At 39.8% G+C, this 130,253-nt stretch overlaps 1 protein-coding gene across 1 annotated transcript; it reads right to left on the reverse strand.

Moving 5' to 3' along the window:
• Positions 1-482: 482 nt before the first annotated feature.
• On the reverse strand, positions 483-120,966 carry LOC128666816 (uncharacterized). The gene is made up of 12 exons (XM_053721611.1): positions 120,775-120,966; positions 35,195-36,404; positions 34,454-34,604; positions 34,076-34,261; positions 33,846-33,983; positions 33,559-33,753; positions 32,126-32,375; positions 31,844-32,028; positions 17,483-17,567; positions 17,209-17,390; positions 12,719-12,777; positions 483-4,003 (listed from the first exon to the last, which is right to left on the reverse strand). The coding sequence occupies exons 2-12, from the start codon at positions 36,385-36,387 to the stop codon at positions 3,790-3,792; spliced, it is 2,838 nt and encodes a 945-aa protein (XP_053577586.1). The 5' UTR covers positions 36,388-36,404; positions 120,775-120,966; the 3' UTR covers positions 483-3,789.
• Positions 120,967-130,253: the final 9,287 nt, after the last annotated feature.

Genomic DNA, 130,253 nt, shown 5'->3' on the forward strand with positions numbered 1-130,253 from the left:
TGCACAAAAAATTGATATCCACCTGGGCTCTGAAGTATGCTTTACTGCTTAAACATAGATCACTTAATGATAATATGTAAAAACAAAAAGTAATTATAGTAACAGTATGTTTAGGTTTATTTAAAGCTGCTGGACCCTATCAAATGGATTAGATAGCCTCTTTCTCTTAAACTGCCCATCCTCATTGGCATGTTGTTTTCAACTTCTGCTTCCTGTTTTCAGACTATAGCCAATACTGCAGACATTGATTTTGTATCTGTTGTGGTTTCAACAGGAAAAACAGCTATTTAAAATGCTAAATTAAAGGTAAAGGGAATATTAGTAAACAATTTAATTCTGCCAAGCAGGTAACATCAATTATTGAACACATTAAAATGGAAACATTTTTATAATACAATGTCCCTTTATCATTAGAAGGAATGCAATGTTCAATGCATATAATCAGCAGAGAGTCTAATAATATACAGTGAAAAATATCCACATAATAAGAAAATGCAATATATTTCATACTGCCAAACAATGTACAAATGGGTGACTAATACATGCTTTTTATTATGCCAAGGTTTAAAATACACATCAGAATAAACCACATCTTGAAAAGAACTAGATAATTATATTTTTTATCTTATAAGTTAAATATTTACATCTTTACAATAAAAAGAAACTCATAAAATGGAATAAATATCACTTCCTCATCTGATATTCACCATGGGAAATTTATAATGTACAGGTAAATAAATACAAATTATAATTAAAAATTCATATAACAAAAAATTTAATAACACACGGAATAGTTAACTATTATTTTAAGGAAAATGTAAAAATAAATGTGTTTTATTTTCACCAAGTGTATTACAGCAAAATAAACCAATAATATATCAAGAAAAGGATTGATAAATATACATTATCATCACAAAAGCTAATACTAGAAACTAAACAGCATTATACATCAGCAATATACAGAATTATTTATAAATTGTATAGCGTACAGTCAGACAACACAAAACATCATCAATATAACGGTTCCACTTGGTAATACTCATAATGTATCACTTTATAATCTGATAATCATAGATAATGATTTCTAAACCATGTTACACATTCTTACTCATAATCCAGAGGTCAAAGTGGTAACTGGTAGCACAAAGGATTCATGTGGTCCTCCACCTATTCTCTAGGGCATGAAAAAATTCACATGTTTTTTTTGTTACTCCCCACAATAACCTCTGTACTGTGTCGTACCACCCCTCCATCCCCTCTCTTCCATACACAGCATACAACCATGTTTGCTAGGGGCCTGGTATTTGCTATATTTAATGTTTCTCAACCGCGGTCCCCAAGTACTCCCAAAAGGTCAGGTGTTTATTATAACTGAACTAGAGCACAGGTGAAATAATCAGCTGATGGGTGAGCGCAGGTTAGTAACCATGGTTACTGATCAGCTGATTATTTCACCTGTGCTCTAGTTCAGCTATAATGAAACTGTGGTTGAGAAACACTGTGCTATAAGGCATCCATCGCTGTGCCCTAGGTCTTGAGTAAGGGTGAGAAATGGTTTTAGCAAAAGTTATAACTGTTTTTCAGCAGCATACACACATATGCTGTGAGACCCTATGCACCAGTATTCAAGCTCATAGAGCTGGTGGTGGTGTGTATTGTGTCTGTGAAGTCTTAATTTGTGTCATGCAAGCCACTACTGACTCTCTGAGAGGGTGCAGTGTTTGAATTCTAGCATATGTGCACATGCCTCTGACAATTAGTAGAAACTTTTAGTAGAAGAATTTTTGCTAATGGAACTATATTGCAAATATGCTTCTATTTAACTCTAAAATATATCCATGCACATTTCAATGTTGACCTTTCCATCGCTTTTATCCGCAAAATTAGTTGTACACTGTTTTGCTGCTGATTATAATGACCACAGGGATTTCAGAACCTCTCTACTAAAAGGAAAATTAATGTCAAATTTAGACTTGGGTGAATATATAGAGCATAACATTTTAAACAATTTTCCAATTTGCTTATTTTATTAATTTTGCCTAGTTCTCTGGGGATCCTTTGTTAATGAGCAATCCTAGTGAGCTCAGGAGCGTACACATGTCTTTACCCATCTGACAGTAGTGTTTGCAATGATGTTTATAGCAATGTTAAACATAGTTGCAAACACTGCTGCTATAGAATGCTAAAGATACATGGACGGTCCTAAGTTCCCACCAGCCTGCCTACCTATAAAGGATAGAAAGAAAACAAAGCTAATTTGATAATGAAACTAAATTGGAAATGTTGTATTTATTTTTTTGTTTTACACGAATCATAAACATTTAATTTTACTTTAATACGCTGTACTAAGCTTGCTCCCCCTCAGTCTATTCCTCCTCTGTTCAGTATATATTTTGTATTGCTACCATGGGTTTTTACCTAAGCCACAATAAAAAATGTTTTAGTCATAAAGGGCCAGATTACAAGTTGAGCAGTATTTAACGATCCCGCTCCATTTTTAACTCCGCTAGAAGCAAGCTTTTTGCGTGCGTCAGATAGCGCTTGAATTACAAATTTAACTCCTAAAACTTTACTGTTGGGGGCACCTTGGCAAGTTTGGAAATAAAATGTTGGTTGAGGTTTGAAAGGAATAACCTTTCCTTTTTTTAAAAAAAACCCATATAATACATCTTGTAGATGGAAATAAAGATCAAAATCCCATTAAAGGGGCACTGAACACCTTTTAATTACAAGGCATTTCTGTTTGTCTTGCTTTAGAATAACAAATCAGCCAAGTCTAAACAGTTTTAAAGCATATAAACATCTCATTGTATTTGAATACTTCTTCCACCATTTGCCTTATTTTTTTATCCGATTACTTCTGCGGAGGCCAGTTAGGTACCAGCGTTCCGTCTAAGGCCACCTTTTGTGTACGGCCCAGCAGTGAAACAGTTAATTAGGGAACCACACCCTGCAGTTAGCAAACACTACACAATGCAGACCGTAAGGTATGGTTCTCTTATTAACATTTTCACTGCTGGGCCGTTCACAAAATGTGGCCTTAGAGGGAACACTGTTAGGTGTAGATATGTAACAGGGTTAGGCTTGTGAAGTCTTCAATCTGCACTTCCAGTTCAGATCATTATAAAAACCCAGAGGTAAATTACATAAAAAGAAAGCAAAATAATGAAAGTTCATTGCAAAATTATTTTACTACACACAACATTTTATATTACAATCTCAAGATTTCCTTTCTCTTTAATAAATATGACATATTGTTGTTTTATGGTCCCTGTTTTAATAGAGAACCAAAACATATGCTTAGGGTGTCTTGCGGTTTATCCATTGCAGGCTGTCTTGTGAGTACCTATAAACTGTACTGCAATTCCACACCCAGCATTTTGTAATTTAATATTTTATAGGTCCCTTTAAAACAATCCAGTGTTAGGTACAGCAACTTCTTCTAAAACTCACAGGGTTAAATTATTGTGGGCCGGACTGGCTTATAAAGTTTATGAGATGATCCGAGTTTGTAGAAGGTCACATGTATTGGTCTGTAAAAGTGTCCCAATATTTTCTTCTTCATATCCATAAGGGAAACCCATACATTGTTTAAACACATAAAGATTAGCACATGGAGAATTGCACTGTGTGACACTCCTATCCTCTTCTGTGCAGTATATGTCTGTAGGATGGTGTAAACCAATTATATACTCTTTATAGCACAAGATGTAAACGAATGCCTGGCACGCTGGCAGTCTTTGGCTAATAACCTGGGCTTGCTGGGTCAATGATTGATGGGCAAAGGGTTTAGGTGGGAGGAGGACCATTTACATAGGTGAGCATCAGCGACCAGGCAAAACGCTGAGAGGTGCAGCTGGGTCGGCTCAGTGGGAATAGGAGGAAAGAACCTCCCAAAAAGAGGACAACAAGGGAGAGAGAGGCAAAGCGCTTGAGCCACACCTTCAGGGAATCCAGACTCCGCCCACAGGTTTCCTCAGTGTTATTATGTGTCGTGTCACTCCTAAAAAGCAAGATATATTTATAATCAACCATGTACAGCAATATACCACAATATGAACACACAGCAATGGATTCATCCTTATACACATTACTACATGACACATGATCACAGGATAGAGAGCAGTACTGCCAGACTCTCCATCAAAAATTCTGCACTATGACATTTACAGTGGGTATTGAAAAGAATCACCCCCCTTGAAAATAATCACATTTTGTTGCTTTGCAGCGTGAAATAAAGACATGTTTTTTGTTTATCCAGTTGTAATTACTCAGTGCAACTTATAACATCCAAGTGAAAGATATAACACAAAAATGTCAGACAAAAATAAAGAGAATTCAAAAACAGAATCACTTAGTTGGAAAAATGATCACTCCCTCCTAAAATTACTTGTCTCAATCAGGTGTAGTTAATAACCTTCTCAACGGCACACACAAAGCTATTTGACCTTCAACTGTGATCAGCTGTGGGCATATTGATTAGCTTAGCATGAAAAGAGCTTTCCTGGAGCATCTCAGTCCATGGTAGTGCAACTGAAGCAAACAATCAACTATGGGTGGCAAGTCACTGTCAAAAGATCAGGCAGGAGATGAATACAAGAAATATCAAAGGCTTTAGCAATGCCTAGAAGCACAGTGAAGTCTATTATTAAGAAGTGGAAGGTATTTGGTACAACACAGACCCTCTCTGGATCAGGACCTCACTACAAACTGGATGGAAGAGCCAAGAGGAAACTGGTCAGAGAGGCCACCAAGAGGCCCACAGCAATTCTGAAGCAGTTGCAGGAATTTATTACAAAGAGTAAACTTGATCTTAGACATACTCACCAGGTGTGCAATTGGAATGGGTAAAAAGGTATTATCTATCTTTTAAAACAATAAAAATTCTGGTGTATACTGTCACTTTAAAGCAAAAGGTGGTTCAACAAAATACTGACACAAGTGGGTGATCCTTTTTCTAACTCAGTGATTCTGTTTTTGAATTTTCTTTATTTTGTCTGACATATTGATGTTATATCTTTCACTTGGATGTTATAAGTTGCACTGAGTAATTACAACTGGATAAACAAAAACTGTCACCTAGATTACGAGTTTTGCGTTAGAAGCTGTGCTGTGCTAACGAGCAGTTTTGTCTCACCGCTCACTTACCTGCAGCGCTGGTATTACAGGTTTTTATAAACCCGGCGTTAAAAGGCAAGAAGTGAGCGTAAAGCAAAATTTTGCTCCTTACCGCACTCCAATACCAGCGCTGCTTAAGTCAGCGATGAGCTGGTCATACGTGCTCGTGCATGATTTCCCCATAGGTATCAATGGGGAGAGCCGGCTGAGAAAAAGTCTAACACCTTCAAAAAAGCAGCGTAAAACTCACTAACGCAGCCCCATTGATTCCTATGGGGAAACACATTTTATGTTTACAGCTAACACCCTAACATGAACCCCGAGTCTAAACACCCCTAATCTTACACTTATTAACTCCTAATCTGCCGCCCCCGACATCGCCGACACCTGCATTATAGTTATTAACCCCTAATCTGCCGCCCCCAATGTCGCCGCAACCTACCTACACTTATTAACCCCTAATCTGCCGCCCCCAACGTCATCACCACTATAATAAACATATTAACCCCTAAACCACCACACTCCCGCCTCGCAAACAGTTAATATTATTAACCCCTAATCTGCCGTCCCTAACATTGCCGCCACTATACTAAATGTATTAACCCCTAAACCTAAGTCTAACCCTAACACCCCCTAACTTAAATATAATTACAATAAATCTAAAGAAAACTTACTTTTTAATAACTAAATAATTCCTATTTAAAACTAAATACCTATAAAATAAACCTTAAGCTAGCTACAATATAACTAATACTTACATTGTAGCTATCTTAGGGTTTATTTTTATTTTACAGGCAAGTTTGTATTTATTTTAACTAGGTAGAATAGTTACTAAATAGTTATTAACTATTTAATAACTACCTAGCTAAAATAAATACAAATTGACCTGTAAAATAAAACCTAACCTAAGTTACACTAACACCTAACGCTACACTATAATTAAATAAATTAACTAAATTAACAACAATTAAATAAATTAAATTAAATTAGCTAAAGTACAAAAAAAAACCACACTAAATTACAGAAAATAATAAACAAATTACAAGATTTTTAAACTAATTACACCTAATCTAATAGCCCTATCAAAATAAAAAAAAAACCTAGCCTAAACTAAACTATCAATAGCCCTTAAAAGGGATCATCTCTTTTACCTGTAAAAAAAAACAAACAAACAACCCCCCAACAGTAAAACCCACACAACCAACCCCCCAAATAAAATACTATCTAAAAAAACCTAAGCTCCCCATTGCCCTGAAAAGGGCATTTGGATGGGCATTGCCCTTAAAAGGGCAGTTAGCTTTTTTGCGGCCCAAAGTCCCTAACCTAAAAATAAAACCCACCCAATACACACTTAAAAAAACCTAACACTAACCCCCTGAAGTTCGACTTACAGTTCTGAAGACCGGACATCCATCCTCAAAGAAGCGGCAGAAGTCTTCATCCAACCGGGCCGAAGTCCTCAAAGAAGTCGGGAGAAGTCTTCATCCAAGCCGGGCGAAGTGGTCCTCCAGACGGGCAGAAGTCTTCATCCAGACGGCATCTTCTATCTTCATCCATCCGACGCGGAGCGGCTCCATCTTCAAGACATCCGATGCGGAGCATCCTCTTCATCCGGAGTCTTCTTACTGAATGAATGTCATCCAAGATGGCGTCCCTTAGATTCCGATTGGCTGATAGAATTCTATCAGCCAATCGGAATTAAGGTAGAAAAAATCCTATTGGCTTGATGTTCAATCCTATTGGCTGATCCAATCAGCCAATAGGATTGAGCTCGCATTCTTTTGATTGGAACAGCCAATAGAATGCAAGCTCAATCCTATTGACTAATTGCATCAGCCAATAGGATTTTTTCTACCTTAATTCCAATTGGCTGATAGAATTCTATCAGCCAATCGGAATCTAAGGGACGCCATCTTATATGACGTCACTTAAAGGAACCTTCATTCGTATTTAGTCGTCGGAAGAAGAGGATGCTCCGCGTCGGATGTCTTGAAGATGGAGCCGCTCCGCGTCGGATGGATGAAGATAGAAGATGCCATCTGGATGAAGACTTCTGCCCGTCTGGAGGACCACTTCGCCCGGCTTGGATGAAGACTTCTCTCAGTTTCGTTGAGGACTTCGGCCCAGTTGGATGAAGACTTCTGCCGCTTCCTTGAGGATGGATATCCGGTCTTCAGAACTGTAAGTCGATCTTCAGGGGGTTAGTGTTAGGTTTTTTTAAGGGTGTATTGGGTGGGTTTTATTTTTAGGTTAGGGACTTTGGGCCGCAAAAGAGCTAACTGCCCTTTTAAGGGCAATGCCCATCCAAATGCCCTTTTCAGGGCAATGGGGAGCTTAGGTTTTTTTAGATAGTATTTTATTTGGGGGGTTGGTTGTGTGGGTGGTGGGTTTTACTGTTGGGGGGGGTGTTTGTATTTTTTTTTTACAGGTAAAAGAGCTAATTTCTTTGGGGCAATGCCCCGCAAAAGGCCCTTTTAAGGGCTATTGATAGTTTAGTTTAGGCTAGGGTTTTTTTTTTATTTTGGGGGGGCTTTTTTATTTTGATAGGGCTATTAGATTAGGTGTAATTAGTTTAAAAATCGTGTAATTTGTTTATTATTTTCTGTAATTTAGTGTTTGTTTTTGTACTTTAGCTAATTTAATTTAATTTATTTAATTGTTGTTAATTTAGTTAATTTATTTAATTATAGTGTAGTGTTAGGTGTTAGTGTAACTTTGGTTAGGTTTTATTTTACAGGTACTTTTGTATTTATTTTAGCTAGGTAGTTATTAAATAGTTAATAACTATTTAGTAACTATTCTTCCTAGTTAAAATAAATACAAACTTGCCTGTAAAATAAAAAATAAACCCTAAGATAGCTACAATGTAACTATTAGTTATATTGTAGCTAGCTTAGGGTTTATTTTATAGGTAAGTATTTAGTTTTAAATAGGAATTATTTAGTTATTAATAGTAAGTTTTCTTTAGATTTATTGTAATTATATTTAAGTTAGGGGGTGTTAGGGTTAGACTTAGGTTTAGGGGTTAATACATTTAGTATAGTGGCGGCGACGTTGGGGCAGCAGATTAGGGGTTAAAAAATGTAGGTAGGTGGCGGTGATGTTAGGGACGGAAGATTAGGGGTTAATAATATTTAACTAATGTTTGCGAGGCGGGAGTGCAGCGGTTAATATGTTTATTATAGTGGCGGCGATGTTGGGGGCGGCAGATTAGGGGTTAATAAGTGTAGGTAGGTTGCGGCGACATTGAGGGCGGCAGATTAGGGGTTAATAAATATAATGTAGGTGTCGGCGATGTTGGGGGCAGCAGATTAGGGGTTTATAAATATAATGTAGGTGGCGGAGGTGTCCGGAGCGGCAGATTAGGGGTTCAAAAATTTATTTTAGTGTTTGCGATGCGGGAGGGCCTCGGTTTAGGGGTTAATAGGCAGTTTATGGGTGTTAGTGTACTTTTTAGCACTTTACTGAGTTTTAAATGCGTTAGGGTAGGGTAGGGTGTACCGCTCACTTTTTGGCCTCCCAGGACACACTCGTAATACCGGCGCTATGGAAGTCCCATAGAAAAAAGACTTTACGAAGTTTACGTAAGTCGTTTTGCGGTAAGGCCAAAGAAGTGTGCGGTACCCCTAAACCTGCAAGACTCGTAATACCAGCGGGCGTAAAAAAGCAGCGTTAGGACCTCTTAACGCTGCTTTTTTTACCCTAACGCACAACTCGTAATCTAGCCGTGTGTCTGTCTTTATTTCAGGCTGCAAAGAAACAAAATGTGATTATTTTCAAAGAGGGTGATTCTTTTCAATACACACTGTATACCCAGGACAGGCACAACACAGACAGCAGCAGTGCCAGTAAAGGTACAGAACAAACAGCAGCGTCGGCCTCCCCCTCTCACACACTACTACACCATGACACATAAACACAGCACAGGTACAGCACAGACAGCAGCAGTGCCGGCCTCCCCCTCACACACTACTACACCATGATACATATACACAGCAGAGACAGCAGCAGTGCCGGCCTCCCCCTCACACACACTACTACACCGTGACACATATACACAGCACAGACAGCAGCAGTGCCGGCCTCCCCCTCACACACTACTACACCATGACACATATACACAGCACAGACAGCATCAGTGCCGGCCTCCCCCTCGCACACTACTACACCATGACACATATACACAGCACAGACAGCAGCAGTGCCAGCCTCTCCCTCACACACACTACTACACCATAACACATATACACAGCACAGGTACAGCACAGACAGCAGCGGTGCCAGCCTCCCCTTCTCACACACTACTACACTTTTATCACATATACACAGCACAGATACAGCACAGACAACAGCAGTGCCAGACTCCCCTTTACACACAAACTACTACACCATGACACTATACACAGCTTGGTACAGAACATACAGCAGTGCCGGCCTCCCCCTCACACACACTACTACACCATGACACATATACACAGCATAGGTACAGCACAGACAGCAGCAGTACCCGGCCTCCCCCTCACACACACACATTACTACACCATGACACATATATACAGCACAGGTACAGCACAAACAGCAGTACCGGCCTCCCCCCTCACACAAACTACTACACCATGACACTATACACAGCTTGGTACAGAACATACAGCAGTGCCGGCCTCCCCCTCACACACACTACTACACCATGACACTATACACAGCATAGGTACAGCACAGACAGCAGTGCCGGCCTCCCCCTCACACACACTACTACACCATAACACATACACACAGCACAGGCACAGCACAGACAGCAGCAGTACCAGCCTCCCCCTCACACACACTTATACACCATGACACATATAAACAGCACAGGTACAGCACAGACAACAGCAATGCCAGCCTCCCCTTTACACACACTACTACACCATGACACATATATACAACATAGGTACAGCACAGACAGCAGCAGTGCCAGCCTCCCCCTCACACACACATTACTACACCATGACACATAGAAACAGCACAGGTACAGCACAAACAGCAGTGCTGGCCTCCCCCCTCACACACACTCTACACCATGACACTATACACAGCATTGGTACAGCACAGACAGCAGTGCCGGCCTCCCCCTCACACACACTACTACACCATGACACTATACACAGCATTGGTACAGCACAGACAGCAGTGCCAGCCTCCCCCTCACACACACTACTACACCATAACACATGCACACAGCACAGGTACAGCACAGACAGCAGCAATACCAGCCTTCCCCTCACACACACTACTACACCATGACACATATACACAGCACAGGTACAGCACTAACAGCAGCAATGCCAGCCTCGCCCTCACACACACTACTACACCATGACATGTATACAAAGCACTAGTACAGCACAGACAGCAGTTCCAGCCTCCCACTCACGTACACACTACTACACCATGACATGTATACACAGCAGAGTTACAGCACAAACAGTGCCGGCCTCCCCCTCACACACACTACTACACCATAACACATGCACACAACACAGGTACAGCACAGACAGCAGAGGACCAGCCTCCCCCTCACACACACTTCTACATCATGACACATAAACACAGCACAGGTACAGCACAGACAGCAGTGCCGGCCTCCCCCTCTCACACACTACTACACCATGACACATATACACTGCACAGGTACAGCACAAACAACAGGAGTGGCAGCCTCCTCCTCACACACACTACTATACTGTGACACATATACACAGCACAGGTACAGCACTGACAGCAGCAGTGCCAGCCTCCTCCTCACACACACTACTATACCGTGACACATATACACAGCACAGGTACAGCACAGACAGCAGCAGTGCCAGCCTCCTCCTCACACACACTACTACACCATGACACATGTACACAGCACTGGTACAGCACAGACAGCAGCAGTGCCAGCCTCCCCCTCACACTACTACACCATGACATGTATACACAGCAGAGTTACAGCACAAACAGTGCCGGCCTCCCCCTCACAAACACTACTACACCATAACACATATACACAGCACAGGTACAGCACAAACAGCAGTGCCGGCCTCCCCCCTCACACACACTACTACACCATGACACTATACACAGCATTGGTACAGCACAGACAGCAGTGCTGGCCTCCCCCTCACACACACTACTACACCATGACACTATACACAGCATAGGTACAGCACAGACAGCAGTGCCGGCCTCCCCCTCACACACACCACTACACCATAACACATGCACACAGCACAGGCACAGCACAGACAGCAGCAGTACCAGCCTCCCCCTCACACACACTTATACACCATGACACATATAAACAGCACAGGTACAGCACAGACAGCAGCAATACCAGCCTCACCCTCACACTACTACACCATGACACATATACACCTCACAGGTACAGCAGAGACAGCAGCAGTGCCAGCCTCCCCCTCACACACACTACTACACCATAACACATATACACTGCACAGGTACAGCACAGACAGCAGCAGTGCAGGCCTCCTCCTCACACACACTACTATACCGTGACACATATACACAGCACAGGTACAGCACAGACCGCAGCAGTGCCAGCCTCCCCCTCACACACACTACTACACCATAACACATATGCACTGCACAGGTGCAGCACAGACAGCAGCAGTGCCAGCCTCCGCCTCACACACACTACTGCACCATGACACATAGAAACAGCACAGGTACAGCACTGACAGCAGCAATGCCAGCCTCCCCCTCTCACACACTACTACACCATAACACATATACACTGCACAGGTACAGCACAGACAGCAGCAGTGCCAGCCTCCCCCTCACACATACAGCAGTGCCGGCCTCCTCCTCACACACACTACTACACCATGACACATATACACAGCATAGGTACAGCACAGACAACAGCAGTGCCAGCCTCCCCCTCACACACACTACTGCACCATGACACATAGAAACAGCACAGGTACAGCACTGACAGCAGCAATGCCAGCCTCCCCCTCTCACACACTACTACACCATAACACATATACACTGCACAGGTACAGCACAGACAGCAGCAGTGCTAGCCTCCGCCTCACACACACTACTACACCATGACACATATACACAGCACATGTACAGCACTAACAGCAGCAGTGCCAGCCTCCCCCTCACACACACTACTACACCATGACACATAAACACAACATAGGTACAGCACAGACACAGCAGTGCCAGCCTAACCCTCACACACTAATACACCATGACACGTATACACAGCAGAGTTACAGCACAAACAGCAGTGCCAGCCTCCTTCTCACACACACTACTACACCATGTCACATATACACAGCACAGGTACAGCACAGACAGCAGCAGTGCCAGCCTCCCCCTCACACACACTACTACACCATGTCACATATACACAGCACAGGTACAGCCCAGACAGCAGTAGTGCCAGCCTCCCCCTTACACACACACACAATACTACACTATGAGATATATATACACAGCACAGGTACAGCACAGACAGCAACAGTGCCAGCCTCCAGCTCATACACACTACTATACCATGACATGCAAACACAGCACAGGTACAACAATGTCAACTCACCCTTTTTCAATAAGTATAGATACTTCTTGGGGATGTCCCTGTTGATTCTTGTTGAAATCCTACAAGAGGTAAATATTGTACACCTAATTTAGTAATAAAAACCCTTAAAGTGAATGTCAACTCAACCATACCCGTTTACACCATATGTTAAATCAAAACAATTTAGGGGGACTTTCATTCATCGTTTTTGCAGGTCTTAAAATTGAAAGTTGAACAATCCCTTATACTATTGTTTTTTCAATCGCGCTTCCTCCACCTGCCATTTAGTTCCTCTTTTTGTGGTTGATTGACATCAAGGATTTCCAATAGTGTTTTCCACCCTGTGGCGTCCAGTCCCTTTTTTCCAACGTCATGCACTTCTTCTGCGCATGCGTTACATGAGAATCTCCTTTTCGGAAGCAATGCGCGTCCACAAGACACGCATGCTCTATCGATACAACATAGACTCCCTGTGTAGAGTATACTGTCAGCTCTGCCTGCCGGGGTAACTGTGCCTGGGAATCTTACACAATAGGCTTCCTGTCATGGGGGATATACAGAAGTGCAGCGTTCACTTGGGTAATATAGCGGTAATGTAGCCCACCAGGTGGCTTTCGCTGATTGGCTGGAAATTGGCAATGGTCTTATTGGCTGAAGCTTTTAACGCATGCGCAGATTGTGTACATAGTAAGGGCGCATAGTAAGAGCTCCACGGGTGCGCGCTTTCAAGAAAGTGCCGGATGGGAGGAGTTCCATCTCAAACCGGAGCTAAGTTATTTTTTAAACTATAATAGAAATGGTTTATTTATTTATTTTAAAAAGTTAGCGGTTTGAATAGCGAAGTGCTAAAGTAGTGTTAGGAGGCTTCAGGGGCGCGATCCGATATCGATCGCAGTTTGCGGCGCAAGCGAGGGAACCGGCGTCGCCCGCAGTTTCAGCTCGCAACTCGAGCCATCCCATATAGGTCGCCGTCAGATGCTAACGTGCCGTAAGTCTCACAAACCAGCGATGTCCAGAAATCTGCGTAAGTACAAATTTCTGGCGTCGCCAGTGACTTGCGCCACGTTAGAATCTGCCGGCGCCTATAAAACCTGACTAAAGTCTAAAACACCCGCACTGTCTAACACGCCTCCCTAACATAGCCCGCACTGTCTAACACGCCTCCCTAACATAGCCCGCACTGTCTAACCCTCTATCCGCTATCCCCCCTCACTAGCCTAACAATAAAAAAGCTATTAACCCCTAAACCGCCGCTCCTTTACCCCGCCGCAACCTAATAAAGTTATTAACCCCTAAACCGCCGCTCCCGTACCCCGCCGCCAGCTATATTATATCTATAACCCCCTAAAGTGAGCCCTTAACACCGCCGCCATCTATATTAAAATTATTAACCCCTAATCTAAGCCCCTTACACTGCCGCCATCTCTATTAAAATGATTAACCCCTAATTTAATCTACCTACCCTGCCGCCAGCTATATTATCTATATTAACCCTAAGTATATTATAGTTAATATAGGTATTACATTATATATATTAACTATATTAACCCTAATTATATTAGGGTTAATATAGTTAATATAGTTACTATAGTATTTATATTAACTATATTAACTCTATCTAACCCTAACTAAATGTATATTAAATTAATCTAATAAATTTATAAACTAAAATATTCCTATTTAAATCTAAATACTTACCTATAAAATAAACCATAAGATAGCTACAATATAATTAATAATTACATTGTAGCTATGTTAGGGTTAATATTTATTTTACAGGTAAATTGTTAATTATTTTAACTAGGTATAATAGATATTAAATAGTTATTAACTATTTAATATCTACCTAGTTAAAATAATTACCCAATTACCTGTAAAATAAATCCTAACCTAAGTTACAAATACACCTACACTATCAATAAATTTAATAAACTACTAACATCTATCTAAAAATACAATTAAATTAACTAAACTAAATTACAAAAAAAAACAAACACTAAATTACAAAAAATAAAAAAAAGATTACAAGATATTTAAGCTAATTACACCTATTCTAAGCCCCCTAATAAAATAATAAACCCCCAAAATAAAAAAAATTCCCTGCCCTATTCTAAATTCAACAAATTTCAAAGCTCTTTACCTTACCAGCCCTTAAAAGGGCCTTTTGTGGGGCATGCCCCAAAGAATTCAGCTCTTTTGCATACAAGAAATACAATACCCCCCCCCCATTACAACCCACCACCCACATACCCCTATTCTAAACCCACCCAAACCCCCCTTAAAAAAGCCTAACACTACCCCCCTGAAGATCTCCCTACCTTGTCTTCACCACACCGGGCCGAACTCCTGATCCGATCCGGGCGATGTCTTCCTCCAAGCGGCAAAGAAGAATTCTTCCTCCGGCGATGTCTTCCTCCAAGCGGCAAAGAAGAATTCTTCCTCCGGCGACGTCTTCCTCCAAGCGGCAGCAAAGTCTTCATTCTTCCGGCGGCATCTTCAATCTTCTTTCTTCGCTCCGCCGCCGCGGAGCATCCATCCCGGCCGACTGCTGAACTTGGAATGATGTACCTTTAAATGACGTCATCCAAGATGGCGTCCGCCGAATTCCGATTGCCTGATAGGATTCTATCAGCCAATCGGATTTTTTTAACTTAATTCCGATTTGCTGATAGAATCCTATCAGCCAATCGGAATTCGGCGGACGCCATCTTGGATGACGTCATTTAAAGGTACATCATTCCAAGTTCAGCAGTCGGCCGGGATGGATGCTCCGCGGCGGCGGAGCGAAGAAAGAAGATTGAAGATGCCGCCGGAAGAATGAAGACTTTGCTGCCGCTTGGAGGAAGACGTCGCCGGAGGAAGAATTCTTCTTTGCCGCTTGGAGGAAGACATCGCCGGAGGAAGAATTCTTTGCCGCTTGGAGGAAGACATCGCCCGGATCGGATCAGGAGTTCGGCCCGGTGTGGTGAAGACAAGGTAGGGAGATCTTCAGGGGGGTAGTGTTAGGCTTTTTTAAGGGGGGTTTGGGTGGGTTTAGAATAGGGGTATGTGGGTGGTGGGTTGTAATGGGGGGGGGGGGGTATTGTATTTCTTGTATGCAAAAGAGCTGAATTCTTTGGGGCATGCCCCACAAAAGGCCCTTTTAAGGGCTGGTAAGGTAAAGAGCTTTGAAATTTGTTGAATTTAGAATAGGGCAGGGAATTTTTTTTATTTTGGGGGTTTATTATTTTATTAGGGGGCTTAGAATAGGTGTAATTAGCTTAAATATCTTGTAATCTTTTTTTTATTTTTTGTAATTTAGTGTTTGTTTTTTTTTGTAATTTAGTTTAGTTAATTTAATTGTATTTTTAGATAGATGTTAGTAGTTTATTAAATTTATTGATAGTGTAGGTGTATTTGTAACTTAGGTTAGGATTTATTTTACAGGTAATTGGGTAATTATTTTAACTAGGTAGATATTAAATAGTTAATAACTATTTAATATCTATTATACCTAGTTAAAATAATTAACAATTTACCTGTAAAATAAATATTAACCCTAACATAGCTACAATGTAATTATTAATTATATTGTAGCTATCTTATGGTTTATTTTATAGGTAAGTATTTAGATTTAAATAGGAATATTTTAGTTTATAAATGAATTAGATTAATTTAATATAAATTTAGTTAGGGTTAGATAGAGTTAATATAAATACTATAGTAACTATATTAACTATATTAACCCTAATATAATTAGGGTTAATATAGTTAATATATATAATGTAATACCTATATTAACTATAATATACTTAGGGTTAATATAGATAATATAGCTGGCGGCGGGGTAGGTAGATTAAATTAGGGGTTAATCATTTTTATATAGGTGGCGGCGGTGTAAGGGGTCAGATTAGGGGATAGATAAGGTAGATGGCGGCGGTTTTAGAGGCTCACAGTAGGGGGTTAGTTTATGTAGATGGCGGCGGGGTCCGGGAGCGGCGGTTTAGGGGGTAATAACTTTATTAGGGATTTCAGGGGGGGATCGCGGTTGACAGGTAGATAGACATTGCGCATGCGTTAGGTGTTAGGTTTATTTTAGCAGATCGCGGTTGACAGGGAGATAGACATTGCGCATGCGTTAGGTGTTAGGTTTATTTTCTAGTTAGTTTAGGGAGTTACGGGGCTCCAATAGTCAGCGTAAGGCTTCTTACGGCTGCTTTTTGTGGCGAGGTGAAAATGGAGTAAGTTTTCTCCATTTTCGCCACGTAAGTCCTTACGCTGCATATTGGATACCAAACTGCGCGGGTTTGGTATACCTGCCTATGGCCCAAAAAACTGCGGGCGACGGCAGAAATATACGCGCGTAACTTCTAGGTTACGCCGTATATGTGATACCAAATCCGCGCAAATATTGGCGTCGCCGGCTTTTGCGGGCGACGCTTTATATCGGATCGACCCCCAGGAGTTGAAAACTTGACATTCACTTTAACATTCCCTTTATTATTTATCTGCCCTTCTTTTTGTTGAGTTACCTGACTTAGCTTCCCCTTATTTGTCCTTCTGGGCCGTCTTCGTTGAGCTGCACGGCTCTGCTTCAACCATCTATCAATGTCCTGGGGAACAGAGGCCATTGGCTGCATCTGATCAGGGATCCCACTGATCACTCTGTGCTCAGGAATTGTGTTATGTGCAGTGTTTTTAGATTCCATTGGGTCTGGGGAAGAAGAGGTAGCATTGGTACAGCTATATGTCTGCCCTCATCCATTTTACTGTATTGTTGGTAAACTTGATCTTAGACGTACTCACCAGGTGTGCAATTGGCTTCCTGTGTCTGCCCTACATGGGTATCTTCTGGACCTGATGTCTCCTCAAGTTCTAAGCTGTCTGGACCCTTTACAGTGGAGAGGGTTTTAGAATAATTAAACAAGTGAATAGAGGTTGTAAATGTAAAATAGATGTGCTGCAGGGTGGGAGATACTTTTAAAGGAAAGAAAATAAGATGTGTTCCAGTGTATTCCAGTGTATATGTATGAGTTGTTCAATTATGTTGGGTTTTCAAATCTGAGGCTATACCAGTCTCCGAGGAACCCTAGTTTTTCTAATGGTTTCACACCATGTCATACCACCACAACATTTGGAGATTATCTGTTAGAGGGAGGCTTCTGGCTTAGACCTTAAGTTCTTGGGGGAGAAATTGTGGAAACTCAGGGGTGGAGTCAAATAAGGAGGGTGAAAGTGGGCTGATCTGGTTTGGGAGTTGGACAAAGCTAGAAGCGGAGAGGGCTGATCAGGTTGTGACTAAGTGTTCTTCCTCAACCTTGGATTTTTATAAGGTCCTGTGGAGGTACAGCTGACAAAGCTCCAAAACTGTGACAATTCCACAAAAATGTGAAACAGTCGGGGGCTCTGCCATGCTAACCAATCAGATTATTTCTCCAAAATTACTTTTCCTTCTTAATATGGGAAGAGTCCACAGCTGCATTCCTTACTTGTGGGAATTCAGAACCTGGCCACCAGGAGAAGGCAAAGTCACCCCAGCCAAAGGCTTAAATACCTATCGAACTTCCTCATAATCCCAGTCATTCTTTGCCTTTTGTCAGAGGAGGTTGGCAGAGAAGTGTCAGAAGATTTCTGATAAGTCTCTTATGGAGGGTAGTACGCTTTGAGATGGGACTGGAGTTTTAAGTAGTCCTGTCAGCCTCTCAGTGAGAGCTTGGGTGAAAGTTAGAGTCCGGAGATGCAGGGAGAGTCTTTCTGCAAAACCATCCCGACTCATATTAGTTTTGCTGCCTGCTTTCTTCGCACATGTCCATGTCAGAAGCAATGCTACTATCTGTCACACTTAAAGGGCCGTGCTACTGTTCCATGGCGTAGATTCTGGTAAGATTGTTTCATTTTTTATACATGTATGATAAATCAAGAAGACAGGGTCACAGTGTGACTCCTTTTATCTGTATAGAATCAAGGGTTAATATCTCCTGAGGGTGATTATTGAACAGTGGGGAATAATCTTATATGTTTATGTGATTTTATGCTGCTTTTATGTGTGAGATGTTATGGACTCATAGGCTGTTATGGAACATACAGGTTTCACTTTCACTTTGAGAGCCATGCAGCTTACAAGCTTGGCGCGCTTTTTCTCATAGCAGGGATGGTCATGCATTGTGCACCATGTGATTCTTTCCCTCTTTCCTGACCGGGTCTTTATCAGAGAGGAGTCCAAAAACCTTGTACTGTCTGGGTCATAGGAGGTGGTGAGTGCCCCAGCCATTGGAATATAAAGGTGCAGTTCTTTTGAATAAAATAAGATGTTTTATACATACCCCCAACTGTCCCGATTTTCGTGGGACAGTCCCGATTTTAGGGGTCTGTCCCCCTGTCCCGGGTTGCTAGCCATCTGTCCCGATTTGCCCCAGGCATTTAAAAAAAAAAAAATGTTTTAAATTCTGTTGGGCCCATACTCAGAAGCATCTGTCTTTGCTCTCACAGGGTTAGATACCTGTTAAATTCCCTGTGGAAAAGGAATGGTGTCTGGGTTAAGCAGGAGTAAGGAGGTTATATACACTCTGAAAGGAAAACAAGAGCTATACGATAGTTAGTGGCGCTTAAAACTGACTGTCAGTATAACAATCAGCTTTAAGCGCCACTAACTATCGTATAGCTCTTGTTTTCCTTTCCACAGTCCGCACTTGTGAGAAGTGCGAACAGTTAGTTGGCCAGCACTGTTTTTTCTCCATAGTTCAGTGTACAACCTTCTTTTCCATTATATACACTCTGACCAAGGGTAATGGTGCCTCTCTAACCTACCTCTGGTAGTGATGACGTCTAACCCCTAGTGATAATACTAGCATGCCTTCAGTTTTATACAATGAGCAGTGCTAATACCAGGGTAACGAACAGTGGCAGCCGCAGACTGCCAGCTAATGTGCTTGCCAATCCCAGGACCCCATACAATGAATTACAGACACCCATATATGATGTAGTGTGTGTCTATCTGTATCCATAACTGTGTGTGTGTATCTTTATGTATAAGTTTATGCTATGTAGTGTGTGTGTGTCTGCATGTATAAGTGTATGCTATGTAGTGTGTGTGTCTGCATGTATAAGTGTATGCTATGTAGTGTGTGTGTGTATCTGCATGCATAAGTGTATGCTATGTAGTGTGTGTGTCTGCATGTATAAGTATAAGTGTATACTATGTAGTGTCTGTGTATCTGCATGTATAAGTGTATGCTGCATGTATAAGTGTATGCTATGTAATGTGTGTGTGTATCTGCCTGTATAAGCGTATGCTATGTAGTGTGTGTGTGTGTACCTTCATGTGTAAGTGTATGCTATGTAGTGTGTGTATCTTCACGTGTAAGTGTATGCTATGTAGTGTGTGTGTATCTGCATGTATAAGTGTATGCTATGTAGTGTGTGTGTATCTGCATGTATAAGTGTATGCTATGTAGTGTGTGTGTATCTGCATGTATAAGTGTATGCTATGTAGTGTGTGTGTGTATCTGCATGTGTAAGTGTATGCTATGTAGTGTGTGTGTGTGTATCTGCATGTATAAGTGTATACTATGTAGTGTGTGTGTATCTGCATGTATAAAGTGTATGTTAAGTAGTGTGTGTGTATCTGCATGTGTAAGTGTATGCTATGTAGTGTGCTACCGTGCATTTTTGCTGACTTTAAAGGCCAGAATTTAAAATATTAATGGGGAATGCAGAGAGTAGTTTTAAAGAATTTATTATTAAATGTCCAATTAAGATAAAAATATTTAGCAATGTCTTAGCAAAGGATAATTAAATACATAGCTCACATAGCCATACCAGTGGTTTGAGCTTGTGTTTGATTTGCTGCCTAAGTGTATTAAAATCTATGAATTTATTTAGAATTTTATTTATATTACTTTGGTCTTATGATTTTTTTTTAAGCCCCGCTCACCTCATTTAAATTTTTTGCCGTGGGGGGGGGGGGGTGTCCCTCTTTTGAATTTTGAAATGTTGGGAGGTATGATTTTATTTTTATAGTTCTCCCGGTTATTGCACTACCGACGTAGGATTCTGTTACTTAGAGGACACTCCCTCTATTCCTATAGAGTAATTCCTGTTTAATTATGTTCCATATGCCTTGATAATGTGATAATATCAAACATGTTTGATACCACTGAGCCGTCCACCTCTGAGGAGTTGTCGTCCAGTGAGGTGAGTACCCTAAATTCATATCTCTCTACACATGCAGTTTCCCGTAGCACTGCTGATCCTCCATTTGGAGGGGGTCAATTTTTCACCAGAAGTTACTGTGCAGTTCAGACGGCGGTGTCTGCGGCCTTTAATGCTTTACCTCACCCTGCTAAGCGCAAGCGAAAGGTTACATATTGCACTCCTTCCCAGAGTACATCAGATTTTTTTTGGATTTAACTGATAGGGTTATCCGAGGATTCTGAGACTTCAGAGTATGAACATTCTGGGTCGGAGTCTTCTGCCTCTAAACCTCCGGCTGCGGAGGAACCAGACCTTAGTTTTAGGAATTTGTGCTTTCTTCTAAAGGAAGTTTTTAGCAAATTCAGAGGTTCCAGAGGCCAAATTGCCTGATGAACCTTTGATTTTTAAATTGGATAGAGTTTGAGGACACGGTGGTACCTTATCCTTCCCTGCTCCTGTTAGATGGCAAACATTATTGAGAATGAATTGGACAGGATTGGATCCTTTTTCCCCCTCTTCTGCCTTTAACAAAATGTTCCCTGTCCTGGACTCTCAATGGAGTTGTGAGGTTCCGTCCCTAAAAGGGATAGCGCTACCTTTACCCTTGCTAAACATACTACTATCCCGCTTGAGGATAGCTCTTCACTTAAAGAGCCCATGGATAAAAGATGGAAACTCTGTTATGAAAGATGTTTCAACATACGGGATATTTGTTTCAACCGGCGGCGGCTGTTGCCGCGGTTGCTGGAGCAACTACCTACGGGTGTAACTCCTTACAGGATTTGATCGAGGTGGAGGGCCCCCTCAACGTTATTCAGGAAATAATTAAGGCCTTGAGGGTTGCTAATTATTTTATCTGTAATGCTAATAAGCAGATTATTCACCTGAATGCTATAGCTTCACCTTTTCAGTTGTTCAGGCCCATCGGGCTATGGATGAAGTCATGGTCTGCAGATATGACGTCTAAGTCTTCCCTCCCCTTTAAGGGAATGATTTTGTTTGGTCCAGGCCTTGACTCAATTATATCCACGGTCTCAGGGGGCAAGGGTGCCCTCCTACCGCAAGAGAATATGAACTAGTCTAAGGGACAATTTTCATTCTTTAGTTCAGATAAAGCCCATATCAGCAGTCCTCCGCTATATTAGAGCAAAACAAGAGCTATTGGAAGCCGGCTCAGTACTGTAATAAATCCAAGCAGAACAAGAAGCCGGCCAATTCTAAGTAGGCATGAATGGGCGGTCCCCGGTCCTCTCTGGATCGTGTAGGGGGCAGTCTGTCACTCTTTTCTGTCACTTTGTTCAGGGATGTGCAGGATCCATGGGTCCTGGAGGTCATAGCTCAGGGTTACAAGATAGGTTTCTAGTCTCAGCCACCCAAGGGCAGATTCCTCCTCTCTCCTGTCTTCCTGACCAGGGAGGAGGGAAGCCTTTCTGGGGTGCATACGGGATTTGTCCTCCTATGAGTTATTGTCCCGGTGCCTATCGCAGTGAGTGGTTTTGGTTACTATTCAAACCTTTTCGTGGTCCCAAAGAAGGAGGGAACTTCCGTCCGATTCTGGAGTGCTTAAACAAGTTTTTATATGTCCCTTCGTTCAAGATGGAGACAATGAGGTCCCTTCTTCCCCTTGTTCGAGAGGGTCAGTTCATGACCACAATAGATCTGAAGGATGCTCCCTTAACATACTAATCCTCAAGGACCACTTCCTAGGGTTCCTAGAGTTTGCGTTCCTGGACCAGCACTTCCAGTTTATTGCACTTCTGTTGGGTCTAGCTACGACTCCAAGAAAATATTTAGAAGAGTGGACCATTCAGAATGTCGCCTCCTCTGTCTTCTTCGATCCCATGGATGGAAGATAAATCTAGAAAGAGTTCTCTTGTATCAAGTACCAGGGTAGAATTCTCCGGTAATATAATAGACTTCATAGACATGAGAATATTTCTATGAGACCAGAGACGTTGCAAGTTAGCTTCAACATGTCTTGCCCTCCAGACCTCCTTAAGGCCATCTGTGGCTCGGTGTATGGAAGTGATTGGTCTCATGGTATCCAGCATGGACATCATTTCCTTTGCCAGGTTTCACCTCAGACTGTTGCAACTGTGCATGCTGAAGCAGTGGAACGGCGATCATTCGGATCTGCCTCAACAGATTTCTCTGGACAACCGATCAAGAGAATCGCTCTTTTGGTGTTTTTGTCCGGATCCCTTGTCCTAAGGGACGTCCGTCTCAAGACCATCCTGGGTGATTGTGACTACGGTTGCTAGTCTGTCAGGATGTGGAGCTGTTTGGGGTGCCAGGAGGGCACAGGGCCTATGGACTCAGGAGGAAAAGCTCCTTCCCGATCGCATTTTGGATCTTCTGGCAATATACAATGCTCTGAAGGCTTGTTCTCTGCTGGGTTTGTCCCAGTTTATCAGATTCCAATCAGACAATATATCTTCGGTGGCTTACATCAACCATCAGAGGGGGGACGGGAAGCTCCCTAGCTATGAGGGAAGTATCTCGGATTCTGGAGTCAGCAGAGACCCATATATGTTTGCTGTCAGCGATCCACATACCAGGTGTGGACAACTGGGGAGCGAATTTCCTCAGCAGACAATCCTTTCATCCGGGGGAATGGTCTTTCCATCTTGAGTGTTTGCGGAGATTTACAAGAGGTGGATCTTATGACGTCTCATTACCAAGTTACCCAAATATGGGTCGAGGTACAGGGATCCAAAGGCAGAGCTAACAGATGCATTAGCGTTGCCTTGGAGGTTTAATCTAATTTATCTTTTTTACCACTACTTCCTAGTGTAGTGGCTCGAATCAAGCAGGCGTCAGTGATACTGATTGCTCCGTCTTGGCCACAAAGGATATGGTTCGCGGACTAGTGGGGATGTCATTGTCTCCTCCAAGGACGTTACCTTGTCGCAGGGATCTGCTGTCCAAGGTCTCTTTGTTCATCTATGTCTAGATTCTCTGAAGTTGACAGTGTGGAGATTGAACGCTTAGTCCTAGCCAAAAGAGGGTTTTCTGAGAGTGTTATTTACTCTCATTCAAGCTCATAGCTGGTTGCTCGTCACATCTATCATTAGGTGTGGAGGACCTACTTATTCTGTTCTCCAGGATGAACTGGAGACAGGCTTTTTCTGAAAGCCCCCTGAGGGGACAGATTTCGGCCCTGTCTGTACTCTGTCTGTCTGTCTTACTGCACAAGAGGTTCGCCGAGCCTTCAGATGTGCAGTCTTTTGTTAAGGTTCTGCTAGGATCAGACCTGTGTTTAGATCTAATGCTCCTCTTTGGAGTTTAAATCTTGTTCTTAAAGTTTTGCAACGGGCTCAGTTAGAGCCTATGCATGAAGTAGACAATAAATTGTTGTCTTGGAAGGTTCCTTTTCTACTGGCTATTGTTTTTGCGTGCAGAGTATCTGTTATCGCTGCCTTGCAATGTGTCCCTCCTTATCTGGCTTTCCATGCCGATAAGGCTGTTCTAGGAACCAAGTTAGGTCTTCTAAGTTTGTGTCAATTCGCAGCATCAATTGAGAGATTGTGGTTCCTTTCTTATGTCCTCATCCTTCTTCTTCGAAGGAATGTTTATAACGTAATTCTGGATGTGGTTTGTGCCCTGAAGTTCTATCTTCAGGCCACAATGGAATTTAGACAAACTTCTTTTGCTGTTTGTTCTCCTTTCCGGGAAGCGTAGGGGTCAGAGGGCCTCTTCGACTTACTTATCTTTTTGCTGAGTAGTGTCATCTGTTTAGCATAGAGTCTCTCAGGATTACAGCTCATTCTACAAGAGCAGTGGTTTCCTCTTGGGCCTTCAAAAATGAGGCCTCTATGGATCAGCTTTGTAAGGTGGCTATCTGGTTCTCCTTACATACTTTTTCCAAATTTTACAAGTTTGATGTTTTTGCTTCTGCTGAAGCAGCCTTCGGGAGAAAGGTTTTGCAGGCTGTAGTGCCCTCAGATTTGGGTCAGCCTCTCTTTTTTCCCTCCCGTTAGAATTCTGGGTACTCTAGAGCTTGGGTATATGTTTCCCACAAGTAAGGAAGGCAGCTGTGGACTCTTTCCATATTAAGAAGGAAAACATACATTTTGATTTACCAGGTAATTTCATTTCCATCTGTATGAAAAGAGTCCACAGCTCCCGCCCGTGTTCTCCAATGGGTGGCCCTACATTTAAATTTTTTCTTCTGGCACCTTTTCCTGATATTTCTCCTACTGTTAGTTGTTCCCTCGGCAGAATGACTGGGGTTATGAGGAAGTGAGGGAGGTATTTAAGCCTTTGGCTGGGGTGTCTTTGCCTCCTCCTGGTGGCCAGGTTCAGTATTTCCCACAAGTAAGGAATGCAGCTGTGGACTCTTCCCATACAGAAGGAAAGGAAATTATCTTGTAAGTCATAATTTATGTTTTTTTCATGGGTATTTATATGATTTTTGGAATTATCTAATTAAGTGACCATGTTGCCCTGTTTCATGCAGAATATTTTAGCTGGCCTTGTTACAATATAGCACAAATCATAGTTTTGAATGTGGAGTATGTTCACAAATAAAATATAATCATCTTAGTGACTCTTCATAATTGCAACAAATATAGCTCCCAATATTTCCCAGAGGCTTTGTGGGACAAGGAGGTGAGGGGAAGTTGTGAGCAGTAACCCACCAGTGTTTGGTGGGCAGAACTGTGAGTGGTGGGGAGGGGCCACAAGTGTGTCATGTATAAGGTTGCCAGGTGCCCAGTATTCTTCCAGACAGTCCAGTATTTTAGCAGGCTGTCCGGTACAATCTATTTAAAAAATTACACTTAAAGGGATATGAAACCCAAACATTTTCTTACAGAGAACACAATTTTAAAAACATTTCCAATTTACTTGTATTATCAAATTTGCTTTGTTCACATAGTATTCTTTGTTGAAGAGATACCTTGGTAGGTGTCTGAAGCACTACATGGCAGAAAATAGTTCTGCCATCTAGTGTTCTTGCAATAGATCATTTTCTTGCAAAACTGCTGCCATATAGTGCTCTAGACACATGCACGCTCATGAGCTCACATCCCTGCTTTTTAACAAAAGATCAACCCTGACAAAGTGCCGTCTGGTATGAAACGCGTAGGATTTCTTCAATAGTGCTGTGTTTGCTGTTGTGCCTCGTAACAACATGTTATCTTTACCTAACTACAATAAAGGCTACGTTTTCAAAGTTACTGGACTTTCCTGTGCTGGAGCCGTATTTTTTTCATAATAACACATAAATATATATGTATATAGACATAGTAACACATAAATATATCTGTATATAGACATAGTAACACATAAATATATCTGTATATACACATAATAACACATAAATATATATGTATATACACATAGTAACACATAAATATATATGTATATAGACATAGTAACACATAAATATATCTGTATATAGACATAGTAACACATAAATATATCTGTATATACACATAATAACACATAAATATATATGTATATACACATATTAACACATAAATATATCTGTATATACACATATTAACACATAAATATATATGTATCTACACATAGTAACACATAAATATAGCTGTATATACACATAATAACACATAAATATATCTGTATATACACATATTAACACATAAATATATCTGTATATACACATATTAACACATAAATATATCTGTATATACACATATTAACACAAATATATCTGTATATACACAAATTAACACATAAATATATCTATATATACACATAGTAACACATAAATATATATGTATATACACATGGGTGCACAATACAGGGCAGCAGCTTCAAAGGCTAATAAGATACTAGCATGTATTAAAAAAGGCATTGATTCAAGGAAGGAAAGCATAATTCTGTAACTATATAAAACCCTGGTAAGACCTCACCTTGAGTATGGAGTGCAGTTCTGGGGACCGATCGCAAAAAAAGATATTGCAGAACTAGAAAAAGTTCAGAGAAGGGCCACAAAGCTAATAAGGGGATTGGAGAAATTAACCTATGAGGAGAGGCTAGCCAAACTGGGTCTGTTTTCTTTAGAAAAAAGGCGCTTGAGAGGTAACATGATTACTTTATATAAATATATTCAAGGCCCATATTCAGAGATGGCAGAAGCTCTGTTTATTCCAAGAAAATTGTTTCTGACAAGAGGTCACAATTTAAGTTTGGAGGAAAGGAGAATTAATCTCCTGCAACAGAAACATTTTTTCATTGTAAGAGCAATAAAATTGTGGAACTCTTTACAAAAGTAGGTAGTGAATGGATGGATATGATTGCTAGTATTAAATGGGTCACCTTTTAGTGGGGTTATTTAAGCTTAACTGGAGCTTTTTGTAAGTATTTTAGATTTGTATAGGTTGAACTCGATGGACTTGTCTTTTTTCAACCGTATCTACTATGTTACTATGTTACATACACATTAATATATACGTATATACACATATTAACACATAAATATATCTGTATATACACATATTAACACATAAATATATCTGTATATACACACATTAACATATAAATATATATGTATATACACATATTAACACATAGATATATCTGTATATACACATAGTAACACATAAATATATATGTATGTACACATATTAACCCATAAATATATATGTATATACACATACTAACACATAAATATATCTGTATATACACATAGTAACACATAAATACATATATATGTATATATACATACTAATACATAAATATTTCTGTATATACACATAGTAACACATAAATATATCTGTATATACACATAGTAACACATAAATATATCTGTATAGACACATATTAACACATAAATATATATGTATATACACATATTAACAAGTAAATATATCTGTATATACACATAGTAACACATAAATATATCTGTATATACACATATTAACACATAACTATATAAGTATATACACATATTAGCACATAAATATATCTGTATATAAGCATATTAACACATAAATATATCTGTATATACACAAATTAACACAAATATATCTGTATATACACATAACACATAACTATATCTGTATATACACATATTAACACATAAATATATCTGTATATACACATAGTAACACATAAATATATCTGTATATACACATAGTAACACATAAATAAATATATCTGTATATACACATATTAACCCATAAATATATATGTATATACACATAATAACGCTTAAATATATCTGTATATACACATATTAACACATAAATATATCTGTATATACACATAGTAACACATAAATATATCTGTAACACATAAATATATCTGTATATACACATATTAACCCATAAATATATATGTATATACACATACTAATACATAAATATTTATGTATATACACATAACACATAAATATATCTGTATATACACATAGTAACACATAAATATATCTGTATATACACATATTAACACATAAATATATCTGTATATACACATAATAACACATAAATATATCTATATACACATAATAACACATAAATATATATGCATATACACATATTAACACATATATTTATGTGTTAATATGTGTATATACATATATATTTATGTGTTAATATGTGTATATACATATATATTTATCTGTATATACACATAGTAACACATAAATATATCTGTATATACACATATTAACACATAAATTTATCTGTATATACACATAGTAACACATAAATATATCTATATACACATAATAACACATAAATATATATGTATATACACATATTAACACATAAATATATCTGTATATACACATAGTAACACATAAATATATCTATATACACATAATAACACATACATATATATGTATATACACATATTAACACATATATTTATGTGTTAATATGTGTATATACATATATATTTATGTGTTAATATGTGTATATACATATATATTTATCTGTATATACACATAGTAACACATAAATATATCTGTATATACACATATTAACACATAAATATATCTGTATATACACATATTAACACATAAATATATCTGTATATACACATATTAACACATAAATATATCTGTATATACACATATTAACACATAAATATATCTGTATATACACATATTAACACATAAATATATCTGTATATACACATAGTAACACATAAATATATCTGTATATACACATATTAACACATACATATATCTGTATATACACATATTAACACATAAATATATCTGTATATACACATAGTAACACATAAATATATCTGTATATACACATAGTAACACATAAATATATCTGTAAATACACATATTAACACATAAATATATCTGTATATACACATATTAACACATAAATATATATGTATATACACATATTAACATATAAATATATCTGTATATACACATAGTAACACATAAATATATCTGTATATACACATATTAACACATAAATATATCTGTATGTACACATATTAACACATAAATATATCTATATATACACATAGTAACACATAAATATATATGTATATACACATAGTAACACATAAATATATCACACATAATAACACATAAATATATATGTATATACACATAGTAACACATAAATATATATGTATATAATCATATTAACACATAAATATATATGTATATACACATAGTAACACATAAATATAGCTGTATATACACATATTAACACATAAATATATATGTATATACACATATTAACACATAAATATATCTGTATATACACATAGTAACACATAAATATATCTGTATATACACATATTAACACATAAATATATCTGTATATACACATATTAACACATAAATATATCTGTATATACACATATTAACACATAAATATATCTGTATATACACATATTAACACATAAATATATATGTATATACACATATTAACACATAAATATATCTGTATATACACATATTAACACATAAATATATCTGTATATATACATATTAACACATACATATATCTGTATATACACATATTAACACATAAATATATCTGTATATACACATAGTAACACATAAATATATCTGTATATACGCATAGTAACACATAAATATATCTGTATATACACATATTAATACATAAATATATCTGTATATACACATATTAACACATAAATATATATGTATATACACATATTAACACATAAATATATCTGTATATACACATAGTAACACATAAATATATCTGTATATACACATAGTAACACATAAATATATCTGTATATACACATAATAACACATAAATATATCTGTATATACACATATTAACACATAAATATATCTATATATACACATATTAACACATAAATATATCTGTATATACACATAGTAACACATAAATATATCTGTATATACACATAGTAACACATAAATATATCTGTATATACACATATTAACACATAAATATATCTTTATATACACATATTAACACATAAATATATCTGTATATACACATATTAACACATAAATATATATGTATATACACATATTAACACATAAATATATCTGTATATACACATAATAACACATAAATATATCTGTATATACACATAGTAACACATAAATATATCTGTATATACACATAATAACACATAAATATATCTGTATATACACATAGTAACACATAAATATATCTGTATATACACATAGTAACACATAAATAGTAACACATAAATATATCTGTATATACACATAGTTACACATAACTATATCTGTATATACACATAGTAACACATAAATATATCTGTATATACACATATTAACACATAAATTTATATGTATATACACATAAATGTATATGTATATACACATATTAACAAATAAATATATCTGTATATACACATAGTAACACATAAATATATCTGTATATACACATAGTAACACATAAATATATATGTATATAAGTATATACATATATATTTACATTTGCTGTCTATTGCTGCGCTAGTTCGAGGCTACCATTGGAGCCTATGGAAGCACTCTCTCGTAAGCACAATGCTTCCGTGAAATGAAAATGCGAGGTCGCATTCGCATTGCACCTCACTTATAATACCAGCGCACATTTGCATGGAGCACAAATATCACGCTAGCTTAAGACGATATTTTGCACTTGTTATCTGGCCCTATATTTTTTTAATGTGTAGCCAATGTGGTAACATCTCAGCTTTGTATTTTTCATAAATAGCATAAATAATTGTTATGCGTGTACTGGAAATCAATGGGAGTGAAATCACTACTGTGTGTTACTGGCCTTTTAGGTATAATCACTGATTTGAGTTTTAGTGGCAGTCAAAAGTGTTAAAATGGTCAGTTGTAAAAATTAAATTTACCAGGGGCCTTAAAAATATAGGTTGAACTTTAGTATATTTGTGGATGACAGCTGGGAACCCTATTTATGGACAGAACAGGACATGAGTGGGGTTTGGCATAGTCGGTTCATTTTGTGGGTGGTATCGGGCACTTCCTGGAGAACAGGAAGTGACTGGTAAGCTTGAGATAGGGACAGCAGGAAGATTTCTTAACACATGACAATCCCGGTATGGTTAGAAGTCACGAACAAGTGTTTGTGAGTTCTTAAAATGTTATTTAATTACAGAAAATTATCCAAAATATTTATTGGCACACGTCATCAATTGATATCATAGGTTAAGTTGAAAATTCAAACACTTTAGACAGTCATGATAAGTTATTGAATTGTTTAGTTTAGTCATGTCTTCCTTTCATGTTGGCTGCTTATATATTTGTTTCTATGTAGTAATATGAAAAAACAGAAAACACCCTGTATCTTATAGCTTTTTACATTTGTAAAAAATACAGAAGTTCTGAATTTATCACATGTGAAGTTTGGAGTGAGTTAAGGAGTGTAAGAATTTATTACAGTGCTATATATATATATGTATGTGTGTGTATATATATATATATATATATATATATATATATATATATATATATATGGGACATTCCACCATCAAATGACTCACCTGAATTTGCTCTAATAGAGCAGGATCTTCTCTCTGTCCATTGTTGGCCATTTTTAAACTAGGGTCCATGGATGGAATCTTCAGGTGTTCCACATCCGCTTGTGTCTCAGCTCTTGATCCTGATGTCCAAGCAGTGGAACTAATACTTGTCCTAGACCCCTCTCTGTGCACAACCTTCCACTGGGCTGCCAGTGACAGACAAGAAGATTGATGTGTATGTTGTAAGGGAGAAAGAAAGACATAGTGGTGCCAGCAGAAGTGAGATATAAGACATTTATTTACCAGAGGTTGCTGTGTAAAATGATTCCTGTCCATCATTAGAACTTGACCCTCCAACATCACCCAGTGGATCCCATTCCAGATCTAGTTTCACTGCTCCTGTGGGAGCCTTGGATACATTGGGAGGTAAACCAGATCCATCAGATGGTGCACAGAGGGCTTCTTCCTCATTGTCCATTTCCAAGAACACATCTGAAGAACCATCAGACATAACTTCTAATTTGTCATCTAACACCAGGTCATCTTCATACACCTAGAGGGAATCAGGCAAGAAGATCTTAAAGGGACATACAACCTAAACATTTTCTTTTGTGATTCGGATAGAGAATGCAACTTTAAACAACTTTCCATTTTACTTCTACTGTATTGTCTAATTTGCTTCGTTCTCTTTGTATCCTTTGTTGAAAAGCATACCTAGGTAAGGCTCCTTCCACAAAGGATTGCAAGAGCTTGAATAAAATATAATAGAAGTAAATTGGAAAGTTGTTTAGAATTGTATGCGCTATTTGAATCATGAAAGAGATATTTGGGGTTTCATATCCCTTTAAGATATGAAAGTACCTGTCAGGCACCAGCAGATGACAGAGAAATATAGATGGGAGAGTGTTAAAATTACTTGAATTTGTACCTCATTTGTTAGGTAACACAATTGCAATGACAGGAGCAAGCTATGTGACATGAAGTCTGTCCCTATCCTGCAGGGTGACACAGAGGGGCCGTTTTACTAAGCAGCGAATGCTGCTCATTTGGAATCAGGAGTTAAGAAGCAGCGGTCGTAAGACCACTGTTCCTTAACTCGTCCACCACCTCTGAGGTGGCGGACAGCAATCATCCCGATCGGATACCATTGAGATGATTGACACCCCCTGCTAGCAGCCGATTGGCCGCGAATGTGCAGGGAGCGGCATTGCACAAGCATTTAAAAGACATGCTTATGCAGTCGCATTTATCGATGTCGGCTGGACATGATTCACTACAGCGAATCATGTCCACCTGCCAGTTAATAAATCTGCCCCAGAGACTCAAACACAAGGAAGATATGGGACATCGGGTCTGTCTCTCCTTCTTTCTGATACAGTGACACAGACATAAGGGAACTATGGATCAGAGTGTTTGTTGCTCCCCCATTCAGGGTGACACACTGAGATAGACAGAAGAGATTTAGAGGCCATGCAGTCTGTCTCTCCCCCTGCAGGGTGACACAGTGACAAAGACAGGAGAGAGTTATTGGGCATGAAGTCTTTCCCTCTCCTGCAGGGTAACACAGTGACAAACATAGGAAGAAGCCATGGGACATGGAGACCTTCCCCCCTTTGATATGGGAAATGTAGTTTACCCCTCTTCTGCAGGGTGACACAGTGACAGACAGAACAGTAAGGATCAATGAAACATGGAATGTGCCCAATACAGTGACACAAACATGAGGGATATCTCACCAGCTTGCTGCTCAGAAGGCGTTTCTGGAAGCGAGAGAGACGGGTAAATATATCTTGGCAGTAACAGCCCAAGTCAGTCATCTCTTCCTCTAACACTTTTGCATCTTCAGGATCACTAATATCCATCAGAAGGTCGCCTTGCTGAAATAGACCTTCTAACCTCTCCATGTTATTTCTCACATGGTCCTGAAAAGCCTGAAAGTGAGCAGACAAATGCGTTGAGTAAACTTACACAACACAGGTTAAGTAGATGAGTACAAAGGATGTAGGAGGTCTCCTGCTCTGACCTGGAGCTGATTAATCTTCTCGGTTGGGTTCCCACTGTATATATACTCTACACTTGATAGTCCCATGTCCATTTCACTTAGCCATAGCCTCATCTCCTCTTTGTCCATTTCAAACTCTTCCCTTTGTTGGACTTTGAACTGCAAAAAGACACCAGTTGTCACAAATTCCAATAAGAATATGGTACTCCATACCCAAAGATCTGTACCAGCAATAGATCAGAGACCGCTACCTTTAAAGCCTGATGTCTGGCTTCTGCTTCTCTCTGGAGAAGGTCCCAGCAGTCATTAACATCCTGCATTCTTCTCCGGAGGACACTTGGAAGCAACATCTGATGAGGCACCTGTGATAGTCGCCAATATTGTCTGTTTAAGGACTCTAAGTCCAGCAGTTTCTCCCTCATGTCTCTCAGCAGGACCTGGTAATGGACAGAGTGTAGAGCAACAGATTTATATAAGATGGTAGCAGAGGTACAAAAAATAGAAAAATACAGAAATGTGAGTGTAAAAAGATGGAAGAATGAAAGGTTGAAATGGAAATATAGGTAAAAGTGAAGACAAATATAGAAATCAAATTAAAAAATAACACAAGAGAAGAAATCAAAATCAACCTCATATCTCTGTAGGGCAAGTTTGGCCTCACTATGTCTGCTATGAGTGAAATTTGGCATGGATGCTGTAATCTGGGCCCCTTGAAGCCAGTCCTCTAAACGAGACAGAGAGTCCAAAAACTCATCAGCGAGTTCTCTGTCTTGTTGCATCCTGGATGGGACACAAAACAGATAGGAGATAAAAATGCAGTTTAAAAATGGGTATGGAGAAGGGAGTGGAGGATAAAGAGAGATGATGACTTAGACAGAGATAGACAAGGATTGATGAAAAAAGGAGTAAGAAACAATAGCCTGGAGAAGAGGGGTGAGGCTAACAGAGAAAAAAAAGAAAAAAAGGGAATAGAGAGAAGGAAAGATGAATGAAGAATTGAAGAGAATTAAAAGATGTGAAGAAGATGAAGGCAGGAGAGAATATGGACAGAGGTGGGAATGAAAAGATGAAAGGATGAACATGAAGGATAGAACATGAGAAGATGAAGCTAAGAGAAGATTATGAGGGGAAAAAGGAGAGTAGGAAGTGGGTAGAATGATGGGAGAAACATGAAATAAAGGAGGAGTAATAAGAAAATTATTAGAGAGGAGAAAAAGTAGAGAACAGTATTAGGAGTAGAGTGCAGAGTAGGAGAAAGATAAAAGTAAAATAAGAAGAAAGAAGGAAGAAACAAAACCAAAGGATGGCATAAAACAAATATGAGTAAATAGTTTCTTCAAGTGTTCCTAAGTACATTCATTTACACTTACTGGAGTTGCTTTTCTACTGACAAGATGTGCACCTTGCAGCCTAAAGCTTCTTCTACAGTTGGTGAGGGCCAAGGAGGGACCCCAGAGGAGTAAGTGGTTGATGGCTCAAGGGTTGGAAGGTCCAGAGAGAAATGGACATGGTGGCCATTAGGAGGAGGAGATGGTGTGGCACGTGAGGTAAGGTAAGAGTTATTGACAGGGGGTAAGGAACAGTTGCTAATGGGGCAGATACAAGGAGAGGAAGAATGAAAAGGGAATGTAGTAGAAGATAAGTTAGAGGAGGAATCTGATGGTGTGCTAATGTGCGAAGCAGAGGGGACAATAGGAGGTGAGGAAAACAGATAATCTTTATAGGGGACAGAAGATAAGCCAGGGGTGGATAGAGGAGGGCAGAACGTTTCTTGTGGTATATTAGAAGGTAAATTAGGAGGAGACTCGTAAAAAAAATTTGACTGGGTAGAGGGAAAATCAGGTTCAGCAAAAAAGTAGTGGTCAGTAGAAGAGAGAGGTGAGCAATTATAAAGAGGGCATGGGAGAGAATCAGGCAGAGAAACAGAGGGGCAGTTAGAAGGGGGGTGTAAGGGGTAATCATGCGGAGGGACAAAGGGGAATCTATGTGATGAGTCTAAGTGGCAATCAGGCAGGGGGAAAGAGGAGCAGCTAGAAGGGGTGCTTGAGAGGCAATCAGCCCGGGCAACAGAGGGGCAGCTAAGAGGAGGGTTTAAAGGGTAGTCAGACAGAGAAACAGAGGGGCAGCTAAGAGGGGGGTTTGAGGGGCAGTCATGCTGGGCAACAGGGGGGCAGCTAAGAGGGGGGTTAGAGGGGCAGTCAGACAGAGGAACAGAGGGGCAGCTAGAAGCAGGATGTGAGGGGTAATCATGCAAGGGGACAAAGGGGCAGCTTTGAGAGGAGTCTAAAGGGCAATCAGGCAGGTGGACAGAGGAACAGCTAGGAGGAGGGCTTGAAATGCAATCAGGCAAGGCAACAGAGGGGCAGCTAAGAGGGAGACTTGAGGTGCAATCAGGCAGGTCAACAGAGGGGCAGCTAAGAGGGGTGTGTGATGGGTCATCATGGAGGGGGACAGAGGGGCAGCTAGGCAGGTGGAATGACGGGCAATCAGAAAGTTGGAGAGATGAGCGGTTATTAGGGGTGTATGGGGGGCACTTCATAGCGATGACATCTTGCTCCCTCATTACTGCCAAGCGCGTTCCTGTGACATAAGAAAGGAGACACTTAGAGCTTCAGGAATAATCCTCCTCTGACACATATAAAACATATAGCATGATAAAAAAAAGTCTTTAACAACAGGAAGTAGTTGGTTACAGGTAAAAGGGCATTATAAATGTCATTTTTCCAATTGTATAGCCTGCAGTCATACATATGTAACAGACAAATTTCAGTCCAGAAGTACACAAAGGGTATTTTTATCGGATTCCTGCACCAATTGCCGAACAAGCTTTGTCATTTACCTTGTGGAGTGTACTCTCTGCAAAATGCAATATGTGGGGTGCTCCTCTCGTGAGGCACGCACACGCATTAGAGAGCACCTAAACAATATTGATAAAGAAAGGGATGTGTCTGATTTGGTGCATCATTTCATATATGAGCATAACAAGTCAGTCAACAGCTTTAAATGGCAAGTGATAGAAAGAATCTTTCCAAATCCAAGAGGGGGTGACAGAATGCAACGACTCTTATACAAAGAAGCATTCTGGATTTTTACCCTCCAGACTAGACGTCCCAAAGGCTTTAATGTAGCTGGGGACATCATTAACTTTTGGAAGTAGTATACATAGATAAAGAGTTTCAGTAAAGGATAATAACTAGCTGATGTATAGATATACACTTATATAGGTAGAATGTAATACTCTCATAAGGGTTCCATTCAATGATGGTGAGTTACAGAATCATTTAGAAAGATATTTATCTTTGTTGTATAGCTTTATTAAGTGAAATGTGAAAGAGATTTTTAAAATAATGTAATATCTTAGTTTACTTATGATTCTGTATCCTCTATCATTGATGTTCTTCTCTCTTCATTGCTTAGATTGAACTTTTTAAGATCCATACTCCTTACTACTAATGTATCAATTGATCAAACTGTAATATATGGGTTGTGCATTCCTCACTACTAATGTTACTCTGAATACTCTATTTTTCAAGATATGATAGAGACAGAATAATAATAAGGGTTGAAATAGATAGATTAAATTTTCTAGTATGCATAATTATTCTCTAACAGGAGAATGCACTCCAATTCTGTTTGTGAATATTGGATTAGATCTCTTTGTTAATAATCCAGTGTGTCTAATTATTCCTTTGTAGAAAAATGCTCTAACATACTGCTCTTTAATATGGAAATAGATATTCTGTTAATTAGCCTGTTAACACTGATTAATTGCACTGTGACTACCAGCTGTTCACCCTTAAGTATCATTAGAATAGTTCTTAAGGCATAACACCGGCTACACTTTGAGGTCTATGATTAAGGCTAAATTTCCCAGCCGAAACGCGTAAGACCGACTGGTAGCCGATGGTCACAGCGCAATTACTAGCTCTTTTTATATTTTTCATTTTACCACCCTCAACTATTGTGTTTTGTTTTTCACTGTGTTGGAATTTATTGAATCTGAGATTTTCAATAAACTCACCCCTTGTTTGAAGCCCGAGTTCGCTGGATTTCTTTTTTTGGACATATAAAACATAGCATCACTGTACTTCCCCAGCAAAAATATTACATTACACAGCATAATAAATAAAAAAAAATCTTATAGAGAATAGAAGAAAGGAGCTAAGACAGAAGAGTTTAAATTACATTTTGACTAAGTCATCAACCCCCTAGGCACAAAAAGTCATTGTCAGACTAAAATACACAGAATGCTAATCTCACACTGATAAACTCAGCTTTCTAACGCGTACAACAGATATTTAAGTGAAAAAACTATGGTGAATTGGAATCTATCGAATTTGAAATAGATCGGGAAAATATTTGGCAGACTTGGCTAAGACTCAAAAATATTGCAATTCTATTGCTGTGGTTAAAGTAAGGGGTAAGAAGATTACCTCGAAAAACAGACAGCTAGATTACGAGTTTTGCGTTAAAAGGACATGAAACCCACAATTTTACTTTCATGATTCAGATAGAGAAAACAATTTTAAACAACTTTCCAATTTACTTTTATTATTTAATTTGCTTCCTTCTCTTGTTATCTTTTGCTGAAAGGTTTATCTTGGCAAGCTCAGGAGCAGCAAAGAACCTAGGTTCTAGCTGCTGATTGGTGGCTGCATATATATATACTGGTTGTAATTGGCTCACTCATGTGTTCAGTTAAAAACCAGTTGTGCAGATCACTTCTGGTGGGCGGCTCATGAAGATGGCAGCAGAGTACTGAAGCTCTGATACACTCTTAAGAAAAATCGCTCTGCAGCCTAATTTAAAGCCATCCACGCCTCTCTTGACATCTTTTTGTGTCCGAGAACTATTGTGGATAGAGAACCAAACACCTTCTCTTCCCCGGAAGGCATATTGAAAGCTAACCAAGGGACACAGTCACAGCGTCTCTGATCTTCCAAGATGGACTCTCTCATTGCTGATCTGAAAGCCACATTCTTACCGCATCTGGAGAATCTTATGAGATCCTGCCAGACACTTCATGAAGAGATCCGTTCCCTTTAGGGAACACACTTACCGCTGACCTCTGACCCTGAATATGGCGATGTGGTCCCCCAACCCTTGAAACCAGCCGGGCACTATCCTTTTGTGGACACAGCATGGCCGAACAGCAAAGAGCCTGAACTAGGGGACGGTCCAGAGCAATTCTTAGCCCTCAATATATCCTCATTATCAGAAAACAGCTGTGGACGTAGACCGAGAATCATGCTGAGGGAGCACTTCAATGAAGCAAATATTAAAATGTATGATAATGGAGCGCTCAAGGAGAGCTAAAGTACAGCCGTACTGGACAGATAATATCAGATTTAAATAGACTATAGCAAGCGCAGAAGATTAACCACAAATGCCTAATCTATAAGTCCTATATTAAATACAAAGTAGTACTGCAAATAAATTACTAAAAATAAGTGCAATCAATAATTGCGGATAAAAATGCGATTAAAAATAGATATATTTATATAGAGCAACTCTTAAGTATGTTTTTATAGAGCAACTCTTAAGTATGTTTATAAAAAATACCTTTCATAAATATACTGAAATTCATAAAAATAATACATTTAATACAATAAGTAAAAGGTCGACCTTAATATCTCAAGAAACATGCATCAATAAATACAAAAAAAAAAATACAATAATCAAAGTTTACAAAAAACAAAATGCAGAATAACTGGTTCTGTGTGTCCAATTGAACAAATGTAAAATAGTCTGTAAGAGAGTCTTTTAGTCCTTTGTGCTTGCAAACTTGAGTATCCGTGTAGACGACAAGCCTCCTAGTGACAAAGGACAGATTCCTTAAGGCAGTGTGTAGAGCCTTATGTGAAATAAATAATCTGTACTCACAGTTAAGAAAGTCGATATCTGCAAAGGTATGATGTCCGCAAAAGTATGCTGTCCAGGTGCATATACTTGTAGGTTCAATAGTCCCAAAGGATCACCACAATAAAACCAGTAGCTTTCAGATGGGGTTTACTTTGGAGCAGATTAATGCTTTCCTTAATGCCGGCATTAAGGAAAGCATTAATCTGCTCCATAGTAAACCCCATCTGAAAGCTACTGGTTTTATTGTGGTGATCCTTTGGGACTATTGAACCTACAAGTATATGCACCTGGACAGCATACTTTTGCGGACATCATACCTTTGCAGATATCGACTTTCTTAACTGTGAGTACAGATTATTTATTTCACATAAGGCTCTACACACTGCCTTAAGGAATCTGTCCTTTGTCACTAGGAGGCTTGTCGTCTACACGGATACTCAAGTTTGCAAGCACAAAGGACTAAAAGACTCTCTTACAGACTATTTTACATTTGTTCGATTGGACACACAGAACCAGTTATTCTGCATTTTGTTTTTTGTAAACTTTGATTATTGTATTTTTTTTTTTTGTATTTATTGATGCATGTTTCTTGAGATATTAAGGTCGACCTTTTACTTATTGTATTAAATGTATTATTTTTATGAATTTCAGTATATTTATGAAAGGTATTTTTTATAAACATACTTAAGAGTTGCTCTATAAAAACATACTTAAGAGTTGCTCTATATAAATATATCTATTTTTAATCGCATTTTTATCCGCAATTATTGATTGCACTTATTTTTAGTAATTTATTTGCAGTACTATTTTGTATTTAATATAGGACTTATAGATTAGGCATTTGTGGTTAATCTTCTGCGCTTGCTATAGTCTATTTAAATCTGATATTATCTGTCCAGTACGGCTGTACTTTAGCTCTCCTTGAGCGCTCCATTATCATACATTTTAATATTTGCTAGTTTCTATAGAATCTGAGAGACTTCTATTTTGTTTTTGGAGTTTGTGTAGTAGTTTTATTTTGGCGCAGTCTCACACCTCTGTGTATACCGTTAGCACTTCAATGAAGCCCATGTAATGCACAGCGGGACAGCGCACATGTGGAGCGCAGGAGATTTGTACCCCGCTAGGCGCCACACGGACATTTGGACACCACAAGACCGTCACAGTTTAGTACTGACCCAGAGTTCCATAGCGCAGATTACCAATACTGGATGTCGGGAGAGAGGAAGCAACCTCATACGAACGTTCAAAGCTCAGCTTCAGCGCGGTCGAATGGGAGTGGGATGAGTCCTGACTACAGCGTTTCTGATCTGCAGCATGGCGCTAAGGAGACTGATCTCACAATCTGCAGCATGGTGCTAAGGAGACTGCTTTAACGTTCTGTAACATGGCGCTAAGAAACTAAGTCCTCACCCCTCCACTCTGCAGCAGTTAAATGTCTGGACTGTAGTTACCCATTTTATTTTATTTATTTATTTCCTTTTGTTCATGACCACCTAGTCTAGTTTGCACTTAACTATATGACAACTGGCAATCTTGATTAACCGCATATGTTTGCTTAATTCTATTCAGTGTATAGCTTATATAGAGACTGTAACTCCTTCTGGAATACAGTGGAAACGCTTTGCAGTTAATGATCAGTTTCAAACCAGCATAACCACTGCTATGTATTGTCATTGTGTAGTATTGGTTCTTAATTTTGGCCCTGTTGGCCATTGGTTTTGTTTTGTTTATTATGTTGTAATATTCTTTGTAAGGGAAAAAAAGAGAAAAACCTTGATTCACACTATAACCCCAAGAAACCCCTGCAAATAATATGAATCTGTATGGTACAGCTAATTCTAGACATCCCCATGGCAGCTTCTGATAGTATAAGCGCACATTATATTTACACTAACTTTCACTCTCTAGGTCTCATTAGGATGGTTGCCATGGGAGAAATATCACACATATGCTGCATGTCTGTCAAATTGGCACATATTTCTACACTACTAGTGTGTTACACCCTCTTTTGAATGGATGCTTTTTGATACAACTCAACCATATGGACCTTTCTAATATTTATTGTGATTCACACCATAACCCCAAGAACCCCTACAAATAATATGAATCTGTATGGTACAGATAACTTTAGACATCCTCATAGCAGCTTCTGACTCTTATAGCATTGTCTATAGCAAAATAGTATTTATTTTCCTTTAGATAGTTGTATCTTATTTATGGAAAATTATTTAGTTTCAGGTACTTTTCTTGGTCCTGTGATTTATTTGGATATTGCAATTGCTTCATTTTTTCTGTTTACTTTAAGATCAAGTATCAGATTATGATTTATTTTAGCATTGTTAAAGGACAACATTTACTAGACTAGGTGCTGTTGCATTTGTCTTGTTGTTTTGCATTTATTGATTATGCAAGTCCACTGTATTGGCTGGTCCTTTAAACTGGACTATCATGCTAATAATTCCATTTGTGTCTTCATTTTATTGAATATTTTCGCAAATGAGGGTTAATCTATGTCTTTAGCTATTTTAGCTAGAAGAATTTTGTTCTAAGATAATCAATTATTTGTTTTTATAATTGGATTCAATTCTTAACTGCTACTCTGGGCTTCAAGATTGAGTTCTAAGACTAAAACTTTAAGCTTATACTAGTTTAATTGTTCTTATTAAGGAACGAATTCCTGAGTTCTTTCCCAAGTAACATGTTTGTAATTGGGGTTCAAAATCAGCTCCCTAATATTGAGATGTACGTGCCGTATTCCAGCTTGGCTGGTAAGGGGCAGGTTAAGACTTCTTTGAAAATTATTTGGTTCTATTTTGTCCAAATTTCTTTGATTTTATTTCAGTAAGGCTAACACTTTCTTTAAGTGTGTTTCTGTCCTATATATTTTGGGTACTGTTGAGCATGGCTGGGCACCCATGGGGTTCAAGCCCTGCTCAGACCTGGAATCTTCTGGGGTATTTCTTCCAGTTCCTTTTTTAGGAACCGGGTTTGGAGTTTTATTCAAACTATTTTGCCTTTTTATGGTCATTGATAGCATTATTTGTTTTCATTAGATACAATAAATGCATATTTTCATTTTTCTGTTTTCATTCAGATTATTTTCTGAGGATGCGGAATCTCATATGATTCACTTGCTCTTCAGGACATAGTTAGAGGATCTTTTTTTAGAAAGCTCTTGATTCCTCACACAAGGGTCACCTTTTTTTAGGTTTCCAGAAAGTTTGTGTCACTGTCTTTGTCTCTATCAGACAAGGGATAATTCTATTGGGTTCCGTCTGTCGGTACCTTTAGTCTCTATTATTTCCTTCAGTTGCTATATATGCATAGAAGTTTTAGGTCTTATGGCCTCGGCATTGGATTCAATTCCCTTTGCTCATTTTCACTAGAAAGAACCTTTCCAATCTTTTATGAGTGTTGTTTCTTCTAGAATATGGTTGGAGGATCAATTTACCAATCAGTTCGTTGATTCCTCAGACAAGGGTAACCTTTTTTAGGTTTCCTGATAGATTCAGTGTCCTTGACTCTGTCTCTGACGGACAAGAGACGTCTGAAATTGGTTTCAGCTTGTCGAAACCTTCAGTCTCAATCTTTCCCTTCGGTAGCCTTATGCATGGAAATTCTAGGTCTTATGACTGCTGCATTGGACGCGGTTCCCTTTGCTCGTTTTCACATGCGACCTCTTCAGCTCTGTATGCTGAAACCAGTGGTGCAGGGATTATACAAAGATATCTCAATTAATATCTTTAAAACCGATTGTTCGACACTTTCTGACGTGGTGGACAGACCACCATCGTTTAATTCAGGGGGCTTCTTTTGTTCTTCCAACCTGGACTGGGTTTTCAACAGATGCAAGTCTGACAGGTTGGGGAGCTGTTTTGGGGTCTCTGACAGCACAAGGGGTTTGGGAATCTCAGGAGGTGAGATTACCAATCAATATTTTGGAACTCCGTGCAATTTTCAGAGCTCTTCAGTCATGGCCTCTTCTAAAGAGAGAGTCGTTAATTTGTTTTCAGACGGATAATGTCACAACTGTGGCATATGTCAATCATCAAGGAGGGACTCAGAGTCCTCTGGCTATGAAGAAGTATCTCGAATTCTGGTTTGGGCGGAATCCAGCTCCTGTCTAATTTCTGCGGTTCATATCCCAGGTATAGACAATTGGGAAGCGGATTATCTCAGTCACCAAACGTTACATCCGGGCGAATGGTCTCTTCACCCAGAGGTATTTCTTCAGATTGTTCAAATGTGGGGACTTCCACAAATAGATCTGATGGCTTCTCATCTAAACAAGAAGCTTCCCAGGTATCTGTCCAGATCCAGGGATCCTCAGGCGAAGGCAGTGGATGCATTGGCACTTCCTTGGAAGTATCATCCTGCCTATATCTTTCCACCTCTAGTTCTTCTTCCAAGAGTAATTTCCAAGATTCTAAGGGGTGCTCGTCTGTTCTGCTGGTGGCTCCAGCATGGCCTCACAGGTTTTGGTATGCGAATCTTGTCCGGATGGCCACTTGCCAACCGTGGACTCTTCCGTTAAGACCAGACCTTCTATCACAAGGTCCTTTTTGTCCATCAGGACCTCAAATCCTTAAATTTGAAGGTATAGAGATTGAACGCTTGATTCTCAGTCATAGAGGTTTCTCTGACTCTCTGATTAATACTATGTTACAGGCTCGTAAATCTGTATCTAGGAAGATATATTATCGAGTCTGGAAGGTTTACATTTCTTGGTGTTTTTTCTCATCATTTTTCTTGGCATTCTTTTAGAATTCCTAGAATTTTACAGTTTCTTCAGGATGGTTTGGATAAAGGTTTGTCTGCAAGTTCCTTGAAAGGACAAATCTCTGCTCTTTCTGTTCTTTTTCACAGAAAGATTGCTAGTCTTCCTGATATTCATTGTTTTGTACAAGCTTTGGTTCGTATAAAACCTGTTAAGTCAATTTCTCCTCCTTGAAGTTTGAATTTGGTTCTGGGGGCTCTTCAAGCTCCTCCGTTTGAACCTATGCATTCGCTGGACATTAAATTACTTTCTTGGAAAGTTTTGTTTCTTTTGGCCATCTCTTCTGCTAGAAGAGTTTCTGAATTATCTGCTCTTTCTTGTGAGTCTCCTTTTCTGATTTTTCATCAGGATAAGGCGGTGTTGCGAACTTTTTTTTTTTTTTAAATTCTTACCTAAGGTTGTGAATTCTAACAACATTAGTAGAGAAATTGTGGTTCCTTCATTATGTCCTAATCCTAAGAATTCTAAGGAGAGATCATTGCATTCTTTGGATGTAGTTAGAGCTTTGAAATATTATGTTGAAGCTACTAAGAATTTCCGAAAGACTTCTAGTCTATTTGTTATCTTTTCCGGTTCTAGGAAAGGTCAGAAGGCCTCTGCCATTTCTTTGGCATCTTGGTTGAAATCTTTAATTCATCATGCTTACGTCAAGTCGGGTCAAACTCCGCCTCTAAGGATTACAGCTCATTCTACTAGGTCAGTTTCTACTTCCTGGGCGTTTAGGAATGAAGCTTCGGTTGATCAGATTTGCAAAGCAGCAACTTGGTCTTCTTTGCATACTTCTACTAAATTCTACCATTTTGATGTGTTTTCTTCTTCTGAAGCAGTTTTTGGTAGAAAAATTCTTCAGGCAGCTGTTTCAGTTTGATTCTTCTGCCTATAATTTCAGTTTTTTTCATTATAAGATTTAAACTTTATTTTGGGTGTGGATTATTTTCAGCGGAATTGGCTGTCATTATTTTATCCCTCCCTCTCTAGTGACTCTTGCGTGGAAGATCCACATCTTGGGTATTCATTATCCCATACGTCACTAGCTCATGGACTCTTGCTAATTACATGAAAGAAAACATAATTTATGTAAGAACTTACCTGATAAATTCATTTCTTTCATATTAGCAAGAGTCCATGAGGCCCACCCTTTTTGTGGTGGTTATGATTTTTTTGTATAAAGCACAATTATTCCAATTCCTTATTTTTTATGCTTTCGCACTTTTTGTCTTATCACCCCACTTCTTGGCTATGCGTTAAACTGATTTGTGGGTGTGGTGAGTGGTGTATTTATAGGCATTTTGAGGTTTTGGGAAACTTTGCCCCTCCTGGTAGGAATGTATATCCCATACGTCACTAGCTCATGGACTCTTGCTAATATGAAAGAAATGAATTTATCAGGTAAGTTCTTACATAAATTATGTTTTTTGTTTAGTTTAATAATAGTTGGTTTAGGTTAGTACATTAAATAATAAAAACCCAACAGTGTGGTACATACAATTGTATCCTGGACTGCTATTCAGTTCAACAAAATTCCTAACGTCTTCATTGCATTGGTGACTATTATATTTGTTATATATCTGACCATGTACATTGCTTCACCCTACTGTCTTATCAATTTCTATTTATTTATTTATCTATTATGTTGTTGATACATTGTATATCTTTGTACCCTCTGTTGGCTATAAATAAAAAAAAAAAAAAAAAACAGTAGTGCATTGCTGCTCCTTCAACAAATGATACCAAGAGAATGAAACAAATTAGGTAATAGAAGTAAATTAGAAAGTTGTTTAAAATTGTATTCTCTATCTGAATCATGAAATAAATATTTTGGGTTTCATGTCCCTTTAAGCTGAATAAGCAGCGTTAACAGGTCCTAACGCTGCTTTTTCACTACCGCTGCTATTACGAGTCCTGCAGGTTTAGGGGCCCCGCACACATTTTTGGCCTTACCACAAACCAACTTTCGTAAACCCTTTTTCTATGGGACTTCCATAGCGCCGTTATTATGAGTCTGTCCTGGGAGGCCAAAAAGTGAGCGGTACACCCTCTACCTCCAAGATCCGTAGAGGGTATAGCTACCTAGCTAAAATAAATACAAATTGACCTTTAAAATAATACCTAACCTATGTTACAATAACACCTAACACTATACTACAATTAAATAAATTACCTACATTAAATACAATTAAATAAATTAAATTAAATTAGCTAAATTACAAAAAAAAAAACACTAAATTACAGAAAATAAAAACAAATTACAGATCTTTAAACTAATTACACCTTATCTAATAGCCCTATCAAAATAAAAAAGCCCCGCCAAAATAAAAAAAAACCCTAGCCTAAACTAAACTACCAATAGCCCTTAAAAGGGCCTTTTGCGGGGCATTGCCCCAAAGAAATCAGCTCTTTTTCCTGTAAAAAAAAAAATACAAACACCCCCCCAACAGTAAAACCCAACACCCACACAACCAACCCCCCAAATAAAATACTAACTAAAAAAAACTAAGCTCCCCATTGCCCTGAAAAGGGCCTTTGAATGGGCATTGCCCTTAAAAGGGCATTTAGCTCTATTGCAGGCCCAAACCTAAAAAATAAACCCACCCAATACACCCTTAAAAAAATCCTAACACTAACTCCCGAAGATTCACTTACCGGGAGAAGTCTTCATCCAAGCGGCAAGATGTCCTCAACGAAGCCGGCAGAAGTGGTCCTCCAGACGGGCAGAAGTGGTCCTCCAGACGGGCAGAAGTCTTCATCCAGACGGCATCTTCTATCTTCATCCTTCCGACGCAGAGCGGGTCCATCTTCAAGACATCAGACGCGGAGCATCCTCTTCAAATGACGGCTTCTTCGTAATGAATATCTCTGGTGTCCCTTAGATGGTGTCCCTTAGATTCCGATTGGCTGATAAAATTCTATCAGCTAATCGGAATTAAGGTAGAAAAATCCTATTGGCTGATGCAATCAGCCAATAGGATTGAGCTGGCATTCTATTGGCTGTTCCAATCAGCCAATAGAATGCAAGCGCAATCCTATTGGCTGATCCAATCAGCCAATAGGATTGAAGTTCAATCCTATTGGCTGATCCAATCAGCCAATAGGATATTTCCTACCTTAATTCCGATTGGCTGTTAGAATTCTATCAGCCAATCGGAATCTAAGGGACGCCATCTTGGATGACATCACTTAAAAAGATATTCATTACGAAGAAGCCGTCGTTTGAAGAGGATGCTCCGCCTCAGATGTCTTGAAGATGGACCCGCTCCGCGCCCCGGAAGGATGAAGATAGAAGATGCCGTCTGGATGAAGACTTCTGCCCGTCTGGAGGACTACTTCTGCCCGTCTGGAGGACAACTTTTGCTGGCTTCGTTGAGGACATCTTGCTGCTTGGATGAAGACTTCTCCCGGTAAGTGAATCTTCGGGGGTTAGTGTTAGGAATTTTTAAAGGGTGTATTGGGTGGGTTTATTTTTTAGGTTAGGGCTTTGGGCCTGCAATAGAGCTAAATGACATTTTAAGGGCAATGCCCATCCAAATGCCCTTTTCAGGGCAATGGGGAGTTTAGTTTTTTTTAGCTAGTATTTTATTTGGGGGGTTGGTTGTGTGGGTGGTGGGTTTTACTGTTGAGAGGGTGTTTGTATTTTTTTTACAGGAAAAAGAGCTGATTTCTTTTGGGTAATGCCCGCAAAAGGCCCTTTTAAGGGCATTGGTAGTTTAGGCTAGGTTTTTTTTTATTTTGGGGTTTTTTTTTTTTATTTTGATAGGGCTATTAGATTAGGTGTAATTAGTTTAAAGATCTGTAATTTGTTGGGTTTTTTTTTAAATATTTTTTATTGAAGTTCAAATCAAGGCATACAAATATAAAAAAAAAACAATAGAGTACAAAAATGGCACAAAATATGCAAGGCATAACAAATTCAAAGGAAATATTGTGCAGCCAGTATGCCAAATAACGCACCACCCCCCTAAATGACACAAGAGGACACTTTTGATCCTCAGAAACATAAAGCAAACTTATAGGGGGACATCTTGATCAAAGGAGACCACTTTTGGATCTCCTATGTCGAACCTCATTTTCTATTTTAAAAAAGAAAAAAATAAGAAACAGAACCTCTGTTGAATTTTCGGAGAATAACATAAAATAACTCACAACTACTGGACCTGCTAGACCGCTAGATCTGCATATTATTATTGACTCTATAACTAAGAAAGTAAAGGAAAGATACGGGCAAATATATATCACATTGGATGTGGATCTAAAGCTAGCCAGCTCTTCAGTGTGAAAGTGAGGATAAGGGGTATTATGGTGATAATCACAGTATTTAAAACTGCTCCATATATTTGCTATTCTGTGAGAATGCCAGTTCCTATATGCGTATGTAGATTTCAACCTTGAACAGGTCATAATCACTTATAATTGTGGTCTGCAAAATATAGTGTGTGGAGACCATATAAAGTTTTAAACTTACATACATAACATATGCAAAAAAGTTTCAAATATTAACATCTTATTTGACAAAAGTTAAATAGGTAGGGAATAAACTTGGAAATAATTATCAAGCTAGAGAGATGTTAGCTTACATGTAACTATCTTTAAAATGCTTTGAGTAGTATAGATTTCGAGAAATGCTATCTTATTTGATCGTTAAACTATACTAAGACAGTAATATTGGAGTTGCTTCTGCATCTATTTAGATATAGTAAGTAAGGAATGCCGTGCAGGTTCCGGGTCATATCGTCTAATCTACCATTTGGTATAGTTCTCTTGTTATATAGAACGTTAGAGGTCCCGCAGTCACTATGTCACCAAGCGGAGTCCAAACTGGTATAATGAGGGGACTAAGCTAATACAAAACTCCTTGTGGAATAAGAAAAAAACAATCATCATATAAGAGTTAACATCATGAAGTGAGTGTCGGGGGATAGCCACTATTAAGTATGCAACTGCAGGTTCTTTATGTGAGATGGATACAGAGGTGCCATTAGACCTTAAACATTTAGCTTGTGGTTTATGGAGAAGTGAGCATATCAATATAGTAGTATATTTTTGAAAGTCCACCACTCACCCACTATAGGCCTCTTATAAATTAACCCTTTTCAGCTTGTCTAAAATGAAATATGAATTTCAGAATACAAGGAACAGATGTAAAAAATACACAGTTGTTAGTAATAGCTTTGTCCGAAATTACACCAACATTAGCAGATCATCAATGGTACTAGACATGTTAACACACAAAATATAAGCACACAGGTTCTCAGCAGAGAAAATGGCTAATAGGCAGCTGGTGAGGAAGGAATATGTTAAATTAATTAAACCCGGGATGTCTACTTGGTATAGTTTGCTGGCTACTTCAATGAGTCTCTGACCTACTATAGGCTTCTTATATTCTAGCCTACTCCTAATCTTCGAATAGAATAAACACATATTTCGGGGTGCTAGGAGTGAAAATGGATAAGGGACACATTTATAACCTTAACTACACCTCAAAAAAAAAAAAGAACTGACATTTAAGCTGGTATGGAAGGACTGCACTATGGGAGCATAATTCTCCACTATAAATCAGAATATACCTCTAAAAACTAATTGTGGTGACTAAAAGAAACATGAAAGTATCATGGCTCCATCTGCTAATTCGTTATGGCCATCTAGTGGTCAAAAAGTGAATTACCCTGAGATGTGATAAACTAAAGTAATATTGCCGTTACGTAAATGGGAAAGAAAAATAGGTATATGAATAAGTTAATATTGAATAGGATAAGCTGCAGAGCACTTAGTCAAACTTATAAACCCTTTGACAGATCTAGTAGTTGCTAATATTATGATCTCCTAAGTATTGTCATATTGTGATACTGTAAGTATATAACACATTTACTCTTGCTACGGTTCCAGAGCTAGCTGCAATGCAAGATCGCACAGGAAAAAAATTCAAATGGAGATTTGGGAACAGAGCAGTGGCATATGAGCAGATCACCTTAAGGAATAAAACATAACGTAGAAAAACAGTGCAAAGATATTCTTAAATGAAACTCTCAATCAGCAACTTAAGTCTAGATCTGCCCTGCCACAAAAGCCTGTAAGATCAAAACTGCTCCTCACACATAGACTCCCAAATGAAACCAGCAAACCCAGTGTTAAAATATGTACTTGTGCATAATAAAGTGTACTCCTATTGCATAGTCAAACATTCTAGGCTAACACTGAGGATAGTGTCTTATCTTTGACACCTCACAAAACTCAGGAACATCATCCGTCATATAGAGGTGGATTTCAAAGAGTCAGTCAATAGGCAGAGTACATACTCACGACTTCGCTAATGCGACAGTCTCAAATTGCTAATGTGAAGCAGTTTGATTTGTGCAGGATCTTCTATCCAGTGCCGGCTCTAACGTGGGTTGCCATTAGATAGAGCAACCTCTCCTTGCAACTCTAACCAATTCCTCTGTAGTTAGGGGAAGCCCACTGTTCATGGCACTTGGGTGTGTTCAATGCTGCTTGTGTGAGCAGTAAATTATTTAGCCCACTCCGGCTCTGCCGAAGGATCTGGCTGACAACTGCAATGTAAGTCTTCGCGATAGGTCTAGAGGCACCCAGCAGCGGCAATCTCCGGTCGCCATCTTGGAACCGTTTTGTGAAGGGGGAATCTGAACCTTCAGGAGCATCCAGTCAACCAACGTGTGAGGCAGACATTTCTCTGCTCCCACCAGCTTGTGTAGCCAAGGCAGTTGTAGGGCTCTTTGTTTGATTGTTGCAGGTGCATTTGCATTCCGCTGTTTCTTTGCACCTGACTCCTGCTCCGGATTCGCCATTGCCGGCGCAGCTCCTGTCAGTGCCGTAGGTGCGCCCGCTGGTTCCAGTATATCGTTCTCAGTAGGTTCCTGAGGGACAGCATTCTCCACACAAGTATTAGCTTTTTCCTGGACCTCCGTACTCAGAGCCTTAAACCGAGCCTCCTTGTAGTTTGCTGCTTCGTTTTCTTTAGCAATAGCATCAGAGCAGCAGACATTGGTATCGTTCCAGGCAGCATCGATACTCCTGATAAGGCGCAAAAAATGTTCATTTATCAAGCGGATTAGGTCCCGCTCGACAATGGCATATTCAGTCTCCATCCTATTTATATTTTTCTCCATAGTTTCCCTCTTATTGATTCATACAGAATGACAGTGGTGTAACACTGCTATACCCCGTTTACCGGGGGGGGGGGGGGGGGGGTTGAGACCTCTCCTAGAAAGGGCCGCTGTAGGCCTTAACCCTCCGGATCGGCAAGATGATGCAGTTTCACAATAAACTTGGTAACACTCAGTTGTGCTCAGTCTCCTGAGGAACAGACTTAAGGTTTTAGGGATAATGGTAAAGAAATACTGCTGATAAATAGCCCCCTGTAATTTGTTTTTTATTTTCTGTAATTTAGTGTTTGTTTGTTTTTTGTAATTTAGCTAATTTAATTTAATTTATTTTTAATGTAGGTAATTTATTTAATTGTAGTGTAGTGTTAGGTATTAGTGTAACTTAGGTTAGGTTTTATTTTACAAGTAAATTTGTATTTATTTTAGCTAGGTAGTTATTAAATACTTAAGAACTATTTAATAACTATTCTACCTAGTTAAAATAAATACAAACTTGCCTGTAAAAATGTGGCTAGCTTAGGGTTTATTTTATAGGTAAGTATTTAGTTTTAAATAGGAATAATATAGTTAATGATATGAATTTTATTTAGATTTATTTAAATTATATTTCAATTAGGGGGTGTTAGGTTTAGGGTTAGACTTAGGTTTAGGGGTTAATAAATTTAATATAGTGGCAGCGACGTTGGGGGCAGCAGATTAGGGGTTAATAAGTGTAGGTAGGTTGCGGCGACATTGGGGGCGGCAGATTAGGGGTTAATAAATATAATGTAGGTGTCTGCGATGTTGGGGGCAGCAGATTAGGGGTTAATAAGTATAATGTAGGTGGTGGCGATGTCCGGAGCGGCAGATTAGGGGTTAATAAAAATAATGTAGGTGTCGGCGATGTTGGGGGCGGCAGATTAGGGGTTAATAAGTGTAAGATTAGGGGTGTTTAGACTCGGGGTTCATGTTAGGGTGTTAGGTGTAAACATAAAATGTGTTTCCCCATAGGAATCAATGGGGCTGCGTTACTGAGTTTTACACTGCTTTTTGGCAAGTGTTAGACTTTTTCTCAGCCGGCTCTCCCCATTGATGTTTATGGGGAAATCATGCACGAGCACGTACGACCAGCTCACTGCTGACTTAAGCAGCGCTGGTATTGAAGTGCGGTATGGAGTTCAATCTTGCTCTACGCTCACTTCTTGCCTTTTAATGCCGGGTTTGTAAAAACCTGTAATACCAGCACTGCAGGTAAGTGAGAGGTGAGAAAAAACTGCGTGTTAGCACCGCACAGCTCCTAATGCAAAACTCGTAATCTAGCCGAGAATTTGTCAAGAATTTACATCATATTATCAGAAAATATATTCTGAACCAAATATTAATAAAATAGAGTTTTGGAATAAGGTAGAAATACCTAACATAGGTTCAGAGAAAATAAAAGAATTAGAAGCACCTATATCAAATGAAGAAATTGATTCTTTTATTACAAAAAAAGCATATAATAAGGCTGCTGGACCTGATGGTTTCCCTAATGAACTATATCAAAATTTAAAAGATCAAATTGTGCCTACTCTGACTAAGTTACATAATTATAATTTACTGGAAAAAAGAGAAACCATCTAAAGTATTTCTGCAATCTTTTACCTCCCTTATATTAAAACCCGACAAGGACCCTGAGGAGTTGTCCTGTTATAGGCCCATAGCTTTGTTGAACTCAGATTATAAAATATTAACATCTACAGTATATTGGCCAATAGATTGCAAAATATAATAAAAAGTTTAATTAACAGAGATCAAACAGGATTCATTAGAGGTATATCATCAATTTCTAATCTAAAAAATATATATATATATATATATTTTTTTTATATATAAAAGCTAGTGGGGGAATGATCCAGTAACTATTTTCCTAGATGCTGAAAAAGCTTTTGATTCTATACTTATGATTATCTTTTCACATCTTTGGATAAATTTGGTCTTAAAGGTAGAATATTGTCACTAATAAAATAATTGTATCATTCTCCAACCTCCTCCTTGATCATTATTTCTTCTATTTCAAAGTCATTAGTTCTGCATTGTAGTACAAGACTTGGGTGTCCTTTTTCTCCATTATTGTTTGATTTAGCAATCAAGCCATTAGTTATTGCTTTAAGCTCCTCTGTGGAAGGTATTAAGATTTGCCAGAAGGAATTATTGGTATCTCTATATGCTGGGCAATCTCTTAAAATTTTTAAACAAGGTGAGCGAAAATATTCTATTGATTTTGGATCTGATTAAAGGTGTTGGGTCTTTCTCTGGATATAGAATAAATTAGGCAAAGAAAAAGGTACGCTTGCTCAAAGTGGAAATGCTGGAAATCATAAGTTTATTTTGAGACCAAACAGATACAGGTATGTAGGGTCACAGTTAGGAATGCCTGACGCGTTTCGCGCATGCGTGGATGCGCTTTTCTGATATCTAGGACTGTGGACACTACTTGAAATTAACTGTTTCTTTCCCTTACACCATTTACATTGGGACAATTTATTCCCCAGTTTTGAGGATTCTTTTGTACACTTTTAAGAAGAAACCGAGGGGGATTCTAACCGGAACACATACTCTATTGTTGCTTATAGAATAAATTAACTAACTCTGAATTATTATGGCTAAATTACAGTCATTCATCTATTACTCATCTATTTAAAAAAGTTAAAACCTATTTTAAGTGTTTAGGTATTAAAATCTCTTTTTCACCAGAGCAATGGTATAAACTTAAAGGGACACTCAAATCAAAGTTACATTTTTTATGATTCAGATAGAGCATGCAATTTTAAACAACTTTCCAATGCACTTCCATTAACAAAATGTGCAGTCTTTTTATATTTACAATTGTTGACTTACCAGCTCCTACTGAGCATGTGCAAGAATTGACGGAATACACGTATATGCATTTGTGATTGGCTGGTGGCTGTCACATACGGGAGAAGTGAAAATAGACATAACTGAAATTTGTCAGAAAAAAAATACTACTCATTTGAAGTTCAGACTAAGTGCTATTGCATTGTCTTTTTATCATGCCTTTGTTTATTATGCAAATCTACTATATTTTCTGGTCCTTTAACTATAATGATAAAAGAGATATGTGACATTTTGTAAAGGTGGTCTAGACTTCCATTATTGTTGATGTGTAAGGTTAATATGGTAAAAATGATTGTTTTTCAAAAAAACATTTATTAACGCAAGCCTTGTCGCTTCCTTTGTACAAATTGAATTAATGGATACCTAATAAGAGCTTAGTCTATTTATTTTGGCAAAAAGTAGACCCCATGTTAAGTTTCAAATAACTTCAATTACCCAGAGATAGAAAGAAGTGGAATGAACTTACCTGCTTTTGAAATTTATAATAAAGTAGCGCTAGCAAAATATGTGTTAGACTGGTTGTAAAAAACAAATGATTACACAGACATTGGGGTAAATTTACTAAATGTTGAGCGGATATGATTTGCTATAGCGAATCGTGTCCGCTCGACATTATTAAATTTATCATTGCACAAGCATTTCTAGTGAAATGCTTGTGCAATGCCGCCCCTGTTCACTGTTGGCAGCTAGCAGGGGCTGTCAATCATCCCGATCATATCGTATCGGGATGATTTTAATCCGCCACCTAAAATGTGGTGGACAGGTTAAGGAGCAGCAGTCTTAGGACCGCTGCTTCTTAAATTCCATTTCAGGTGAGCCTAAACGATGGAACTCCAAAGCAGCATTCCCTTTATACATGGAGTCCATAGAATTAGGACAGAATATGTTATCTCTTTTTACGCTCACCGCTTTAATTCATATCCATGAAAAAAATCTACCTCCAACTCTCAAAAAGATGTGTGTTATAAAAGAACTGGTTAGGGCATGGCAGGAGATATGTAAGTTAACTGAGTTTCATTTTTGTATACTTATTTCCCCATATACTATAACCCTGAGGGGCAATCAGACAGGTCAACAGAGGGGCTGTCATGTCGCGCCGCTCTAGCTGTTGCTAGGGGCGCGGCGTCTCCTTACTGCTCGTTGCCTAGGGCTGTGTTGGCTCTGGAGGCGTGCGGCACTGACGTCATCGCCGCACGCTCCTGATGCCGACCGGTCCTGTGGCGCAAATCCTCAGGTATTTAAATGGCAGCAAACAATCTATCACTGCCCAAGTATAGGTGCTACTTCGTGTACTCCTGTGATAGATTGTTTGCTGGACTGTTACACTGTTGCTGATCCCTGCCTGTCTCACTTCGTTACTTGGTTAACCCCTGAATTGCTGGACTGATTTATTGTTGCTGATCCCTGCCTGTCTCACTACTCTACCTGGTTAACCCCTTCATTACTGACTGAAACATTGTTGCTGAACTCTGCCTGTCTCACTACGCTACCTTATTAACCCCTGAATTGCTGGCCTGATTTATTGTTACTGATCCCTGCCTGCCTGACCATTCTTGTAGTTTGCCTTGTGCTTTCCTGCCTGTGGTGTTTGCCGCTCTCCTCATTTGTCTAATATACTCTGCTCTGGGATATTCCCTATCTTTCTGACTCAACGCTGGGAAAATAAGACAACTGGCCGAGTTCGGTCTGATAGAGGAGTATCCCACGAGCCTTACATTATACTTGGGCCATGCAGCAAGATGAGGTGGCACGAGCTGTTTATCTTCAGGGACAGATGTTGGGAACCCATACCACACAGTTGCAGAATATGGATTCCAAGTTAGAGGCTATTACCGCTCAACTTGCCTTACTAGTTACCGCAAGGGATGCCGCTCCTGTTGCTTTACCATCAGTCCCTACTACCAGTGCCGTAACCTCTCCCTCCACTCCTGGAAGTATACCCCGGATACCCTTGCCTGACAAGTATGACGGTACTACCAATTGCAGGGGCTTTTTGAACCAATGCAGGCTGCACTTCCGCAATGATCCTCACACCTTCCAGTCTCATCAGTCAAGGGTCACCTTTATCATTTCTTTGTTAAAGGACAAATCTCTAGCCTGGGTCTCTTCCCTTTTGGAACAGAATGCTACACTCCTGCAAGACGATGATGAGTTCATTTCTGCCTTGTCTTCTGTGTTTGGGACCTCTGGCCGTACCTCTCCGCCAAGGCAGTAAAACCGTGGCACAATTTGCCATTGAGTTCCGCACCTTGGCTCTAGAAACCACTTGGGATGGCAGTGCACTCAAGGCAGCCTTCAGGAGGGGTCTCCATGAACGCATCAAAGATGAACTCACTTATCGTGACATTCCCTCTTCTTTGGATGATTTCATAGCGCTTTGTATCAATCTGGACTCTCGCTTTCAGGAGAGACAAATCGAGAGAGACAGAGCTAGGAGGGTCCTTCCCTCCCGACCTCCTGTTTGCCCAGTTCCGTCAGCAACCGCTACCCATTCTGCTACTCCAGCCCATGGATCTCTCCTCCTTCAAATCTTCAGAGTCTGAAAGACAGAGAAGAAGGAGACTGAAACTATCGGCTAGATTACGAGTCTTGCATTAGTCTTAAAAAGCAGTGTTGGCCGGTCCTGCTTTTTAACGCCCGCTGGTATTACGAGTCTTGAAGGTACAGGTGTACCACTCACTTTTTTGGTCAGACTTGGAAATACCGCAAATCCACTTACGTCAATTGCGTATCCTATTTTTTTCAATGGGACTTAAATAGCGCCGGTATTACGAGTCTGACAAAAGTAAGCGGTAGACCCTCTCCTGTCAAGCCTGGTACCGCATTTAAAAGTCTGTAGTTAAGAGTTTTATACTACAACGCCTTAGCATAAAACTCATAACTAAAGTGCTAAAAACTACACTAACACCCATAAACTACCTATTAACCCCTAAACCGAGGCCCTCCCACATCGCAAACACTATAATAAAATCTTTAGCCCCTAATCTGCCGAACCGGACATCGCCGCTACTAGAATAAACATATTAACCTCTAAACACTGCACTCCCGCCTTGCAAACACTAGTTAAATTTTATTAACCTCTAATCTGCCGTTCCTAACATCGCCGCAACTTACCTACATTTATTAACCCCTAATCTGCCGCCCCCCAACGTTCCTGCCACTATATTAAAGTTATTAACCCCTAAATCTAAGTCTAACCCTAACACCCCCTAACTTAAATATAATTTAAATAAATCTAAATAAAAATAACTATCATTAACTAAATTATTCCTATTTAAAACTAAATACTTACCTATAAAATAAACCCTAAGATAGCTACAATATAACTAATAGTTACATTGTAGCTATCTTATGGTTTATTTTTTATTTTACAGGCAAGTTTGTATTTATTTTAACTAGGTAGAATAGTTATTAAATGGCTATTAACTATTTAATAACTACCTAGTTAAAATAAAGACAACTTTACCTGTAAAATAAAACATAACCTAAGTTACAATTACACCTAACACTACACTATAATTAAATTAATTCCCTAAATTAAATACAATTAAATAAAATTATCTAAAGTACAAAAAAAAACACACTAAATTACAGAAAATAATAAACAAATTACAAGATTTTTAAACTAATTACACCTAATCTAATCCCCTAACAAAATAAAAAAGCCCCCCCCAAAATAAAAAAAGCCCTACCCTACACTAAATTACAAATAGCCCTTAAAAGGGCATTTTGCGGGGCATTGCCCCTAAGTAATCAGCTCTTTTACCTGTAAAAAAAAAAGTACAAATCCCCCACCACCACCCACACAACCAACCCTACTCTTTTTTTTTTTAGATCGTATTTTTGCAATGTTTCCAAATTGATATAGTATTTTATAGGTATATTTGTTTTTAGTTTTAAGAAATGTCGTTTGTGATATTGTTAGAGTGTTAACCGCAAAAGTAAGAAAATTAACTCAGGTGTTTATTTCAACATTATATACTTTCGACCGGAGTAACTAAAGGGTTAATTTTTACACTGAATCTACTTACTATGATTGGTTGAGGTTTAGACCCATACCTGATTAAACACCTGCTGGTAACACTGAATTTTGTGCTCTGATGAACTGCCAATAAGGCAGGAAACGCGTCAGCCGAAGTTTGTCTGTTTGCTGTGCCTTGTCAACATTTTTAATGCAAGTATAAATAAATATATATTATTTTAATTATCGATATCTCTCCCTGCCTTTCCTTGCATCGGAACTGTGAACTGTTTGCTTGTTTTGATAATTCAATTTGAATCTTACGGGTTCTGTAGAGCCCCCGCAGCACCGGTGCTTGGAGCAGTCTCACACCTTGCACTAAACAGGTGTGTTACAGAGGCGGCACGGTGAAGTCCACTACACACTGAGAATTGCTTCGCAGATCATATGCTATTTGCAAGAATTTGAATTTGGACTGCGAGCATTGGTATTTATACCTTTAAGGTGGGCTTCGGAAGAGTGTGGTGAGTCCTTTGTTCTTTCATAATTGGATGTTACACGTATTTTCATGTTTGATTGGTGCTATCCGCAACTGTGGGGTTCCTGTTTGGAATTGTTTACACCATTAGACAACTTACTATACTGTTATCTACGGATACTGGTAACGAATGAATTTTCCACAAATTCTTGTTTGATATTTCTTGCTACTCTAAAACCCACCCAATACCCCCTTAAAAAAACCTAACACTAACCCCTTGAAGATCACCTTACCGGGAGAAGTCTTCACCCAACCGGGCCGAAGTCCTCAACGAAGCCGGAAGAAGTGGTCCTCCAGACGGGCAGAAGTCTTCATCCAGACGGCATCTTCTATCTTCATCCATCCGGCGCGGAGCGGGTCCATCTTCAAGACATCCGGCGCGGAGCATCCTCTTCCATCGAAGTCTTCTTACTAAATGACGGTTCCTGTAAGTGACGTCATCCAAGATGGCGTCCCTTCAATTCCAATTGGCTAATAGAATTCTATCAGCCAATCGGAATTAAGGTAGAAAAAATCCTATTCGCTGATGCAATCAGCCAATAGGATTGAGCTGGCATTCTATTGGCTGATTGGAACAGCCAATAGAATGCCAGCTCAATCCTATTGGCTGATTGGATCAGTCAATAGGATTGAAGTTCAATCCTATTGGCTGATTGCATCCGCCAATAGGATTTTTTCTACCTTAATTCCAATTGGCGATATAATTCTAACAGCCAATCGAAATTGAAGGGACGCCATCTTGGATGATGTCACTTAAAGGAACCGTCATTTAGTAAGAAGACTTCGATGGAAGAGGATGCTCCGCGCCGGATGTCTTGAAGATGGACCCGCTCCGCGCCGGATGGATGAAGATAGAAGATGCCATCTGGATGAAGACTTCTGCCCGTCTGGAGGACCACTTCACCCAGCTTGGAGGAAGACTTCTCCCGGCTTCGTTGAGGACTTCGGCCCGGTTGGGTGAAGTCTTCTCCCGGTAAGGTGATCTTCAAGGGGTTAGTGTTAGGTTTTATTAAGGGGGTATTGGGTGGGTTTTAGAGTAGGGTTGGTTGTGTGGGTGGTGGGTTTTAATGTTGGGGGGGGGGATTTGTACTTTTTTTACAGGTAAAAGAGCTGATTACTTTGGGGCAATGCCCCGCAAAAGGCCCTTTAAAGGGCTATTTGTAATTAATGTAGGGTACGGCTTTTTTATTTTGGGGGGGCTTTTTTATTTTGTTAGGGGGATAAGATTAGGTGTAATAAATTTAAAAATCTTGTAATTTGTTTATTATTTTCTGTAATTTAGTGTTTGTTTCTTTTTGTACTTTAGATAATTTTATTTAATTGTATTTAATTGTATTTAATTTAGGGAATTTAATTATAGTGTAGTGTTAGGTGTAATTGTAACTTAGGTTAGGTTTAATTTTACAGGTAAATTTGTCTTTATTTTAACTAGGTAGTTATTAAATAGTTAATAACTATTTAATAACTATTCTACCTAGTTAAAATAAATACAAACTTGCCTGTAAAATAAAAATAAACCCTAAGATAGCTACAATGTAACTATTAGTTATATTGTAGCTAGCTTAGGGTTTATTTTATAGGTAAGTATTTAGTTTTAAATAGGAATTATTTAGGTAATAATAATAATTTTATTTAGATTTTTTTAAATTATATTTAAGTTAGGGGGTGTTAGGGTTAGGGTTAGACTTAGATTTAGGGGTTAATAACTTTAATATAGTGGCGGCAATGTTGGGGCGGCATATTAGGGGTTATTAAATGTAGGTAGGTTGCAGCGACATTGGGGATGGCAGATTAGGGGTTAATAATTATAATGTAGGTGTCGGCGATGTTGGGGGCAGCAGATTAGGGGTTCATAAGTATAATGTAGGTGGCGGCGGTGTCCGGAGCGGCAGATTAGGGGTTAATCAATATAATGCTGGTGTCGGCGATGTCGGGGGTGGCAGATAATGGGTTAATAAGTGTAAGATTAGGGGTGTTTAGACTCGGGTTCATGTTAGGGTGTTAGGTGTAGACATAAATGTATTTTCCCCATAGGAATCAATGGGGCTGCGTTAGGAGCTAAACGCTGCTTTTTTGCAGGTGTTAGGTTTTTTTTCAGCCGGCTCTCCCCGTTGATTCCTATGGGGAAATCGTGCACGAGCACGTTCAGCCAGCTCACTGCTAACGTAAGCAGCGCTGGTATTGAGGTGAGATGTGGAGCAAAATTTTGCTGTATGATCACTTTTTTTGCGGTTAACGCCGGGTTTGTAAAAACCCGTAATACCAGCGCTGTCTGTAAGTGAGCGGGAAGTATAAACTGCTTGTTAGCAAAGCATAGCCTCTAACGCAAAACTCGTAATCTAGGTGTATGTTTTTATTGTGGATCTAACACCCACCAACTGAAGGACTATGAAATTCGGCCGGGAAAAGCCAGTGCTTAGGGGATAACACTGGGGTACCTCTAAGCATGGTCTCAACAAAATCCCCTCACTCCTCTCGGATCCTGGTACCTGTTACCCTTACCTTCCTTCAGAATACTGTCCACACTCAGGCCTTCATTGATTCAGGGGCAGCTGGAAACTTCCTGGATCCTTGTTTTATGATGCAAGACAGTTTACCTCTTCTGCAGAAAAGACACTGTCTCAAAATAACCACCGTGGATGGCACCCCCCTTGGTTCAGGTGTGATCCATTTTGAGTCAGCACCCCTGACCCTGACTGTGGGAGTCCACCACTCTGAACAGCTGCAGTTTGAGGTCATTCATTCCCCTGCACAGCCTGTCATCCTTGGCTTCGGATACATAATCCACAGTTTGACTGGACTGAGGGACAACTGGCCTCCTGTGGTACCTCCTGTTTCCACTCCTGTCTTGCTAAAGTCATTCCTCTGCCCCGTATTCCTATAGCCAGTATACAGACTCCTTCAAACCTTCCTTCTGTTTACACAGACTTTGCGGATGTGTTAGAGAAAAAAGCAGCCGACGTGCTGCCACCCCACCGTCCTCTTTCCCGGAGCCCCACTTCTTTTTTGTCAGTAAGAAGGATGGCGGGCTTAGACCCTGTATTGACTACTGGGCATTGAATAAATTAACCATCAAGAATCGCTATCCCATACCTTTGATCACTGAACTGTATGACTCACTCCAGAATGCTCGCTTTTTTACCAAATTGGACTTACGTGGGGCATACAATCTGATTCGCATCTTTCCAGGCCACGAATGGAAGACCGCCTTTAACACAAGATCTGGGCATTACGAATACCTTGTAATGCCCTTTGTGCTGTGTAACGCCCCTGCAGTCTTACAAGCATTTGTCAACGATGTCTTCCGTGATCTCCTTAACCGCACGGTCATCGTTTATCTGGATGATATCCTTGTTTTCTCTTCCACTTTAGAGGAGCATCACAGGCACGTGAAAGAAGTGCTTCTTCGCCTCAGAAAGAATTCTTTGGTCGCTAAGTTAGAAAATTGTGAGTTTGATAAGGAGCAAATCCAATTCCTTAGTTATGTCATCTCAAAGGGGTTTTTTGCCATGGATCCTACTAAACTCACCGCAGTTCTTCAATGGCCTCGACCTACCTCTTTAAAGAAATTGCAGAGATTCTTGGGATTCTCCAATTACTACCGCAAGTTTATAAAGAACTTTTCCCAAACAGTGGCTCCTCTCACTAAATTGACAAAACGGAACAAAGACTGTAAACATTAGCCTCCTGAGGCCGTAAACGCCTTTTCTTTTCTGAAAAAGGCTTTTTGTTCAGCTCCTGTCCTTCGCCATCCTGACCCTACAGTTCACTTTAGAGGTTGATGCCTCTGAGATAGGAGCTGGAGCAGTTCTTACCCAGAGGGACCCTTTGACTTCCAAGTCACACCCTGTAGCATTTTTCTCTAAACGCTTTACTCCTGCTGAGAGGAACTACGATGTAGGTAACCGTGAACTCTTAGCCATTAAGATGGCCTTGACGGAATGGCGTCACTGGTTAGAGGGCACCGCCAATCCTATTCAGATTCTCACCGACCACAAGAATCTGACTTACCTAGAGACTGCTCATTGACTCAATCCCAGACAGGCCAGGTGGGCCTTGTTCTTTTCCCGTTTTAACTTTGCGGTCTCTTATCTTCCCGGGACCAAGAACAAGAAGGTGGACGCCCTTTCTCGCCAGTTCCCTCACTCGAATGATGCCTCAGAAGCTCATATCGAACACATCATACCCCCCTCCTGTGTGATTGCTCAACTCAATACCACCCTTCTGCAAAGATTGCAACGTGCCCAGTTCAGTAAACCCCCTGGTGCCCCCATGGCCTCCGATATCCTCTTTGTACCTCTGAATCTACGTATCCCTGTGCTAGCCTGGGCTCATGATAGCAAACTTTCAGGACATCCTGGTTCGACTAAAACCTTCAAGCATCTTTCCCAACATGTATGGTGGCCTACTATGAAGTCTGATGCTCAGGATTATGTGAAGGCCTGCACGATTTGTGCGGCAAACAAAACTCCCCGTTCTTTTCCTCCTGGCTTGCTCCAACCATTGTCCATTCCCAAACAACCCTGGACACACATAACTATGGACTTCATTGTGGACCTTCCCTCTTCCATCCACTATACAGTTATCTGGGTGGTGGTAGGCCGCTTCTCCAGACTGGCTCACTTAGTACCACTAACCAAATTACCTTCTGCTCAAGAATTATCGTCTCTTTTTCTCTTGCATGTGGTACGACTTCATGGCATTCCTGTGAACATTGTTTCTGACAGAGGTCCACAGTTTATCTCTGCCTTTTGGAAAGCCTTTTGCAAATCGCTTGGAACCAAGGTGTCCTTGTCTTCCGGCTTCCATACACAGACCAACGGTCTAACTGAAAGAGCAAACCAGGATCTTGAAGCCTACCTTAGAGCCTTTGTCAATGCTAGTCATACCAACTGGTCTGAGTTGCTACCCCTAGCCGAGCTGGCAAGAAACACTCATTGGCACTCTTCTCTTCGATGTTCTCCATTTCAAGCCGCAGCTGGGAAGCAACCTTGTGTGTTCCCTCTTTCAACTCTCAGTTGAGGGTATGTGTATGTATGTCTTTCTGTGTTTTATGTAGTTGTTTCTCTGAGTGTGTATGTCTTTGTGTGTTTTCTGTGGGTGTCTCTGTGTGTGTGTATGTCTTTGTGTGTTTTCTGAGGTTTTCTCTGTTGGTGTTTCCTTGGGTGTATGTGCAAGCTTGAGTTTGTGTGTGTGTGTGTGTGTCCATTGTCTGTTCCTTTTTAGGACATTTTGACCTTACTACTGATTATTCACATCTTTCTACAGTCTTTGAGACTAACGAGACCTTTCCGGAAGTCACCAATCCACCATTTAACCTTTAAATTATTATTTAGTCAGTTCAGGGCCCTTCCTTTCAGCCACTGCATGCTGTTGTCATGATTTAGTTGGCATCTTCCTTTACAAAAAAATGATCAGAACTCCATATTTTGTTTTCTAAATCTTCTTTCTTTACAAAACTGTAGTTTACCTTATTACTTGTCAGGTCAATGTAAACAAGTGCTGAGTGTCTGTTTGGGTGTCTGTGTCTGAGTGTGTTTCTTTTCATGTTGGCTAGAGTGTCTATATGTGAATCCTTATGTGTCAGTGTGTGTGTGTTTCAGTGTATGTTACTACCTTTACAACATTTCCAAGTTTAAATAGACACTTAAGAATAAAGTGCATATACGTTTTAGTCACTTAGTCAAAAATTGCACATGTCAAAGGAGGGCCCTGATCAATGGTTAAAGGGACAGTCAAGTCCAAAAAAAACTTTCATTTTTCAAATAGGGCATGTAATTTTAAACAACTTTCCAATTTACTTTTATCAACAATTTTGCTTTGTTCTCTTGGTATTCTAGTTGAAAGCAAACCTAGGAAGGCTCATATGATAATTTATAAGCCCTTGAAGGCCGCCTCTATTTTATTTACTTTTCACAGCAGGGGAGAGCAAGCTCATGTAGGCCATATAGATAGCATTGTGATCACGCCCGTGGCTAGTGGCAGACACTGCACTAATTGGCTAAAATGCAAGTCAATATATAATAACTAAAAGTCATGTGATTAGGGGAGGTCAGAAGATGCTTAGATACAAGTTAGTCACAGAAGTCAAAAGTGTATTAATATAACAGTGTTGGTTTTGCAAAACTGGGGAATTGGTAATAAAGGTATTATCTATCTTTTTAAACAATAACAATTCTGGTGTTGACTGTCCCTTTAAGTCAGGGGCCCCAAAATTTCTAGTCGCGGCCCTGCTGATACATAATATACTAATGTCACACTTAGCTACACATAATGTCACACGGATACACAACTGATTAATGTCACACTGAGACACACATAATGTAACACTGATACACAACATACTAATGTAACACTGTCCTACACATGTCACACTGATACACAATATACTAATGTCACACTGACATACACATAATGTCACACTGATACATAATATACTAATGTCACACTGGCATACACATAATGTCACACTGATACATAATATCATAATATACTAATGTCACACTGGCATACACATAATGTCACATTGATACACAACATACTAATGTCACACTGTCCTACACATAATGTCACACTGATACACAACATACTAATGTCACACTGATATACATTATACACATAATGTCACACTGATACACAACATACTAATCTCACACTGACATACACATAATGTCACACTGATACATAACATACTAATCTCACACTGACATACACATAATGTCACACTGATACAGTCCATTGGAGTTCCTGCCGCAGACCGACACGCCACTAGACTCACCACTCATTGGCAACGCATTCGCTCTCAGCTACATTCTGCTGTCTCCAGATACAAGAAGTTTGCTGATCATCTTAGGGCTTCTGTACGAACCATTCCAGTGGGTGAACGTTTTTGGATATCTACCTAACACATGCGTCTACGCCAACCCTGTCGCAAAGTGGGGCCCAGGTATATCGGTCCTTACAAGGTCCTGAAAAGATTGTCTCCTGTTGCCTACAAAGTAGCCTTGCCAAAAACCCTACGTATACATCCAGTCTTCCACATCTCCCTGCTTAAACCCTACATCAAGAATAGATATACCCGGCTCCGAGCTCCACCTCCTCCGCTCCTGATACGCATGGACCCCGAATATGAGGTAGCTAAGATCCTGGACTCCAGATACAGACGCAGACAATTGCAGTACCTGGTACATTGGAAGGGTTACTCCCTGGTGGATCGTTCCTGGGTTCCTGCCCGTGATGTGCATGCTCCATCTCTGATCTCCAAATTCCATGCTGTTCATCCTATAAAGCCGGCTCCGGTTCCCAGAGGGAACCCTTGTGGAGGGGGCTATGTCACGCCGCGCCGCTCTAGCCATTGCTAGGGGCGCAGCATCTCCTTACTGCTCGTTGCCTAGGGCTGTGCCGGCTCTGGAGGCGTGCGGCGCTGACGTCATCGATGCACGCTCCTGATGCCGACCGGTCCTGTAGCGCCAATCCTCAGGTATTTAAATGGCAGCAAACAATCTATCACTGCCCAAGTATAGGTGCTACTTCGTGTACTCCTGGGTGTGATTGTTTGCTGGACTGTTACACTGTTGCTGATCCCTGCCTGTCTCACTTTGTTACTTGGTTAACCCCTGAATTGCTGGACTGATTGATTGTTGCTGATCCCTGCCTGTCTCACTTCGCTACTTGGTTAACCCCTGAATTGCTGGACTGATTTATTGTTGCTGATCCCTGCCTGTCTCACTACTCTACCTGGTTAACCCCTTCATTACTGACTGAAACATTGTTGCTGAACTCTGCTTTGTCTCACTACGCTAACTGATTAACCCCTAAATTGCTGGACTGATTTATTGTTACTGATCCCTGCTTGCCTGACCATTCTCGTAGTTTGCCTTGTGCTTTCCTGCCTGTGGTGTTTGCCGCTCTCCTCATTTGTCTTATATTCTCTGCTCTGGGGTAATCATGAAAGGGGACAAAGGGGAAGCTAGGAGAGGAGTCTAAGAGGCCCATTTATCAAGCTCCGAATGGAGCTTGAGGGCCTGTGTTTCTGGCGAGCCTGCAGGTCTAAAGACTGCTGCTCCATAACCCTGTCTGCTTGTTCTGAGCAGGCGGACAGAGATTGCCACAATTCAACCCGATCAAGTACAATCAGGTTGATTGACACCCCCTGCTGTTGGCCGCGAATCTGCAGGGGGCGGCGGTTGCACCAGCAGCTCACAAAAGCTGGTGGTGCAATGCTGAATACGGAGAGAGTATTGCTGTCCGCATTCAGCGAGGTCTGTCGGACCTGACCCGCAATGTCGGATCAAGTCCGACAGACCTCTGATAAATAGGCCTCTAAGTGGCAATCAAGCAGGTCAACAGTGGGGCAGCTATAAGTGGGATTTGAGGTGCAATCAGGAAGGTCAACTGAGGGGCAGCTAAAAGTGGGATTTCAGGTGCTATCAGGAAGGTCGACAGAGTGGCAGCTAAGAGGGGGATTTGAGGTGCAATCAGGAAGGTCGACAGAGGGGCAGCTAAGAGGGGGATTTGAGGTGAAATCAGGCAGGTCAACAGAGCGGAAGCTAAGAGGGGGATTTGAGGTGCAATCTGGAAGGTCAACAGAGGGGCAGCTAAGAGGGGATTTGAGGGGCAATCAGGCAGGTCAACAGAGCAGAAGCTAAGAGGGGGATTTGAGGTGCAATGAGGCAGGTCAACAGTAGTCCATAAACGTGTGTCAATAAAGAACACTTTTACATTACTGGTGCTGTGGACATTCACGTTTATGGACTATCGTTGGGTGGAACAGGCAGTTTCCACGTTCTTCACGTACACTGGATTATTTTTCCAGCAGCTGGTCTATTACTTTTAAAGGCAGGTCAACAGAGTGGAAGCTAAGAGGGGGATTTGAGGTGCAATCTGGAAGCTAAACAGAGGGGCAGCTAAGAGGAGGACATGAGGTGCAATCAGGCAGGTCAAAAGAGTGGCAGCTTGAAAGAAGGTGTGAGGGGTAATCATGAAAGGGGACAAAGGGGAAGCTAGGAGAGGAGTCTAAGGGGCAATCAAGCAGGTCAACAGAGGGGCAGCTATAAGTGGGATTTGAGGTGCAATCAGGAAGGTCAACTGAGGGGCAGCTAAAAGTGGGATTTCAGGTGCTATCAGGAAGGTCGACAGAGTGGCAGCTAAGAGGGGGATTTGAGGTGCAATCAGGAAGGTCGACAGAGGGGCAGCTAAGAGGGAGATTTGAGGTGCAATCAGGCAGGTCAACAGAGCGGAAGCTAAGAGGGGGATTTAAGGTGCAATCAGGAAGGTCAACAGAGCGGAAGCTAAGAGGGGGATTTGAGGTGCAATCAGAAAGGTCAACAGAGCGGAAGCTAAGAGGGAGATTTGAGGTGCAATCAGGCAGGTCAACAGAGCGGAAGCCAAGAGGGGGATTTGAGATGCAATCAGGCAGGTCAACAGAGCGGAAGCTAAGAGGGGGATTTGAGGTGCAATCTGGAAGGTAAACAGAGGGGCAGCTAAGAGGGGATTTGAGGGAAAATCAGGCAGGTCAACAGAGGGGCAGCTAAGAGGGGATTTGAGGGGCAATCAGGCAGGTCAACAGAGCGGAAGCTAAGAGGGGGATTTTAGGTGCAATCTGGAAGTTAAACAGAGGGGCAGCTAAGAGGGGGGCATGAGGTGCAATCAGGCAGGTCAAAAGAGGGGCAGCTAAGAGGGGTGTGTGAGGGGTCATCATGGAGGGGGACAGAGGGGCAGCTAGGCAGGTGGAATGACGGGCAATCAGAAAGGTGGAGAGATGAGCGGTTATTAAGGGTGTATGGGGGGGGGCTTTATAGCAATGACATCTTGCTTCCTCATTACTGCCAAGCACGTTCCTGTGACATAAGAAAGGAGACACTTAGAGCTTTAGAAATAATCCTCCTCTTCAAATATTCTGACACCATTACACAGCATAATACAAAAAAAATCTTGTAGGGAATAGAAGAGAGGAGCTAAAACACAAGAGTCTAAATGACATTGTGACTAAGTCACCAACCCCCTAGGCACAAAAAGTCATTGTTAGACTGAGATACACAGAATGCTAATGTTACACTGATATATTATTATCACCCTAAAGCACAACATGCCATTGTCACTATGGTACACAACATGCTAATATCAAGGTGAGATACAGATAATGTCACAGTGATACTCATGTTACTGTCACAGTGGGATATACATAATGCTATAATGACACAAAGCTTACTAATGTCACATGGATACATAAAATACCAATGTGACAATCAGATACGCATACTGTCATACAACTTAAAGAGAGATGAAACCCCAAAATGTTCTTTTGTCGTTCAGACAGAGAATACAATTTAAAAAAAGTTCCAATTTATTTTTGTTGTCAAATTTGCTTCGTTCTCATGAGATTCTGAGTTGAAGAGATACCTAGGTAGGCACCTGGAGAATAGAGCTGCGCATCTTCACCTGTCTCACGATTCGATTCGATTACGATTATCATCGTAACGATTCGATACGATTCGATTCTACGATGCATCGCGATGCATCACGATTACTGCACTATTTCTGCCCAATTTTTAAATTTTTCAGAAAAAAAAATTCAAGAAGTCAAAGTATTGAAATAAACTCTTTTTTTATTTTATTAGCTCAAAAAAGGACACTCTTCCTGTGGCAAAGTCTGAACAAAGCAGACAACAACAGTTTATAGAACAGTAAATACTAAATGGCAATTGTTGTATTGGTTTGGAAATAATATTATGGCATCAAACTGTAGTTACAGAGTAGTGTAAAAAGTGCAGTGCTCGCAGTGTACTTCTTCAATAAAAGAAAATATTTAAATGTATATATTATATATATAGTACACTATACACTTGTAAAGAAACATGAACAACAAATAAATGTCTAACCTATCTATGTTGGTTTTAATTTAATTTCTTTACTTACTTAGTAATAATAATATAATAGACATTAAATTAAAACCCAAATAGATAGGTTAAGCTTAAGTTACCACCATAATACCTTATTTGTGTGAAAATTGTCCTCAGAAAACAAAACATAAATCCCTTATAGGTACAAAATTACAGGTGCAGTCCACTGTGCCTTCATGACTGTCAATTTGTGGCAAACAAACATCACGTGAAGAATCTGGAACACAACACACAGCACAGAGTGTGCACACAACACACATGTGATTGTGACATATACAATTAGTTTACACACAGTTACAGACTTACAATAGTACTAGAGAGAGAGACATTTAAAACAAGTAGCATTGAACTGAATTACTATAACTACAGTTTCTTCTTGATGATTATATTATCTTTATGGGATCACAAATATAATTAGTTAGTTATTAGTTACTGTTAAAGCAGTACTACACACAACTGAACAGTGACTGAGTCTGTCACTGAACAGTACACAGCAGTCACACACAAACAAACAATACATAAAAAAGGACACAGACATCAAGGAGTAAATCATGGTGAAGAAAGGGTGGCACGCCACTCACCTGAGGTGTGTGTGCTTTATTTTTGTATTGTGCTGTTGTGTGTGGCACTGTGTGCTGTGTGTGCTGTACTGTCTGTAGTGTACATTATATTTGGGATCCAATAAAGATTTACTCAAGGTTTACTCAAGGCTTTTCCTTCCCCTATAGTGGTTTGGCTTCAGTCTCACTCTCTGCATAGTGCACTCATAGACAGTTAGACAGTCACACTCACTAGACACTCAGACACTAGAGACACAGTGGGACACACACACAAACAAAAACATTCAAAGGCACCACAGCCACCCAGTCAGCCACAGTCACACTCACACTCATAGACACTTAGACACTGGGACAGACACACAATCACATACAAACAAAAACATTCAAAGGCAGTTAATACACTCATCTCACACACACTCATAGAGAATGAGATACATACAAACTTTTCAAACTGGCACTCACTCACTCACAGACACACTCACACACTCATAAAGAGACAGTTAGACACTGCAGTACACACATTGTTATTGTTAACTGGTTGGTTATATTCGGTTAACCCCTACAGATCTGCCTGAGAGTGGGTGGGATGGCATTTGGGATTGGGATCATAAACAAAAACATATGATATCTTTCTTAAAGGGTCTATTTAAAATAGACAATTTTTAGTGTGAATGAATAATATTAATAATCCCTTATGCAGTGTGCACTATGCACTCACTGCATTGCAAACAATACAGGGGTGTGCTGTAAACAATAGCACAACATCTACAAAACAGAGCACTTCCTGATTGGCAAACATCACAGTAACACTAGAAGTAGTAATAGACATTATACAACAAGTAGCATTGAACTACTAGATTTACTAACTTTGATTATCTTTATGGGATCACAAATATATTGTTACACAACACACACACAGTCACAGTCACACACAGTCAAACAATACCAAAAAAAACACACATCATAAAAAGAGTGAATCATGGTGAAGGGTGACACTGACACGCACACATGAGGTGTGTGCAGTTGTGTGTTGTTTCTTTTGTATTGTGTGTGTGTGACTGTGAGTGACGTGGTCGGTCGTGTCGTGTAGTGTACTAGTATATTTTGTGATCCAACAAAGATTTACTCAAGGTTTTAAGCTTCATTTTTCAAAAAGCTATAAGCTATATAACAGTAACAAATATAAAATAACTTAACAGTAGTAGTCTGCACTGGGCAGTGGGGCACACAGCACTTTCTTCTGGATGTGCCAAAAAACATTAAATATTAATATTATAAACCTGAATCACTACTCAGAATTATGGAATATGTAGGTTTTTCTGTAAGAACACTAGTTGATCCACATGCTCTGGTTTGAGGGTGCTTCTTTTTTTTGCCGTTACCACATCTCCTGCAGTGGAGAAAACCCGCTCTGCAGACACGCTTTTACCTGGGATACACAAGTATCGCTTTGACAAATGAGAGAGGAGGGGAAATATGACCTCATGTACATGCCACCATTTCAAAGGGTCTTCAGTGAGAGGCAGAGATGGGGCTTTACAATATTTCTCTATTTCCTCTTCAGCCTTGGCATAGGGGGTCTTGGGTTCTATTGTACCTTCAGTGTCAGTGAAAGACTGTCCCAGCAAAGTCATGAGAAGCGATGTGGACTTTCTTTTGGGAGGAGAAGGGTTATCCTCCTCGATGGCTGATTCTTCTTCCAGAGTTTCTTTTCCCTCAGGCAGTGGCACTTCATCCACGTTTGTCCTCCTAGATGTAACTGTACTAGTACACTCAATCTGTGTTTGAACAAAAGAATAGAAAAAATAGCATTCATTATTACCTCGAGCAGCCAGCCAGCTAATGCTATGTGTGTGCTCAGAGAGACAGTAATGCATAAATAAATGCATGCAACAGCTCACATCTATTAGGAAGGACTCGGGAGTGGACGGAGGAGGAGGAAAGTTGACTGACTGTGGCGTTTTCAAACTGACTTATATAATAAACCTTGTACTCATTAAACTAGCTACTAATCAAGCTACTGCAGTGATAGCTAAGCCTATTTTGTATGGATGGTATGTTTTATGTTTGTTTTAAATTTATAAATTTTTCAAGAAACATGATGCAATTAAAATTACCTCCAAGGAAGCAGCCTCCTCAGTCACTCCTCTGTATATCTCCAATCTCTCCTCCTCTGTGAGAATAAAAGGCAGTCCCTTAAAACGAGGATCCAGGGCAGAGGCTGTATAAAGTATCTTCTTCTCTGCCTCACTGCTGTACCTCTTCAGGAGATCTGTTTTGATGGCATTCTTGATCTCATGGATCATGGGTGTGTCTCCCATGGTGTCTGTCATGTTCTGGAGCAGTTGTGCATTTAGAGGGGCAATGAGAGAAACAGTTGGATTGCGCTCTTCTGACATCAGTGTGGTTGCATCTTTCATTGGCTTTAATGCACTCATAGCATCCTCTGCATTTGACACATCTGTTTCGTTGAGAGTGCAGAGATCTGACTCACTTTTTCTGACTTCTGGAGACAACAATGTGGCACAGATTGCAGGTTGCTGTTCTAGGAACCTCTCGACCATGTCATATGAGCTGTTCCACCTTGTTGTCACATCAGTTATCAGCTTATGATTCTTCAGGCCAAGACATTTCTGTTTTTCTTTCAGACAGTGGTTTGCTGTAGTGCTGCGGTGAAAAAATGTTGATATTCGTCGCACTCTGCCTAAAAGCCTGGAGAGCGTGGCCACTTTCAGCGCCCGCTGGGATGCGAGATTCAGTGTATGGGCGAAGCATTTTACATGAGGGAATTTTCCAACTTGAGCAGCAACAATCATGTTCGAAGCATTGTCGGTCACAAGCACTACAGATTTATCGGACAGCTGCCATTCTTCCACGACACGAGACAGTAGCTCCGCCAGATGAGAACCCTTGTGAGACTCATAAACTGCTCTCGTTTGCAGCACATGCGACAAGATCTTCCAGTCCTTGCTAATGTAATGTGCAGTTACTGTTACATAAGACTCCGTCGTGACTGAAGTCCATGAATCACACGTTAGTGCGACTCGACTGGCTTGGCTCATTGATGCAATTACCTGAGCTTTTGTTTCTTGGTAGAGTGCAGGTATAACGTTTTCTGTTAAGTGATTGCGTGACGGGATCTTATAACGTGGCTCTAGTGTCTTCAACAGGTTGCGAAACCCAAGGTTTTCCACAACAGAGTAAGGCCGTAGGTCCTTCGCTATGAAAGTTGCCACAGCTTTGGTTATTCTCTTCCCTTTTTCAGAGTTGGGTGGCAAAGTTGACAGCATTGCATCAATTCTTGGCTGATGAGCTTCAGCTAGTCTTGTTATTTCCTTGGCAGTGGCACTGGCGGCAGCGGCAGGGGTTAGCATCTCAGAGTGAAAACGTCTAACGTGATTTCTCAAGTTAGTAGTATTCCCTAGGTATTTAATTTTTGTGTGACAGGCTTTACAAACCGCGTGTGTCTTGTCCAATTCGTGCTTTCCAGTATGTTCATAAAATCCAAAATGTGCCCAGATGCTTGCTTTTAAAATGCTAGGTGCATTTTTTATCTCTCTATCTTTTTTGTCTCCCTCTGTCATTTTAGCATGACATGTACATATGTGACGGATGATGTTGTTGTCAACGTCAAACTCTGTCAGTGTTAAAAAAAAAAGAAAATACACTAAGTTCCAGTTGTCAAAATGTCAAGCCGCAAATGTAAAATCAACAAGTACTAGTAACTTCAACTACTTTGCCAATGCCATCCATTTTGCGAACATAAATTTTAAAACAAATTGCATTGTGATCATTGCAGGGGACATCACTCACTCACTGACACTGTAAGTTACTGTAATATATTACACACTTAAAGGTGCAATGAAACCCAAACATTTACTTTCATGATTCAGATAGAGAATACAATTTTAAATAAACATCATAACTAACTTCTATTATTTAATTTGCTTCATACTTCTCAGATATCGTTTGTTGATGACATATTAGCAATGCATTGCACAGCACACACATTACTTACTAAGTATATAATACTTTGTGCACAAGGAGGAGGCTATGCATTTCAACAAAGGATAAGCAAATTATATAATAGGGAAAGTTGTTTAAAATTGCATGCACTTTCTTGAATTAATATATTATTAAAATATTAGAACTTCAGACCAGGCCATCCATCCATGTGAAAAACATGTAGATAATAGATACAGATTAGACTAATAGAGACATTATTAGACAATAATAGTATACTATATTTATTTATAATACATTTTTTATATATGCAATATTATTCAATAATGCAGCAATTAATTATGCAGCAGCCTGAGCCTCAGTCAGCTCAGCATACTACGTTAAGTAAATAAGGCAAGTATTTAATTGTACCCCTTATTGTGTAATAAATGTGATTGTGTACCCCTTATTGATTTGCTCTTTAAGTAAGTTAATAATTAGTTTACCTATGGCAAGTAGTAGGCAGTTGAGGCAATAGGCAGGCATGGCAATGGCAATTATGGCATGGCATTGGCAAAATGTACAACGTTTTGGTAACTATTAACTAAACAGTTAGTTAGTCTAATTCTCACCATAGGTCTCCTCCTCTGTCTCCCACAAAATAAAAATGAGCCCGCCGTGTAGCTGTAGTATACCGCCGTGTATACTCGGAGTCGGAATCGTCATCACATTCACCATCATCAATCTCAGGCAACACACTCCTGCTTTGCTCCTACTGCGTAACTTCGGCACTTCCAGAGACCGACCATGGAGCGCCCATGTTGCTTTATTGGGTGACGTGACGTCAGTGACGTCAAAACGATGTACCGCGCACTTTCGCGCACTTTCTTTTACTTTTCCTGGAGGCTGGTCACGTGGGTAACGTTAATCGATTATCGCGTCTCAGCGCATCGATGCAGAATCGTTTCATGCCGCATCGCTATGCATCGTCAAAACGATTATTTTTGACAGGCCTACTGGAGAACTACGTGACAGGAAGTAGTGCTGCCCTCTAGTGCTCTTGCAAACTGCTGCCATATAGTGCTCTAGTAATAGGCCAGCTCCTAACCATAAATCTCTGCTTTTCAACAAAAGAAACCAAGAGAAGAAAGAAACATTGATAGTAGAAGTAAATTAAATAATGAAAGAAAAAGTTTGGGTTTCATATCCCTTTAATAAAGTCATATTTCTAAAAAAGTATCTAATGTCACACTGATATACACATAATGTCACACTGATACATAATATATTAATGTCACACTGACATACACATAATGTCACACTGATATACACATAATGTCACACTGATACATAATATATTAATGTCACACTGACATACACATAATGTCACACTGATACATAATATATTAATGTCACACTAACATACACATAATGTCACACTGATATACACATAATGTCACACTGATATAATGTCACACTGATACATAATATATTAATGTCACACTGACATACACATAATGTCACACTAACATACACATAATGTCACACTGACATACACATAATGTAACACTGATACATAATATATTAATGTCACACTGACATACACATAATGTCACACTAACATACACATAATGTCACACTGACATACACATAATGTCACACTGATATACACATAATGTCACACTGATACATAATATATTAATGTCACACTGACATACACATAAAGTCACACTAACATACACATAATGTCACACTGATATACACATAATGTCACACTGATATACACATAATGGCACACTGATACATAATATATTAATGTCACACTGACATACACATAATGTCACACTAACATACACATAATGTCACACTGACATACACATAATGTCACACTGATATACACATAATGTCACACTGATACATAATATATTAATGTCACACTGACATACACATCATGTCACACTGATACATAATATACTAATGTCACACTGATAAACACATCACACTAATACACACATAATGTCACACTGATACACATAATGTCACATTTATACATAACACACTAATGTCACACTGATAAACACATCATACTAATACACACATAATGTTACACTGATACATAATATACTAATGTCACACTGATAAACACATCACACTAATACACACATAATGTCACACTGATACATAATATACTAATGTCACACTAACATACACATAATGTCACACTGATACATAATATACTAATGTCACACTGATATACACATAATGTCACACTGATACATAATACAGGTAGCCCTCAGTTTACGCCGGGGTTGTAAATCGAAATAGTTGTAAATTGAAACCCAGTTTATAATGTAAGTCAATGAGAAGTGAGGGAGATAGGTTCCAGGCCCCTCTCAAAATTGTCATAAGTAACACTTAATACATTATTTTTAAAGCTTTGAAATTAAGACTTTAAATGCTAAACAGCATTATAAACCTAATAAAATAATCACACAACACAGAATATATAATTAAACTAAGTTAAATGAACAAAAACATTTGCTAAACAGCATTATAAACCTAATAAAATAATCACACAACACAGACTTCACTTGCATTTTTCTGCAAACAGTTCTTTCTATGCATTTCAATCTGGACTGATTTATAGACAGGAAGATCTTGTTCCTTTGAAATCTGCTTGATAGCTCAGGTCTGGTTAAATTGATTAATTTCAGCTTGCTTGGCTTTGCTGCAACACAAGCGGAAAACTCCACCTACTGGCTATTTTAATAAATGCACTGCTTCTCAATGCTTTTCAATAGCAGTCACATGACTGGAAAAAAAGGTCACATGACTGAAACGGTGTAAATTGAACCGTTGTGAAACGAGGGCCACCTGTATACTAATGTCACACTAACATACACATAATGTCACACTGATACATAACACACTAATGTCACACTGATAAACACATCACACTAATACACACATAATGTCACACTGATACATAATATACTAATGTCACACTAACATACACATAATGTCACACTGTTACATAATATACTAATGTCACATTAACATACACATAATGTCACACTGATACATAATATACTAATGTCACACTAACATACACATAATGTCACATTTATACATAACACACTAATGTCACACTGATAAACACATCACACTAATACACACATAATATCACACTGATGCACATAATGTCACACTGATACATAATATATATATATTTGATCATTTGGTTTGTTATTTTTCGTAACTTAGTGTTGTTGTTTTTTGTGATTTAGTACTTTAAATAAGGTTTAATTGTATATTTAAATAATTTTAATAGCGTTAGTTTTTTTTTAATATGTCATTTAGTTTATTTAATTGGTAGTTTAATTTAATTTTAGTATAATAGTTAGGGTAGGTTAATTAATAGTTTAAAAATAGTTTATTTTAATTATACAGGTAAGTTTTAATTTATATTAAGATAGGGATCTTGTAATTTAAATTTTAATTTAGGGGGTTGTTAGGATTAGGGGTTAATAGCTTAATTTAGGTTTTTGCGATTTTGGGGGCTGACGGTTTAGGGGTTAATAGGTTTAGTTTGTGGTGGTGATGTGGGAGGCCAGAGGTTTAGGGGTTAATAAGTTTATTTAGTACACAACATACTAATGTCACACTGACATACACATAATGTCACACTGATACGTAATATACTAATGTCACACTGTCCCACACATAATGTCACAATGTCACACTGATATACAACATACTAATGTCACACTGACATACACATAATGTCACATTGATACACGACATACTAATGTCACACTGATATACACATAATGTCACACTGATACACATTATACTAATGTCCCACTGACATACATATAATGTCCCACTGATACACAACATACTAATGTCACACTGACATACACATATTGTGACACTGATACATAATCATCTAATGTCACACTGACATACACATAATACCACACTGATACGCAACATACTAATGTTACACTGATACATAATATACTAATGTCACACTGACATAATAAATGTCACACTGATACACAACAAACTAATGTCACACTGACATACACATAATGTCACATTTATACATAACACACTAATGTTACATTGATACACACATAATGTCACACTGATACATAATATACTAATGTCACACTGACATACACATAATGTCTTACTGATACATAATCATCTAATGTCACACTGACATACACATAATACCACACTGATACACAACATACTAATGTCACACTGATACACAACATATTAATGTTACATTGATACACACATAATGTCACACTGATACATAATATACTAATGTCACATTGACATACACATATTGTGACACTGATACATAATCATCTAATGTCACACTGACATACACATAATACCACACTGATACGCAACATACTAATGTTACACTGATATACACATAATGTCACACTGATACATAATATACTAATGTCACACTGATATACACATAGTGTCACACTGATACACAATATACTAATGTCACACTGAGATACACATTATGTCACAGTGATACACAACCTACTAATGTCACAATGACATACACATAATGTCACACTGATACACAACATACTAATGTGACACTGATACAAAATGATCTAATGTCACACTGACATACACATAATGTCACACTGCTACATAATATACTAATGTCACACTGACATACATATAATGTCACACTGATGCACAACAAACTAATGTCAAACTGACATACACATAATGTCACCCTGATACATAACACACTAATGTCACACTGACATACAAATAATGTCACATCCTATATTATAAAAGGCAAGTGTTTGTCTGAAGCCGTCATGCGCAGTACAGACAAACACTTGGCCTTAGAAAGCGCACAGCTGATCACGAGAGAGAGAGAGAGAGAGAGAGAGAGAGAGAGAGAGAGAGAGAGAGAGAAATATATCACGGCCCGTGTGAACGGGCTTTAGGACTAGTTTATACATAACACACTAATGTCACACTGATATACACATAATGTCACACTGATACACAACATATTAATGTTACACTGATACAAACATAATGTCACACTGATACATAACACACTAATGTCACACTGACATACACATAATGTCACATCCTATATTATAAAAGGCAAGTGTTTGTCTGAAGCCGTCATGCGCAGTACAGACAAACACTTGGCCTTAGAAAGCACACAGCTGATCACGAGAGAGAGAGAAAGAGAGAGAGAGAGAGAGAGAGAGAGAGAGAGAGAGAGAGAGAGAGAGAGAGAGAGATCACAGCCCGTGTGAACGGGCTTTAGGACTAGTTTATTCATAACACACTAATGTCACACTGATATACACATAATGTCACACTGATACACAACATATTAATGTTACACTGATACAAACATAATGTCACACTGATACATAATATACTAATGTCACACTGACATACATATAATGTCACACTGACATACACATAATGTCACACTGATACATAATTATCTAATGTCACACTGACATACAGATAATACTACACTGAGACGCAACATACTAATGTCACACTAATATACACATAATGTCACACTGATACACAACATACTAATGTCACACTAATATAAACATAATGTCACATTGATACATAATATACTAATCTCACACTGACATACACATAATGTCACACTGATACACAACATACTAATGTCACACTGATACACAATATACTAAAGTCACACTGACATACACATAATGTCACACTGTTACACAACATACTAATGTCACACTATCCTACACATAATGTCACACTGATATACAACATACTAATGTCACACTGACATACATATAATGTCACACTGACATACACATAATGTCACACTGATACATAATTATCTAATGTCACACTGACATACAGATAATACTACACTGAGACGCAACATACTAATGTCACACTAATATACACATAATGTCACACTGATACACAACATACTAATGTCACACTAATATAAACATAATGTCACATTGATACATAATATACTAATCTCACACTGACATACACATAATGTCACACTGATACACAACATACTAATGTCACACTGATACACAATATACTAAAGTCACACTGACATACACATAATGTCACACTGTTACACAACATACTAATGTCACACTATCCTACACATAATGTCACACTGATATACAACATACTAATGTCACACTGACATACAAATAATGTCACACTGATACACAACATACTAATGTCACAATGATGTACACATAATGGCCTCTAGTTATGAAAGTCTGGCGGACCTGATCCGACAGTGCGGATCAGGTCCGCCAGACCTCGCTGAATACGGCGAGCAATACGCTCGCCGTATTCATCATTGCACCAGCAGCTCACAAGAGCTGCTGGTGCAACACCGCCCCCTGCAGACTCGCGGCCAATAGGCCGCCAGCAGGAGGGTGTCAATCAACCCGATCGTACTCGATCGGGTTGTATTGTTGCGATGTGTGTCCGTCTGCTCAGAGCAGGCGGACAGGTTATGGAGCAGCGGTCTTTGTGACCGCTGCTTCATAACTGCTGTTTCTGGCGAGTCTGATGACTCGCCAGAAACACGGGGCATCAAGCTCCATACGGAGCTCCATATGCCCCAATGTATCAACACATTATACTAATGTCACACTGACATACACATAATGTCACACTGACATACACATAATGTCACACTGACATACACATAATGTCACACTGACATACACATAATGTCACACTGACATACACATAATGTCACACTGATACACAACATACTAATGTTACACTGACATACACATAATGTCACACTGATACACAATATACTAATGTCACACTGACATACACATAATGTCACAATGATACACAACATACTAAAGTCACACTGATATACACATAATGTCACACTGATACACATAATGTCACACTGATACATAATATACCAATGTCACACTGACATACACATAATGTCACACTGATACACAGCATACTAATGTCACACTGATACACAAGATACTAATGTCACACTGATACATTATATACTAATGTTACACTGACATACACATAATGTCACACTGACATACACATAATGTCACACTGATACACAACATACTAATGTCACACTAATACACACAGAATGTCACACTGATATACACATAATGTCACACTGATACACAATATACTAAAGTCACACTGATACAGATAATGTCCCACTGATACACATAATGTCACACTGATACACAACATACTAATGTCACACTGATACACATAATGTCACACTGACATACACATAATGTCACACTGATACATAATATACTAATGTCCCACTGATACACATAATGTCACACTGACATACACATAATGTCACACTGATACACAACATACTAATGTTACACTGACATACACATAATGTCACACTGATACACAATATACTAATGTCACACTGACATACACATAATGTCACAATGATACACAACATACTAAAGTCACACTGATATACACATAATGTCACACTGATACACATAATGTCACACTGATACATAATATACTAATGTCCCACTGACATACACATAATGTCACACTGATACACAACATACTAATGTCACACTGATACACAAGATACTAATGTCACACTGATACATTATATACTAATGTTACACTGACATACACATAATGTCACACTGACATACACATAATGTCACACTGATACACAACATACTAATGTCACACTGATACACACAGAATGTCACACTGATATACACATAATGTCACACTGATACACAATATACTAAAGTCACACTGATACAGATAATGTCCCACTGATACACATAATGTCACACTGATATACACATAATGTCACACTGATACACATAATGTCACACTGATACACAACATACTAATGTCACACTGAGATGCACATAATGTCACACTGATACATAATATACTAATGTCCCACTGATACACATAATGTCACACTGATACATAATATACTAATGTCCCACTGATACACATAATGTCACACTGATATACAACATACTAATGTCACACTGACATACACATAATGTCACACAACATACTAATGTCACACTGATATACACATAATGTCACACTGATACACATAATGTCACACTGATACATAATATTCTAATGTCCCACTGATACACATAATGTCACACTGATATACAACATACTAAAGTCACACTGACATACACATAATGTCACACAACATACTAATGTCACACTGATATACACATAATGTCACACTGATACACATAATGTCACACTGATACACAATATACTAAAGTCACACTGACATACAGATAATATCACACTGATACACAACATACTAATGTCACACTGAGATGCAGATAATGTCACACCGATACATAATATACTGATGTCACACTGATATACATAATGTCACACTGACATACACATAATGTCACACTGATACACAACATACTAATGTCACACTATCCTACACATAATCTCACACTGATACACAACATATTAATGTCAAACTGATATACACATAATGTCACACTGATATACACATAATGTCACACTGATCCACAACATACTAATGTCAAACTGATATACACATAATGTCACACTGATATACACATAATGTCACACTGATTCACAACATACTAATGTCAAACTGATATACACATAATGTCACACTGATATACACATAATGTCACACTGATACACAACATACTAATGTCACACTATCCTACACAACATACTAATGTCACACTGATACACAACATACTAATGTCACAGTGATATGCACATAAGCCATCAAGGGCTTAGAAATTAGCACATGAGCGTCCTAGGTTTGTCTTTCAACTAAGAATACCAAAAGAACAAAGCAAATTTGATGATAAAAGTAAATTTGAAAGTTGTTTAAAATTGCTGCCCTATCTTAGTCTTGAAAGTTTAATTTTGACTAAACTGTCCCTTTAAAGTCCCTGAGTGTTAAATGTAAAAATCCTCCTATGCTTAAACGCATTACAAATAGAGCAGAAAGATGTAAGGGGCAGTCAAGAGGGTCAAATTACTTCTGTTTATGAGTGTTACTGGCAGCCAAAGAGGTAACATTACCTACAGAGTTGTGTTAAGTGTCCCAAAACACAATGTCTCGTATAGAAAACATGAACCCGCTAGCAATATTTACAAATATGACACATAGGAATCACGCTACAAAATGGGTTTTGTAAATGTTTAACCGTAAACATATTGGCAAGCCTCTTTTATTAGGGTAAAGCAGTCACGCTGGATAGGACGAGAGGCATCTCAGAAACCTCCCAGACACAAACAAGTGGTTGTCTGTGGGTGCTTTGAGACGAGATTTTTGTACCTAAACCCGGAATTCATAAAGACTCTGTTTCCCTTGTGAAGTATCTTATCTTGCGGTCAAGTCTCGCTTTTCAAAGCAAGCAAGGTTGCCTAACTGGGTTTTTTTTCCCTCTTTAATTTTATCATAGTTTTCTTTTTACATAGTCATTAAAGGGGTATTAAAATAAAAATTAAATGTTCATGATTCAGAGCATTAACTTAACCCTTTGAGTGCTAAGCACTTTCCTACCTGGGTGCTGAGATGATTTGAGGGTTTTTTAATTTTTAATTTTTTTAAATATTTTTTTAACTTTTTTTTTCTTTCAGATCCCCAAGACTTATAAAGCTACAGACCCCCAAGACTTAGGCGATTACCTTTCCAACGGTAGGTCTTGGGGGTCTGTAGCTGCTTAGATGCCTGAGATACAGGCTTCTAAGCAGCATGCCCCCTTTCCCTATACTATCCATTGTCTTTTTTCTATTAAGTTGCGCGGTGACGTCATCAAGTCATTGCGCGTGACATCACCAAGCAAAACGTGAAGCCCCGGCGATGTCTGTCACTATACAGGCCCGATCATCGGGGTAGGAGCGGGTGGGAGCCCCCAGATCTCCCTCAAGGTGGGAGAGTGCTAGCGACAGCTCTAAACCGTCATTAGCAACAGAGCCGTCGTTAGCACTCAAGGGGTTAAATTATGTAATTTGCATCGATCTCTGTTAAAAAAAAGTTCTAATTTACTTCTATTATCTAATTTGCTTCATTCTCTTGGTATCCTTTGTTGAAGGAGCAGCAAGGCAATACTAGGAGCTAGGTGAGTATTGATCACTCCACATATATACCTCTTGTTATTGGCTCACCTGATGTGTTGAGCTACCTCCCAGTAGTGCATTGCCTTCAACAAAGATACCAAGAGAATAAATCAAATTAGATAATTGAAGTAAATTAGAAAGCTGCTTAAAATTGCTGCTGTATCTGAATAATTAAAGAAAAAAAAATATGAGGTTTCATTTACCTTTAAGAGTCCATATAAATGTACTTCTGAAAGGGAGCACAGAAAATGTCCAATATTGATGATGAAAATAAGAAAAATACATGCCAAATGTATGGTATAAAAAATAGGTATTTGCCCAGGCAGCACCACTTGAATTCTCTGGACACAAAGAACTGGAACCTTAAAAAAGCACAAAACAATGGGGCGCCACATAGTGTAAATTGATAACGAAACGTTCAGAGCCATAGGTAAAAGAATCTACTCACAATTTTGTTGACATCCAAAAGGTTTTGGTACTGCTGGCTGGTGTTCTGAGTGCTCAACTCACTTGTACCTATCTCAGCTCCTCCATAGCTGCGTATTGGTGAAGTGGAACCTTCACTGTTTAAGCCTCTAGTGAGCAGCCCAAGCAGCTACTCAGTAGGTGGAACCCAACCCAAGTGAAAATGGGTGAAAACCTAAATCTGCGACGCATTTCGCAGCTGTTTCATCACGCTTGTTCTGTGCTTCTTTTTTTTCCCCATATGTTATAGTGTACTTGTTCGGTTTTCATTTGTATGTTCAGTAAGGTTTGCCGGTATCCTTGACAGTGGAACTAGTTACCATGGACTAGTTGAATATAATGGAGCTGATCTTGCAACTTACAGCTGTGACAAAAGGCAGTTTCAAATCTTTCTTAAAGGGATATTCCAGCCAAATTGAAAACCACATGGGTGCATTTTGGTATTGAACAGAAATAATTTTGTAATATACATGCGTTAGCAAAAATGCTTCTAATAAAAGCTATAGCTGTTTCAAAAGTGTATTTAAGTATGCACTGTGCACCAGCATTTTAAAAACAACACTTGGTCTGAGAGCCTAAGGTGCTTTTATCATCTTGTAATGACTCAATTTGTTAATTGCTGACATGATACAAGCCCCACTGATGATCTGAGCAGCTGCATTAGTTAAAATGTGGGTGCAGTGACAATATCTAGCTATGCGTCACATGCATGTGCAGATTACAATGTTATCACTAAAACAGGGATAACTTTCACTAGAAGCATTTTTGCCAATACATCTATATTGCAAATATGTTTCTATTCAAAGATGTAATAAATCTATGTGCATTTATATTTTGACTGGAATGTCCCTTTAAATTTTCGAGGTGCTATGTCACCGCACGTTTTTAGTCTCAGAAACACATTTTTTGAATGCAGATCATTTTCATGCATGGTGTCAATAACAGACTCAAATAACTATATCCCCAGAACAAAGAAATGCGTTTTTTACTGCAGTGCACAAAAGCTCACATACCTAGGGCCGGTAACTTGGGCCAGTTCAACCCCCTGGATTTCTGTTTCCCTGATAGCTGCACATATGGGATTTTATGTTACAGGTTTCTATTTGCAAGAAACGGACAAAGTTCATTTGAGACTGTCCTGGAAACCAGCCAAAGCAAACAAAAAGGTGTTTACATGTCTCAGGGGACTGTTGTATCACACTGGGTACAGACTATAACTGCACAATACACACACATTATAGTTAGTCTATATCTGTCCAGCTTACACAGCTGCATGCATGCATTATAGTCTATTACTGCTCAGTTTACACACCTGCATGCACACATTATAGTCTATAACTGCCCATCTTACACAGCTGCATGCATACATTATATAGACTTGTGCAACTTCGAAAAATTCGGTTCGGTTCGGATCTATTCGGATCGATTCGAATTTCGGTTCGGATCGATTCAAATTCGGAAGAAATCGAATGAATTCGTTTCAGATTCATTCTGATTCTTTCTGATTCGTGAAAAATTTGGTTCGATTCGGTTCGAATCGATTCGGAATTTCGGTAAGTGTTAGGTGGGATGTGCTGTGTATTACACTTGTATTATGTACTGTATATTAGGTTTAACCCATAGCAGAGTGATAAACCTAATATACTGTACAATACACGGCCATCCAAATCCATCCGAATCTACCGAATAAATTCGAATCGATTCGGATTTATTCGGTAGATTCGGCACTACCGCAATTCGGAAATTCAAATCGATCCGAATCTCCGAATTCGACAAATTTGTCCGAATTTCGATTCGGACCGAATCGAATCGCACATGTCTAACATTATAGTCTATAACTGCCCATCTTACACAGCTGCATGCATGCATTATAGTTTATAACTGCCCAGTTTACACAGCGGCATGCATACATTATAGTCTATAACTGCCCAGTTTACACAGCTGCATGCATACATTATAGTCTATAACTGCCTATCTTACACAGCTGTATGCATACATTATAGTCTAAATAAAAAGAGAGAAGCGCTCAACCTGGGAACAAACAATAGCATAATAGCTTGTTCTATGGCTAGTTACCACCCAAGAAGCAGCATCTTTTTGCTCAACATGTGCCTTTCACAGAGAAGAACTTTCCTGAAGCATACCAGTCTGATCCTGACTTCACAGTACAGTCCAGCCCAGAAATACAAGGCAATCCCTCTCTGAACAAGAGAAACAGCAAAACCCCAGACGTATGTTTCGGCCTATTGTGGGCCTCGTCAGTGAGGTGCAGCCATATCCCTCTAGGCACACTGAGCAACGGGTCCACGTCTGTATTCCAGCATCACACTTAGGGAGACTTCCCTAAGTGTCATAATTTGCATAAATAAAAAGAGAGAAACGCTCAACCTGGGAACAAACAATAGCATAATAGCTGGTTCTATGGCTAGTTACCACCCAAGAAGCAGCCTCTTTTTGCTCAACATGTGTCTTTCACAGAGAAGAACTTTCCTGAAGCATATCAGTCTGATCCTGACTTCACAGTCCAGTCCAGCCCCGAAATACCAGGCAATCCCTCTCTGAACAAGAGAAACAGCAAAACCCCAGACGTACGTTTCGGCCTATTGTGGGCCTCGTCAGTGAGGTGCAGCCATATCCCTCTAGGCACACTGAGCAACGGGTCCACGTCTGGATTCCCGCATCACACTTAGGGAGACTTCCCTAAGTGTCATAATGTGCATAAATAAAAAGAGAGAAGCGCTCAACCTGGGAACAAACAATAGCATAATAGCTTGTTCTATGGCTAGTTACCACCCAAGAAGCAGCCTCTTTTTGCTCAACATGTGACTTTCACAGAGAAGAAATTTCCTGAAGCATATCAGTCTGATCCTGACTTCACAGTACAGTCCAGCCCCGAAATACCCCCGAAATACCAGGCAATCCCTCTCTGAACAAGAGAAACAGCAAAACCCCAGACGTACGTTTCGGCCTATTGTGGGCCTCGTCAGTGAGGTGCAGCCATATCCCTCTAGGCACATTGAGCAACAGGTCCACGTCTGGATTCCCGCATCACACTTAGGGAGACTTCCCTAAGTGTCATAATTTGCATAAATAAAAAGAGAGAAGTGCTCAACCTGGGAACAAACAATAGCATAATAGCTTGTTCTATGGCTAGCTACCACCCAAGAAGCAGCCTCTTTTTGCTCAACATGTGTCTTTCACAGAGAAGAACTTTCCTGAAGCATATCAGTCTGATCCTGACTTCACAGTACAGTCCAGCCCAGCCCCGAAATACCAGGCAATCCCTCTCTGAACAAGAGAAACAGCAAAACCCCAGACGTACATTTCGGCCTATTGTGGGCCTCGTCAGTGAGGTGCAGCCATATCCCTCTAGGCACACTGAGCAACGGGTCCACGTCTGGATTCCCACATCACACTTAGGGAGACTTCCCTAAGTGTCATAATTTGCATAAATAAAAAGAGAGAAGCGCTCAACCTGGGAACAAACAATAGCATAATAGCTTGTTCTATGGCTAGTTACCACCCAAGAAGCAGCCTCTTTTTGCTCAACATGTGTCTTTCACAGAGAAGAACTTTCCTGAAGCATATCAGTCTGATCCTGACTTCACAGTACAGTCCAGCCCCGAAATACCAGGCAATCCCTCTCTGAACAAGAGAAACAGCAAAACCCCAGACGTACATTTCGGCCTACACAGCTGCATGCACACATTATAGTCTATAACTGCCCATCTTACACAGCTGCATGCACACATTATAGTCTATAACTGCCCATCCTACACAACTGCATGGGAACATTATAGTCTATAACTGCCCAGTTTACACAGCTGCATGCACACATTATAGTCTATAAATGTGCATCTAACAGAACTGCATGCGCACAACATAGTCTATAACTGCCCAGTTTACACAGCTGCATGCACACATTATAGTTTGTAACTGCCCAGTTTACACAGCTGCATGCACACATTTTAGTCTATAACTGCCTGTCTGCCCATCTTACACAGCTGCATGCACACATTATAGTCTATAACTGCACATCTTACACAGCTGCATGCACACATTATAGTCTATAACTGCACATCTTACACAGCTGCATGCACACATTATAGTCTATAACTGCCTAGTTTACACAGCTGCATGCATACATTATAGTCTATAACTGCCCATATATACACAGATGCATGCATACATTATAGTCTATAACTGCCATCTTATACAGCTGCATGCACACATTACAGTCTATAACTGCCCATCTTATACAGCTGCATGCATACATTATAGTCTTAAACTGCCCATCTTACACAGCTGCATGCACACATTATAGTCTATAACTGCCATCTTACACAGCTGCATGCATACATTATAGTCTATAACTGCCCATTTTACACAGCCGCATGCATACATTATAGTCTATAACTGCCATCTTATACAGCTGCATGCACACATTATAGTCTATAACTGCCATCTTATACAGCTGCATGCACACATTATAGTCTAAAACTGCCCATCTTACACAGCTGCATGCACACATTATAGTCTATAACTGCCATCTTACACAGCTGCATGCACACATTATAGTCTATAACTGCCCATCTTACACAGCTGCATGCATACATTATAGTCTATAACTGCCCATCTTACACAACTGCATGCGAACATTATAGTCTATAACTGCCCAGCTTACACAGCTGCATGCACACATTATAGTCTATAACCGTGCATCTAACAGAACTGCATGCGCACAACATGGTCTATAACTACCCAGTTTACACAGCTGCATGCACACATTTTATTCTATAACTGCCTGTCTGCCCATCTTACACAGCTGCATGCACACATTATAGTCTATAACTGCACATCTTACACAGCTGCATGCACACATTATAGTCTATAACTGCCCATTTTACAAAGCCGCATGCATACATTATAGTCTTTAACTGCCATCTTATACAGCTGCATGCACACATTATAGTTTATAACTGCCATCTTATACAGCTGCATGCACACATTATAGTCTATAACTGCCCATCTTATACAGCTGCATGCATACGGCTCTATTTATCATTCCAATTCTCCTATATTTTCTCCTGAAAGTTCTCATGAGAAATAATTCTCCTATTTATCATTCAAAAATACTCCTAAAATTGGGCAAGTTCGACTGTAAAATTCTCCTACTCTGTTCTAAGTCTCCTTGGAGAACATGTTCTCCAAAAAAGGGTTAAATTAGATCTTTTTAGTCATATTTCATATAGTTCTCCTCATAATTCTAGTTACAAATTTATCATTTATATTCTCCTGTGGATGACTGAAAGTTCTCCTGCAAGTTCCTACCTTAAAGTTCTCCATAGTTAAAGTGGAGAACAGCATTAGAAATATATTCTCTATCAGTTGTAGAAGCAGTTACACACAAAAAAAGGGCTCTACGAGGTGCAAAAATTATCTAGAAAAAAGCACAATAATAATGGTTATTGAAGTGCAATAATAATTTATGATGGAGTAAAAAAAAAATATAATGGAGCACCAAAATAATATATAACAGAGCACAAAAATGATATCTTTTGGGGCATAAAAATAAGATATAAAAAAGCACTAAAATTGAAGCACAAAAACAATGAAAATGTAGATCTATTTTCTTATATGAAAGTTTGCTGAAGAGGGGCGTTAACAAAGCTACTAGTAAGGCTGTATAAAGATTTCTATTGGTTTATATATGATTGACATGGAGAATAGTTGCTTATTTTTAGTGATAAATAAGGAGAAGATACTAATCCGACTGGAGAAATTTATCATTAGTTCTCCCTAGCTCTCCTCAGCTCTCCCATGGGAAAAAAAAAACTTTTTTATGATAAATATGGGCGCACATGTGCTCCTCTCCTAAGGAGAGCTGTGGAGAACTGATAGGAGAACAGAAAGGAGAATTCCCCAAATGATTGATAAATGGAGCCCAATCTAAAACTGCCCATCTTACACAGCTGCATGCACACATTATAGTCTATAACTGCCATCTTACACAGCTGCATGCACACATTATTGTCTATAACTGCACATCTTACACAGCTGCATGCACACAATATAGTCTATAACTGCCCATCTTACACAGCTGCATGCATACATTATAGTCTATAACTGCACATCTTACACAGCTGCATGCATACATTATAGTCTATAACTGCCATCTTACACAGCTGCATGCATACATTATAGTCTATAACTGCACATCTTACACAGCTGCATGCACACATTATAGTCTATAACTGCCTAGTTTACACAGCTGCATGCATACATTATAGTCTATAACTGCCCATCTTACACAGCTGCATGCATACATTATAGTCTATAACTGCACATCTTACACAGCTGCATGCACACAATATAGTCTATAACTGCCCATCTTATACAGCTGCATGCACACATTATAGTCTAAAACTGCCATCTTACACAGCTGCATGCATACATTATAGTCTATAACTGCACATCTTACACAGCTGCATGCACACAATATAGTCTATAACTGCCCGTCTTACACAGCTGCATGCATACATTATAGTCTATAACTGCCATCTTACACAGCTGCATGCACACATTATAGTCTATAACTGCCATCTTACACAGCTGCATGCACACAATATAGTCTATAACTGCCCATCTTACACAGCTGCATGCATACATTATAGTCTATAACTGCCATCTTACACAGCTGCATGCATACATTATAGTCTATAACTGCCATCTTACACAGCTGCATGCATACATTGTAGTCTATAACTGCCATCTTACACAGCTGCATGCATAAATTATAGTCTATAACTGCCATTTTACACAACTGCATGCGCACATTATAGTCTATAACTGCCCATCTTACACAGCTGCATGCACACATTATAGTCTATAACTGCCGATCTTACACAGCTGCATACACACATTATAGTCTATAACTGCCCATCTTACACAGCTGCATGCACACATTATAGTTTATAACTGCCCATCTTACACAGCTGCATGCATACATTATAGTCTATAACTGACGATCTTACACAGCTGCATACACACATTATAGTCTATAACTGCCCATCTTACACAGCTGCATGAACACATTATAGTCTATAACTGCCATCTTATACAGCTGCATGCACACATTATAGTCTATAACTGCCCATCTTACACAGCTGCATGCATACATTATAGTCTATAACAGAGCATCTTACAGAACTGCATGCGCATATTATGGCCTATAACTGCCCAGTTTACAAGTTGCATGCAAATATTACAGAGCTGCATGCACAAGTTACAGACTATGGGGCCGATTTACTAAGCAGTCAATGAAGGCTTGCGCAAATCAGGAGTTAAGAACCGTTGCTCCTTAACTGACCCGCCACCTCTGAGGCTGTGGACAGCAATCATCCTGATCAGATACGATCAGGATGATTGACACCCCCTGCTAGATTGGCCGCAAATGTGCAGGGGCGGCATTGCACAAGCATTTCACCAGAAATGCTTGTGCAATGTTAAATGACGACATCGTATGCTGTCGGCATTTAGCGATGGAGGGCGGACATGATTCACTGCAGCAAATCACGTCCGTCTGGCATTTGATAAATCGGCCCCTATAAATGCACACCTTACAGAGCTGCATGCACACCTTACAGACTACACCTTTACAGATTATAAAGTTGCATGCATACCTTACAGCCTATAACTGCACATCTAACAGAGCTGCATGCACACCTTACAACCTATAACTGCACAGATTATAGAGATGCATGTCTGTATACCTACATAGACATCCCAACTGTCCCTATTTAAGAAGGACAGTAGTCCCTAATTCTGTGCTCTCTCCTGCTACCCTTCTGAGATATAACCACCCAGACACACCCACAAACCACCCCAGACATGCCCACCAACCTGACGTACCCATGATCCCAATGCATACAGAAAGAGAAAACAACAGCTCAGTAGTAGTTTTAGCCCAATTGCGCTTTTCACAGAGGAGGACTTTCCTGGAGTATATCAGCCTGAACCCGCCTACTAAGGTCAGTCCAGTCCTGAAATACCAGGCAATCCCCCACTGAACTAGGAACATGGCAACCTCTAACGATTGTTTCGGGTTTCATTGGGCCTCATCAGTGAGGTGCAGCCATATTCCTCTAGGCACATTGGGCAAGGAGTCCACGTCTGGTTTCCCCCTAGGGAGATGTCCCCAGGGTCATAATTCAAATGCATACAGAAAGAGAGGCCCTTTACTAGGAACGCCCATGGTCCTGCCCACCCCCTCCTGACATGACCTTGTCCACAAAACAGTGATGCCCCCCTCAACCTCCTGAGGCTCTGATACCTAGCCTAAAAACAAAATAAATAGCTTTATACAATTGTCTTGGGCACTTTTATTTTGATAAAGGCAACCATATTCTCCCCATGTGCTGCCTTTGTTAAGTGTTACCTGGTTCCCAGGGTCCCAACAGTACACATTATAGAGCCAGTCCTGCTTTCCAGAGTGTATTAACAGTGCACACATGCACATAAGCTCACAAACACCTTAATAAATATATACAAATATCTATACAGGTATAAGCTGTATATGACGTAAATGTTGTGTCAATGGCATAGATTTTTTTATTTCACTTGATCTCTCTAAACTGTCTCATTTTACAGATGCAAATATACAAATATTCCAAACTTTTCTTAAATCCAAAACTTTTCCAGCCCAAGCAGTTTGAATAAAGGGTTTTCTACTTGTATATGAAAAGCATTTACTCAGTACCAGATTGGTTTGCAGGCACTGCAGGGCCACATCCCTTAGTCAGAGGTCAAGAGGGAGTCGCCAGGGAGGTCACAAAGCTAATCTTGTGTGCATGCATAGCATATATATTCAAGGCCGCTCCTGCCGTGGGTGTGAGGGCCAAGGGGGCAGATCAGTGGCCCCTTAGAAGGCTGCTCTGTTTCTGCCAAGGGTGTGGGGGCCTGGGGGGGCAGATAAGTGGCCCCTTAGAACAGAGGACTTTGCAGGCAAGATAAGGGGGGACAAGGCTGGGAGGGGGCAGGGGGGCTGAGGCTGGTGGGCGACTGGACCAGTCTTCAAAAACTTCCAGGGCCGGTTTGATTTCTCAGTCCGGCTCTGCATATACTGTACAGAGCCGGACAGTATAATAAATGCATACACAAACACACACACACATATACGCACTCATATACACACACATACACACACTCATACACACGCATAGACACACACATACACACTCATATACACACACACATATGCACACATATACACACACATGTACACACTCATATACACATATGCACACTCATATGCACACACATACACACACACACATATACACACACAAATACATACACATATACACACACACATATACACATATACATACTCATATACACACACATATACACACACATATACATACACATATACACACACATATACACACACATATACATACACATATACACACACACATATACACATATACATACTCATATACATACTCATATACACACATATACACATATACACACACATATACATACTCATATACACACACACATATACACACATATATACATACTCATATACACACACATATACACATATACACACACATATACATACTCATATACACACACATATACACACACATATACATACACATATACACACACACATATACACATATACATACTCATATACACACATATACACACATATACATACTCATATACACACACATATACACATATACACACACATATACACATATACACACACATATACATACTCATATACACACACATATACACACACATATACATACACATATACACATATACATACTCATATACACACACATATACACACACATACTACACAATATGGTTTACAGACAGTGCATACACACACATATACACACACACACATATACACACACACATATATACACAATATGGTTTACAGACAGTGCATACACACACACACACACACATAGATATATACACTCATACACACACACACATATACACACTCATATAAACACACATACTACACAATATGGTTTACAGACAGTGCATACACTCATATACACACACACATACTACACCTCTATGGAGGGCGCTTGTAGGCACATGCCTACTCTACCTCATTAGAAATCTGGCCCTGCAGACAGTGCATACATACACACACACATATACACACACATACTACATAATAAAAAATATCTTGCCTCAGTAAACACCCCCTAGTTGCACTTCTGGAGTAGGGTGGGTGACTATAAATTAGACCCATCTGGTCATTATCCATGTGTCACTTAATAAAGGCTCTGAATAGGGTGTGTGCAATCCATCTGGCGCAATTATATGTAAAGAAAGTCGGACTATAGTGTGTATAATCAGCAGCGTCATGAACTGGACTAACCGGACTTGTTTTGTATGGGATGTAACTGGTAATGATCAAGTACTACACAATAATATTACATCTATTAATTTAAAGTCATAGTAAACTCTCACCTTTATAAAAACAGATACGGACTGTTAGTGATATTTAAAGGGACAGTCAAGTCCAAAAAAAACTTTCATGATTTAAATAGGGCGTGCAATTTTAAACAACTTCCCAATTTACTTTTATCACCAATTTTGCTTTGTTCTCTTGGTATTCTTAGTTGAAAGCTAAACCTAGGAGGTTCATATGCTAATTTCTTAGACCTTGAAGACTGCCTCTAATCTGAATACATTTTGACCACTAGAGGGCATTAGTTCACATGTATCATATAGAATGGTGTAGTATCTCACTGGGAGATACGAAGGCGCGCTGCTATAGATAATGAAAAAGTGTGCAAAATACAAATATTAATAAGAAACCCAAACAATAATGACAAGTCCCACAAATAATTACTCCGTTCTCGCCAAGTATGTCTCACTCAAATAACGAGTCTAGGAAGAGATAATGGCAGTCCTATATCGGTCTGGTGGTCTTGTTAATCCAAAGGTTCCTGTGTAGGCAGCTCCTCTTGTTCCCAGAGAGCAGGGATATCACTATTTTAGAAAGAGAAATGGAGAGGGCGCCACATAGCGTGATATTGTTTCACAAAGGATAATACAACAAGCAGAATGGTAATGCGCTTACCGGAGACTGTGGTACTGTGCTGTGACCAGTACTGAAAAGCCTGCTAGCACTTAAGTCAGTGGCTAGTACACTGTCAGATCTAATTCCTCCCGGGGCTTTATCCTGGGGCCAAGGAATGGTGCTGTGGGCGTTTCTATGTCCAGCAACTAAGGTGTGTTGCTCAATTGGATTTAAACCAAAAATAGAGTGAACAACTTCCCAAGTTTAAAATTTTTTAAATCAGCTTTATTATAACGCGTTTCTCAACCACCAAGGGTCGTTTCTTCAGATATCAAAGCGAATCATTCGCTTTGATATCTGAAGAAACGACCCTTGGTGGTTGAGAAACGCGTTATAATAAAGCTGATTTAAAAAATTTTAAACTTGGGAAGTTGTTCACTCTATTTTTGGTTTAAATCCAATTGAGCAACACACCTTAGTTGCTGGACATAGAAACGCCCACAGCACCATTCCTTGGCCCCAGGATAAAGCCCCGGGAGGAATTAGATCTGACAGTGTACTAGCCACTGACTTAAGTGCTAGCAGGCTTTTCAGTACTGGTCACAGCACAGTACCACAGTCTCCGGTAAGCGCATTACCATTCTGCTTGTTGTATTATCCTTTGTGAAACAATATCACGCTATGTGGCGCCCTCTCCATTTCTCTTTCTAAAATGTTTCATATAGATAACATTGAGCTCATGCACGTAAAGTGACCTAGGAGTGAGCACTGATTGGCTAAACTGCATGTCTGTCAAAAGAACTGAAATAAGGGGGCAGTCAGCAGAGGCTTAGATACAAGATAATTACAGAGGTAAAACGTGTATTATTATAACTGTGTTAGATATGCAAAACTGGGGAATGGGTAATAAAGGGATTATCTTTCTTTTTAAACAACAATAATTCTGGTGTTCACTGTCCCTTTAAGATGGAGGTTTTTTTTGTTTTTTTTTTTAAAACAGGCTTTATTGAATCAATATTACAAGAGATTGTGCATACAAAGGAGAAACGTGCAATGCCTTTACATGGTTCAGTAATAGTTACAATAAGAGTAGATAAACAGCAACAAGTATTTTATGAAGTGTTTCAATCTCCTGTCATCCACAGTTCAAAATACTTAATAATAAACTTTATTACATACAAAGCCTGCTATGTTTTTTATTTTTTAGTTTTTCCTCCTTTCTCATCTCTCCTACTCGTTATATGCTAAATAAGGCTAAAGCTAACATGAAATTGTGTGTCAAACTCAAAATAAAAAAAATAAATAAATAAAAAAAAAGGAGGGGGAAGGGGGAAAGTAGGGAGCATCCATCACCGTTTGCCTCGCCTCTTCCAGGCTTACCTAAACACCAGTGCCTTTCCAAGTGGCCAGCATCAACTCATGAGTATCTATCTGATTAATTTTAAGATAGTGAAATCTCTCCAAAAGAAGCAGAGCGTCAACCACACAAACACATTCCTCCAGTGTTGGGATTATCCCCGTTTTCTATTTTCTAGGGATCCATTTTTTAGCTCCTGTGAGGATTAATAGCATCAGGGCTCGTATATGTGCTACTTTGACGATAGGTAAGTGAAAAAGGAGGGTCGCCTCTGGGTTGTTTGGGACGATAATTTGTAATTTATCTGACATGAGGCTTGTCACTTTGCACCAGTAGTCTTTTAGTTTTGGGCAGGCCCACCATATGTGCAGGAGCGTGCCGTGTTCTCCACAGTCGCTCCAACACATAGGGCTAGCGGTTTGAAAGCATCTGCGTGGTCTCCATCAATTCCACCATTTGAGATGGAGTTTTATTCATCAGTTGTAAGGAAGTTACACTATAACATGCTTTTTAATAAAGATATGAAATTCAAATTCCCAATGCACTCTGTCGCCCACTTCAAAGGTCAATTTTTCTGTGAGCTAAAGGTTTAAATTGTTGTCCAATCAGCGCTCTAGCAACAAGAAAAGTGCCATATGGGGAGAGCTCTGATTGGACAACGATTCAAACTGTTAGCTCACAGAACAAAATTGACTTTTGAAGTGGGCGACGGAGTGCAGGGTATTTGAATTTAATTAAAAAGTAAGTTATAGCGCAACTTCATTACATCTGATGAATTAAACTACTTCTAAAATATCACTAACATTCCGGATCTGATTTTAAAAAGGGGGAGAGTTTACCATCGCTTTAATGTTCAAAGCAAGTTGCATATAAAAAAATAATAATAATAATCACTGAATTAATGATAAATATTTTATAGCGTTGAAAGAAGGACCTTTAAAAGTGTTAGATTTTTTTGAAACCACACTTTTTTGTTATGTTTGCAGGCATGCTACTGTCTACCAGCAGAGCTCTGGGAGTTGTCCGAATTACCCAATGAGGTTTATCCTATAGATCAATAGTGCACTTCCTACTTGATGCTAATTAAACATCTTTAGCGTAGTCTTTTTCATGCAAAAATATTTTACGTTTAAATCGTTCTCTTTCTTATACATGATAGGCTAATATGCATTAAACGTGTTCCGTTATTCATATGAAAGAGTAGTATTTAAACATATTGGGCCAGATTACGAGTGGAGCGCTATCTTAACATATGCCTGTTTACGGGCGCACATTAAATAACCAGCCATTACAAGTGGTTGGTTAATGCTACCGCAAGCTCGCGGTTTCACTTTGCACTAAGTGCAATGAACCAGAGATCAGACCTCGGGTTCAATATAAAAAGTTGTCCCAATTGCCCCCAAATTAAAGAGGACAGTTCTTTAAAATAAAAAATAAATATGAGCAGTTTTTTTTAACTGCACAAAGCAGTTATAAGGGGTTAAAATGAGGGGATGTGGGGTGTTTGAAAAAAAGGCACTGAAAAGTGCCTTTACATTGAGGTCAATGGAAGTGTTTTCAGTATAAATATATTTGTATATGCTTATATATTTGTGTATATATGCACATATTAACACATAAATATATATGTATATAAGCATACCTCTGACGATGAAGGGAATTTTTATTTATTGATACTCGTTCCAAAACGCGTAAGGTTTTAGGGGCAACTGGCCTCACCCAGATTGGAACTTTTTAGATGTCTACTGTTTCGGTTTGATACTGTGTATTTCGACTTCTAGGATGAGAATTCTGCCTTGTACATGCCTCATATTGTTGAGGTTGAATAGTGTGAGTTGTATAACCCTCCTTTTTATTCTGTTTAATTTAAAAAATGGTATAACGCTATAAGCTTGTGCTTCTGTCTCCCTGCCGGTGATACTATTGCCTAATTCGGAGGAGATGTTTTGGAGTGCGGAAGTTTTTGCCTGAAAGTTTCTGAAACCGCAAGTCACGGAATCAAAGAGGTTTTCGTATACAGTCATCTTTCACCATACTCTGGGAGGTTCCAGACCGATACGATCCACTTACCTCATATCGATTGAGGGTTCTTGAAGTAAGTGTACATCTGGTTGGGCGTGAGGAGATCCCAACTTGGCTTGTCACTTGTTTTTGGACTGTTTCTCACATACATATTGCTTATGAACTTTTTATGAACTTTTATTTTATTTAGCGCTATCCCTACTCTTGTTGTAAGCATATACATACATATATATTTATTTATTGCTGCCCAACACTGTGCGATTTGCCCCCTAACCTGGCTGCCGGCATGAACACGAGGCTCCCATTGGAGCCTATGGAAGCACACTCGTAAGCGATAGGCTTCCGGGCATTTCTGTGCACTGGCATTACAGAGTGGAGTGCAAATATCACACATGCGTAAGCACAATATTGCGCTCCACTCATAATATAGCCCATTGTATTTTTTTATATTATTGTTTATAAAAAACAGATTAAATGTAAATAAATTTAATACAGCAGTATCAGTTGTGTATTTCCTACTAATGGTCATTGGTAGATAGGTACTTTCTGATAATTTTCATGCTTACAAATGTTACCCTTTCATATCAATGATAGAAACATTTCGAGTACAATGTCCCTTTAAGATAAAAAGCAATTACCCATAAAACAGTCAAAAATGTAAATGTTTGAACTTGTCAGAAGCTTAGCACAGAGAGCTTTTTATTGCACAAAGTTAAAATATCTTTATTTAGGGAGGGATCCCCCAAGGGGGGTATCCTTGCTATTTGACTGCATCATCCAATGAGGGAGGAGGAATCCCCAAATACTCTTTGGATAGGATCCAAAACCAAGTGCAGACACAAGCATACTGAGTCAGACAGCGCTCCTTATATTGTTAAAAAAATAATAAACAACAGTATTACCATACACCATTACAGTAATTACACAGAGACACAAGGGAAAATTAACACACATGGACCTCTCCACTAGGTTTTGTGACCCCAACAAAAAAGAACTACGGATTTGTGACATAATTTTGTGGCCCTATGAATAAGTAAATATGTGTGCTTTTGGTACTTCAAAAAAAATACTCTGGATGGGACAGTCAAGTCAGAATTAAACTTTCATGATTCAGATAGGGCATGCAATTTTAAACAACTTTTCAAATTACTTTTATCATCAAATTTGCTTTGTTCTCTTGGTATTCTTAGTTGAAAGCTAAACCTAAGTAGGCTCATATGCTAATTTCTAAGCCCTTGATGGCCACCCCTTATCTCAATGTATTTGGCAGTTTTTCACAGCTAGAGGGCGTTAGTTCATGTGTGCCATATAGATAACTGTGCTCACTCCCGTGGAGTTACTTATGAGAGGGCACTGATTGGCTAAAATGCAAGTCTGAACTGAAATAAGGGGGCAGTCTGCAAAGGCTTAGATACAAGTTAATCACAAAGTTAAAAAATATATTAATATAAACATGTTGGTTGTGCAAAGCTGGGGAATGGGTAATAAAGTGATTATTTATCTTTTTAAACAATAACATTTTTGGTGTCGACTGTCCCTTTAAAGCTTCTAAAATCTGCAGCCCCCATTAGGATGTTGGCCATCACTAATTTAAGTTACAGAGGGAGAGATACACAAGGACAAGAGAGGTGGCCAAAAAGCCAGGGGATGACAGGTAGATTAATACAGAATAAAGGGACAGCCACGACGAGTGAGGAGAGGGACCAACAGCTCAATAGATGAGAGATGACCAGTATGAATAAGAGAAATTCAGCCAGGGCAGGGAAGAAGTGAGACTAACGTGGGAAAACATGAGACAGGCAGATTAAAGAAATTACAGACACGGTCCAGTCAAGAGAGGAAATTCAAGGGATAAGAAATTTTCATAGTAAGGGGGGCGAGAGAGACCACCAGGCATGAGATGAGAGGCAGTAAGTGTAACAGAGTGATAGAGACCACCAGGGCATGAGATAAGAGGCAGTAAGTGCAACAGAGTGATAGAGACCACCAGAGCAAGAGATGAGAGAGACCACCAGGGCAAGAGATGAGAGGCAGTAAGTGCAACAGAGTGATAGAGACCACCAGGGCGTGAGATAAGAGGCAGTAAGTGCAACAGAGTGAGAGAGACCACCAGGGCGTGAGATAAGAGACAGTTAGTGTAACAGAGTGATAAAGACCACCAGGGCAAGAGATGAGAGAGACCACCAGGGCAAGAGATGAGAGGCAGTAAGTGCAACAGAGTGATAGAGACCACCAGGGCAAGAGATGAGAGGCAGTAAGTGCAACAGAGTGATAGCGACCACCAGGGCGTGAAATAAGAGTCAGTAAGTGCAACAGAGTGATAGAGACCACCAGGGCAAGAGATGAGAGAGACCACCAGGGTGTGAGATGAGAGGCAGTAAGTGCAACAGAGTGATAGAGACCACCAGGGCAAGAGATGAGAGAGACCACCAGGGCAAGAGATGAGAGGCAGTAAGTGCAACCGAGTGATAGAGACCACCAGGGCATGAGATGAGAGGCAGTAAGTGCAACAGAGTGATAGAGACCACCAGGGCAAGAGATGAGAGAGACCACCAGGGCAAGAGATGAGAGGCAGTAAGTGCAACAGAGTGATAGAGACCACCAGGGCATGAGATGAGAGGCAGTAAGTGCAACAGAGTGAGAGAGACCAACAGGGCATGAGATAAGAGGCAGTAAGTGCAACAGAGTGATAGAAACCACCAGGGCAAGAGATGAGAGGCAGTAAGTGCAACAGAGTGAGAGAGACCACCAGGGCAAGAGATGAGAGGCAGTAAGTGCAACAGAGTGATAGAGACCACCAGGGCAAGAGATGAGAGGCAGTAAGTGCAACAGAGTGACAGAGACCACCAGGGCATGAGATGAGAGGCAGTAAGTGCAACCGAGTGAGAGAGACCACCAGGGCATGAGATGAGAGGCAGTAAGTGCAACCGAGTGAGAGAGACCACCAGGGCATGAGATGAGAGGCAGTAAGTGCAACAGAGTGAGAGAGACCACCAGGGCATGAGATGAGAGGTAGTAAGTGAAACCGAGTGAGAGAGACCACCAGGGCATGAGATGAGAGGCAGTAAGTGCAACAGAGTGAGAGAGACCACCAGGGCATGAGATATGAGGCAGTAAGTGCAACCGAGTGAGAGAGACCAAAAGGGCAAAAGATGAGAGGCAGTAAGTGCAACAGAGTGAGAGACCACCAGTGCATGAGATGAGAGGCAGTAGGTGTAACAGAGTGAGAGAGACCACCAGGGCATGAGATGAAAGGCAGTAAGTGCAACAAAGTGAGAGACCACTAGGGCATGAGATGAGAGGCAGTAAGTGTAACAGAGTGAGAGAGACCACCAGGGCATGAGATGAGAGGCAGTAAGTGCAACCGAGTGAGAGAGACCACCAGGGCATGAGATGAGAGGCAGTAAGTGCAATAGAGTGAGAAAGACCACCAGGGCAAGAGATGAGAGGCTGTAAGTGCAATAGAGTGAGAGAGACCACCAGGGCAAGAGATGAGAGGCAATAAGTGCAACAGAGTGATAGAGACCACCAGGGCATGAGATGAGAGGCAGTAAGTGCAACAGAGTGATAGAGACAACCAAGGCATGAGATGAGAGGCAGTAAGTGCAACCGAGTGAGAGAGACCAAAAGGGCAAAAGATGAGAGGCAGTAAGTGCAACAGAGTGAGAGAGACCACCAGGGCATGAGATGAGAGGCAATAAGTGTAACAGAGTGAGAGAGACCACCAGGGCATGAGATATGAGGCAGTAAGTGCAACCGAGTGAGAGAGACCACCAGGGCAAGAGATGAGAGGCAGTAAGTGCAACCGAGTGAGAGAGACCCCCAGGGCAAGAGATGAGAGACAGTAAGTGCAACAGAGTGAGAGACCACCAGGGCATGAGATGAGAGGTAGTAAGTGCAACAGAGTGATAGAGACCACCAGGGCAAGAGATGAGAGGCAGTAAGTGCAACAGAGTGACTAAGAGCACCAGGGCATGAGATAAGAGGCAGTAAGTGCAACAGAGTGATAGAGACCACCAGGGCAAGAGATGAGAGGCAGTAAGTGCAACTGAGTAAGAGAGACCACCAGGGCAAGAGACAAGAGGCAGTAAGTGCAACAGAGTGAGAGAGACCATCAGGGCAAGAGATGAGAGGCAGTAAGTGCAACCGAGTAACAGAGACCACCAGGGCATGAGATGAGAGGCAGTAAGTGCAACCGAGTGAGAGAGACCACCAGGGCATGAGATGAGAGGCAGTAAGTGTAACAGATTGAGAGAGACCACCAGGGCATGAGATATGAGGCAGTAAGTGCAACTGAGTGAGAGAGACCACCAGGGCAAGAGATGAGAGGCAGTAAGTGCAACTGAGTGAGAGAGACCACCAGGGCATGAGATGAGAGGCAGTAAGTGCAACAGAGTGAGAGAGACCACCAGGGCATGAGATAAGAGGCAATAAGTGCAACAGAGTGAGAGACCACCAGGACATGAGATGAGAGGCAGTAGGTGTAACAGAGTGAGAGAGACCACCAGGGCAAGAGATGAGAGGCAGTAAGTGCAACAAAGTGAGAGAGACCACCAGGGCATGAGATGAGAGGCAGTAAGTGCAACATAGTGAAAGAGACCACCAGGGCATGAGATGAGAGGCAGTAGGTGTCACAGAGTGAGAGAGACCACCAGGGCATGAGATAAGAGGCAGTAAGTGCAACCTAGTGAGAGAGACCACCAGGGCAAGAGATGAGAGGCAGTAAGTGCAACCGAGTGAGAGAGACCACCAGGGCAAGAGATGAGAGGCAGTAAGTGCAACAGAGTGAGAGACCACCAGGGCATGAGATAAGAGGCAGTAGGTGTAACAGAGTGAGAGAGACCACTAGGGCAAGAGATGAGAGGCAGTAAGTGCAACCGAGTGAGAGAGACCACCAGGGCAAGAGATGAGAGGCAGTAAGTGCAACAGAGTGATAGAGACCACCAGGGCAAGAAATGAGAGGCAGTAAGTGCAACAGAGTGATAGAGATCACCAGAGCATGAGATGAGAGGCAGTAAGTGCAACGGAGTGAGAGAGACCACCAGGGCATGAGATGAGAGGCAGTAAGTGCTACAGAGTGAGAGAGACCACCAGGGCAAGAGATGAGAGGCAGTAAGTGCAATAGAGTGAGAGACCACCAGGGCATGAGATGAGAGGCAGTAAGTGTAACAGAGTGATAGAGACCACCAGGGCATGAGATGAGAGGCAGTAAGTGCAACCGAGTGAGAGAGACCACCAGGGCATGAGATGAGAGGCAGTAAGTGCAATAGAGTGAGAAAGACCACCAGGGCAAGAGATGAGAGGCTGTAAGTGCAATAGAGTGAGAGAGACCACCAGGGCAAGAGATGAGAGGCAATAAGTGCAACAGAGTGATAGAGACCACCAGGGTATGAGATGAGAGGCAGTAAGTGCAACAGAGTGATAGAGACCACCAGGGCATGAGATGAGAGGCAGTAAGTGCAACCGAGTGAGAGAGACCACCAGGGCATGAGATGAGAGGCAGTAAGTGCAACCAAGTGAGAGAGACCACCAGGGCAAGAGATATGAGGCAGTAAGTGCAACAGAGTGAGAGAGACCATCAGGGCAAGAGATGAGAGGCAGTAAGTTTAACAGAATGAGAGAGACCACCAGGGCAAGAGATGAGAGGCAGTAAGTGCAATAGAGTGATAGAGACCACCAGGGCAAGAGACGAGAGGCAGTAAGTGCAATAGAGTGAGAGAGACCACCAGGGCATGAGATGAGAGGCAGTAAGTGCAATAGAGTGAGAGAGACCACCAGAGCAAGAGATGAGAGGCAGTAAGTGCAACAGAGTGATATAGTCCACCAGGGCATGAGATTAGAGGCAGTAAGTGCAATAGAGTGAGAGAGACCACCAGGGCATGAGATGAGAGGCAGTAAGTGCAACAGAGTGATAGAGACCACCAGGGCATGAGATGAGAGGCAGTAAGTGTAACAGAGTGAGAAAGACCACCAGGGCATGAGATGAGAGGCAGTAAGTGCAACAGAGTGATAGAGACCACCAGGGCATGAGATGAGAGGCAGTAAGTGTAACAGAGTGAGAAAGACCACCAGGGCATGAGATGAGAGGCAGTAAGTGTAACAGAGTGAGAAAGACCACCAGGGCATGAGATGAGAGGCAGTAAGTGCAACAGAGTGATAGAGACCACCAGGGCATGAGATGAGAGGCAGTAAGTGTAACAGAGTGAGAAAGACCACCAGGGCATGAGAGGCAGTAAGTGTAACAGAGTGATAGAGACTACCAGGGCATGAGTTGAGAGGCAGTAAGTGCAACAGAGTGATAGAGTCCACCAGGGCATGAGATGAGAGGCAATAAGTGCAACCGAGTGAGAGAGACCACCAGGGCAAGAAATGGGAGAGAGTGAGGGTAATAGAGGAGAGAGTCCACCAGGTCATAATATGAGAGCCAGGGAAATGAAGGACAGAGTTCACCAGAGTATGAGATGAAAATCAGCCATGGTAAGGGATGAGACCACTGGGGTAATAAACGAGAGTCAGTCAGGGCAAATAAAGAGAGAGACCTCTATGGCAAGAACTGAGAGACATTCAGGGGAAGGGGGTGAATAGAACAAATGTAATAAAGAAAAAGAAATGCGTAGAACACATTATGAGTGACGGACTGCCAGGTTGACAAAGGAGAACTTATTTTACAGTAAATAAACAAAGATCTAAGCATCAGAGAAAAGGATACTGAGTTAAGCCCTCTGATTAAAAGCTATTTTTATTGTATATATATATACACTGTGTAATTACATGATTTGTAGTTTAATAACTGTGATTAGGGTGTGCCAGGTTACGGGCGGGCCACAGCCGCTATGATCTTTATTGCATTCGCATGTACTGATGATAGTTGTCATGTCTCACCCTGATTTACAAGTTTACTACACCAAGCAAATCTTATTTAATCCCCTTACACCACACTCATATGATAATTAACTGCATGACAAATGCTAGGCTGAATTTTTATCTAAGTGGTAGTACTTTCACACCCAAGCATCCCAGCAGAGGTGGTACTGAGGCAACACACAACACAATGAATGGAGTAGACTGAAACTTACTAAATCATTTTATAGCACATTTTCTATGGTCAAATTCCCAGCTGTCCTTTTGTTCTGTCATATTAAATAACAGACACTGAAATCACAATAACCTTTTTGTCATCATTCGTTTGCATACAGCAGTTTTATCAAAACCCTTAAAGGGGCAGTAAACACCTTGAGATTTTTTATATGAAATGTTTAGTTACGCATAATGAAACAATTTTGTCCCCTTTTCATGTGAATTAACTCTGAAAACTGAGCAGTTAAAGGGACACTCAATTCAAAATCAAACTTTCATGATTCAGATAGAGCAGGCAGTTTTAAACAACTTCCCAATTTATTTCCATTAACAAAATTTATATTTCTTTTTTATGACACGGTGAGTCCACGGAATCATCAATTACTGTTGGGAATATCACTCCTGGCCAGCAGAAGGAGGTAAAGAGCACCACAGCAGAGCTGTTAAGTATCACAACCCCCAGTCATTCTCTTTGCCTTAGGTGCAAGAAGGAGGTGAAATTTAGGTGTCTGTACAAGATTCTTCTATCAAGAGTTTTTTATTTTGGAAGCCTGAGCAGGTTTGCTCTGATCTTCCCTGATATGCTGGGCTTCCCTGACAGCAGTTAGGAACTTGTGGGGAGGACCTCACTGCGCTTTCCTAACAGATTTGCTGCCCTTTTACTGTATGCCAGAGTAGGATTACTGTGTTCATCATTTCTTTCACAGGACCCTGTGAGGAGCAGCTTCGTCCCATTCCTGTCTCCCTGTTGGACAGAAGGTGTAGGTATGTGCCATTTATTCTTTATAAGAGAACCTGGCACTCAACATGGTTAACCCTTATACTGGGACATATATCTTCCTGAGACCGGGATGATTTCAACAGGCTGATAGGGCACTGTGGGGACTTAGGTGTATAAGAGAGAATTGTTTCATAGTGTTTTCACTTGCTAAACAGTTAGTTTCTATTGGTGGCTCAGTTAAAGAGGGTTTATTTATATTGCTGTGATACGGTTTCCTTTCCGTTTTGCTCGATCGGCTCGTAATCACCATGGTGACGTCACAGTGGGCGGGCTCCTCTTCTCCGACTCGGTGCACGATTCTCTTGGCGCCCATTTCCTCTCAGTATCCTCTGACTGCGTCTTCCTGCTTAAGTTGGCCCCTGTATGTCTGGAGTAGAACCAGGCAGTTTTCCATTCCAAATCAGCCTAACGGAGGTCAGGTAGGCACCACAGCATAACGCTGTGATTTAGGGGGGTCTAAAGGTGTTATTAACAATTATGGAAACAAGTAAATTAAATAAATGTTTTCCTCTTCATTATGGTTTAATTGCCGGCTTGTTTTTTCCTATATAATCTGCAGTCTTAAAGATTTTCTTCTGTGCAATATGGACTTAGAGCCTGTATCTGTTAAATGCAAGCTTTGTTTGAATGCTCAGGTTAAACCACCCTTGCCTTTCTGTAGTACTTGTGTGGAAAGAACTTTGTTGTACAAAGATAAATTGTTTGAGTCTGAGCCACAGCCTCCCACACAAGTGTCCCAAACTGTGCCATCATCCCACACAGTGCACTGCACTTCCTCACTATCTCCTCATGGAGTATTTTTGAAAGCTGAAATTGCGGCTCAGGTCTCCTCAGCGGTATCTGAGGCGCTAGCTGCCATCCCTATGCTGCAAGGGAGGCGTAAGAGGAAGTATTTTGAGTCAGACAGTAAGGTTTCTGATTCGCCTAAGGCTATCCAGGCTGCTCTTTCCCATAAGTCGGAAGAGGAGGATACTTCGGTAGCCTCTGAGGGGGAACTCTCAGATTCGGATAGTGAAATTCCTGCTTCTGATGCTGAAGTGGTTTCCTTCAGATTCAAGCTTGAGCACCTCCGTGTCTTACTTAAGGAGGTTTTAGCTACTTTGGACAACTCCAATACGCCTATCGTTGTCAACCCTAAAAAGTCGAATAAATTAAATAGATACTTTGATGTTCCCTCTCCTGGGGAGGTGTTCCCAGTGCCAGACAGTGCCACAGAGATTAGTTCCAGGGAATGGGAGAGGCCAGAAATCCCTTTTTCCCCCTCTCCTGTCTTTAGTAAAATCTTCCCGGTCGCAGACTCCATCAAGGAGTCGTGGCAGATGGTCCCCAAGGTGGAAGGGGCGATCTCTACCTTGGCTAAGAGAACTACTATCCCTATTGAAGATAGTTGCTCTTTCAAAGATCCTATGGATAATAAACTGGAGGCCTTTTTAAAGAAGATGTATACTCATCAAGTGTTACAATGGCAACCGGTGGTGTGCATTGCGACAGTAACCAGTGCAGCAGCCTATTGGTTTGATGCCTTGTCCGAGTCTTTGCAAGCTGAAACCCCTTTGGAGGAGATTCAGGACAGGATAAAAGCTCTAAAGTTGGCTAATTCCTTTATCACTGATGCTTCTTTACAGGTCATTAAGATGGGAGCCAAAATATCTGGCTTCGCTATCTTGGCGCGTAGAGCACTATGGCTTAAGTCTTGGTCTGCTGATGTTTCTTCCAAATCTAAACTTTTAGCTATTCCTTACAAGGGAAAGACCTTGTTCGGTCAGCATTGGCAGAAATTATCTCCGATATCATGGGTGGTAAGGGTTCCTTTTTGCCTCAATACAAGAAAAACAAGATGAGGGAACGTCAGACTAATTTTCGTTCCTTTTGAAACTTCAGAGGGAAGTCTTCCCCTGCCTCTACCAAACAGAAACAATCAAAGCCCTCTTGGAAGCCTGGTCAGTTTTGGAACAAGGGGAAGCAATTCAAGAAACCTGCAGCTGAATCCAAGTCAGCATGAAGGGGTTGCCCCCATCCGGTAACTGATCTAGTGTGGAGCAGACCAGTTTGCGCTGGCTTGGGAGCGAGATGTCCCAGACCCGTGGGCGGTGGACATTGTTTCTCAGGGGTACAAGTTAGAGTTCAAAACTTTTCCTCCCAGAGGCAGGTTCCACCTCTCAAGATTATCTGTAGACCAGATAAAAAGAGAGGGGTTCTTGAAATGTGTGCAGGACCTTTCCCTCTTGGAAGTCAGGAATAGGGTCTCGGGTTTTGCTCAAACCTGTTTGTGGTTCCCAAAAAAAAAGGAACATTCAGGCCAATTCTAGATCTAAAGTTACTAAACAAGTTCCTCAGAGTGCCGTCCTTCAAGATGGAGACTGTCCACTCCATTCTGCCCCTGATTCAAGAGGGTCAATTCATGACAACCATAGATTTGAAGGATGCGTACCTACACGTTCCCATTCACAGGGATCATCACAAATATCTGAGGTTTGCATACCTAGACAAACATTTTCAATTTGTAGTGCTTCCATTCGGCCTTGCCACAATTCCTAGAATTTTGTCAAAGGTCCTGGGAGCTCTATTGGCAGTAATTCGGTCTCGGGGTATTGCAGTGGCACCTTATCTGGACGACATTCTGGTTCAGGCACCATCCTCTCAGCTAGCAGAATCTCATACAAAGACCTTCTTGGTGTTTCTTCATTCCCACGGTTGGAAGATCAATCTGTGGAAAAGTTACCTGGTTCTGACTACAAGAGTGACCTTCTTAGGAACCATTATAGATTCTCTAGCTATAAGGATTTTTCTGACGGAGGTCAGAAGAGCCAAGATTCTGTTTGCTTGCCTGTCCCTACAGTCAGCGGCACGACCATCAGTGGCCCAATGCATGGTGGTAATCGAGTTGATGGTGGCTTTCATGGACATAGTTCCGTTTGCTTGGTTCCATTTGAGGCCTTTGCAGTTATGCATGCTCGCTCAGTGGAACGGGATTATACAGATCTATCTCAAAGAATAGTTCTGGATCAGTCAACAAGGGACTCCCTTCCGTGGTGGCTGTCGCAAGAACATCTGTCCCAGGGGACCTGTTTTCTGAGACCCTCTTGGGTAATTGTGACCATGGATGCCAGCCTGTCGGGTTGGGGACCAGTCTGGGACTCGTTGAATGCGCAGGGACTTTAGTTTTAGGAGGAATCTGCTCTCGCCATAAACATTCTGGAGTTGAAAGCGATCTTCAATGCCTTGATAGCTTGGCCTCAGCTGGCCCTAGCCTGGTTTATCAGATTCCATACGGACAACATAACCTCAGTGGCCTACATCAACCACCATGGGGGAACTAAGAGTTCCTTAGCCATGAAGGAGGTGGCACGGATCATCCAGTGGGCGGAGACTCACAATTGCTGTCTATCTGCCATTCACATTCCAGGAGTGGACAATTGGGAAGCAGATTTTCTGAGCAGACAGACTTTCCATCCCGGGGAGTGGGAACTCCATCCGGAAGTGTACCCCAGGTTAAAAACCAAATGGGGGTTGCCAGAATTGGATCTGATGGCGTCTCGTCAGAACACCAAGCTCCCAAAGTATGGTTTGAGGTTGAGGGACCATCAAGCCTTTCTGATAGATGCTCTGGCAGTTCCTTGGAACTTCAGGTTGCCATATCAGTTTCCTCCGTTTGCTTTCCTTCCGCGAGTCATCGCTCGGATCAAGCAGGAGAGGGCATCAGTGATTCTAATAGCTCCTGCGTGGCCTTACAGGATATGGTATGCAGCTCTAGTAGAAATGTCATCCCTTCCTCCATGGAGACTACCTTTCAGAAAGGACCTTCTGCTTCAGGGGCCCTTACTTCATCCGAACCTCGTTTTTATGAAGCTGACTGCTTGAAGATTGAATGCTTGATTTTAGCCAAGCATGGATTTTCCGAATCGGTTATTGAGACCATGGTTCAGGCTCGTAAGCCTGTTACTAAAAGTATTTACCATAAGATATGGCGTATATTTCTTTATTAGTGTGAGTCTAAAGGATATTCTTGGAGTAGGGTCAGGATCCCAAGGATTTTAGATTTTCTCCAGGAAGGCCTTGAGAAGGGGTTATCTGTCAGTACCCTCAAGGGTCAGATTTCTGCTCTTTCCATTCTGCTACATAAGCGTCTGGCGGACGTGTCGGATGTTCAATCCTTTTGTCAGACCTTGATCAGAATCAGGCCTGTGTTTAAATCAGTTGCTCCACCTTGGAGCCTTAACCTTGTTCTTAAAGTTCTACAACAGGCTCCGTTTGAGCCTATGCATTCCATAGATATTAAGTTTTTATCTTGGAAGTCTTTGTTTCTTACTGCTATTTCTTCTGCTCAGAGGATTTCTGAACTCTCAGCTTTACAGTGTGATTCTCCTTATCTCATATTTCATGCAGATAAGGCAGTTCTCCGTACCAAGTTTGGTTTTCTTCCTAAGGTTGTTTTGGACAGGAACTTTAATCAGGAAATTGTTGTTCCTTCTCTCTGTCTTTCTCATAAGGAACGTTTATTACACAACATAGGGCTCGCTTCCATTGAGTCGTTAAAAATGGAGCCGTAAGCTACCAAAGTGGCCGGCAGCTAAAAGTAATTTACGGCTCCATTTTAGTACCAGGTTTCCATTGAAATATTTTGCGCATTGTGTGCTGTCACTCTTTTCGTGTATCTGTAAGTTAACGTTGTGTTAACGCTTCCATCTGACGTTGGATTTCTTGAAAATCAATTAGTTGCTAAGGTAATCCAACCTTACGATATAGAATTTACATTTAACTTCCATGCTCCTTACCTGTGATCACCTCTCAAGAAAAATAAAGATACACTTATCCATATTTTTAATAATCAAATACTATTTTTTAATATAATTATATTTACCACTTCATAAATATAAGTAATATGTATTGCTGCCCTAGGCATAGGTCTAGTTTGAATTCTGTAGATATGTTCTTGCATATATTATTATATTTAAATATATACAGATATTTCTATTAGAATATAAGTTCAACTATTCCTAAACATGAGACAACAATAAATATTACTTATAACAATTTATTTCTACATTAAAACACTTGCATTATTTGCAAGTTTTATAATTTCAATAGAAAATAGGTCTCAAAAAGCACAATTTTCCTCTTTTACACCTAGTTGAGCTGGGTGTAATATTTCTCAATGTATCGACAGCCTCCGACAGTGTATTAATGGTTTGCGCTTTCATTGGAAACCTGGTATAATTTATCGATTAATGGCTTCTATTACTTTCTATGGGATGCGAAGATTTTTTCGGCAGCCGGAGGTATAACGCGCCATTGCAAACAGTCGATAAACAAAATTGCTTCCGACTGCATATTTATCGGTTTGCTAGTGCACGCAAACCGAATTAGGGCTCAATGGAAACGAGCCCTTAGACGTTGTGCATGCTCTTTAGTTCTATTTGCAGGCTACAAAGGACTTTCGTCAGTCTTCTGTCTTGTTTATTATTTGTTAGTTTTTCTGGAAAACACTTAAGGGTCAGAAAGCTACGGCCACTTAACTTTCTCTCTGGTTGAGAAGTATTATTCATTTGGCATATGAGACTGCTGGACAGCAGCCATCTGAGAGAATTACAGCTCATTCCACCAGGGCGGTGTCTTCTTCTTGGGCCGTCAAGAATGAGGCTTCTGTAGAACACTTGGTCCTCTCTACATACTTTTTCCAAATTCTATAAGTTCAATACTTTTGCCTCGGCTGAAGCTTCCTTTGGGAGGAAGGTTCTACAAGCGGTGGTGCCTCCTGTTTAGGTTACCGTTCTTGTCCCTCCCTTATCATCTGTGTCCTCTAGCTTGGGTATTGATTTCCAACAGTAATTGATGATCCCGTGGACTCACCGTGTCTTAAGAAAGAAAACAAAATGTATGCTTACCTGATAAATTTATTTATTTCTTGACACGGTGAGTCCACGGCCCACTCTGTATTTTCAGACAGGTTTTTGTTGTATAAACTTCAGGTACTTCTGCACCTTGCGTTAATTAATTTCTCTCCTTTTCCTTCAGTCAAATGACTGGGGGTTGTGGGAAGGGAAGTGATACTTAACAGCTCTGCTGTGGTGCTCTTTGCCTCCTCTTGCTGGCCAGGAGTGATATTCCTAACATAAATTGATGATCCCGTGGACTCACCGTGTAAAGAAATAAATAAATGTATCAGGTAAGCATAAATTTGTTTTTTTTTACACTTTTTGAGTCACCAGCTCCTACTGAGCATGTGAAAGAATTCACAGAATATACGTATAGGCATTTGTGATTGGCTGATGACTGTCACATGATGCAGGGGGAGTGGAAATAAACATAAGTTTGAAATTTGTCAGAAAAAATTTTACTACTCATTTGAAATTCACACTAAGTGCTATTGCGTTGTCTTGTTATGATGCATTTGTTGATTATGCAAATCTACTGTATTTACTGGTCCTTTAAGATTAACTCTGCAACTTATTTGTGACTAATTGAATTTATCAGATAACAACTGAAAAACAATGAATTTTATACTAATTTGCTAACATTTGCTAGCCTTGTATGCAGACTAAAGCCTAGATTGGCTAACAGAAATGGTGGGCAGACTTTGGCTATTGCAAAATAATTGCCGTAAAAACAATGTTAATTTGTTTTAAAAACATTCAAACATTGACTGATGTACCGTTTAATTACAAGGTGTTAACTGTGTCTTTAACAGGAAGTAACCAGTTTATAAATAGTAAATAAACTACTCCAGGAAAAAAAATGTAAATATAACAAAAGGAATATAGGCGTACCTCTGAGATATTGTGGGTTTGATTCCAGACCACCGCAATAAAGCAAAAATCGCAATAAAGCAGGTCACAATTTTTTTTGTTTCCCACTGCATATAAAAGTTATATTTACACTATAGTGTAGTCTATTAAGCATGCAACAGCATTATGCCTCAACAAAAATCTACATACATTAATTTAAAAAATACTTAATTGCTAAAAAAATGCTAAACATCATCTGAGCATTCAGCGAGTTGAAATATTTTTACTGGTGGTGTGTGTATATATGTGTATACATGTGTATTGATGTGTTTTATGTGTATTTATATTTATAGGTCTGTATGTATGTGCATACAAGTGTATTTATGTGTTTATTTGTGTATATATATATTTAAATGTCTGTATATATGTGCATACATGTGTATTTATGTGTTTATATGTGTGTGTATATATTTACATGTGTTTATATGTGTATATATATATTGGAAAAATGGCACAAACCTTAAATTTGTAAATAAAAAGCAATATTTGCAAAGCGCAATAATGGGAGGCGGAATAAAACTAGGTACACCTGTATGCAAAGAGGGGGTAGAATTTTGAAACAAATGGAAAAATCACACTTTATTAAAATTATTATTTTAGCAAATATTATTCCAAGTAGTTTGCAACACCTTTTATTGGACCAATATATTTGTAGCTCAAAATATATCCATATAGTTTGTTTGATTACAATAGGTAAAATGAATAACAAAAAATAGTAAACGTACAAAGTTATTATTTTCCAATAAATCATTTTGCATTAGATATGTTTTAAATATGCTTTTTGTATTATTTGTTCTGAGATTATATTTTGACATAATATTACTTATACTATTTATTTTAACATTGTATTGCATTATATTATGTTCTTAATTTATACATTATATCTTCACATTATATGGTTCTATTATTTTTTTTATGTGGGATTGTATTTTTAATTTTGTATTTTATTATATTAGTTCCACATATTTATTTATTTTTACATAATTTAAACATATATTATCACCATATTGCATTAATTTTACATTTACTATTTTTTTAAATTGTTATACAGTTTCTAGATTAGATTATTTTTTGCCTAATCGAGTTGTTCTTATATTATTTCAAATGAGACTATAATTATTTTTGCATTATATTACTTTTGCATGATATATTTTTTAAATTATATTATTTCTATTGTTTTATTATTATGTAACACATTGTAATTTTACATTGTTTTAGTTTATTATTTTAATTTTTCTACCTTGTGTATTTTACATTAAATTTTACTTATGAAAATGATGTATACTGTACACTACTTTATATTTTATAATTATTCACTAATATTTTATAATTATTCACGCAAAATTGCACTCTCCCACAATAGACCCAGGCAACTGTTTCGCACAGTAGAAAGGCTCTGCAAACCAGCATGCATGCTTAGCTCCACCAACATTTCTCAGGATAAATGTGAAGCATTTGCGAACTTCTTCAGAGACAAAATTTCCTCAATCTGAATCGCTATCACAGCAGGCCAACCAGTTACACACCAGAACCACTACAATGGAATGCCAGATTGCCCCAGTTTATGGTTCACTTTTACAAATGTGGATATAAAAGGAGTTAAAAACACCATACAAAAGTTGCACCCTACTACCTGTGACTTAGACCCTGCTCCAACTCAGCTCATATGTGGATGCATTGAAACACTCGCCCCAGCTCTCACAAAAATAGTGCAGTGTTCACTAAAAACAGGAGACTTCCCAGATCCTTTAAAAGAAGCTGTGGTAAAACCACTCCTAAAGAAACCTTTATTAGACCCAGACTGCATGACTAATTACAGACCAGTATCCAACCTCCTATTTCTGGGGAAAATAATTGAAAAAGTAGTGGCAACTCAACTGGAAGCCCATCTATCATGCCTGAACATATTTGATCCTTTCCAGTCAGGCTTCAGATGCCGCCACAGCACTGAAACAGCGCTAGTCCGAGTGCTAAATGATCTCCTCATGGCAAGAGACAAAGGTGATTACTCCATTCTAATCCTCCTGGATCTCTCAGCTGCATTTGACACCATTGACCATAGGATTCTAATAGAGCGCTTGCAGCACATCTGTGGTCTAGGAGGCACATTCCTTAACTGGTTTAAATCTTTCCTCGCATGTAGATCACAGAGAGTAATATCAGGATCAAGCTCATCAGCACCAACAGAACTGGCCTGCGGAGTTCCACAAGGATCCATCCTGTCTCCCATGCTATTTTTAAATTTACTTACTACCACTGAGGGACATCATTAACCGACATGGCCTAAGGTATCATTGTTACGCTGATGACACACAACTCTACTTCTCCTTTGCTCCAGATACTACAGACCCAGCATGCCGCATAAACAATTGCTTAACAGACCTCATCAAATGGATGAATGCTAGCTGTCTCAATGAGAACCCGGATAAAACAAAGTTACTCTTGGTGAGGGGACCCCGGGCATCAAAAATATCCCACGATCACCCAACTGGCCTGGAGCTTGGAGGCTCTGAACTCGTTAGTTCAGCAAAGGTACAAAACTTCGGAGTGCTGATTGACGCTGGACTATCTTTTAAACAGCAGATTTCCTCTGTAATAAAATCTGCCTACTTTCATTTGAAAAACATAGCCAGGATACAACACTTAATTCCACCGGATGATATGCCAACATTAATTCACGCATTTGTATCCTCTAGGCTAGATTAATGCAATGCACTTTACTTGGGCCTCCCAAAAAAAGAACTCCATCGCCTTCAGACGGTACAAAACGCAGCAGCCAGACTACTGACCAATCAAACTCGCTCCTGCCACATAACACCAGTTCTCTAGTCCCTGCATTGGCTTCCAATTAAAAGGTGAACATATTTTAAAATTGGCCTGCTGACCTTCAAAGCCTTAAACAACCAAGGCTCACAGTACCTGAAAGAGCTCCTGACACCCTACATCCCAACCCGCTCACTTAGGTCAGCCAACACATCCCTCCTCTCAGTGCAAAGAATAAGGACAAACTCAGGCTCCAGAGCATTCTGCCACGCTGCCCGTACCTTCTGGAACTCTTTACCGTGCGCAATTAGAGAGGCACCGTCCTTACAGACTTTTTTAAAAAAAGCTAAAGACCCACCTCTTCCATCAGGCATTCAGTCCGCTTATCTGACCTTCAGAAACTCCTAACTTTTATGTCTTATGTTGGTATATTTGTAAAGTGCTTTGAGTCTCACAGGGAAAAAAAGCACTATATAAATTGCAAATTATTATTATTATTATGTATTATTTTTATTAGTATATGACGTATACATATTGTAACATAAATTGCAGTTTGACTAAATGCATAATGTGCTTTTTTTTTTAACATAACATTATATTTATATATTTTGTACTTTTACAAAATGTATTATATTCATTTTATGTAATTATATTATGAATTATTTTTATAAATATATTTTAAACATAAATTGTGCTAGTAGACTTCTTTTTTCAATTATATACTTCCTTATTATCTATCTTAAATTCCTATTAAACATCACTAAATATTATCTCTGTTACCCCATCTGGATGTCACATAAACCTTAAATGCAAATTGTCCAAAATGAGACTGCTGCCCCTTCTTCTGATAGTGATCCACTCTAGCCATATCCCTAACTACCAGTGAGCCTGAGGAGGGGGTACTTTACCCCGAAACGTTGCTCTTTGTGTACTGCTGCCTACAGTAAAAATTTGATTGGAACTGATTCTTGAGTGTCTGCCCAATTTCTTTTACACCTAACTACCAGTGATGCCACACAATGTTGTACAAGCCAAACCTGGTGCTTTTGACTCTAGACTTACCTTTAAGTCTTGTATGCATCAACAACAGGGCATTGCAAGAATTTGACCAATGCCCAAAAATTATGATGCCCAAAGCATTATTTTGCCTCATAAAATCATGGATTAATTGTTGTATTTGGAGCTCATTAGTTGACCCCTTTTTTCTACCACCTATCATTAAAGGGACAGTCTAGTCAAAATTAAACTTTCATGATTACGATATGGCATGACGTTTTAAACAACTTTCCAATTGACTTTTATCATTAAATTTGCTTTGTTCCCTTGGTGGTATTTTTGAAAAGCTAAACCTTGGTAGGCTCAAACTGATTTCTAAACCGTTGAAAACCGCCTCTTAGCTCAGAGCATTTTGAAAGTTTTTCACAGTTAGACAGTACTAGTTCATGCGTGTGATATAGATAACATTGTGCTCACTCCCATGGAGTTTATTAGGAGTCTACACTGAGTCTACACTGATTGGCTAAACTGCATGCCTGTCAAAAGCACTGAGATAAGGGGGCATTCTGCAGAGGCTTAGATACAAGGCAATCACATAGGTAAAACATAAATTAATATACCTGTGTTGGTTATGCAAAACTGGGGAATTGGTAATAAAGGGATTATATATCTTTTTAAACAATACAAATTCTGGTCTTGACTGTCCCTTTAACTTAGTTTTGTCCCCTTTCTCTTGCCATCCTTTTTCCAAATCCTTGTATTAGTTCCATTATGACAACAATTTCCATATTAAATATATGTGCAACTCTCTATCATGCTTCGATTATCAATCTCATCTTTTCAAGACAGCATCATTCCAACTCCAACTGGGACACACCACATTCTACACTGTGCACCATTATGTTATTGTCTATTTGTTGTATAGTTATCATGTTTTGTTTTTACAATCCCGTTCTCTACTGTAGTCTGCATCAGGTACACGTACCACTTTACTTTGATATTTTCAGCAAACATACAGTCCCATAAGACTTTCCTGTATGGATAGAAATAATTTGAATACCATACTACTATTAGAATTAGAAACTCAAATAGATACCAGCACTATAATCCAGAATATATTTGTTATAGTCAAAGAATATCATATATCTATAGCATTGATATGACAAAAATAAAGAGGGGCCCCAATTATTCACACATACAACGATACCACATACATACTAAGGAAAAAAATATAAACAAAAAAGTATCCAACACCCCCAAAGGCGTCCCAAGGGGGGACCTCTGTCATCAACCTTTCAAGGTAAATAGAAAAAAACATGGAAGCATAAACGTCCATAAAACCATATCAATCTGTATTCCAAAAGCTGTTGCCACACATTCGAATAAGCTACTTCTTATATATTTCTGTACTACACAACAGTCATTAAGGGCAATCTATGGTACCATGCAAAATGCAACTTAAAATGTATTTGTCAGAGAAAATAAACAAACTAAACAATGTCCATCATATTGAAAGAACGTGTGTATTACTTTAAGGGGTTATGGACTGATAATGTGCAACTGAGAGAGTTGTACTATTAGAATTAGTTGTGCCTAATGTAAGGATAGTTTCTATTCAACATTAAAATATATCCTGTTGCATCAGCCTGTAGACCCCCACAGCTACTCCTCTTGTCTCTGTCTAAAGACACCATACATTTTCTCCGTGCCTCAGTACACAGACCCCATATCATATCCCACTCCAATACATCAGTTATCAATACATCAGAGCACCCCACAACTAATCATCCTGCCTCTGTCTACAGAGGTTACACACCCACCCCAGTTCTAATACCTCTTGCTTCAGTCTTAGGGCATCCTACAATGCCTCTGCCAAATTTCTCAGTATGAAGACCCATACAGATCCCCAACATTGGCTTCTCACCCCCTTACAGGTTCTCTCTTGCATTAGTCTGAAGAGCAGCATGAATATTTACCTTGCCTCTGCCTTAACCCTACCCCCACCCTAAGTCCTTAGATCCATTATAACTTTACAACTCACAGCATATACCCGTATCTCAGTCTGAGCACCCCAGCCTCATTCTGAAATTCCCCCTACTCCTCTGCTTGCCTATAGGCACCACAAGTATTCTCCGCCTCAGTTTGAAGACCCCTATAGCTCTTATAAAAGTCTGAAGATTTAAGCATTGCTCCATATGTCTCTCCCACTCATAGTCTGCAGACTCTCACAGTTCAAGTTCTGTATCTGTACTATTCTTTAAACTTTTGGTTAGACGGTTAATATAGGCTAACTTATTTGTGATATATCTAGAAGCCATGGATATCATTGTTTTGTATAGTTCTCCCACCACAACCCCATTCTGACTGCTCACAGCACCTCCCCATTTTATTCTACAAAACTCTTTGATGAACCTTTTTTTTTGTTTGTTTGTTTATAGAATTACACAACTCTTTTATGCAGAACTCAAAGTACCTCCCCTGTTCTGGTCTGCAGACTTCATATCTTGTCTGGTTGTTACGGTCTGCAGAATCAGCATACTACGTAAAACACATCTCATAAAACTGGCACTGCTTGTAAAAAAAAGCCTTATCTATGTTTCCTATCCAGTTTTGTAGTGATCAGTAAATAAAAAAAAGTACACTAGCTTATCTCATATACAATATCGACATTTTGCTTTTTTTTCTCCCCCATGCAAAATAGGTTAAAACTATAAAGTATTGCTTAAGATATACATTGCTGCAAACCTTTATATATATATATATATATATATATATATATTGCCCCTTTTTTATGTTAGCAGTATATCACAATACAATCTCCAAAGCATATTCCAAATGACGTAGTCTGTAGTACCAATCAAGAAATAACCCTTCTAACGTTCCCTGCTTTTTTGCTTTCCTACCTTTAAATCATCTGAAATAATGATTCTCAGGTCCAAATATTGAGTTCTGGTACCAGTTTTCTGCTGTTATTTGTTACATGTAGTTGACAGTTCTGCAGGCAGCTGAGATCAAGCTTCAGAAGGGGAAATCTGAAGGGGTTGTCCCGGGGACATCTCAAGTGCTGTCCCTGAGTGTGTCACCTGGTCACAGACACACCCAGTAAGGATGTGCGGAATCAGCTTACTTAACCTCAGGTAAGAAGAGTCTCATTCCCCTCCCACCTCCTCCCTCACACGCAAATCAGCTGCTTGGTTCCTTCAGCTAACACAATCACATCACTTAACTCCTTCACTCCAGGACTGAACTATAACAATAAACTGCGCACCTGCCTAGCACAGATGGCACAAAGACTTACTAATTATAAAAGAAACCAGTTTAAAGTAAAGATTTAGGGTTATAATTATGTATTAAGGGAACATAAAGGTGCAGAATGTTCTAATGTGTTAATAGTACAATTATAAAATGCTTTAACTGCATGTTTATCCCGTGCAAAGTGCTTTTTAAGCACAGTTTAAGTTACACTGAACCCAAATTTTTTCTTTCATGATTCAGATAGAGCATGCAATTTTAAACAACTTTCTAATTTACTCCTATTATCTTCGTTCTCTTGCTTTCTTTATTTGAAATAGAAGGCATCTGAGCTATTTTTTTTGGTTCAGAACCATGGAAAGCACTTGTTTATTGGTAGGTGAATTTACCCACCAATCAGCAAGAACAACACAGTGTGTTCACCATAAATGGGACGGCATCTAAACTTACATTCTTGCATTTCAAATAAAGATACCAAGAGAATGAAAAGAATTTGATAATAGGAGTAAATTAGAAAGTTGCTTAAAACTACATGCTCTATCTGAATCACGATAGAAAAAAATTGGGTTCAGTGTCCCTTTAAAGGACCAGTAAATACACTAGATTTGCATAATCAACAGATGCATGATAAAAAGACAATGCAATAGCACTTTGGGTCCGATTTATTAAGATGCAAATACAGCTGTTTCCAGAAACAAAAGTTAAGAAGCAGCAATCATAAGATCCGATGATTGACACCCCCTGCTAGTGGCCGATTGGCAGCGATTGTGCAGGGGGCGGCATTGCACAAGCATTTAGCGATTTAGCGATGTCGGGCGGACACGATCCACTACAGCGAATCATGTCCTTCTGACAGTTGTTAAATCTACCCCTTAGTCTGAACTTCAAATGAGTAGATTTTTTCCTGACAAGTTTCAGATGTGTCTATTTCCATTCCTTTACCATGTGACAACCATCAGCCAATCACAAATGCCTATATGTATATTCTGTGAATTCTTGCACATGCTCAGTAGGATTTGTTGATTCAAAAAGTGTAAATATAAAAAGACTGTGCACATTTTGTTAATTGAACTAAATTGGAAAGTTGTTTAACATTGCTGCTCTATCTCAATCATGAAAGTTTAATTTTACTTGAGTGTCCCTTTAAGTAAAAAATAAAATGGCATGGTTTGGATAGAGCAGCAATTTTAAACAACTTTCCAATTTACTTCTGTTATCAAATTATCTTTCTTCTCTTGGTATCCTTTGTTAAAGAGTAAAAATTGGTAAGGCCAGTTTTGTGAGCGGGCCAACAGTGAAGGGGATACATAACTAAAGACACATGCACGCTCCTGAGCTCCTATAAGACTACTTAGATTTGCTATTCAACAAAGGATACCAAGAGAACGAAGCAAAGTTGATAACAGAACTAAATCGGAAAGTTGTTTAAAATTGCACTTTTTATCTAAACCACGAATGTTCATTTTTTTACTGTCCCTTTAAAGTCAGCTCTATAGCAGCAATGCATTACCGGGAGCTAGCTGAACACATCTGTTTAGCCAATGAAAAAGAGGCATATATGTATGGCCACCAATAAGTACCAAGCTCCCAGTAGTGCATTGCTTCTCCTGAGCCTACTTAGGTATGCTTTTTAACAACGGATACCAACAGAACAAAGTAAAATTAATAGTAGAAGTAAATTGAAACTATTAAAATTACATGCGCTATCTGACCCTGGAGTTTTATTTTGACATTAAAGGGACAGTCTGCCCCAGAATTTTTGTTGTTTAAAAAGATAGATAATCCCTCTATTACCCCATTCCCTAGTTTTGCATAACCAACACTGTTATATTAATTTACTATTTACCTCTGTGATTACCTTGTATCTAAGGTTCTGCTGACTGCCCCTTTATTTAAGTTCTTTTGACAGACTTGCATTTTAGCCAATCAGTGATAAAAAATAACTCTACACAAGTGAGCACAATGTTATCTAAATGGCAGACATGAACTAGCGCTGTGTAGCTGTGAAAAACTGTCAAAATGCACTGAGATAAGAGGTGGCCTTCAAGGGCTTAAAAAATAGATTATGAGCCTACCTAGCTTTCAACTAAGAATACCAAGAGAACAAAGCAAATTTGATGATAAAAGTAAATTGGAACATTGTTTAAAATTACTGCCCTATCTGAATCAATAGACATTTAATTTTGACTTGATTGTCCCATTAAAGGGACATGAAACACAATTTTTTTCTTTCATGATTTAGATAAGGCATGCAATTTTAAACAACTTTCCTATTTATTTCTATTATCTAGTTTGCTTCATTCTCTTGGTATCCTTTGTTGAAAAGCATATATTAATAGGCTCAGCAGCTGGTAATTGGTGGCTGCACATATATGTCTCCTGTGATTGGCTCACCCATGTGCATTGCTATTTCTTCAACAAAAGATATCTGAAGAATGAAGCAAATTAAATAATAGAAGTAAATTGTAAATTGTATTCTCGATCTGAATCATAAAAGAAAAAAAATTGTGTTTCATGTCCCTTTAACTCTGAAAATTGCATTGTGTCCACTCCTCCAAGGGAGGCTGATGTGCATTCCGTGGAATGCAGGACCCTGACACTCCTACGTGCTGAACAGTGATTGGATGATCAGTGCAAGAGCTTGTTTATATCTGTCCCTAATTGGCCACAGAAATGGAACTAAGATAACATTAAAAAGGCGTGTCCCCAGCCTCGAAAACTGTTCATATTATTTTAGCACAGAAAATAAATTAGTTAATATTAAATAATATTATATTCTTGATGAAACCCCAAGTTTAGAGCACATATCAAAAAGGACATCAAATTCAGTTCCATATAAAATGTTTATTTATGCATAATTTAAAAATAAAACAAAGAATAATGTACTTTCATTTTTTCTTTTACAAGGCATAATTTAAAAATAAAACAAAGAATAATGTACTTTCATTTTTTCTTTTACAAGATATGACAAGTCCACGGATTTCATCCTTACTTATGGGAATATCGCCTCCTGGTCAGCAGGAGGAGGCAAAGAGCACCATAGCAGAGCTGTATATATAGCTCCTCCCTTCCCTCCCACTCCAGTCATTCTCTTTGCCTGTGTTAGTGATAGGAAGAGGCAGAGTGAGGTGTTAGTTATAGATTCTTCAATCAAGATTTTATTATTTTTTAAGTGGTGCCAAAGTGTGCTACTTTGTTCTGGGGTGTAGCTTAGACCAGATCAGTCTCTTCAATACAAAAAGAGAAGCATTTGGTGGCTTTAGAGCAATGGGAACTTGTGGGACATTATTCTCACTGCGCCTCCCATACATGTTTTTGCTACCCTACCTGCAAAAGTCTGAGGGAAGAGAGAGACTCAGTACTTTTTGTTATTTCCACAGGCCACTGTGAGGAGATCTTGAGGGCCTTGCAAGCCGGGTGGACTGCCTTACTGCCGGGCAGGGTTATCAGGTAAGTGCTGAATTTTTGTTTCTGCAGTATGTACACAAAAATATTTGGCACTATAGATATATATCTATGTTTATGGATAACTGTATCCCTAATAGGGGGTAAGTTTTTTTGGGCAGTTACTGCTTGGATGTACGGGGTGGCTCTGTTTTACACTTTCGCCATGCTCAGTAATCCCTTCGGCTTGTGTTACTACAGAAGGGAGCCGTCAGGGCGGGTGAGCCTGTTTTCAGCAGTTTTACATGTCCCTGCTCCTAATGCTTGGCGATACTGCAGGTAACAGCCATAGGGGAAATTTAGGTTTGTGTGGCATGACAAGGTACAACATGCATGCTGCGTGTCCCTACTTCAGTCAGCATATTTTCTAAGTTAAGGGCTGACAGGGAGATTTTTTCTCTTCAGTATGGATGTTCAGTTGGAATGTCCCTACTTGCAAGGGCTTACGGTCCTAGATACTGAGAGATTTGCACGACCAGTTGAAAGGGGTATTTTTTGTTTAGTATGCACATTTTCTGGAGGTTTTTTGTTCCCGGCGGCTTACAATGTTAAAGATAGCAGCCGTCAGGGAGGCTATGCTACTTCAGCTCGAGTGTGTGAGGCTGAATGCATATTTCTGCTTCCTTCAGGTATAATGCTAAATCAGTAGCCTTCAGAGATGTTACGTTCTACGATGTGCATGACTGAATGGATGTTTGGTGCATGTTTGATTCCTAGGGCTTACAGAAATTAACAGCTGATTGGGAGTTTTTATACTATCTTCACATGAGTTGACTTCGCTCCCTATGCCTTCTAATACTAAGTTTAGCAGCCGCACAGGGAGGTTTTTGTTGTCTCTGCATGAGTATGCTTAAACGGTGTATATCCCTGCTCCTCACGGCTCTCATTAATAAACTACTAGCTGATGGGAGGGCTCTTCGGACTCCTCTTTGGTAGTCGGCAGGGAGAATTTTTATAATGTATGCTGACTGTGTAATTGCACATGCAAGGTTCCCAACGGCTTGTTTTTACTTTGGAGCCTACTGGGAGATTCGTTACTACCATTTTATGCCCACGAGGGTTGTTAGTTCTCCCGGCGGTTTCATTTTCTTCTACTTGAGCCACCCGGGAGATTTAGTGACATACGTCCACGATGGGCGGGGATAAGATCCGCGTCTTGGTTTACGCACCTTTTTGGACTAGGAAGTTAGTCCTCAGATGTCTTCTCTGTGTATACAGCAGAGAGGTTTTTGTCTAGGCTGGAACATTTTTCTTAGGTGGGATACGCCCATGATGGGCGGGACTACGATCCGCGCCTTTTGTTTAAACACCTTTGGCTTTGGCTGAAAATTGCCAGCTGTCTTCTCTGCTTGTTCAGCAGAGAGGATCTTGGCACTGTTTGGAAGTTATTTTTTAGATGCTTGGTTTAGCAACTTCGCAAACAGCTCTACTGTGGGACGCCTTCTTGCTGTGTTAGATTAAAATATGCAGCAGAAAAGTTTGCACAAACACACAGAAATTGAGAGTGTTCTTTCCTAATTAGGACTCTGTTACTGATTATTGTTCCATCCGGTGGCAGACAGACTTCTCTAGGATTGGTTGAAGTCTGGAGATTTATTACTATGTTTAATACAGTAGTGCATGCTAAGTCAAATATTAACCAGCTCACTGAGCCTGTAATTTAAATTCTCAGATATATCATTTTTAGTCACAGTAATTAACTTTGTTTTGCCAATGAGTGAATTGGAGGTGACTGGGTGGTTATGACTTTATTCTAATGTGGAGCATGCAAGGAATTTTTCTGTTCCACATGTTTTTAGAGATATTTTTTTTTTTTTTTTTTTTTTTTCTGGTCCATTCTTGTCTCAGCAATTACAAGAAGTGTTCTGACATTGTTTAATATTTTAAGCAGGTTTATTATCTGCACTTGTCCTAAGCACTTGGCATCCTTTTCCAGGGGCCTTGCTTTCTATTGGTCATCGCTGCCCCTTTTTTTGAGTAAGCGTTGTCGGTTCTCCCTTACTGCAGGAAGCGCAATGGGAACTATAAGAGTTTTGTGAGTGAGGTTTCTTTCACAACAGCCTTTCCTCCTTCCGAGGTCGATAAATGAGCCGCGCCTTGAGAGCCTTATGGGCCCTTAGCCGTGCTTTACAAGTACCCATTACATACATGCATGCATGTAGTTTAAGTGGTTGCTATTACAGGATATAAGTAACCAACAGAAACTGTCTAGTTCACTTGGAGTCCCCGCCAATTTTTGATCAGGGGTAAACATTCCAAGAAGTTCGCTGCTGTTTCCAAGTCAGCATGGAGGGGTTACTACCGGCTCCGGTCCGGATAGGAAGTGAGGCGTTCTTACCTTGTGTATGAGTCCTCTTTTACATGAGATACTTGGCCCTGTCCCCATACTGGAACAGGGGCGGGGGGAGGGGCTTCTTCGCATCTGTTTTTGTATTTCCAGAAAGGAGGGAGCCCTCAGACCTTTTTTAGGCTTCAGGAGTATCATCAAGTTTCTTGCAGTTCCATCATTCTGGATGGACACTATCGCACTATCCTTCCATTGATACAGGAGACTCAATTTCTGACGACATTGGATCTAAAAGATGCATATCTGTTTGTGTCTATCACAGGGTTCTTCACTAGTTCCTGAGATTTACCTTCCTGGACAAACATTTCAGTTTGTGGCTTGTCCTTTTTGTCTAGCCACGGCTCCCAGATTTTCCTCGAAGATTCTGGGGTCTCTGCCGGCGGTTCTGAGACCGCGGGACATTGTAGTGGCGCCTTATCTGGACGATATTCTGATCCAGGCGTCGTCCTATCTTCTAGCAAAGTCTCATACCGACATGGTTATCCTTTCTAAGGACTCACGGGTGGAAGGTGAATGTAGAAAAGAGTTCACTGATTCCACAGACGAGGGTTCCTTTCCTGGGAACTTTGATAGACTCTCTATCCATGAAAATCTTTTTGACGGAAGTCAGAAAGTCAAAGATTCTGAATACATGCCGATCCCTTCAGTCCAATCCTCGGCCATCAGTGGCTCAGTGCATGGAGTTAATTGGATTGATGGTGGCTGCAATGGACATCATTCCGTTTGCTCGTTTTCATCTCAGACCTCTACAACTGAGCATGCTCAGACAATGGAATGGTGATTATGCAAATTTGTCTCCTCAAATAGATCTGGATCAGGAGACAAGGGACTCTCTTCTTTGGTGGTTGTCGCCGGATCATCTGTCCCAAGGGACGTGCTTCCACAGACCCTCATGGGTGATAGTGACAACGGACGCCAGCCTACTAGGATGTGGTGCAGTTTGGAATTCTCTGAAAGCTCAGGGTGTGTGGACTCAGTCAGAGTCTCTACTTCCCATCAATATTCTGGAATTGAGAGCAATATTCAATGCGTTTCAGGCTTGGCCTAAATTGGCCTCGGACAAATTCATCCGATTTCAGTCGGGCAACATCATAACTGTGGCTTACATCAATCATCAGGGAGGAACAAGGAGTTCCTTAGCGATGATACAAGTATCCGAGATAATTCGGTGGGCGGAAGTTCACTCTGGTTATCTGTCAGTAATCTACATCCCAGGAGTGGAGAACTGGGAAGCAGATTTTTTGAGCAGACAGACGTTTCATCCGGGGGAATGGGAACTCCATCCGGAGGTCTTTGCCAGCCTGATTCTCAGATGGGGCAGACCGGAGCTGGATTTTATGGCATCTCGTTAGAATGCCAAGCTCCCGAGATAGGGATCCTCAGGCCGAACTGATAGATGCCTTGGCAGTGCCTTGGTCGTTCAACCTAGCTTATGCGTTTCCACCGTTTGCTCTCCTGCCCCAGGTGATTGCTCGAGTTAAACAGGAGAAGGCTTCGGTGATTCTCATCGCTCCTGGGTGACCTTGCAGGAAGCTTCCATTGAGGCAGGACCTTCTCATTCAGGGACCCTTTCATCATCCGAATCTAATTTCTCTGCAGCTGACTGCTTGGAGATTGAATGCTTGATTTTATCTAAGCGAGGGTTCTCTGATTCGGTCATACTTTGATCCAGGCACGTAAGCCTGTTACTAGAAAGATTTACCATAATATATGGTGTAAATATCTTTATTGGTGCGAATCCAAGGGTTACTCATGGAGTAAGATTAGGATTCCTAGGATTTTATCTTTTCTCCAAGAAGGATTGGAGAAAGGGTTCTCAGCAAGTTCCTTTAAAGGGACAGATTTTTGCTTTATCTATTTTGCTACACAAACGTCTGGCAGATATTCCGGATGTTCAATCTTTTTGTCAGGCTCTGACTAGGATCAGGCCTTTGTTTGGACCTATTGCTCCTCCTTGGAGTTTGAATTCAGTTCTTAAGGTTCTTCAAGGGGTTCCATTTGAACCTATGCATTCCATAGATATTAAGTTATCTTGGAAAGTTTTGTTTTTGGTTGCTATTTCTTCTGCTCACAGAGTTTCTGAACTTTTGGCTCTACAATGTGATTCTCCTTACCTTATTTTTCATTCCGATAAGGTAGTGTTACGTACCAAACCTGGTTTTCTTCCTAAGGTTGTTTCCAACAAAAATATTAATCAGAAAATTATTGTTCCTTCATTGTATCCCAATCCTTCTTCTAAGAAGGAGCGTCTGTTACATAACTTGGACGTGGTCTGTGCCCTGAAGTTTTACTTGCAGGCGACTAAAGAATTTTGTCAATCATCTTAATTATTTGTTGTGTTTTCTGGAAAACGTAGGGGTCAGTAAGCTACGGCTACTTCCCTTTCTTTTTGGCTGAAGAGTATCATCCGTTTTGCATATGAGACTGCTGGACAGCAGCCTCCTGAAAGAATTACGGCTCATTCTACTAGGCCTGTGGCTTCCTCTTGGGCATTTAAAAATGATACTTCTGTTGAACAGATTTGCAAGGCTGCAACTTGGTCGTCTCTTCACACTTTTTCCAAATTTGATACTTTTGCCTCGTCCGAGGCTGTTTTTGGGAGAAAGGTTCTTCAAGCAGTGGTGCCTTCCGTTTGGGTTCCTGTCTTGTCCCTCCCTTTCATCCGTGTCCTATAGCTTTGGTATTGTATCCCATAAGTAAGGATGAAATCCGTGGATTTGTCATATCTTGTAAAAGAAAAGGAAATTTATGCTTACCTGATAAATTTGTTTCTTTTACGATATGACGAGTCCACGGCCCACCCTGTCATTTTCTAAGACAGGTCTTTATTTTTTTTTAACTTCAGTCACCTCTGCACCTTGGCTTTTCCTTTCTCTTCCTAACTTCGGTCGAATGACTGGAGTGGGAGGGAACGGAGGAGCTATATATACAGCTCTGCTGTGGTGCACTTTGCCTCCTCCTGCTGACCAGGAGACGATATTCCCATAAGTAAAGATGAAATCCGTGGACTCGTCATATCGTAAAAGAAACAAATTTATCAGGTAAGCATACATTTCCTTTTTATCATTATCCTGTTAATTAAAATCTGAAAACTGTGTTTACACTTGCCTAAGATTTTGGAATGAATACTCTACTTGATCAGTGCAGGAACCTATTTTTATCTGTCCCAAATTAGTCACAGCAGAGGAGATAAACATACTCAAGACACTTTTCAAGGATTCTGGACCTGTGCTGCTAATATGATTTTTTTTATGTTTTTAAAACATATATTAAAGGGATAGAGTTTTTCCTCTTTAATGTGTTCCCAGTGATTTATTTAATCTGTTAGAGTGTATAAAC

Source organism: Bombina bombina, chromosome 7 (assembly GCF_027579735.1).
Source record: "Bombina bombina isolate aBomBom1 chromosome 7, aBomBom1.pri, whole genome shotgun sequence".
NCBI classification, from domain to species: domain Eukaryota; kingdom Metazoa; phylum Chordata; class Amphibia; order Anura; family Bombinatoridae; genus Bombina; species Bombina bombina.

What these genes read in the sequence shown, in the direction of transcription:
- LOC128666816 (XM_053721611.1), bottom strand. Translation starts at nt 36,387, where the DNA reads ATGAGGGAGCAAGATGTCATCGCTATGAAGTGCCCCCCATACACCCCT. An exon ending in CCAGACATCAGGCTTTAAAG is followed by an intron (nt 33,984 to 34,075) that starts GTAGCGGTCTCT and finishes GTCTTTTTGCAG; the next exon opens with TTCAAAGTCCAACAAAGGGA. An exon ending in ATAAGGGGAAGCTAAGTCAG is followed by an intron (nt 12,778 to 17,208) that starts GTAACTCAACAA and finishes TACCTCTTGTAG; the next exon opens with GATTTCAACAAGAATCAACA.